The sequence below is a fragment of the Schistocerca cancellata genome, chromosome 3 (assembly GCF_023864275.1).
Source record: "Schistocerca cancellata isolate TAMUIC-IGC-003103 chromosome 3, iqSchCanc2.1, whole genome shotgun sequence".
Lineage (NCBI taxonomy): Eukaryota > Metazoa > Arthropoda > Insecta > Orthoptera > Acrididae > Schistocerca > Schistocerca cancellata.
In genome coordinates, this window is record NC_064628.1 from 275,839,752 (window position 1) to 275,983,930 (window position 144,179).

At 42.3% G+C, this 144,179-nt stretch overlaps 1 protein-coding gene across 1 annotated transcript; it reads left to right on the forward strand.

Annotated features, from left to right (window-relative positions):
* Positions 1-11,444: 11,444 nt before the first annotated feature.
* LOC126174940 (protein yellow-like) lies at positions 11,445-61,331 on the forward strand. Its single transcript, XM_049921397.1, has 6 exons — positions 11,445-11,610; positions 18,936-19,217; positions 21,955-22,154; positions 23,593-23,772; positions 52,597-52,914; positions 60,868-61,331. The coding sequence occupies exons 2-6, from the start codon at positions 18,953-18,955 to the stop codon at positions 61,186-61,188; spliced, it is 1,284 nt and encodes a 427-aa protein (XP_049777354.1). The 5' UTR covers positions 11,445-11,610; positions 18,936-18,952; the 3' UTR covers positions 61,189-61,331.
* Positions 61,332-144,179: the final 82,848 nt, after the last annotated feature.

A 144,179-nucleotide genomic window follows, 5' to 3' on the forward strand; every position in this document is an offset into this window, starting at 1 on the left:
GATTGAGGGTGAAAAAGTGAAATGAAGATTGGTTTAATTTTACGACGCTGTAGAGTACGAAGCCAAATTTTAGAACGAAACTGTGATCCATTATCTGATATAACCTTATCAACATGACCCACTTCTTTAAGAAAATGTTTGATGAAAGCGTTAGATACTGAACGAGCTGTTGCTTTGCGTAACGGTGTAAAACACACATATTTTGATGTCAACTCCACTGCTACGAAAATGTACGCAAAACCATTAGTAGATCGAACCACTGGACCGAACAAATCAACTGCAGCCATGTCCTTTAATTTTGCTGGAATGATAGGAAACAACGGTGCTCTGTGAGAAACTGTCGGGGGTTTAGCCTTTTGACATAATTTGCATTTGGCAAGAACAAATCGAATACGTTATTATTGAAGTAGCAATTTTCTCGTAATTTATGAAAGCATTTTCTGGGACCAAAGTGTGCATAACTGAAATGCGTATACCAAATCAGCTTATTAACCCACTCATCAGGAATACAAACTAACCAAACAGAGTTGTCGACCGATTTTCGTTTGAAAAGAATGTCATTGCGAACTAAATAATGCTGTCTAATCGCTACGCTTTCCTTTCTCTTCCACTTCTCCTTAATGTCCTTCCAGATTGGATCCTTATTTTGCTCCTTAGCGATGTCCTGGAGCGAAGACGAAATAAAGTTCTCAAACGCAACACCTTGAATATACATCAAACAATAATTGTTTTCCTTGCAGTCCTCTTCAGCACTTTGTTTCAAACCCATAGGTGCACGTGATAAAGCATCAGCAACAATATTAGAAGAACCCTGTATGTAAACAATACTAAAGTCAAATTCCTGTAGGTACAACGCCCATCGTGACAATCTGCCATGAGTTAATTTTGTCGACATAAGAAATTCCAGAGCTCGATGATCAGTGTAAACCTTAGTATGTCTACCAAACAAGAATGTCCGATATTTTGTAAAAGCCCAAACAACAGCCAAAGCTTCAAGTTCCGTAATCGAATAATTCTTTTCTGATTTAGAGAGAACACGACTTCCAAATGCAATAGTCCTTTGTACTACAACGCCGTTTTCTTCTATCTCTTGAAATAAATGTGCACCTAGGCCTTTGTATGATGAGTCCGTCGCCAAACAAAAATCTTTAGATAAATCCGGGTGTGAAAGAAGTGGAGCACCAACTAAAGCATCACGGAGTTGTTCAAATTCTGACTGAGCTTCCTCATCCCAACACCAATTAGATTTCTTTCCAGATAGTTCACATAAACGAGGTGTGGCCAAATCGTCCAATTTAGCAAAGCGTCTAAGAAAATTACAGACACCAAGAAAACTACGAACATCACGTTTTGTGGTAGGAACAGCATAATTACGAATAGCGTCAAGTTTTTCTGGATCAGGAAGAATACCTTCTGTAGAAATAATGTGACCGAGAAATTTCACTTGAGAACGACCAAATTCAGATTTTTCTAAGTTCACCGTAATGCCAACTCTTGCAAAAATACGTAATAATGAATCCAAAATTTTGTTGTGCTCACTCCAAGAATGTTTAGCAATAAGAATGTCGTCAACATATGAAGTAATATTGTCACGAAGATAGACAGGTAAAATTTCATTTAAGCTACGAATGAATGCTGCCGAAGATACAGTAAGTCCAAACGGTAATTTCCGAAACTGGTAACAGTTACCAAAGGCTAAAAAGGCAGTATATTTTCTACAATCAGGGTGGAGTTCTATTTGCCAAAAACTTGCGCGCATATCAATCGTGGATAAAACTTTAATTCCATGAAAATGTTGAAGAAGTTCATCTAAATTTTGTGGACGGTCAGTTTCAGGAATGATGATGTTATTTATCTGTCTGGAATCCAGAACCAAACGAATTGACCCATCCTTTTTAAGAACAACGTGTAATGGGCTAGTATAAGGACTGACTGCAGGCTCAATAATGCCCTGATCTAACATGTATTGAAGTTCTTTCTTAACCTTGTCTCTGTAAGCCAAAGGAATAGCGTACGTTTTCCCGCGAAATGGTGTGTGTTCTTTTACTTTAAATAAATATTGTAAGCCTTGTATATTTCCTGTGTGATGACTAAATACTATAGCATGTGAAGTCAAAATGTGGTGCAGCTCTTCTCTTGCAACGTCATCTGGCACTTCAGCTTTCTTAACCTTTTCATTAATTAATTCTTCGCTATTAATTCTATCATCCATCGCGTCTCTGTATCTATTGTCATTGTCATGAATAAACACACTGTCGTCATAATGCTCAACGAAAACATCAGAAGTAAGAAACCTTAAACATTTTGTATTTGACTCAGATCTTGTTAAACACTCGAAAAATTTCAAACATTTCGGCATTCCGGCAACACTCAAATTCACACTTCCTTCTTTAAAGTTCAAAATTACCTTATGTGCGTTAAGAAACTCCATACCTAATATAATTTGTGTACTGAGTAATGGAACAATAATAAAATTAGCAGAAAATTCGTATCCTTGACAATTGAAATTTAGGTTGGTCTGTTGTTTAACTTCTACACCTTTTCCAGAAATCGCTCCTCGAATTGTAGTTTTAGAAATAGGTAACACAGGACAGGCAATAGTCCTTTCACATATACGAAAAACTGATTCACTAATGACATTCAATGGGCTCCCAGAATCTAAAACTGCAGTGAGCTTATTCTTACCCACACATACTTCAATAACAGGATGTAAAAATGCGTCTACATTATTTTCCTTTTCGTCTAACAAAATGTCTCTCATGTCTTCCAGGCGTACGTAGTGTAAAGCCGTAGTGTCATTACTTTCTGAACCGTCTATATTGCTGCCAGAAGCCGAAGCTACAAGTCATTGTCGATTGTTTGCGTCACGTCTTTGAGTATTCGCGTCATTTCGCGGATCCATTTCTACGATTTGCACTTGTCTCTCTGAAGTTCTGTCACGTGGAGGATGCCAATTAGGTCCCTCCTGTCTGTTAGATACAAATTCTTGGTTGTGTCTGTTATTAAAATTTCTATTTTCCTGTCTGTCTGCATAAGTACTTCTTGTGTAATTTCGACTGTCACTTCTGAAATTATTGTATCTATTACCCTGGTTATTTCTGTGGTAAGAATTTCTATTACTGTACGAATAATTTCTGTCTTGATGATACCGATTACTGTTTCCGTATGATTGATCATTCCGGTATGAATTACCGTTACTATAATTGTCTGTGTAGTTTCTGTTAGAACGTCTGTTATTGTCATAAGGCTGGTATCTATTGTCCTGTCTGTTTCGTCTGTCATTCTCAAAATTACCGCTATAACGTCCGTTCCGATCACTATCCCTCTTCTCTGAAAATCTATCAAAATTACTGTTACTGAAAAAATTACAGGTAGTCCCGTCGTCATTGTCGTACTCGAGTTCTTGTAGCAAAGTCTTAAAAGTCTCAATGTCGTCTTTACATCTTCCGGCTAAAGCAATTTGTCTTATGGATTGTGGCAGCTTGGTTAAACAAATGCGAATTAATTCAGTCGGGCTATAAGGGTTGGAAAGGAACTGATTCTTTCGAATCATGTCTTCAAAATATTCCGCTGGCGTGCGGAATTCAGACTGTTTGAAATTACGCTGCATGATAAGACTGTGTTTGACTCTGTCTTGCGTGTTTTCGGACCAATATGCCGATAGAAATGCATGATAAAAATCATTCAGATTATTACAATCTCTAATGAGTGCGCGCATCCGCGTCGCCGGTTCGTTTTCTAAATACCCACACATAAATTCCAGTTTGTGACTTAGTGGCCAATTTGGTGGAAGTGCGTACATAAATTGATCTAACCATGAACATGGATGTATGTCATTCTTAGAATTGCGGAAGATCTTAAATTTCCGAACAGTCAAAAAGTGTTTATAGTCAAAGTTTTCGCCTCGTGGCGACAAAGACCTACCGCGTCTGTCCCAGTCCCAAGGTCGATTATTGTCAAGTTCGCGCGCCTGGCGATCTCTTGTTGCATCCCGTAAATGAAACAAATTATTTTCTTCAAACCCCTCTGCTATCTGTGATTCTGAATTTCTTCTACGGTCTTTACCTACAATTTCGCCTTCAATTTGTTTCACTTGCTTTCGTAATGCCTCAACTTCCCTTTTCACGCGTTCATTAAATTTTCCCTGATTTTCAACATGCTTATTTATGTTCTGGTACTCTTCGGTTTCTGAAAATGGCAATGGAGCTGTGTCATCTGAATCTCTGTCCCCATTTAAACTAAGATTTGTCAATTTATCTGAAATCTCCTCCACTCTTTCCGATAAGTCACCAATTTGTTCTTTCTGTTTATTTACGTCTTCCATAAGTGTCGCGACTCGCGTTTCAGTATTAACGCATTTAGTAGTTAACTGTTCATACTGTTGTGTTAGGTTATTTAATCTGTCATTTGGTACGGATTCCTCGATTCTCTCAAATATTTCCTCCTTGTCTTTTGCACGTTGTAAATTTAACTCTGAAAATTTCTGTACTATCACGCGATCTCTTTCCTCCTGTTCTCTATCCTGTTCCCTTTGTCTAATCTCTACTGCAATTAATCTATTATTGTGAGAATTCAAAATCGGTTGTACTTCTTCTCTGATTTCTTTCTTTAATTCATCTTTCATATTTTTGAAACATGTCCCTATTCGTGAATCTAACCGTGTTTCCAAAGTTCCCATCTCTGTTTTTAATTCAGATCCAAACCGTGTTTCCATTGTTCCCATCTGTGATCCAAGTGAGTCTAACCGTGTTTCCATTGTTCCCATCTGTGATCCCAGTGAGTCTAACCGTGTTTCCATTATTTCCCTATCTGTTTTAAATTCAGATCGCAAAGTTCCCATCTGTGAGTCTAACCGTGTTGCCACTGTTTTTAATTCAGATCCCAAATTTAATATTGCACTCATCAACTGCTCTGTGTTAAGTTGTTCGAAATTCTTTTCGCCCCTAACATTTCCCACAAAACTAACTTCCTTCTGCATAGCTGTAAGGCTATCTCTGTTCGATACTCCTTCAGAATCCTCTATCGTTAACCTCATATTCTGTGAATTTTCTGATTGAGAAAAATTTTGAAATGGTTCTGGACTATTCTCCCGACTTATTAAATTCTTTTCAACTTCATTATTAATCACACTGTTGTCCTGTGTTGGCGAGTTCGCCATGTTAACAATTTCGTCATTCTCACTATCCATCATTTTTGCCTTTTTCATCGACCGCGTAATCATTTACGAAATGTACAAAACTCGTCACTATATGAAATTTATACACAATGACACTTTATCACCAACAATATCAATCACACGAAATGCTTCCTTCAAACACGATTAACGAACAATTGAAATAATTGCACTAAATCGTCGAACGCGTATACAAGACAACAAATTAAATTATGAAATACCATAAGAAGAATGACAATTACCAAATCTACACATGCAATATAGACTACAATTACTAAACTACTAATTACTACAACAATACTACTGTCTACTATTTTTACAATCAGAAGATTCCAAGGGACGATCCGAAGCAGCGGTCGCCACGTGCATGGGGGCTTAATAAAATGTAATATGAATACTTTTTAATTTTCTGTCTGTCCGATTACGCATGCCTCGTAAACGGCTGGCCCTGACAACTAATTGTTACGCTGACAACAAGAATGAAATGAAAATTTTCGTTAACACAATTAATTAATTAAGTCCCCAGCAACTATAAAACCTACGAAACCAACCAAGCACAGGTGTAGCTGTTCTGTATGTGGTAGTATGACTCAACGCACATCTGGCACAGTTCTTCTTCAACAAGACAAGAATTTTTTAAATAGCAATTATACTGACGTGACAAAAGAAAATTACAAATACTACAATTGCGTAAGGAAAGCAGAATTACACTCTAATACAAGAACACAAGCCAGATGCTTTGTTGACTGAACCTGTAATGGCACATTATTCAGGACACACAATAATAAGAAAATAAAGAACAGTAGTTAGTTACCTTAAATTATATTGACGAAAAGCACTCAGATCATTACAATATCTCCATTGGATCAACATCTGCTATCTCTCCCATCAAACCACTGCATAAAACATGGAACAACACTCTGCACTATCTCATCTCAACTTCCGCTACAAGCAGTGTCCACCACAACCGCTCGGCAAGAACTCTCGGCAAGAACTGCCTGCCACTACGTCTCATAAAGCACTGCCTGCCGCTACCTCTCAACACGCACTGCCAGTGGAGGCGGCGAAACAATACTCTCTCTGGCGCGATTTTTGGCGCTGTGGCTCAGTGTAGCCACCTTTCACTAATGTCACAATTACCTGCGAGGGTTTTCATCCGATGTACGGCTTATTGCTCTCAATATTCAGCTCCTTCACGAGCAACTGTTAATCAATATGACTTACAGCGTGTGCACATCCTGGAACTGCATGATTATGCATCCTGATCAGAGCGTTCGCAGTATTAATGTAACAGCTTGAAAATGCATCCTACACTTCCGTTCTTTGTGCTATTTACAGATGAGACAACGTTCGGAAACATGTGGTTCTGATTCCAAGTTCAACTGTAAGTCCCCTTTAGCCGGTTTGATATCTGGGATAAGTTAGGTACTCGCAAGCTGCTGAAGTGCCGGCCAATAGAAAGACATGCACCAGGGCATTCAGCCACACGAAATAATTATTGTTTACAGGTACGTAATAAAATGGATCATCTGTACCCGTCCTTTCCCACTTTTTTTTAGTATATAGATACCAGTTTCGGTGACTCAATATGCCACCTACTGGCCGTAACTGACGCTGAGGTGGTGAACTCCAATCGCATACACGATACCATCAGATAATAACATTTATGAAACAGTTTCCGTAGACTGCTGTAACAACGACGTTTGTCTACAACCATCAACTATTATTACTATTATTATCTACAAACATAATTTAGTTTGTACGGAATCCTCAGAGAGTGAGTCTTGCTCACACTTTTTCGGCTTTTTTTTCGGCTTTTTAGGTAAACTATGCGGAGGTGGACGACATAAATGAATGCTCTTCACATATTATGCTGCATAAGAAAGGGTCACTATGCGCTTGCCTAGGTAATTATATGAGACGAAATGCGGTTTAAAATCTAAAACATAAGCGTGTCCTCGATATCTCACTTTTGATTTTATAGCGCGCCATATTTACGAACAGATCACAAACACACACATAAGCATCGAATCAGAAGTGGAAAGCAATACTCCCACCAGAAATTTCCACAACCTGAAGTGTTGCCAGTTCGTGCAGCTTCCTTTTCTTGGCTTTATTTAAGTGATTACAAAATCAAATCAAAATCACGCATTGGTTAGCCAATGTGGACGTACAAGTAAACGAATGTATAGAAGAGGTTGTAATCAGCCTTCAGAGAATCAGAATTGTCTTTCAGTCTGGAAGATACTTGTTCATGACATAATCAGGAACTATCCTTTTGTGTATGTTAGAAAGCTTATAGTGCGCTTGCTTAAGGTCTGGATTCGGCCAACACTTCAGGTAATAATTTTTAGCAATCCCAAACTGACGCTCTTCGCCTCTAGTAAAACAATTTGAACAACGTAGGCTCGCGCCGTGATTCCAAATCCACATTAAGTATGACGTTCCTCAGCTACATACTTTAGGAGAGTCGATGTGGGCTGGACCTTGACAGAGGCGGAAGTCACGCCACGTAGAAACTCTGTCACCTTTTTGCTTTCTTCCACGAGATTTCTTTTGATATTAATGAGCTATTTGTCGTTTAATGTCTCTTATTCTTCAATGTATCTGAACTCCAGATGTTGAAAAGACCGGTGCGGGGCTAGTATTCGACTCACGTCTCTCCTTTCGCTGGGTGTGACTCATTTGAGACGATGCAGTTCCATCGTTTTATTGTTTCCCCAAGATTATACACTCATCAGTCTCCACGAAAAGCAAGTGTTTTGGTTCGAATCCTGGTCTGGAGTAAATGTCATTTTAGGCTGTAGCACACACGCAACAAACGGCAGGTGTCGAACAATTATAATTTCCGATGTCTCTCCTTGCTTTTCAGCAATAACGATTGGTGCCGCTTTCGACACAAGGTGAGAAGTTTCAGACATACCTAGAACTTTTTGCCAAATCGTTTCAGGTTCATGCCAGCCACATTTAGTTACTGATGAAGAATAATTCCATAGTCAGTGCCTCTTTGTGTTTGATCAATGACGATGTATATGCAAGGTTCGACTCCCACTCAGCACAGAACTTTACGTCATGTTATTTTTATTTCAGACACGTGCAAATCTCGCTGCTGGTGGAATTAACGAATTTTTAACGTCTATCTGCGCCTAGACGTTAAATCTCGGTAAGGGAAAAGTTCTTCGTATCGTAATTTCACTTTCAGTCATCTGTCCTCTGGTGACAATTTTTGGTAGTTAACATTCGACTGTACTTCGTTTACAATCCGATTAAGTGCTAAGTTCGAATACCCGTTCAGCACAAAACTTTATGCCGTGTCATTCCAAGTTTAAACCTGAGCGCACATTGTGACTTAAACCATGATCTTTGTGGCTAATTAACAGGAGCAGTAGTTGCTGGATTGGAGTACCAGTTACCACCCCTGTACAAAACTGTATTAAATGCAATTTCATATTGATACTTGCTTTTTGAAACGTAATTTACTGTAATAAATTTGAGTTTACAACGGTAATGGCTTTGTCATCTGTAATACTGTGTTCTCAGATGTTTGCATTATAGTAATACACATTTGCATCTGAATTGACAGCCATACAGAGCTATTATTTTTTGTGACCTCTTGTAGAAACCGTTTTTTGTTGTCAAATGACTGTACCGAAAAGAAGAGGACCTGCAAGATAGTTACGTTATGACGGTTGTACACAACGCATTTCAGGCCGTTCGCTTACTTTTGAGCACCATAGAACATAATTTTAGGTGTGGTAGTATAGTGTATTCTGAACGTAATACGTCCTAACCTAACGACATCACACAACACCCAGTCATCATGAGGCAGAGAAAATCCCCGACCCCGCCGGTAATCGATTCCCGGGTTCGATTCCCGGCGGGGTCAGGGATTTTCTCTGCCTCGTAATGACTGGGTGTTGTGTGATGTCGTTAGGTTAGTTAGGTTTAAGTAGTTCTAAGTTCTATGGGACTGATGACCATAGATATTAAGTCCCATAGTGCTCAGAGCCACTTTTTTTCTCAATAGCCTCCGAGGAAGCTAATGAAAAGAACAGTGAACGGGAAAAATTCAGTGATAGTAAGCGAATCACTGTGATTTAATGTTTTGTTTAGTTGCGTACATATGCTCACAAAAGACGTCACTGCAATACATTTTGCAGCTGTTGCAGACACATGCTCTGTTGTTGATCTGACCTCATTAAAGCAGTCGTTTACTTGAACACACGTATATAAAATATGAATGACAAGTTCCATGTAGTAAAGCTGTATAAACAAATTTTAATACTTGAAATATCTTGCCATATAAATCAATGGAGGGTATTTTTGTTTCTTGAGGTGACAGCGGAATGAAAAGGGTGACAGTGGAAGGTGGCAGGGCAGGGGAGGGACATGTAATGAAAGAGAGTTATGGGGAAAGACGGTTGGTGGGAATTTGTGTTCTGTGTTTGCTTTTAATTTCTAAAAAACCCAAATATACTTGAATTTAATTCAGTAAATAATGGTAACAGAATACATTTAATTCGAGTCCAATATTGTTGATTTCAATGATGCTTCACGTACCAGACAGTTATTAGTTATTCAGCATTACTAGAAAAGCTACATACTACGAAAAATCTTTTATATACAGTTTCGTAAAATTAATACCTTCATTTTAAGAACACATTAGTTCTGAATCGGGGTCAATAGAAAGAGCACGACGCACCACCTGTATTGCAGCAGTGAACTGTCAGTATTTCGTCAAGTGAAGCCTCATGTATGTTGCGGTCAGATGTTTCCGTATTTTGTGGAGCACAGTGAAAGTATACAGGGTGAGCCAGGAGGAAAAGTATATAGATTCAGAGATGATAGTATTGATAATTGTCGAAATGTCCGAAATTGGTGTAGCATCAGCTCAGCTGGTGTACAAGTCAGTTGCCGTGAAGACACATTGGAACCTTGCTGCTAGAATGTGCGGACAGCAGAAAAAAAAAGTATGGTATAAAGACCACACTACGCAATCTAACGTCGCTTTGGTTGTATTTGCATGTGAGTGCAGGTGAAGAAAGACATGCGAGTGACGCGCTTCGATTTCAAATATCTGTATGACGGATACGGCCGGAAAAAGGGCGTATGTTCATTTGAAGATTTTTGTTCACAATTATCAATACTATCATCTCTGAATCTATATACTTTTCCTCCTGGCTCACCCTGTATACTTTCACTGTGCTCCACAAAATACGGAAACATCTGACCGCAACATACATGAGGCTTCACTTGACGAAATACTGACAGTTCACTGCTGCAATACAGGTGGTGCGTCGTGCTCTTTCTATTGAGCCCGATTCAGAACTAATGTGTTCTTAAAATGAAGGTATTAATTTTACGAAACTGTATATAAAAGATTTTTCGTAGTATGTAGCTTTTCTAGTAATGCTGAATAACTAATAACTGTCTGGTACGTGAAGCATCATTGAAATCAACAATATTGGACTCGAATTAAATGTATTCTGTTACCGTTATTTACTGAATTAAATTCAAGTATATTTGGGTTTTTTAGAAATTAAAAGCAAACACAGAACACAAATTCCCACCAACCGTCTTTCCCCATAACTCTCTTTCATTACAACATGTCCCTCCCCTGCCCTGCCACCTTCCACTGTCACCCTTTTCATTCCGCTGTCACCTCAAGAAACAAAAATACCCTCCATTGATTTATATGGCAAGATATTTCAAGTATTAAAATTAGTTTATAAAGGAGGCATTTGTTGCTGAGTAACTGACCTTTGGAAATTAATGAAACTTGGGATTCTTTGTACGTTTGTAGGACTCCACGAGAATAGAAACTGACAGCTGATATGAAAAAAGATCAGTAATTAGAGTCTTAACTAAGGATAAATTTCTTTCTTAGAAAACAAGTCATTATATTCTTGATCAAAATAAAAAAAATGAAAAGTAGAAATAACTAGCTGAAGCAATAAAGGACGACAGTAAAAACATGTGAAAACATACAGTTACTTTACAGTTATTAGAAATTTCTATTAGCCTTAGAAAATTCTAGAATTTCTACTTTATCAAAAAAACGAGAAAGCCTACCCTATATGCTTTCAGAGGGCACTAACTAAGGCAAAGTATAGTCTTTCAGTCCAGCTTGCAGAACCAGTTGGTTACGGAGTGCACTAAGACAAAGTCTCGTCGTCCTTCACTGACGCTTTCAGAACCGGTCTTGGATAAGATAAGTGCCACCGTCCTATTTTCAGTATCATTTGACTTTCAGTCATCCGGTAATGTTCCGATTAGTTACACACGTAACACACGTATGTGAGCGACGGCGGTATGTTCTCAGTATAAAAATGTGATGGCGAGGGCAGTATAAACGTCGTATCTCCACAATACAGATTTCATAGTTACATCTGGCGATTACGTTTCGTTGGCGAACTGACACGTTTCACTAACTTCTGGTGAGTATCGTCATCAAAATTCCCTAATTTTATTGAGTTGTAAGATAGGCGAGACTTTTACCAGCAATTAATGGAACTGCATTTATGCAGTACGTTAATGCACTAATTTGCTGAACTGATCTAATGTTTGTCACATGACATTTATTAATTACTCTAACTTAAGCATTATGAAATCTTGATATTTAAGTCTTAGCAAAATTTTTAACCTCTTGTTCCTCTATAGATCTAAGTTCAAGAAACCGTAAACTGTTGTTTGGAGTTAGTCGCAGTGTAGAATCACGTTACAGAATCGACCGTTAATTGCAAGTTCAGAAAAAAAATCGTTCTAGTAACTTATGACACCTCCACTTGCCTTGGTGACAGCTGCGATTCTCTGTCATACTGGATGAATAGAGTCATCACTCAGTAGGTAAACGATTATGCAAGAATATGTGGGTTACCAGTACAGATTCACTTGCTAAAGATGCGAAATGTCTCATGTTTATGAGCGTTGCGGCTGTACTCTTCAGTCCAGAGGCAGGTTTGATGCAGCTCTCTGTGCTACTCTATTATGTGCAGGCTTCTTCATTTCCATGTAACTTCTGCACCCTACATACTTCTGAATCCGCTTAGTGTGTTCGTCTCTTGGACTTCCTCACCGATTTTAACCCATCTCGCTGCCCTTCAGTACTAAATTGGTGATCCCTTAATGCTACAGAACATGTCCTGCCAACCAATCCCTTCTTCTAGACAAGTGGTGCCACAAATTACTCCTCTCCCCAATTGTATTCAGTACCTCCTCAATGGTTATGTGATCTACCCATCTAATCTTCAACGTTCTTCTGTAGCACCACATTTGGAAACCTTCTGTTCTCTTCCTGTCTGAACTATTTTTCGGCCACATCGTCCACGTTTCTCATCCATACATCGCTACACTCCATACAAATACTTTGAGAAAGTACTTCCTGACACTTAAATCTATACTCGATGTTAACAAATTTCCCTTCTTCAGAACCGCATTCCTTGCCATTGCCAGTCAACATGTTATATCCTCTCTACTTCGACCATCATCAGTTATTTGGCTCCCCAAATAAGAAAACTCATCTACTACCTCAAGTGTCTCATTTCCCAAAAAAATTCCCCTCAGCATCACCTGATTTAGTTAGACTACATTCCATTATCAACGTTTTGGTTTTGTTGATGTTCATCTTGTAGCCTCCTTTCAAGACACGATCCATTCCGTTCAACTGCTCTTCTAGATTCTTTGCTGTTTCTGACAGAATTACGATGTCATCGGCTAACTTCAAAGTTTTTATTTCTTCTCCGTAGATTTTAATTCTCCAGATTTTTCCAACCCTATCTCGCACCCTTCCCAACCACTGCTTCCCTCTCATGCCCCTCGACTCTTATAACTGCCATCTTGTTACTGTAAAAATTGAAAACAACCCTTCGCTCCCTGTATTTGACCTCTGCCAACTTCGGAATTTGAAAGAGAGTATTCCAGTCAACATTGTCAAAAGCTTTCTCTAAGCCTACAAATGCTAGAAACGTAGGTTTGCCTTTCCTTAATCTGTTTTCTAAGATAAGTCGTAGGGTCAGTGTTGCCTCATGTGTTCCTATATTTCTACGGAATCCAAATCGATCTTCCCCAAGGTCGGCCTCTACCAGTTTTTCCGTCCGTCTTCTGTACAGAATTCGTGTCGGTATTTGCAGCCGTGACTTATTAAACGCCGCGAGGGATTAGCCGAGCGGTCGGCACGGTAGCTCAGCGTGTACGGTCAGAGAGCTGGCTGACCTCTGTAATAAAAAAAACTGAGTGAAAAGATCAACAACGAACTTCTTTAACGGACGTAACGTGACGTCCGCGATGACGAAATACAACGAACCATAACGAAAAAGACAATAAAGCGGTCTAAGGCGCTGCAGTGAGGGACTGTGCGCCTGGTCTCGGCGGAGGTTCGAGTCCTCCCTCGGGCATGAGTGTGTGTGTTCGTCCTTAGGATAATTTAGGTTAAGTAGTGCGTAAGCTTAGGGACTGATGACCTCAGCAGTTAAGTCCCATAAGATTTCGCACACATTTGAACATTTTTGAACTTATTAAACTGATAGTTCACTGATTTTCACACCTGTCAACACCTGTTGTAATAGACCCTCTGTGTATTCCTTCCTCCTTTTGCTTTCCCTTCTTTGGTTAGAACTGGTTTTCCATCTGAGCTCTTGATATTCATACAACTGGTTCCCTTTTCTCCAAATGTCTCATTAATTTTCCTGTAGGCAGTATCTATCTTACCGATATATGCCTCTACATTCTTACATTTGTCCTGAGCCATCCCTGCTTAGCCGTTTTGCAGTTCCAGTCGATCTCACTTTCGAGACGTTTGTATTCCTTTTCACCTGCTTCATTTACTGCATTTTTGTATTTTATCTTTTCATCAATTAAATTGAATATCTCACCTGTTACCCAAAGATTTCTACTAGCCCTCGTCATTTTACCTACTGGTTCATCTGCTGCCTTCACTATTTCATCTCAAAAATCTACCCACTCTTCTTCTATTGTATTTCTTCCCCCTGTTCTTGTCAATCGTTCCCTAATGCTCTCTCTGAATCTCTCCACCACCTTTGGTTCTTTCAGTTTATCCAGGTCCCGTCTCCTTAACTTCCCACCTTTTTGTGAGTATTAGACAGAAAAGAACATTCTTAATACTGTTCGACATGTTCATTACTACACCGCAAATAAGGATATCCGTCACTTCGCAAACTACTGATCACCCTTGTGGAAGCATGCCTTTACAGGGTAGTCATACAACGTTATTTACATTTTGCACAATCTAGGCTCTCACTGCTGACCTTTTGTGGCTATAAGTATTTTATTGTACAAGGAACTGGAAATGGAAAGTAATGAATGGTTGTAACCTGTTACTTATCAACTACGTGATCCGTTTCTCGTAATGAAACCCAAAGTGCGACCTTTTAGTTCTTGCCACGTGAAAGAGTTGAGAACTATAAATAGCAAATTAACTCAAGGCATCCCCTGCTAGAGGTCTCTGAGTGAGTACGGATACGCAGCAGTTTAAATCGATTTATTCTTATAATGCTTTCTGCATAATATTTGCATCATATTCAGCTAACAAAAAAGGTCCCCACTTGCTGAAAATTAGCTTAAGTCATTTATTAGGCCGTCAGTGAGGCAACATCTTCCATTTCCGTAGCGGAACAGGTGAGTGAAACGTTAGTTTGATAATTACTTTTACGAACTTCAAACCGGAGCGACTTATTTCCAGTTACATGAAGGGTTACTGGCATAAATTTTTGAATTTGTTGCATTTTTGAATGCTTACTAGGCGCAGCCTCTCTTTGCAATAGCAGTTACAGTTTGTGATCAAAAGTATCCGGACACTCCCAAAACCACCCGTTTTTCGTATTAGGTGCATTGTGCTGCCACCAACTGCGAGGTACTCCATATCAGCGACCTTAGTAGTCATTAGACATCGTGAGACAGCAGAATGGGACGCTCCGCGGAACTCACGGACGTCGAACGTGGTGAGGTGATTGTGTGTCACTTGTGTCATACGTCTGTGTGCGAGATTTCCACACTCCTAAACATCCCTAGATCCACTGTTAGTGATGTGACAGTGATGTGGGACCGTGAAGGGACACGTACAGCACAAAAGCGTACAGGCTTACAGAGACCGCCGACAGCTGAAATGGTCGTAATGTGTAATAGGCAGACATCTATCCAGACAATCATACAGGAATTCCAAACTGCATCAGGATCCACTGCAAGTACTATGACAGTTAGGCGGGAGGTGAGAAAACTTGGATTTCATGGTGGAGCGGCTGCTCATAAGCCACACATCAGGCCGGTAAATGCCGAACGACGGCTCGCTTGGTTCAAAAATGGTTCAAATGGCTCTGAGCACTACGCGACTTAACTTCTGAGGTCATCAGTCACTTAGAACTTAGAACTAATTAAACCTAACTAACCTAAGGACATCACACACATCCATGCCCGAGGCAGGATTCGAACCTGCGACCGTAGCGGTCTCCCGGTTCCAGACTGTAGCGCCTCGAACCGCACGGCCACTCCGGCCGGCCAGGCTCGCTTGGTGTAAGGAGCGTAAACATTGGTCGATCGAACAGCGGAGTCACGAATCACGGTACATAATATGGCAATCCGATGGCGGGGTGTGGATGTGGGGAATGGCCGGTGAATTTCTTCTGCCAGAGTGTGTAGTGCCAAGAGTAAAATTCGGAGGCGGTGGCGTTATGCTGTGGTCGTGTTTATCATTGAGGGGGGGGGGGGGGGGCTTACATCCCTTGTTGTTTTGCGTGGCATTATCACAGCACAGGCCTACATTGCTGTTTTAAGCACCTTCTTGCTTGCCACTGTTGAAGAGCAATTCGGAGATGGCGATTGCATCTTTCAACAAGGTCGAGTACCTGTTCATAATGCACGGCCTGTGGCGGAGTGGTTACACGACAGTAACATCCCTGTAATGGACGGGACTGCACAGAGTCCTGACCTGAATCCTGTAGAAAACGTTTGTGATGTTTTGGAACGCCGACTTCGTGTTGGGCAACGATACCTCTCCTCAGTTCAGTATTCCGTGAAGAATGGGGTGCCCCAAGAAACCGTCCAACACCTAATTGAACGTATGTCTGCGAGAGTGGAAGCTGTCATCAAGGCTAAGGGTAGGCCAACACCACTTTGAATTCCGGCATTATCGATGGAGGGCTCCACGCACTTGTAAGTAATTTTCAGTCAGGTGTCCGGATACTTTTTATCACATAGTGTATGTGTAAACTACTGCTTCTTGTATCGACACTTGTGTCGTAAGTGTTTGTTTGTCTATTTTGGTTAGAAAAGCTCAGTGTCAGTTAGACTGTTAGTGAGGCAGCCCTAACCGTTCCCGCAGATGAACAGGCGAGTAAAGTTTCCGTTTGCTAATTATTTTGTGAGCGTCAGGTGAGAGCGAATTATTTCCAGTTACCTGTATGATTACTAGTTTAAATTGTAAATTTCTTACGTGTTTGTGTTGCATACTAGGCACATTCTAGCGTAGTGTACAGTTTTGACATCTTTGGTAAGGACAGCGACTGTGATTGCAGTGTTCGGATGCGGACTGAGTTAGTGACTATTCGCCACAGATCCAGGCGTTGCTGGCTTCGGTCACGCAGCTTGAGGCTGTTGCCAATGTTCATCACTGTGAGGTGCCAAACGTGGAGATCCGAGGGACGTCTAGCACATTCCACGTCTCCCAAAATCGATCCAGTGCTGTTTATGTCCTTGCTACTGCCAAGGTGGAGGCTTAAAACTCACCAGTGGTTGACTGGGTTATCTTTCCGAAGTGACACAGGAAGCAGAAATCTTTCCAGAGGCCTATCGAATGGTCAGACAAACGGGTTCAAAGTACTGTCTTGGGTGATTCAGGCCCTGAGCCATCGCTTGTCACGTTTTAGAGGAAGCCTCTCGCCTTCAAGGAGCGGACATTCACACAAGGCGGGATTACTCGTAGTCGTAGCTCCAATTTTAGGCACTTGATGAGGGCCCTTAGGTACGTGGCTGCTAAGGAGGGGAAGAAATCCAGTGTACAGTCCGCGTGCGTCCAGGGGGAAAACATCCAGGATGTGGAATGGGTTCTCCCACACGCCATGATGAGAACAGGGTGCAGTCAGTCTCTAGTCGGTCCTAATTGTGTATGCCGCTTTGGGTTGGAAGAGTTTCTATCCGCTTCGAGCGTTTAGCCGAATTAGCTAAGACTGCCAGTTGTGCTACCCGCGGGAATAGCATCGCCGACAGTACCGATTGCCGACCTTTGTTACAGAGCAAAGTTTGAATCGGGCAACCGTGTAGGCTTCTGATTCCTCATCTTTCGTCGTAGAGTGGTGGGCTATCAGGTTCCGCTAAATAGGGGACGCTACATACGCAGGGTTGAAGGAGGCTGTATGGATTGGAGTGGAAGGTTTTTTAGCTTAGAGGATCTCAGTAAAGAAGAAAATGTCAAAGGTTGCCGGTCAAAGACCACACATGAGCCACAGATATTATAGTATAAACTCCGACAGCTATGTTGAGAAAAGAACAACAACTCCATACGTCAATGCGACGGGTGTTCAATAAATAATTGGTATTACTTGAGATTTCAATATACCATATTATTCCCAATATTTCTTGCCTACAAAACCCTGTATTTCCTCATAATATCCACTCAATGCGAGGTCCTTACGCCACCTTACTGAGAGGGCCCGTATGCCTGCATGTTACCACTCTACTGGTCAACGTTGCAACCAAACTCATCCTGCATCGATGAACTCCCCATCGTCCACAACCGCTTCCTGTGGAGTGCATTCATCATTGAAAGATGTGAAATACTGGCTGTAGGGAGGATGAGAAAGAAACGTCTAGGGTGCGGAAACTTGTGTGAGGGCTTTTCTTGTCATGAGAAGGAGAAGTTAGTTTGCATTTTTATGGCGACGAAGACGCTGAAGTCGTTTCCTTGATTTCTTGAGGACAGCACACTAAACTTCTGAGTTGATCGTTGCACCGTGTGGGAGAATACACACAGAATAATGCGTTCAGAGTCACAAGAAACTCCCGCCATAATTTTACTGGCTGAGGGTGCAACTTTGAACTTTTAATTCGGAGGAGACATGGTGTAGCGCTACTCCATGATTGCCGTTTTGTTTCCGGTCCGAAGTGATAAACCTATATTTCTTAGCCTGTGACGATGTTCGACGAAAATTGCTATGAACAACCATATAGTGCGCAAGCAATTCCTCACAAATGGTCCTTTGTCGCTCTTTATAGTCTTCTGTAACGGGGCTGGGAACCCAGCGGGCACTACCCCAACTGGTGGACGAGTGTGTCAACAATACAGACGTCCAGTTGCGCAGCGAGGTGTTTGTTTGTGATCCATCGATAAGATCGAATGACAGTGGCCCCTAGTTCCAACACAACAGGAGTCACAGCTATCGCGGACTGCCGGCATGCGGAAAATCGGAGAAGTTTGTAAGACCAACGACTCACCGTGATTTTGTTCACTGTTGACATTTGCGATTCTGTGGTTTTCCGCCAAAACGGACTCAATGACTGTTCTCTGCTTGGAACACTCCTCCGTTATAGACGCCATGGCCGTACACCTTTTAATGGCTTGTGGATACTACAGTTGATTGTGTCATTTCATGCAAGAAGTGGTAAGCCCTGCTACTGTTAATACTTTCTCTAGCGTATAACATAATATAGAAATACCGATTTCATATTGATGGTGATTTCGCACGTTAGCCACTACATTGGTAACAGAAGTTAATTACTCACGTTTTTTGACATTAATCGTGTACTGAATCCACAGGTGTTTAACCGAAAACAATGGCACGCAAAGATTGTGGCATTGTACTGCTGCTGCTGTTATCGCTAGCAATTGCAGATGCACATCGGAACCGAAAAATCAAAAAGACAGCGGTTAACAGCGACGAATTGAAGGATGATTCCAGGTCAGGAGAACCTGAACTAGTGACAGTTATTGCCTTAAAGGAGGCGAAATTCGACTTTGGTGACAACGCAACGGTGGAACAATATCTACGAGACAGCGGCAACTACGATCCCAAATCTGTGCTACCGTACGATGTAACAGGTGAGTTACAATAGATGTTAGCGTGATACCATCCTTATGTAAAGTCAATCATCCGACGGAATACGTTTCTAGGCGCTTCAGTCTGGAACCGCGCGACCGCTACGGTCGCAGGTTCGAATCCTGCCTCGGGCTTGGATGTATGTGATTTCCTTAGGTTAGTTAGGTTTAAGTAGTTTTAAGTTCTAGGGGACTGATGACCTCAGATGTTAACTCCCATAGTGCTCAGAGCCATTTTGAGCCAACGGAATACCAGTCACATTCTGGCGTTGTTTGTAGAAGTTAGTTCCAAGTCTAAGTAGTCCATATTTTTTACTGTAGTTGCCACATCGTCATTCTTGTAAAGGAGCGCTATGAAATAGTCATTATCTATATACCCAACCTTAAAAGTAAAATAACCTAAGTTACACTTCTTTGTACAACTGCTTTCGGCTGCACCACAGCTCATAACCTGAATAAAGTAAATTCAGTTTACTGATCATTCAGTATTTCGAGAGGTGTTCGGAAAGTAACGCAACAAATTTTTATCTGAAACCAGGATAATTTTTTTAGGATTTCAGTAAACCACATTGTTTCCCACTCTACTAGCTATAAAAAATGTATTTTTGAACAAAATCTGCATTCAGTGAGACGACCTTACGCCACCTTAAAGGGAAAGCCTGTTTGAGCATATGGTACCACTCTAGTGGTGGAAGTCAGAGCCAACGTGTTGCTTCAGTAACCTCCAATATCGTTCACGTACTGCTTGCCGCAGAGTGCATCCTTCGTTAGGCGAAACAGATGGAAGTAGGAAGGTACGAGCTCCTGGCTGTAGGTTGGATTGGGAAAACTGTCCAATGGAGGTTCGTGAGAGCCTCTAGGGTGTGCAGACTTGTCTGATGCCTTTCGTTGTCATGGAGATGTTCATTCTCATTATTGTGGCGACCAACACACTGAAATCGTTTCTTCAAATTCCTAAGCGTAGCACAACACGCTTCAGAGTTGATCGTTGCACCGCGAGGGAGGATATCAAACAGAATAACCCATTCAGAATCCCATATAACCGTCGCCTTGACTTTACCGGCTGAGAGTGCGGCTTTGAACTTTTTCTCTGGAGGAGAGACATTCTGGTTCAAATGGTTCAAATGGCTCTGATGGCTCTGAGGACTATGTGACTTAACTTCTGAGGTGATCAGTCGCCTACACTTAGAACTACTTAAACCTAAATAATCTAAGGACATCACACACATCCATGCCCGAGGCTGGATTCGAACCTGCGACCGCAGCAGCAGCGTGGTTCCCGACTGAAGAGAGATATGGTGCCTCATTCAATCGACTGCTGTTTTATTTCCGGTTCGAAGTGATGAACCTGTTTCATGGAATCTAACGATTTTCGATAAAAATTTTGCCACGATCAAACTCGTAACGCGGAAGCAGTTCCGTACGGTTGGTCCTTCGCGGTTCTTTTGGTCTCCTCTTAAGCGGCGAGGAACCCAGCGATTACACTCCTTTGAGTAGGCCAACTCATGGACGAGTGTTCCAGCACTGCCAACAGAGGCGTCGAGTCGTCCAGCGACGTGTTTGATTGTGATCAGTCGATCACCTTGAATCAGTGTGTCCACAGGTTCCAGTGTGGCGGAGTCACAAATGTGTGCGGACAGTGGTCACACGGAAGATGGGACACCTTTGTGCGACCTCGTTGCGGTGCAAACGAGTCACCCTCCTTTCGCTGAATTTTGCAAGCGCCTATGAATATCCTCCATGCTCTGGTTTTCTGCTAAATGAAACTCAATGACATCTCTCTTTTGGGAATTCTCGTAATTTACAGACGCCATTTTCAAGGCTAACTACACCGCCCCCATCCATCAGCTTTGTTATGGTATATCACATCAACTGCACTGCGTTGTAGGGTTGCCACAACATTAAATGTTCAAAAAAGGTGTTCAAATGTGTGTGAAATCTTATGGGACTTAACTTCTAAGGTCATCAGTCGCTAGGCTTTTACATTACTTAACCTAAATTATCCTAAGGACAAGCATACATACCCATGCCCGAGGGAGGACTCGAACCTCCGCCGGGACCAGCCGCACAGTCCATGACTGCAGCGCCTTGACCGCTGGGCTAATCCCTCGCGGCGCCACAACATTACAATACTATCAACATTAAGTACCGTCTTCGAGTAAAATAAGTAATTAGCTATAATTTTCCAACAGTTTGTGTGTCTTCACAGCCACTGAGTTGGCCCTTCAAAATTTTGACTTGATTGTAGAAATTAATTCATATTTATTACGTTATTTTTGCGGCTTTTATTTCAGAAAGGAGTGAAGAGGATCATTTTCAACATTAGTCGCAAAATTTATTATCAGCCCATGGTAGTAGAAACACTTTTCTTCCAAAGTCTCCTACAAACTATCTCGAGGTTATAGCGTACATATATGTTTGCAGCTTTTTAATGTCTTCATGGATTCTCTTCAAAGCATCACAACGACCATTACTAGGGTTTCCCATCTTGCAAGTAAGGTAAAGCTAATAGAGAAAAGCTAAAAACCTCAAATGTGTCCATATGACACATCTATGACAGGTCTATATGGTAATGTTAATAACACGAAGAGACTGAGATACCAGTTGGTACAGTGACTGTGTGTCATGCATGGGACATGCAGTAGATTGCAGCTCATTGGTTTTTCTTTAACTAAAAAACGAGCCCTCTGTTGACTCGTCAAGCGGATAGTACTAACAACACTTCCTCTACTGATTGCAGTGGACACAGCAGCTCGCAACCGCATATTTGTGGCGACGCCACAGGTGGCGCGAGGCATCCCGGTCTCTCTCAGCACTTTCCCATTCCAAGATCCAGGCAGCTCGTCGCTGAAGCCGTATCCCAGCCTGGACGTGCATCGCACAACAGAGGACACCATCACAGACTGTAACACGCAGCTGGTGTCCGTCTTCACTACCACGGTGAGACGCGGGCGCTAGCCTTTCCAACTGCCTAACATTTGCTGTGCTGTAGCCAATCCACCTGACTGTCGAATTAATGGTGTTACTAACAGCTAATTTGAATAAAGTTTATCGATATGGATGTGAGAGGGGGTGGTGAATAATTCAGTGGAACAGAGAGATAACACGAAATGTGTCCAGTAGCCTTACACACTGGGTCCATACCTATTCTTTACATACAATGTATGCCAGAAATACTGAGTAAGACTTTTAGAAGTTGTAGAAGTTACCTTGAGGAACAACTCGAGAACAGGAACCAGATTGTGGAGATGTCGTCCAACGGCGTTACACAGCTTAGAAATTACAGGCACCGGCACTTGCCATTAGGCCATCCCTCTTGCAGCCAACGTGACTTTGTATGCTAACGGACCATTGGCGCTACGTCTCGCAATGTTGTTTGTTATTCAGTGATCGCGACTTACTGCCACGATCACGTGGAACCATCTGTAAAATCTCAACAGTTTCTCCGTATAGAAAAGACAAAAATAAACTGCAGCTGGAAACCCGTTTCCAAAACCGTCATTCACCAAGGCAGCAGGGCAACACAATAATAGGAGACTAGGCCTGTCTACACTGCAGATGGCTCCATCTTCTCCATTGTCGACCGTGACAATCAATGGCGATCACTGAATAACAAACGACACTGCGAGACGTTTGACATAGTTCCGTCAGCATACAAAATCACATTTGCTGCCGAAAGGGTGGCCTTGTGGCAGACGCCTGCAACTATAACTGCGACGCCACATAGTATCGTTGTATGATGTTTCCAGACATGGGCTACTATCTTCCATTTGTGCCTCAAGAGACTGACTACAGCTGCTTGAAGTTTATCGCAACATTTCTCGACTACCATGTATATGAATTATCTACTACTTTACACAGATTTGGTTGCTTTTGCAGATGAGACCAAGTGTTACAATTAATATCTTTCGTAGAATTAATAAGTGGTTCTCTGTAAACGAACTCTGGATTCAGTTCTGTGCTGTAAGTAGAATAACATCGCAAGTTAAAATATACAACATTTTAATGATTCAGTGACTTCAGTAGAATTAGTGTGGTGTGCATACAGATGGAATCCTGAACTGGATGAAACGTGTTATAGAGATTATCCAACAACTATACTCAGTAACCTCTGTTATTTGCATAATGTCTCGTGTTGGAAGCATATAAATAATTTTAAGTAACTTAGTCTGCAATTTTGCATCCTTTATGGTATTACGGCATAATGTTATGAGGTATCTGATGTCTTAGGAAGAAATCACTGATTGCATCAAAACGAGCAGAGACAGCAATATGTTGTGAAGTCGTGTGATGGAGACAAAACAGGAGTCATTCTAGCGTCGAGGAGCAGGTGGAATGCAAATGGGTAAATCCTCTAATGTAGACGATTTTGTTTCAGAAAACTTCGGCAGATGAAGATACGCTCTTTGCCATGGACAGTGGCGTTTTGGACATAATCAAGAACCCGAAAGCGGTGTGTCCCCCTAAAATTGTCAGCTTCGACTTGCAAACCGACAAGGTCAAAAACGTGACAATAATAGAGAATGCTGCCTGCAACACTATTTACACCTTAATTCGGGTGAGTTTCAAAGATAAATGGTAATCCGTTATTTTTATCGATATAATAAGTTGTTCAAGAGTACAAGCAGCGTTTTCACGAGTGCTTATTAAGCCATTTTCCCTAGTTACCAGTAGCTTTAGTTAAGCATCTTGTCAGCATCTTGTCAGGTTGAGTCCTCTTTTTAAATATCGCTTGAAATTCCTATCGTCAAAAATATCGCTTTCCAAAGATGACTGCCTTTTACTTTTCCTATAAATTAATAACTGTACTTACACTATTTTTACTTAATAGTTATCTACCCTCTCTGCTGGTGGGGAGGCTTGCTTGCTCAGCGATACAGATAGCCGTAACGTAGGTGTAACCACAACGGAGGGGTCTCTGTTGAGAGGCTAGACTAACGTGTGCTTCCTGAAGAGGGGCAGTAGCCTTTTCAGTAGTTGCAGCGGCAACAGTCTGGATGACCGACTGATCTGGCCTTGTTACATCAACCAAAACGGCCGTGATGTGCTGGTACTGCGAACGGCTGAAACCAAGGGGAAACTACAGCCTTAATTTTTCCCGAGGGCATGCAGCTTTACTGTACGGTTAAATGACGATGGCGTCGTCTTGGGTTAAATATTACGGCTGTAAAATAGGGCCCCATTCAGATATCAGGGTGGGGACTACCCAAGAGGGCGTCGTTATCAGGAGAAACAAAACTGCTGTTCTACGGATCGGAACGTGGAATGTCAGATCCCTTAATCGGGCAGGTAGGTTAGAAAATTTAAAATGGGAAACGGATAGGTTTAAGTAAGATAAGAGGGAATTAGTGAAGTTCGTTGGCAGGAGGAACAAGACTTCTAGTCAGGTGAATACAGGGTTATAAGTAAAAAATCAAATAGGAGTAATGCAGGAGTAGGTTTACTAATGAATAAAAAATAGGAACGCGGATAAGCAACTACGAACAGCGTAGTGATCATTGTAACCAAGATAGAAACGAAGTCCACACCTACCACAGTAGTACAAGTTTATGTGTGAACTAGCTCCCCAGACGTCGGAAAGATTGAAGAAATATAAGGATAAAAGAAATTATTCAGATACTGAAGAGAGTCGAAAATTTAGTAGTCATGGGGGACTGGAATTCGATTGTAGGAAAACGAAGAGAAGGAAAGGTAGTAGGTGAATATGGAATGGGCGTGAAGAGTGAAACAGGAAGCCGGCTGGTAGAATTTTGCCAGACCTTAACTTAATCACAGCTAACACTCGGTTTAAGAATCATGAAAGACGGTTATAAACGTGGAAGAGGCCTGGAGATACTGGAAGGTTTCAGATAGATTATATAATGGTCAGACAGAGATTTAGGAACCAGGTTTTAAATTGTAAGACATTTCCAGGGGCAGATGTAGACTCTGACCAAAATCTGTTTGTTACGTACCATAGATTAAAACTGAAAAAACTGCAAAAATGTGGGAATTTAAGGAGATGGGACCTGGATTAATTGAAAGAACCAGAATTTGTAGAGTGTTTCAGGGAGAACATTAGGGAACGATTGACAAATACGGAGGAAAGAAATTAAGCAGAAGAAGAATGGGTAGCTTTGAGAGATGAAATAGTGAAGGCAGCAGAGGCTCAATTAGGTAAAAAGACGAGGGTAGGAGAAATTCTTGGGTAACAGAAGAGATATTGAATTTAATTGATGAAAGAGGAAAATACAAAAATGCAGTACATGAAACTGGCAAAAAGGAGTACAAATGTCTCAAAAATGAGGTCGACAGGAAGTGCAAAATGGCTGATCAGGGGTGGCTAGAGGACAAATATAAGGATGTAGAGGCATATATCACTAGGGGTAAGATAGACAATGACTACAGGAAAATTAAATAGACCTCTCTGGAGAGCAGAGAACCACTTTTATGAATATCAAGAGTTTAGATGGTAAACCAGTTCTAAGCAAAGAAGGGAAAGCAGAAAGGAGGAAGGAGTATATAGAGGGTCTATACAAGGGCGATGTACTGGAGGGCAATATTATGGAAATGGAAGAGGTCGTAGATGAAGTGGGAGATTTGATATGGCTTGAAGAGCCTGACAGAGCACTGAAAGACCTAAGCTGAACCAATGCCCCGGGAGTAGACAACATTCCAGTAGTGTTACTGATACCCACGGGAGAGCCAGCCATGACAAAACTTTTCCATCTTGTGAGCAAGATGTATGAGGCAGGTGAAATACTTTCAGACTTCAACAAGAATATAATAATTCCAGTTCCAAATAAAGCAGGTGTTGACAGATGTGAAAATTACCGAACCATCAATTTAATAAGTCACGTCTACAAAATACAAACACGAATTCTTTACTGACGATTGAGAAACTGTTAGGTGCCGATCACGGGAAAGATTAATCTGGATTCTATAGAAATAATAGAACACGCAAGGCATTACTGGCAGAACGCCTTATCTTAGAAGATAGGTTAAAGAAAGGTAAACCTACGTTTCTAGCATTTTTAGACTTAGAGAAAGCTTTTGACATTGTTGACTGGAATACTCTCTTTCAAATTCTAAGGGTGGCACGGTGAGCTGCATCAATCCAGTCTCTGGACTGAAGACAACAACAACAACAGTTATGGGCCAGTATCGATTATTATATTACATAATTTACCATTTCAATATAACAATTTAATTAAAGTATTACAAGTGAACCTTATGAGACAATGGTGGTGATGTGATGTGCGTACCCTTGACTTCGAATATCATATCATGCTGTTTCCTGGTGACTAATGACGGGGAATGATATGTGGGAAGTGTTGGACAAGATGTTGTATGGAAAAGGGTGTGGGATCTCTCTGTGGGCAAGAATTGAGAGACGAGATGTGGACGTTACGAGGTGTATGGAAGCCATCTGGCACAACCATGGCTGCCTTCGATTTAGTGGCGTAAGTCAGAAAGAACAAAGCTGTTTTAGAGTTCGTGCACGAGACAGGACAACAGCACCACAGGAGAAAAAAAGAAATCCTTAACAATGAACTGTACAGTGAAAGGGGGAATTTCTGTACATTGAAGAGGTGGAGATCGATGTTAAGGAGCTGTGGAAAATATTAGAAGGCAACCGGGACTACAGAGGAGAATAGTATATGATAGTTTTGGTAACAGCGAAAGTTATAATTTGAGTCTGTTGCCTCAAGTAGATGTATAGGAGTCTCAAGTAGATACAGGTCTGGCTAATGGTCAACAGCTTTTCAATAGGAAACGAGTTCCGCCAGAGAAATTTTTGCGAGACGAATTATGTAAAAAACTCAAAATTATGAACTTCTTCTAACAAAGTTCATGTGGTAGAAGAAGTAAGTCTATTGTGCAAGAATTTTGTGGAGGATCATGTTGAGAGTGGGTGGGGACGGATGCACTAATAATAGTGATCAGGTCTACAATACAGTGAACATTTAAAGATGGCTTCAGCAGTGAGCCCCACAGATGCTGAGCTGTTTCTAATTATTTTGAGACTTTCTGAACTGAGTCAGCAGCCGGAACATAGATTTTCTGTCTGTGCTATTGGCTGCTGGCGCTTTTCAAGTAACGGCGTATACATCTCATAGTAGGAAGTGGAAATAAAAATGAAAATTCTCTACGTTCGTACCAGAATCTGTAAGAGGGACACTGCCACTAATGGGAAGTGTACTTGAAAAACAAATTTAATATCATTCTAACTTAATCAGATAATATGCAGCCTGCAGATCATGTAGATAGGAATTGTATTTCGCAATGATATTTGACCACTGAAATCAGAGTTCTGTTTCTGAGCAAATATAACTTAGCATACATTCATGTAGGTCAGGAATGGAAAACGGAGGAGATGTCAAATACTTCACGAAGAGATAAAAATATGGTAACACTGATTTCCATAAATGATCTTAATTTTGTATATTAGGCTACAGAAAAAGATATTTCTGTCAGTTAATACACACGTCAAAAGAAGTTTTGCATGATGCCGGTTCCCAGAACTCCTGAAGATAGACGTTGACTGTGGATACTGTATCACAGACATAGTCCTTTTGACTGTTCAGAGATGTCACTAAACCCATGCAAAGATGTAAACAACCATGCATGAGCAGCGCCTATTAGGCAGAGGGGGTCCGACAGTCGGTCAGTTACAGTCATTCCACCAGGACGGACATACACGGCTCGTGTTGTCTGTTGTTCAACCATGCCTAGACGGTCAATACTGCGGTTTGACCGCGTCCGCTTTGTTACTTTGGGCCAGGAAGGACTCCCAACAAGGGAAGTATCCAGGCGTCACGGAGTGAACCAAAGCGATGTTTTTCGGATATGGAGGATATACAGAGAGACAGGAACTGTAGATGAAATGCCTCGCTCAGGCCGCGCAAGTGCTACTACTGCAGTGGATGCCCGTTACCTATGGATTATGGCTCGCAGGAACCCTGACAGCAACGCCACCGTGTTGAATAATGCTATTCATGCAGCCACAGAAAGTTGTGTTAGCACTTACATTGCGCGCAATAGGCTGCGTGATTCGCAACTTCAAAAGTCCATGGCGAGGTTCATCTTTGTAACCACGACACCGTGCAGCGCGGTGCAGATGCGCCCAACATGTCGAAAGGACCGTTCAAAATTGGTATCACGTTCTCTTCACCGATGAGTGTCGCATATGCCTTCAACCTGACAATCGTCGGAGACGTGTTTGGAGGTAACCCGATCAAGCTGAACGCCTTAGACATACTGTCCAGCGAGTGCAGCAAGCTGGAGGCTCCCTGATGTTTTGGGGTGGCATTATGTGGGGCCGACGTACGACGCTGGTGCACATGGAAGGCGCCGTAACGGCTGTACGATACGTGAATGCCATCCTCCGACCGACAGTGCAACCATATCGTCAGCATATTGGCGAGGCATTCGTCTTCATAGACGACAATTCGCGCGCCCATCGTGCACATCTTGTGAATGACTTCCTGCAGGATAACGACATCCCACAACTAGTTTGGTCAGCATGTTCTCCAGACATGAACCCTATCGAACATGCCTGGGATAGACTGAAATGGCTGTTTATGGACGACATGACCCCCCAACCACTCTGAGGGATCCACGGGACAATCTGGACCAACGGTGGCTTGATAAACCTGTGAATAGTACGCCAAGACGAATACAGGTATGCATCAATGCAAGAGGACATGCTACAGGGTATTAGAGGTACCGGTGTGTTCAGCAGTCTGGACCACCAACTCTGAAGGTCTCGCTGTATGGTGTTACAACATGCAATGTGTGGTTTTCATGAGCAATAAAAGTTCCGGAAATGATGTTTATGTTGATTTCTGTTCCAGTTTTCTATACTGGTTCCGGAACTCCCGGAACCGAGGTGATTAAAACCTCTTTTTGATGCGTGAACCGTAGTAGCAGTAGTACGTAGTAGTAGTAACAATATGCATCTCTCCAGATACATATTCCCAGTTTCTCATTTAAGACTTTGGGGCATTACTGAAGTTTGTAACTTCTTAATAATGTGATGTGGTAATAATCTAACCTTTACTTATGCCTTAGCTTTATTTAAGTCCATTGCCATTCATGCAATGCACCAAGTGACATAATTTGCGACACGAATTAATGGTCAATCTAATTATTTCCAGGATTTTCAAATTTTTTCGTGATCATTAAAAGGAATTTCTAATCACTTAGTACAGGAAAACTACCTGTTAATTGAATAAATTATGATACGCTTTAATAAATAAATTATATGTGATTATCTGTGGGTATTTGGCGACTCATATAAAGCTTTTCGTTGTGTGGACTGTAGTGTCACTGCACTGAAGTCAAAATATTAGGGAGCAGACGATACTGCAGGTTCTCACTTTTCTTGCCTGTTACACAGAAAGCAGTATGTATTAGTTCCATATCGCACACATACTAATTTGTAGTCGAAATTTTAAGAAACGAGACGTAGTATAGTACAGGGGTCTCTGTTATATCTTTATTACTAAATAATTTATTTCCATTATCCTTTGGGTAGAAAATATAGGTGAGGTAATTAAGTTTAGTAGCAATCCTCTTACTGAAAAGACGGCTAATGAACATTTAAAAACATCGACAGACTGTTCCCAGTATATGGATTACCATTAAAATTTCACAAGTATTCCTAAGTAGCCAATAACACTTTACATAGAGCTTCACTGGCCATGGAAGTAATACAGTCAAACAGTGAAATAAAATACCTAGTTGTTATACAGTTTGTAGTGGTATAGATAGATTACAAACCATAATTACGTGACTGGCACATTAGACTAAATCACTTTTTTTAGTTCAGCTATATTTGCGGCAGATATTATGAAGCTATTTATGGCTATGGGCAAGAAACAAACTTAACAAGAGACCAATTTCTGCATACTTCTGTTTATAAGCAATAATGTACTAATGAATCTTTTTGAGGAAATTTACCATCCAAGGTGAATGTTCTCAAAATACAGACCCACACACTACCAGAGAGAGACAAGGTGTATAGAAGAGAGATCTCCTGTTAAAATACCAAGAATGAATAGCCCTAGAAGAGTCATCCACGTAGAAAGGCTATAAGGACCCACCGATACTTGTTACTACACTAGCCAAATAAATCAAGATGGCGATAGCGAGAATTTCAAAAATCAAAATTGGCAGGCGTCCTGCAGTCACCGTATTCCGAGTTGCCATTGTTGGTAATTTTAAAAATTACAAGGTAGCCGTGTCAGTAAATGTTTAAGAAACACCAAATGGTTGTTACAGGAAATTTAAAATAACTGAAGATGGTGGAACTATCTTGTTGTGCTTTGTAATCCTTCTGATACCACATTACAGTCGTTCTGTTCAAAAGGAACTGATAATTTGGATTTTTCGCCATATGGAAAAGTATCCAAATGTCTTGAATTATTTAAAAAAAATGTAAGTGGTCTGATTTAAAAGAATTTCCACACAAAAAATATATAAGTATTGACATCAAATGTCAAGATGTTATTTCCACGTCTAAAATACCTACCTGAATTGATGCCTAAAATAGGGCTGTATATTCTCACATCATGTGCCACAAAGCTAGTCTCAGATCTTCATTTCCTGTCATTTTCAGAAAACTACATCAAGATAGTGGCACTAAATCTTAGGCCTACTTGAAGCTATGTTACTGGTGTTTTCAGACTTTTTTAGCAATGCTTCACCTTACTAAGCACTATTTTAGGTGGGATAATACAGTACATCAAGTTCTACTCTATAAAAATATAATTGATATTATTGGCTGGCTAACAATGCATTTCATTTCTTTAGATCTGGTGCCTGAATGTAGTTATCCACTGATGTTACATTTTTCCATTTCAGCACAACGGAACATACTAAAAATTATGTATTTTGATCAGATGTTATTGCACTGAATCACTTAAACTAATTTTTTTTGGTAATACACGAAGTCAATATCGTACTGCTCCAGATATAAAATCTAATCACACAATGTGGCCAGAAAATTTAAGACAAGATTCTTCACAAAGATGAATGTTTGGTATCTTGAAATTATGATTTTGGCACCAAAATAAAATTATTTATCAAAATACATACATATTCTGAGTGCAAATCACGTACAGGTTGCTTTTCGTAATACAGAAGTGTAATTACAGGAATCTGATTATGAACAGAAAGTCGATCTTTACACCAAAATAAAAATGTCTATATTACTTACAAAATTGCATAAAGATTTCGTGTACGATATAGACATAACACTACCATAACTTTATTGTTCTGTAAGTGTTTTAAAAAGAATATAAACGGCTTTCGTATAGTTACCACTGATACAACTTACAGGTTAAGCACTAATTGTTTAGAAACTTAGTTCAATCTTTATACCACATTTTAAAGGAACAAAAACTTGTGTGTAGTATTTATCAAATACATAATGATTTGTTCCGTAGCACTAAAAAACACGTATGACACTAATGCTGATCTAATTTGAAGATTAAGCTGCTCTTGTCAATGGGAATAGTTTGATCCTTGAACTACCTTTTCAAGAAACCAAAAAAGATCTATATTATTTATCCAAATAAGTATTGAATTTGAACAAAAAACACATATGTATACATATGTATGCATATAAATTTACACATATAAAACAAAAAATTATTTTTAATTTCTACCTTTTTTACTTTCTCTATTTGCGACCACACAAGCTAGTAATGTATTATTCTCTTCGTTCGACTCGTTATAACTTCTTGATGTTACAACATATAGTACATGTTCTCTCCTTAGTCTTTCATCAGTAACACAGTATCTTGATGGAATCATTGTCTATTTGCAGAAACCTTATATCCACTTCTTGTCAGGTTTCCCAGCTTTACTCTGCAGCTGACATGTTGACATTTTGCATTATTTGACTTCTTCTAATAGGGAATCCATTCTTCTGATCGTCCAGCAGCCACTGAACTAACTCAGTTTCGCAATCCTTTCTCAGTATACAGGAGAGATGTGTCTGTTTCGAACTGGATATTTTCCAAAATTTTTATCCATCCAACTTGCCGTAGGAACATTGTACAGCTCATTAATAATTAGTGGCGTAGTAAACTAGATTTCAGCTGACTTATAAGGAAACTTCGTATAACTTTTGAAACTTATCTGTAAGCCAAACACAAAGTGATGGAGAGCCAATAACTGAAAGCCAATGAAGTTACACACTGTCAGCTCCTGGTGTTACGATGCGATTTTAAGATACAGCACCAGTTTTGCACTTGAAATCTTTCCGTATTTTGACAAGTAATTTTCATTTCTTGTGAAGACCTAGCATTGGTGTAAAGACATAATTTGGCTTCTGTGATTTCTTTTTTAATTTTCACCCCTGCCATCACGCTATTTTTTTAAATTTTCCATCCACCAGCATCTTGCATTTTTAAGAATTTCCCATAACTGCCATCTTCGATTTCGCTTACTGCAGTGCCATCACCAGTTCCGAGATATAGAACTTTCTTCTCTGTGTGGAACCTTGTCCATCACTGTCTTTGGCCATGCTATATGTTTATCTTTCTTCTTTGGACCATTAGTAAGCTATCCTTGCATTTTAGAAAATGTCGTGGTTTAAACGAGACAACACATGAAACATCTCATGAAAGCACATAATTTTTGATAGGGTTTGAGGGTCCACAGTCCCGTTTTAGGTGTTAAGTGTAAGATTCGTTGACATACAGAGACAACTGAGCTAGTTCGGCCTCTGAGATTTCTTTTTTAATTCTCACCACTGCCATCGTGCATTTTTTCAAGTTTTTGAACTATTAAAATCCTGCATTTTTTCAAGTTTTCGAATCTTGCATTTTTTAAATTCCCCATCTGTGCCATCTTCGATTTCGGCGATCGTAGTGATAACGACATCTTGGATTTTATAATTTCCCATAACGCTGACTGCAGCGTCAACCAGCAGCGGCTATTTGAGCTATGTGCTGGAGCTATGTGCTGGAGTCACTATACGCCTTTTACTCAAATAGTTTTTTACTTTGTCCTATTTATGTCCCACAAAACGATCATGATGGAATAATCACACGCTTTCTGCCGTTGGAATAAGAAGAAGGAAAAAAGAATGGCGGTATGGGTAACACCACCTGCTACACAAGGTTAGGAGGCTTGTATTATGCAAATGTAAAAAGATGTAAGTGCATTAGGCTCCAAATTCTCCAGTATTTTGGTGTACATCTGTACTACATTAATGCTCCATATCAGTCACTAAGTATTCTTAAACGTTAGTGATTAAAAGAGAAACAAGAATTAGAAGATTACTGAAGTTGGCGTAGAATATATTGTTTCACATCTAGACTTAGATATTACTCATAGTACAACTACAATCAGTCAGTATACTTTTCGTAAGAGGCGTTAGAGCCATTTTGAAGAAATTGCTGGCATTTTGCCTATTTAATAGCATTTCTTTCTTTAATATGAATGATTAATAAAAACCATCTCAGCTGTATAATACACATTTATTACGTCGCGACTGGTTTCATTCTTTCAGTACGTCCAAGTTGAGCCAATATTATTATATAAAAGGTTAAGTTACCGTATGTCACTTTACAGACGATATCTGTAAAGTTACACGAGACAATCAGACAATTCAGATAACGATGCTGGCACAACTCGCCCACCTATTGAAGCCTTAACTGAACGAAACCGGTCGTGACGCAGTATGTACCTATTATAAAGCTGTGGTGGTTTTCTTGAGTCATTATTGATAATATCAGTCAATTATAGAACTCCACGTGATCAGCACTACAGAATTGAATTTCCTCTCTGTAGCGGAGTGTGTGTTGATATGAAACTTCCTCGCAGATTAAAACTGTGTGCCGGATCGAGACTCGAAATTGGGACCCTTGCCATTCGCGGGCTAGTGCTCTACCGACTGAGCTACCAAAGCACGCCTCACGGCCTTTCACACAGATTTACTTCGCCAGTATCTCATCTCCTACCTTCCACACTTCTCCTTTCTTCCAGAAGTGTTTGTCTTGCAACGTTCGCAGGAGAGCTTCTGTGAAGTTTGGGATGTAGGTGACAAGGTACTGGTGGAAATGAAGCTTGTGAGGACGCATTGTGTGTCTTGCTTTGGGAGCTCACTCGGTAGTGCACTTGCCCGTGAAAGGGAAAGGCCCAGAGTTCGAGTCTCGGTTCGGCACACAGCTTTAATGTGCCAGAAAGTTTCGGACCAAGATTAATTTCTCTCTTTGTCAGCACCGTTCAATCAGTACTATCTAACAACTGTTTATAGGTCGAAAACGTTATTAAGTATTTCAACAATTGTAAACAAAATATTGACAAAATTTTGAGGAACTAACCGTCGCATCTCCAATCAGGTGGGTGGAGAACTATAAAATTAATTTAGCAGCTGTAATGGCAGAACTTACCGATCAACTGTTTCATGTCGAAGCGGAAACAAAATTACACACACGAGAACGCAAAAACGTACTTAAGAAGAAAATGATAATATAGGAAATAACGAACTTCGGAAACGATGATAATACTGTAGATTCTGCAGACCCAGTGGAGATGTCGTGGTCTCCACCCAAACGTCGAATCTAAAAATGGTGTCTTTCGTATTCAACATTCCTTCTCATCAGAGTGCTTTAGAATACAAAAACAGACACGAAGAGAACATCTACTACAGTAACAGACGTTCATTACTAAGTACGTCCGCAAATAACGAAGAAATTGGAAGAGTGTATAATAAGATAAGAGAAACGTTTCGGATAGTCCAGGTACTAACATTTAGTTCAGGGAGGAGCTAGAATATGATGCTAGGGAATGAAAGAAAGTAAGAGAAAGTGTTCTGGTGGGAAGTAATGAAAGAGGAAATCGTCTGATAGAATTTTGCACAGACCATAATCTAATTATTGCTAACGGTTGGTTTAAGAAATTTGTAAAATGGTTGTATACGGGGAAGGTGCCTAGAGACAATGGAAGCTTTCCGACTGAGAGAACACAGTGATAAAGCAGGGATTTCGAAACCATATTTTAAACTGTAAGGTATATCCAGGAGCTGATGTGGAGTCTGACCATGAGATATTAGTTATGAGCTGTAAGTTAAAACTTCAGAAATTGCTAAAATATAGAAAATCAAGATGGGACGTGGGCACATTGGAAGAACGAAGGTTTATTAGAAGTTTAAAATGAAGCATTAATGTTACGTTTCACTGAAACAAGGGAAGGGAATACAGTATAAGACGAACTGATAGTGTTCAGAGACGAAACAGCGAATGCAGCACAGGATAAAATTCACGAAAAGAAGGTCTAAAAGAAACCCTTGGATAACATGCAGCACATGAAGCAAACGATAGGGACTAAAGAAGTCTGAAAATGTGGTCGAAAGATGGCTAAACTCGAATGACTAGAGGATAAAAGCAAAACAGTAGAGTCACGTATAACGAGGGGAAAAAATTGGCACAGCCTATACGATGATTAAAGAGACGTTCGGAGAAAGGAGACGCAACTACATCAAGAGCTCAGACGGAACTAAATGTTGTAGAAAGGTAAGCATATTATATCCACCTCAGATTGGTAACTATCATTTATTTTGTTGCCCAAATATCAAAACTTGTCTGCTACATTTAGAGTCTTATTGCCGAATATGACTCCCCTAGTGCCGTGTGATTTATGTCGATTACATTCCATTACTGAGGTGTGACGCGGCAATTCGATCTTCCTTTGCTTGAATATCCTCGTTGCCTCATGCACTGATCGGCCAGAACATTATGACCACCAACGTACTATCGATATAAATCCGTCCAGACGATAGCTGCGTCACCAGGTGCGGAATGACTGCTAGTCAGACACACGCACGGTGTATGTAGTTTCAGTAAACGTACTGTCCGGATGTAGAATGGGTAAGGCACGCGACCTATCGGACTCTGACTGAGGGCAGATTGTGATGGCCAGGAATCTCTGTACGTGCATATCGCAAACTGGTTGACTTATCGGTTGTTCGAGAAGTGCTGTGATGAGTGTCATCAACAATTTACGAAACCAAAATGAAATAACGCCCAGACGTCGAGGAGTTGGGTGGTCATCCCTTATTACAGATGTCGGAAGTTGTAGGGTAGGCAGACTGGTAAAACAAGACCGGCGGCGAACTGTGGTGGACCTATGATCAGACTTTAATCCTGGGAAGAGTACAAATATGTATGAACGCACAGTGAAACCGACTTTTCTAACGATGAACCTCTGCAGTGGACGACCCACGCATGTAACAATGTTAACACCACAACATCGGCAACTAAGACTGAATTTGTCACATGAACATCGGCACTGGACTTTGGCGTAGTGGCAGAGTGTTGCATGGTCTGATGAATCCGGGTACTTTCATCACGCCGATGGTAGGGTGCGAATCCGTCGCCTTCGAGGAGAATAGCTCCTTGACACCTGAAATTGGGGACGGAGAGGAGCTGCGAGCGGCTCCATTATGCTCTGGGGAACATTAACGTGGGCATGCATGGTTTTTATTTTATATATTTATTTATTTATTGTTCCGTGGGACAAAATTAAGGAGGAGTCTTCATGGTCGTGGAACGAGTCAATACATAAAATTATAACACGATATTAGAAACAGATAAAATGAAATACAAAAAAACATGTTCAGATGACAAGTTGTAAGTTTAAATAAAGAAAATCAACAATGTAACACTGGAATTTGCTTAATTTTTTAGCTCTTCCAGGAGCTCCTCGACAGAGTAGAAGGAGTGAGCCATGAGGAAACTCTTCAGTTTAGACTTAAAAGAGTTTGGGCTACTGCTAAGATTTTTGAGTTCTTGTGGTAGCTCATTGAAAATGGATGCAGCAGAATACTGCACTCCTTTTTGCACAAGAGTCAAGGGAGTGCATTCCACATGCAGATTGGATTTCTGCCTAGTATTAACTGAGTGAAAGCTGCTAACTCTTGGGAATAGGCTAAAATTGCTAACAACAAACGACATTAAAGAAAATATATATAGTGTGAGGGTAATGTTAGAATTCCCAGACTATTGAACAGGGGTCGACAACAGGTTCCCGAACGTACACCACATATAGCTCGAACAGCCCGTTTTTGAGCCAAAAATACCCTTTTTGAATCAGAAGAATACCATACGACATAAGCGTATGAAATTATGCGAAGTAGACTACTTTTCGTGTTGAAGTGTCACTTATTTCAGATACTGTTCTAATGGTAAATAAAGCAGCATTTAGTTTCTGAACAAGATCCTGGACATGGGTTTTCCACAACAGCTAACTATCTAACCGAACGCCTAGGATCTTGAACTGTTCCGTCTCGCTTATAATATGCCCAATTTGTCTGATCAAAATATCGGTTCTTGTTGAGTTGTGAGTTAGAAACTGTAAAAACTGAGTCTTACTGTGATTTAGCATCAAATTATTTTCCTTAAGCCACGAACTTATTTCATGAACTACATTATTTGATACTGTTTCAATATTACACACAAGATCCTTCACTATCAAGCTGGTGTCATAAGCAAACAGAAATATTTTTGAATCACCTGTAATACTACAAGGCATATCATTTATATAAATAAGAAACAGCAGTGGCCCCAGCACTGACCCTTGGGGAATGCCCCACTTAACAGTGCCCCATTGGGACTAAACATCACTACCACTCCGAATATTGCGGAGAATTACCTTCTGCTTTCTGTTCTTAAAGTAAGAGGCGAAAAAAATGTAAGCTTCTCTCCTTACTCCATAATGGTAAAACTTCTGCAGTAATATTTTGTGGTCAACACAGTCAAAAGCCTTCGTTAAATCAAAGAAAACACCTAGCGTTCGCAACCTTTTATTTAATCCGTCCAAAACCTCACAGAGAGAAGAGAATATAGCATTTTCAGTTGTTAAACCATTTCTAAAACCAAACTGAACATTTGACAGCAAATTATGTGAATTAAAATGCTCCAGTAATATTGTATATACAACCTTCTCGATAACTTTAGCAAACACCGATGGCATAGAAATAGGTCTAAAATTGTCAACATTATCAATGTCTCCCTTTTTATAAATTGGCTTCACTACAGAGTACTTTAATCGGTCAGGAAACCGACCACTCATAAAGGAAAAGTTACAGATAAGGCTAAGTACTGGGCTAACATACATTGAACAATACTTCAGTATTCTGCTAGATACCCCGTCATATCCATGAGAGTTCTTGTTCTTTAGTGATTTAATTATTAACTCAATCTCCCTCTTGTCAGTATCATGGAGGAGCATTTCAGGTAACAGTCTCGGAACACTTTTTTCTAAGAGCGCTATATGATTCCCTGTTGGGACTAGGTTCTATTTAGTTCACCTGCTATATTCAGAAAGTGATTATTAAATACTGTACACATATGCGACTTATCAGTAACACGGACATTCCCACTACGCACTGATTCTATATCCTCGACCTGTCTCTGCAGACCAGCCACTTCCTTTACGACTGACCATGTGGTTTTAATTTTATCCTGAGACTTAGCTATTCTATCTGCATACCACTTACTTTTTGTCTTCTTAATAACATTTTTAAGCACCTTACAATACTGTTTGTAATGGGCTGCTGCATTTAGATTTTGACTGTTTCTAACGTTTTGATATAATTGCCACTTTGTTCTACAAGATATTCTTATAGCTCTCGTCAGCCACCCAGGCTGCCTGTTTGTGCTAGTACCCTGTTTTGAACGTTCTGACGGAAAGCAACTTTCAAAGAGCACGAGAAAAAGTCTTGAGAAAAGCATTATATTTATCGTCTACTGTATCAGCGCTATAAACATCTTGCCACTCTTGTTCCATGATAAGGTTTACAAAGGTATCTACAGCAACTGGATCAGATTTCCTAAACAGCTGATGACTCTATTGAACATGTGTTGCAGCACAAAAATTTTTTAGAGTTAAAATTTATGCATCATGATCTGAAAGGCCATTCACCTTTTTGCTAACAGAATGCCCTTCTAGTAATGAGGAATGAACAAAAATGTTGTCTATGGTTGTTCTACTGTTCCCTTGCACTCTCGTTGGAAAGAATACGGTTTGCATAAGATTATATGAATTAAGGAGGTCTACCAGCATCCTCTTCCTTGCACAATCACTTATACAATTAATATTGAAGTCACCCCATATAACTAACTTTTTGTATTTCCTATAAAGTGAACCAAGAACCTCCTCTAGCTTTAGCAAAAATGTTGTGAAATCAGAGTCTGGGGATCTATAAATAACAACAGTTAGAGGTTTATCTCCGTAAAATTTAACCACACCAGCACAACATTCAAACACCTTTTCAATGCAGTACTTTGAAACATCAATTGACTCAAATGGGATGCCGTTTTTCACATATATGGCTACTCCCCCTCACCGCAAAGAGCTCCTCGAAAAGCTGCCAGGCAACCTGTATCCTGGTAAAGGAAGCCTCTCAATTATCTCCTTATTTAAGAAATGTTCAGATATACCAATAATTTCAGAGTCAACATCTATAAGCAGTTCACTATCTTTATCTCTAATACCTTGTATATTTTGATGAAATATACTAATTCCCTCATTACTCGGATACCTAAGCTTTGTCAAAAGTGGTTCCTTTGTTAGAGACACTTCCCTTAAGAAGGAATACCTGTCAGCTGACTTCAGTCTAAAAAAGGTGCAGTTCTAACACCCACTACTGCAGGAATTTTCCCATGAGTGATCCCACCTACCCCACCTATGCTGTCACCTATGAGCTTTGCCAACCTCCACTTCCCTTACCTGTTGAGGTGCAGGCCATGTCTAGTGAAACCCGTCCTGCTGATAGACTCCACCGACACCACTGAAATGTGACCCATGCTTTCTGTCATCAGCGCACCCCCAAGTCTCATGTTATTACGCATGACGGCTGTCTTAAGATGAGGCCGATCGTGACGCTGAAACAGTTCCACGAAATGCACATTCGTGTTGCCAGTCTGAGTGGCTATCTTTTCCAGGTCACCAAGTATGTCATACTCCCCATCCCTATGAATACTATTACGAGCCCCACCCACAATCACTACCTGATCCTCTTTAGTAAAATCCCTACACAACCCCCCTATGTTAAAAGTCACCTGAGCCAATCCTGCATTAGGCTTCACAATGCTGGTGACCTGGTACTCACTACCCAGCACTTCCTGCAACTGCTGGCCTACACCTCTGCCATGAGAACTACCTAACAGCAGAACCTTCTTCTTCCTCTTCGACTTTGCAACTGTTCTAGCCACCGTAACTACCGAGGTCTGCTGCATACTTCCTACATCTACTGCTACTAGAGATCCCTCTCCACTAAGCTCTGACAGTTGGCCATATCTATTGTAAACACCAATAGTAAAACTATCTGAAAATCTTCTTCTCCTAGCAGATCTCTTGCCAACAGCCAGCTCCCATTCCCCAACCCCCTTCTTCCTCCTCATCCTATCTAGCTCCTCCTGTGCGTTTTTCAACTGCACCCGAAGGGCACAGATCTTACGCTCCTGCTCCTCTATCAACTTACTCTCTACATAATCTGCAGTTCCAGGAGAGGATCTCACCAGAATGCCCACTGGCTTCCCCACTGCATTCTAAGTTCCGCTACTACAATAAGAAGATGTTAAAAACCTGACTACAATAATCACAAACTTACTCTACAAGGGAAGTAACTACTATTATTAACAGTATTAATAAACAACAAATGTGAATATAACAAAAGACTAATACGGAAGGAGAATCAAACGTCTAATGGCATAGTAACGAAGCTGAAAACAGTTCCCAAAAGGTTCTTCTGAAATTATTTCACCACGAAACACAACAAACTCAGGTTGAATACTACTAAAGTTCCTAAATAAACCACTATACACAAACAATTAATTAATTAGTACTTAGCTTACGATGCGCCACTACAGCTGCAACTGGTCAGCGCGGAATGTAAACACAGGTAAGAGGTTACGTTGCTCGATACGAAACACTCACAAATATCAGGTGACAACACAAGGAAGGCAGAGGTGAATGAAGAAACCACAAATAAGTCACTTATATAGTAAATATTATCACAAAAACCGTTAAAATATGTATCTGAAACCTAAAAATATATAAAAACTTGGAGAGCGATCTCACACGCAGTCACTCACTTATGACGTCTCACCAAAGACGCTTGTGCAATGCACCTTGACGGCCAAGGAGTATGGTACAGTGGTTGCAAATCACATACACCATTCATGACATTCATGTTTCCCGACGCCAGCGGCGTTTTTGACCATGTTACAAGGCCAGGAGCGTGATGGAGTGGTTCGAGGAACACAGTGACAAGTTGTATTTGATGTGCTTGCTTCCCAATTCGTCAGCTCTGAAACCGATGAAAATCATCTGGGATGTGATTGAACTTGGCATCAGACCTCATCGATCACCTCCCAGGAATTTACGGGTGTTAGTTGACATGTGTGTGCAGGTTTCGTGCAAATTCCCTCCACCGACCTACGAAGGCCTCTTTGCTTCCATGACACGACGCGTCGCAGCTGTTATTCGTGCCAAAGGTGCAAATAGGGGCTAATTGGTAGGTGGTCATAATGTTCCGCTAATCAATGTTCATCGATAGTGGTCAGCTCTTTGGATGCGACTAGAGAGTATGATGGAGGGGAGCAGATGCTCTGGAGTGCTCTCTTGGTGAGCGACTAGTCGAGAGTTAAATAATGTTCCATTGCGTTCGTTTTGACGGCGTGAACTCTGCTGCACTCGTAGGGGTAGTTGTGCACTTGTTACGGACTCGAGTGCCGAACGGATGGAGCACGCCCGTACTGCCGTGGTGTTTTGAAGCGCGCCGCGAGAGGCTTCATTGCCTTGGCCACAATGGACGGAAATTTCTACTGCATCCCTTGGGAGGAGCCATGGCTGTTGCGATACAGCTGTGCGATGGTGAATTCTCTTCCGGAGCGTGGACATCCTCTGGATATCAGTAGATTTCTCCGCTTGTTATGCAGTTTCCTTCGATTAATGGTGAGCTCTGATAAATTTCTTAGCGAATTTGTTATTATTACGGGGAAACCTACTAAACTTGTCGCTCTCTCATCGTGTACCACCGTGAAAAAAAAAGGAAGAGAGTATAGGAAGAGTTGAATGTAATTACCCGGGATGTGATAAAATTTGTCCTGGTGCTTGTAAAGTAATTAAAGTGTGCTGTGCAAGGACAAGTTTGGTGACAAATTCTCATAGTCGTTAAATAATTACCTAATTGCTTAAGACACTGGTCGGAGCCGTTGATGCATTTAAATGGTTGTTTCGATTCGGTTTCTAAATCAGCACGATAGTTTCAAAGGACCAAGTAGTTAAATTTAGTTACTTTGTGGAATTTTGAACGTGTTGTGTGTGTCATTTGATCTGAGCCTGTGCTCATATTTCCTTCAGGTGTTCCAGGGAACTTGATAACAGCGCTCGCAAATCCTAGAGCTTATACCGGTAGCTGATGAGCGTTACGTACGTCAAGGCTTACTGGTCCCATGTCACAGCTACGCGTAACCCGGTGCCACTAGCTACTCCCGCTGCTTCTGGGTGTGATGTATGAGTCTGTGGTTACTGTGATTCTTGAGACAAAGTGCAATCTTACAGATGTGTGTAATTCAATTCCTTAAGTGTCGCAAAAAGTAATTCATTTAATAGAATTCTCTGTAAGCCTTTAATTGGTTTTTAACTTTGTTGGTGTTTTGCAGTTTTACTTCGGTCATTTGTAAATGTTGTCTCTCGCAGTATTTTCTGGAGTTTAAAGCTCTTTGAGCGTTTCAAGGTTGAATGTGAAGTTGCGATTGAATTTTCGTCTGTATGTAATAATACTTGCCTTGCCTATTAACAGTGTTACTGAGATCCTTTGTATCCTCTGTAATATTTTAAAGTCTTCTTCTGTAGTGGTCAATCCAAGGATTGGTTTGCAACAGCTACTATGGCAGCTTGTCTCCATTCTGTGCGTCTTTCAGCTTTTCTCTTCATTTCTTTATAGGTGTTACATCCAACATCTTTCACGATTTGATCCATGTACCTCAGTCGTGGTCTTCCTCTTGGTCTTTTTCCTTTGACATATCCCTCTATGATTGTGTTCAGGAGTCCTTTATGTCTTAATAGATGGCCTGTAAATTGCACTCTTCTTTTAACAATGAAACTCCAGAAGCTTCTCTTCTCACCTGCTCTTTCCAGAACCACTTCGTTTCTGACCTTGTCGATCCATTTTATTTTGAGCATGCACCACATTTCAAAATAATTTAGCTTCTGGTCTTCCTGTCCCGAGAGTCCATGTTTCACACTCATAGCATGCCACACTCCACACATATGATTTCCAAAATCTTTTCCTGATTTCAAGGCTGATGCTCTTAGATGTTAATATGTTTTTCTTCTTGTTAAAAGCAGCCTTTGCTTGAGTTATTCTACTTCTCACTTCTGCCTTGCTCCTTCCATCCCTGGTAATATTACTGCCCAGATAAGTAAATTTATCAACTTGTTCAAGCAGTTCATTGCCTACATGAACTTGGACTTTCACTTGATCGTCTTTGTCACCTGCCATTACTTTAGTTTTTGCTTTATTAATTCTCATATTATATTCTTCACCCATAACTTTATCCATTCTATTCAGTAGGACTACAAGATCTTCTTCACTTTCAGCCAGGACAGCTATATCATCGGCATATGTTATCATATCTATTCGTTGGCCATGAATTACTACACCTGTCTGTGAATTTTCCCTTACTTTTTTCAGCGCCTCTTCAATGTATACGTTAAAGATAACAGGGGATAGTGCGCAACCTTGTCGGACACCTTTCCGTATCTGCACCTCTTCTTGTTTTGTCCGTCCACGGATAACTGCTGTCTCGTTTTTGTAGAGGTTCCATATCATTTTTCTATCTTTATGGTCTACTCCTACTTTTTTGAGTACCTCAAACATCTTATCCCATTTAACATTATCAAAGGCTTTCTCTACATTTACGAAAGCTATGTATGTTTTCAGGTTCTTATCTAGTCGTTTCTCTATTATTAGTTTTAGAGGAAATATTGCTTCTCTGGTTCCTCTATCTTTGCAGAATCCAAACTGGTCTTCGGAGAGTGTAGCTTCGACTTTTTGTTCTATGCGTTTTAGGATAATTGAGGTTAATATTTTAGAGGCGTGAGTAACTAGGCTGAGCGTCCTATAATTTTCACATCTTGTAGACTTTGCCTTCTTTGGAATGGGGATCATAATGTTTTTCTCAAAGTCTGTAGGAATTTTACCCTGCTCGTACATGTTGAAAACAAGATTATACAACTTCTGATTCAGTTTTGCTCCTCAAGATTTCAGAAGTTCGGCTGGGATATTGTCTATACCAGGCGATTTGTTGTTTTTCAATTTTTTCAGAGCTAGTTCAAACTCTTCCTTTAATATAGGTTCACCTATGTTGTGTGTATCTACTTCTGTTTCTTCTTCCATGATGTTTTCAGACAGGTCTGGTCCGCTGTACAGTTTTCCCATATATTGTTTCCATCTTCTTGCGACTTCATCATCGTCATCCAACATATTGCCATTTTCATCCATCACAGCCCTACACTTGTTTCTTCTGTCTCCAAAGCAATGTCTCACACATTTATAGGCCTTGTCGATATTTCCCTTGCTCATGTTGTCCTCAACTGAAATACAGATATCATCAAGGTATTTTTCTCTTGCTAGTTTTGCCTTTCTGTTGATTCTGTTTTTCAGACTCTTGTATTTCTCTTGGTCTTCCTTCTTCACAGACTTTTTTAATTCCCTTCTTTCTTTCATCATATTTAGTAGGTCATTAGTGATCCATTCCTTCCTTTTCTCTGTCCTTTCTTTTCCTATTACTTCTTCTGCTGCTTCTAAAATACCAGTTTTTATTTTTTCCCAGCTGCTTTGGATGTCATTGCAGCCCTGTGTATTTGTTTTCTTGTCTGTTTCTAGTTGATAGTGCTTCAGTGTATTTTCGTTTTTCATGTTTGTCAAATCCCATTTACATGTACTTCTTTTTTTAATGTTCTTGAATTTTATTTCAGTCGTCATCATAACGAGTATGTGGTCACTTTCCACATCACAGCCTGGATATGATGTCCTTAACTTGGTTTTTAAATCTTTGCTTCACTAATATGAAGTCAATTTGATATCTGTTAATATCACCAGGCATTTTCCAAGTATATCTTATTCTTGGATGATGATTAAAGAAGGTATTTGTAATGCAATGTTTATTTGTTTGGCAGAATTCTACAAGTTTATCCCCTCTGTCATTTCTTAATCCTAATCCAAAATTCCCTGCCACATCCTCTTCTTTACCTTCCCCAACAACGGCATTCATATCTCCCATGATGACAAGGTTTTCAGCTCCTTTAATTCTGCCGATTACTTCTTCAAGGTGGTCATACATCATGTCGATTTCATCATCCTCGTGCCTCGTAGTTGGCATGTATACTTGGATTATGATTGTGTCTCTTGGTTTAGTTTCCAATCGGACCTAAATTATCCTCTCACTATGTTGAACAAATCCTTTTACTCTTAATCCCATCTCTTTATTGAGGATAATTCCCACTCCTGCAATCCCGGGATTATCTTGTGCTGTTCCAATGTGTATGATTCTGTAATCCCCTGACCAAAAGTCGCTAGCGTTTGGCCATCTCACTTCTGAGACTCCCAGTACATCAATATCCATTCGTTTCATTTCCACTTTCACGTTTTCCAGTTTACCACATTTAAGAAGTGAGTTGACGTTCCATGTTGCTATCCTTCTTACATTAATGCTTTTGGATTTTGGTATCTCTTTAGTTGTCCCCGCCCGGAGATCCGAATGGGGGACTATTTTAACTCCGGAGAATTTAACCAAAGAGCTTTCCATCATAAGCTGTTGATACTTGGGATACCCGCCCTGGTCTTTAATGGAGTGGTTTCCCGTTGCCTTCTCCATTCTATGCCGTTGGCCACCTTGTGGCTCCTCCGCCTTTAGGAGCAGTTTCCCACCCCAAGGGCAAGAGAGGGCCCTTCCTTCTAGCCGCTCATCCGCCCTCCTAGAAGGCCGTTGGCAATTGATAGAAGGTAATCTCCTTATCCCAGGAGATATTCGGCTCAGTAGAAGTATAGGTTGGAAATGGAAGACCCCTAGCCCTCGAAACCTAATAGCGTCAGGGTCGGAAAAGAACAAGAGTTGGCCGAGGGTGGCCAAATAGGAAAGATAAAAGAGAGGAGCCTGGCATAAGTAAGTGGAAGTAATGCCAGGACTCAGCTTGGGACCCCGTGGTCGCCAGCCACGTACTCACTAGTTGTGAGTCCCTGTGACCGGCAGCTAAGGGCATTGAACATGTCGAAGAATACAAAACATGTGAATGTCATTGTTGTGTCCCTTGGTGTTATAACATTATCACTCATCTCTCTCTTGAAAACCCATAAGTTTCCAGCTATAATTATAAGAGCTGACAACAGCACATTCAGTATAAGTGATTTGGTGATCATTGGCTCCTTAACATTTCTAGGTTTTTGTTTGGTGACATCCTTGTCTACTGGTTCAACGCCAAGACTCTGAGCTGGTGGGCCATCCATAATAATATTAATCCACAGAATATACAATGCATTTAAGGGATTTGGTATTCCCATCAAAGTTGAAAGTGCTATAAGTGGAAGAGCTGCTATACTTATACTCAGTTGAAACCTGACAAAATACCTGATGTTGTAGAATATACCCTTCCCTTCTTCAATTGAAGATATAATGGTGTGAAAATCATCATCAACAAGAATCATGTCTGCTGCTTCTTTGCACACATCAGTCCCATTCTTTCCCATTGCAATTCCAATATCAGCTTTCTTCAGAGCTACGCCATCATTCACTCCATCTCCTGTGTTTTAAAGTATCATAAATTTACTAGCTAATCCAGCCCCTCACCATCATCTACTTCCTGGCTACCGCATGCCCAATTACCTTTGTACTAAATTTTGTTAATACTCATAATATTTCAAGTCATAATCCATTCCATCCTACAGATCGCCCAAGTCCTTTGCTGTCTCAGGCAGAATTTCAGTGTTATCGGCAAACAACAGAGTTTTTATTTATTCTCCGTGAACTTTAATTCGCTCTCAACATTCGCCTGGTCTCCTTTGCTACTTGTAAATGTACCGATTGAATAACATAGGGGACAAGCCATATCTCTGTCTCACTCCCTACTCGACTACTGTTTCCCTTTCACTCTTTACAACTGTAGTCTGGTTTCTGCACAAACTGTGTATGATCTTTCGACGCTATACTTTATCCACGCTACCTTCAGAATTTCAAAGAGTGTATTGCAGTGACCAGTACTGAAATCTTTTTCTAAGTCAACAAATACTATAAACATGGATTAATTTTTCTTGACACATCTTCCAAGACAAATTGTGGGGTTAGTATTGCCTCGAGTGTTCCTAGGTTTCTTCGAGACGGAAAATGATCTTCCTCGGTGTCAACGTCTACCAATTTTTCGAATTTTCCCTAAATAATTCAAGTCAGTATATTGCAGCTATGAGTTATTAGACTGACAGTTTACTAATGTCCATACCTTTCAGCAGTTATTTTCTTTGCAATTGGAATTATTACATTCTTCATGAAGTCTGAATGTATTTCGCCCATCTCATGTATCTTGCACAGCTGGTGGACTAGTTCGGCTATGGCTGACTCTCCCAAGGGTGAAAAAAGTCCTGAGGGAATTTCCTCTCCTTGTTTCGACTGAGACCTTCAGTGTTCAGTCCAGTTTCTTAGTTTTATATCCTCTATCTCATCGTCAGCTACTTCCTCTTACCTTTCTACAACATTTCACTTGTAGAGTCTAAATATTCTTCCCATCCCTCAGCTTACCCTTATTTTCTTAGTACTGGAGTTCCACCTGAGCTCTCGATACAGCAAGGAAAGCATTTATAAAAAAAAGGGGCATTGTTGACATTCACTATATTAGAAAAACTTCTTGCTGACTCGACCGTATAGCGTAGCACGCAGCGAGCTGACTCGCGGGGTAGGGAGGCGTTCCGTAACCGGATCGAATCCATGCGGGAGTTTAAGGGAACACGCCCCTGAATAGACTGCATTTTTTGCATTATCTTCACCCTTATAGTGCAACTGATCTATAAATGGCAGATAGCTCAAAATACTTACACACAGTTAGGGTCATTAGTCAAAGCATTTTCTAAAAATCATTGAGATATTTATTATATTTTGGCACTAACAACAATATTTATATTAGGTCTAAAACTTTGCATCCGCCGTTTCGCAACAGACGGCAGTAGTGGCAAGTATTGGTGCAAGTCGTAGGTCTTAAGTGTCATACAGTATGCTTAGGCATTTTAGAACATAACTCCATCAAAATATCAGTCGATTTTTGATTGCATCATAAAGTTATTCTCGACTGAATACGTATACTTATGAGACCAGTTCTCGTCATCTGCGGATGTTTTAATTTCCGCTTTGATATGAAGAAATCTGCGCCTGAGGCTCATAAAGAACCGGGTAAAACGTATTATGAGACCCCTGTTAGTGACAGAACTTCGCAGAAAATGGTTTCCATGCTTCAAGAATGGTGATTTTGACGTTGAAGACCGGCGTGGTTGTGAAAGAGAGAAAGCTTTCGATGCCACTGCAACCGACGGGAGTAATCACAGAACATCGTTATCGAAAGCCATTGATGTGTTTGAGAAAGCACTGAAAGACAAATGGCCGCACTACAGCGATAGACAGGAAAAAATGATTTTGCAGCATGACAGTGCACGACCCCATGTCGAAACCCCGTCAAAACCTACTTGGAAACTTTGAAATGGGAAGTTCTAGCCCACCCGCTGTATTCTCCAGATATTCCTCCCTCTGACTGCCACCTTTCTCGATCTATGACACACGACCTAGCTGACTAGCACTTGCAGTCATATAAAGAAGTGCAAAATAGGATCGATTGATGGCTCCCCTCAAAAGATGCCCGGTTTATACACAGCGGGATTCGTATGTGCCCAAAATCTAGGAGAAAGCAGTGGCCAACCATGGCCTGTACTTTGAATCGTAAATTGTTTTGTAAGTTTTTCACAACAAAGTCTCTAACTTCGAGAAAAAACGGCGGAAGCAAAGATGTAGACCTAGTAATAGTATAAAAACCGAACACTATTTCACAGGAGTACCACTTTCTTTGGAACCACTGACTGCACAGCTTGGAAAAACAGTCAGAGTACAGACAACATTCACCTAAGCGTTTCATGAATCCAGTTTCCTTCCCTGATGCTGATCTGTGAAAGAGGCCAGTAATTTATTCTATTGCAAACAAAATACTTAAAAATGTAGCTCAAATATCACCGACATCATCATCATGTTATAAATTTTTCAGGTAATAGTAGGCAAGGGAGGTAGAGGACGTCATTCTAAATATCTGTACCAATATTTGTGAGTTCGACTTCAATGATTTAGGAGGAAAGTGTACCTGAATGATGAAAATTAAAATTTTCGGTAAATCGCAAAAGATTTACAGATTTATTAACTTATCACTATGCTCGTTTAGAACAATCCAGCTGCATACTCCATTTGTCCTCCTGTTTCCTTATCCTCCATACTCTTTCTCTTAATTCTTTTTCTTATTCTTGACTCCTTGGTAGCAGCTTTTGCAGCTGTCTCTGCTTCGGTTACCTGCCACTTATCAACAGCAGTTAAGATCTGAAGCCATATTCCTTCCCGTCAAGATGTTCAATTTCTTCATAACATTGATCTTTGAAATTGTTATTACTGCATTCATTACATCTGTCTTCAGCACTGCCAGCTCAACAAATACATTTTTGGGTATTCTCTCCCATATACAGTTGCTGAAGCTTTCATTTGCATTCTGAAAGAGACCATGCATACATTTCCTAAGTAGATTTTTATTTGCCAGATCCCTACATATAGACCTAATTGCCTTCATTACAGCTAGTGGTAAGGAATGCTTGTGGGTATACTGTACGACGGTAGCATTGCTCAACCAGTAGTTGCACCATGAATCTTTCCCTTTTGGATACAAACCATGCCGTGGGGTTTCATCTGCTGACATTCTGTGGAACCATGTTGCCCAAACAGCTCGCCTCATGTTCTCCAAATCTCCTAAATTTCTCCTTGTTGCTAGTCCATAACATTGAGTCAAAGAATTAATTTCACTTTTTGTATGATGTCCTCGACCACCTATGTGTTTCCCCTCTGACAGTTTTTTTCTATTGAAGTCTTTACATAATTTTCTCAGCTGAGCTCCCATTCTTTTTTGTAGATGCCCAACACATTCATTCAAGCTTTTCTATCAGAGTCATATTGTCTGTCATGAACAACAGCAGTGTGTCCTTTATAGTCTCCATCCCCAAGATAGCCTACATACCTCACACGACAACTGACCACTGATCTTCTGAAAAGGTTTATAACTCCTGTCATTACCATGTTTCCACTTGGGCAATCAAAGTTCTTTACACAAACATGGGTGCCCATAAATTTACTTGAAGAACTCTTCAGTGCTTTGTTAGACATTCATAATCTAGTACCTTACGAGTTTCAATAAATGTGGCAGTTATAATCCCATTCAGAGGAGTATGACCTCTCTTCTGTCAAGATCCATCAAATGCTGCTACAATGTCTGTATTCTCAGACAAGGCTACTGCTGCTTCTGCTCCTCATTTCATTGAATGTTCACTTAAACCACAAAACAATTATGTATTAATTTATTGTATCTGTCAAACCTCAGTGGAGGTGGAGGCATATCCATCACTGCACAAAAAGTCTGTGCAGCTCTCTTTCTGTCATAGTATCATTGTGCATATTACACGAGTTACAGGCAATCAGTAACCGACTTGAAAGACCCTTCCTTGCTGAAATGTGCTCAGAAACGTCAATACTATCTGACAATTGCAGTACTTACATTTCACAGCACTCTTCACAAGTCTTGACAACATATTTAGCTTCACAATAACATTTCCGTCGTTATTGTTGTTCACAATACTACTAGGCTTCTTCTTATTACATTCAGAAAGCGAAAGCTTACGTCTAGAAGCACTGCCTGTAGACACAGTTTCCGTAGGCGACTTTTGAAGCAACTTATGTGTATTACTCGGTAGTGTTTCGAACTGGTTGCCGCGGAACTTTCGTTTGGGGCTAAATTTTTTTACTCTCGGCATTTGTAGCACAGGAAACACACACACACAGAAACAAAGCAACACCCAATAACTACAAAACCACACGCGTGTGAAATTCCGAAATCATATACTCTCAGCTCTTTGTTTACATTCTAACCATAGTCTTGTAGATATGCCTGTACCTTGGTTCCGTGAGTCAGTGCCTTCTAGAACACACCTGTGTTAACGATCCGTAACTAAATGCCGGCCGCGGTGGTCTAGCGGTTCCGGCGCTGCAGTCCGGAACCGCGGGACTGCTACGGTCGCAGGTTCGAATCCTGCCTCGGGCATGGGTGTGTGTGATGTCCTTAGGTTAGTTACGTTTAAGTAGTTCTAAGTTCTAGGGGACATATGACCTAAGATGTTGAGTCCCATAGTGGTCAGAGCCATTTGAACCATTTTTGAACCGTAACTAAATGGAAGAAAACATCACGTATTCTGCCACACTTCAAACTGACAGATGGGCGTGGCCCCTGTGCAACATTACCTTCAACCTCAATTTTAGAAAGAATGGAAAATTAAAAACTATACATGTTTGAAATCAGCATGAAATGCTCTTTTCTATAGACCAAGAAATCGTTTTTCAAATTTTTCACGAGCATGTCCCCTTAAAGACCGTCGCTCGGGCCAGCTTTAGTACTGTTTTTAAGCACCTTCACGCGCTCGTTTCGGCAAATGCTGCCATGGTCCCCTCAGACAAAACGTTGCACAAAAAGTTAAAATGCGATCCACGCAGAACAGAGTTTACACACTGCCGTTTTCCGTGAGATCCACCTGTTTTTTCTTTCTTTCTGAGATGCGTAGTTCTTCCCTTCGCTTCTACACTACCCCTGAAAGCAGGATTATTTCATCCGCCAGCTCTGCCTTTCCGATAATCTATATCTCCGCCTTCATTGTCGTTGTATTCTTCTCTTAGAATCTGAGTTTGGTTTATTTATGTCTGAGGTTAAAAGCTACTGAACTTTCTTTTTGAAAGACTAAAGCGTCATTTGACTGTATATTACCGTACTTATCTTCTGTACGGTCTACATTTCGGCATTTGTGCCATTATCATGTATAACACTAAAAGTTCTCAGACCATTAACATGTCATGTAAGTTAACAGAAAAGAAGACAAATATAGTAATACTCAGTCAAATGGCGATTTATTCTTTTAAAAACCTGTTCTATGACAATGGCTCATAACCATCGAAAAGTTATTGACCTTTTTCAGTTAGTTTCTTTATTAACAACGCATAATTGGAGCGACTGAGTTACAGAATGTACTGACACGTGGCTTTGTACACAGGTGGAGCAGTGTGCAGATGGCAGATTGGTGGCCTACATCGCCGACACCGTAGGCTTCCAGCTGACGGTGACCGACCTCACCACTGGGGTCTCCAAACACCTGCAGAGTCAGTATTTCTACCCCAAATCGGGCTACTTTTTCACCAAGGCAGGTGGTCCTTCTACTTACCTTCCGTATGGTCTGTACGGGATATCAGGAGATGACAGATGCGAAGGGAAACTGTACATGCAAGGTCACGCGACGAATATTCAAGCTGCCGTGAAGAAGGAGGCCATCCGGAACGCGAATGACGGTGACGTTCTCGACACCATGACACAGGTACCTTTATATCTATTAGAGAATCATTAGAAGTATAAGAATACTCAGAATCTGTTGGGTGAAATCTTACATCAAAGTGGAAAGAAATATGCAATAAATGCTTTTTTGTTCATACTAGTACGGTCTTGATGGGACCAGTGGTTCTCCTCCACAGTTGAGTGGTCAGCGTGGCACAATGCTATGCGAGAGGTCTTGGTTTGATATCCGGCTGAGTATAAGATCTCATCCTTTCGGGGACTGGGTGTTGTGTTGTCATCATCATATTATCCTCATCGACACGCAAGTCGCCGAAGTGGCATCAAACAACAGGACTTGCAACATGCCAATGTCTACCCAGCGGGGGCCTTAGCCACACGACATTTCTTTTCATTGAAACAGTGTGTCAGGACCTAAAGCATGCAACTAACGTCCCTGCTGCTGCACTGTCAAGTAGCGTGTGCACATGTACATCTATGTACTACGTATCCCCTCTATTTTGACCACCAGACGTTACTTATTGGCCAGAAGGACAGTAAAATAAATTATCAAACAAACACTGTTTCGCAACAAAGGGGGCAAACATGTACACAGAGACCGCACGCCGCTCTAGAGAGCATGACGGAAAGCAAATACACTGAACAGCCGCAAAAATTGGTACACCTGCCTAATATCGTGTAGAGCGCCGACGAGCACGCAGGAATGGCGCAACACGACGTGGCATGGACTCGACGAGTGTCTGAAGTATGATGGAGGGAACTGACATCATGAATCCTGCAGAGTTGTCCATAAACCCGTAAGAGCACGAGAGGGTGGAGATCTCTTCTGAACAGCACGTTGCAAGGCATCCCAGATAAGCTCAATAATGTTTAAGTCTGGGGAGCTTGGTGGCCAGTGGAATTGTTTAAACTCAGAAGAGTGTTCCTGAAGCCACTCTGTAGCACTTCTGGAAGTATGGAGTGTCGAACGGTCCTGCTGTAATTGCCCAAGTCCGTCGGAATTCACAATCGACAGAATGGATGCAGGTGATCAGACAGGAAGCTTACATACGTCTCACCTGTCAGAGGCATATCTAAGCGTATCAGTGGTCGACATCACTCCAACTACACCCGCCCCACTCCATTATAGAGCCTCCACCTGTTTGAACGGTCCCCTGCTGACATGCAGGGCCCGTGGATTCATGAAGTTTTCTCCATACCTGTACACGCCCATCCGCTCGATACAGTTTGAAACGGGACTCGTCCGACCATGCAACATACTTCCTGTCATCAACAGTCCAATGTCGGTGTTGACGGCCGCAGGAGAGGCGTAAAGCTTTGAGTCGTGGAGTCATCAAGGGTACACGAGCGGGCCGACGGCCCTGAGAGCCCATATCGATGATGTTTCGTTCAATGGTTCGCACGCTGACATTTGTTGATGGCCCTGAATTTCGTCAATTCGAGGAAGAGTTGCACTTTTGTCACATTGAACGATTATCTTCAGTCGTCGTTGGTCCTGTTCTTGCAGGATCTTTTTCCAGCCGCAGCAATGTCAGAGGTTTGATGTTTTACAAGATATCTGATATTCACTGTACGTTCGTGAAATGCTCGTACGAGAAAATTCCCACTCCATCGCTACCTCGGAGATGCTGTGCCCCATCACTCGTGTGCCAATTATAACGTCACCTTCAGACTCACTTAAATCTTGATAACCCGTCATTGTAGCAGGAGTAACAGAACTAAAAACTGCGCCACACACGTGTTGCCTTAAATCGGCGTTGCCGACCGCAGAGCCGTGTTCTGCCAGCTTTTTAAAAATCTCTATTCTTTATATTATACATATGTAACCCACCACCTCACATGATTAATGGGTCCTTAAGTGTTGCAACATCATTATTCAAAAAATGGTTCAAATGGCTCTGAGCGCTATGGGACGTAACATCTGAGGTTATCAGTCCCCTAGAACTTAGAACTACTTAAACCTAACTAACCTAAAGACATCACACACATCCATGCCCGAGGCAGGATTCGAACTGCGACCATAGCGGTCGCGCGGTTCCAGACTGAAGCGCCTAGAAACGCTCGGCCATACCGGCCGGCCAACATCATTATTGTTAGCAGTTAATTACAGTAATTACAGGTGAGCTATAGTACAGTATAGTGCGCTACAATAGGCAATTTCTATTCTATTAGTACTGTACTTCCTTCTAATGGCTACTTATGACTAACCTCTACCGCCTGCAGCGTCAGAGGTGTGTCAGTGGTTTGTATGAACCCACTGCCCGCCCTTGCTCACCGAGCTAACCTCGACGAGCGTGCCCCTGACATTTGGCAGGCCAAGGATGTCTTGAATCGCTGCAGGTTCCTATTTTTGTTTCCTATTTTTAAGTCTTACTAACTAAGATCCTGTCCTATGTCAAGTCCGGTGCCTGTTTGTTGTGCCCCATCCTCCTAGTCCTGCGCGTGGTGGATTCCAACTGTGTTGTAAGTCGACCTATCCTCGCACAGGCTGTACTGGATCACGGTACTGGGACACATTTGTTTATTTGTTGCTATTCACGATTGTCCCTCAGATATTCTGATATTACTTTCCGTGATACCACGTTTTCTTTGTTCAGAGTTCGAAATGTCTCCTCACGTCTCAGTAGGAAGTACGTGTCATTGTTTGGTAGTTGAAGTCGTAAAGCGGCTGCTACATCACTGAAAAGGGGGCACTCGTAAACCACATGGTCGGGAGTACCCTCTGATGCGCCACAGTCACACGCAGGCGTAGCCCTCCTCCCAAACCGACATAGATACGTCGGATAGCGCCCATGGCCAGTGAGAAAGTGGAACAATCTCCGAGTTGGCTCAAAGTACTTGATTCATAACCTTTCTTTCACGTCTGGCACAAGTTGAAATGTTCTAAGGCCTGTGTCATCAATGTCCCACGATTCCTGCCACAGCTCCTCACCTCTTCTCTTAATCGTACCCTTGTTCCCAACCCGAACACCCAGACTGTCCTCTGTTTTCTGAATGGTCCCTTCTTGGACCAGAACCATGCTGCTTGCTCTCTAATCTTACTGTCCAGAGGGCAGAGCCACATTATCATTAACAGGTCCCCATCTGGAGATGTTCTGTAGGCATCCACTGCCCTTAATGTCATATTCCTCCGCACCCTTCTCATTGACATGGGGGCACCGCCGTCGTGAGTCTGCGCGCCTAGACTTCCGAGCCGTAACCCACTATTGACGTTGATTTGCTGTTATGATATAGTTTTATCAAATGAGGGGGAATACTCTCCCCGTTTACACATCTCCATATTTGAATACGAATACCTATACCAGTTTCTTTGGCGCTTCTGTGGTACCAGTATTATTTTCTATTCAATTCGCTTATAGAGCGAGGGAGAAATGACTGTCCGTAGACCTCTACACGTTCCCTGATTTCTCTAATTTTCATGATTCCTATTTGAGATAAACGATTGTTGCATATAATACTTTCACTGTCTTCTTCAAACACATGATCTCTATATTTATTATACACAAATTGCATTCCGTTTTAAATTCCTTGGGCATTTCTGTTACACTTTCTTATGGAATACATCGTCCTGCTACCGAGTAACACGTCTCTGAATTCGCTTCGAGTCCGTTGTCATGCCTGCATGGTAAGGACTCTAAACACTGAAACAACACTCTAAAGTTGCGCGCACTAGTGTCTTGTATGCGTTTCTGTGTCCCACGAAGTAATTTAAACAATGCTGCGAACGAGAATGTGATATTTGAGTACTATCTTGACGTAAATTTTGTCAATGCGGAATTCAGGGACACATGCAGTGTACAACCACTAACTTAGTATAATTGTCACTTGTGACTTCAGTAATACGCGTTTGCTGTTGGATCGGCATGACTGCCTCATTGTCATGACTGAGGTACACCGCCAGAACTCAACAGACACTTTGGGACAGAGCAGTTTACAACCAATACGAGCACATGATATAATCGATTAGGTAATCTAAAAATAACTGGAACGTGTTTTGTCGTTTTCATCGTTAGCGTCACATATATTGAAAATGGAAATAAATTCATAAATAAAAGTGTGGCTGTAGTGGAGGCCTGAGGCAGATTCTTTCGTCCGTTAATTAGGGCCAGAGTTTTAATCCAGCGTATTTGCTGCTTCACACGGGACTACTACCCCGTGAGTCAGAGCAAAGGTATCTTGTAATTCGGCAGATAGAACTTTAAACGTCTCTGGTCGTTTCTTTATCTGAAAAAATATGTAATTCCTTCGAACTGCTTTGTCACCGCGTTCCACTTTAGATTGCAAGAAATCTATCCTGAGACGTCTTGGAAATTGCTCTGTCCAAAGACTGTGTTCTATAACGAAAAAAGTAATTTGTTTTTCGACATATACCACCTCTGGATCAATGTACTTTAACCTACATTTTTTCTGTGAGAGTATAACAACATCGAAGGGCTTGTGCTTAAGACATAACTACGACCGTTATAATCGGTTCAACAGGCTCATGACGTATTCAACCAATAAATTTCTTGAAATTCAGTATTAGGAGATAGTCCGATGGTTTCTAATATTATTCAATATTCTTTCACCTGAATACAGAGAAACAACCTGTTACGGACCATTGAGGACACAGGCTACTTGCTGCATAAACGCTAAATAATCGGAAAAGTGGAAGCGTGTAGGCAAAAATGGTAGCTTACCAGCTCTAGAATAACATTCAGATGTAGCGCGTGAAAGATAAAAAACTAATCTCACAGTTTGGATTTGGAAAGGGAGGAAGAAGGACGGCAATGATGGAATCTGTAAAGAACATCACTCACTTAAGAACTTTAAATGAAACTCCATCAGATCAAAGGTCTCACACTGTAATTATTTCATGGTAGATTCATAAGCTTCACCTATTATAATACTGTTCTGTGTCATTGCAGTTATTTTTATGTTTCTCAGTACGTTGGCTTCGTTAGTACTGACCAACAATATTAACCGTAAATTCACCGCCGTACAGCTTCTATTGCTCTCTTCTTAATTGAAATATATTGTTCATCATAAAGTTTACAATTAATTGCAAGGAAACTGGTGTTTATGTTTATCTCTTCCGCCAGAAACCTACAAATCGACTGTCGTACACCTCTGAATATTTTGTTTAGTTTCATTTTAGCCCTTTCCTTCACTAGTCAGTAATAACTTTTTACCATACATAAAAGCCCTAGAAGCGGAAACTATTATTCTCCCTTGTGACAACCACTCTTGGTCAGTGAACGACATTCCCCTTTCAGACACATCCTTTCAGCCAACGCATCATTCTACAGAGACTACAAAGGATTGTAGTAACCAACCTCGACCACGTGAACTTTTGTCACGGGTGAAATGTGTTTGCTCTGAGAACTTAAGGAAACCGTTTTGCTCTAAAGATACGACTATAGTACCTATGTATCGCATCCATCAATCGCCGCGAAGCAGTACTCTTATAGACATAAAAGCAGTGACGGAGTAGACGTCAAACTAGTTGCTGGTCAAGCTATCGACCTTTCTTTGACTATCTCCGTTCCTCTTCTGAATGGCAGCATGCAGCACCAACGTTTAGCACGTATACGTTTGTAAATTTTAAGTTAGGTGGTTGTTATCATGAAGTTTCACTTGTACGACTCGTGTGATGATATTCCTCTGAGGGTAGAGTAACTGTTAAAAGGGTTGTGGATAACTGGGAAACAACGACAGTTGATGAATACATTAGAATGAGCACGCGGTAGATTAAAGAGAAAGCTCATACTTGTACCTAACAATGTACACAAAAAACATAATGAACATAATGAAGCTACGTGTGGACATCGACTATATTAGACGATAAATATTAATACATGCTGTTTATAAATTAGTTACAGAAAAGTAACATGTAATTGTGAAAAGGACACACGACTTATAGAAATGTTTCATACAGATCTAAATACAGTATATCTTTAAGTCTTATTCCCGCCCAAGACTGTTAGTTTCCGAAGTTCCCATTAGGTGGCATGCGCAGTTGAATCATGGTGTCTTATTATGATGCACAGTGTGCGCAGTGTTGTTTATGCTTTCATGAATCCAAATCCACTACTACATTTCAGAGAAAATTCAGGACTAAATATCAGAAAACACCATGTGAAAGACAAACTGCTATTAATTGGCAGAATGGCCGGCCAAGGTGGCCGAGCGGTTCTAGGCGCTACAGTCTGGAACCACGCGACCGCTACGGACGCAGGTTCCAATCCAGCCTCGGGCATGGATGTGTGTGATGTCCTTAGGTTAGTTCGGTTTAAGTAGTTCTAAGTTCTAGGGGACTGATGGTTCAAATGGCTCTGAGCACTATAGGACTTAACATCTCAGGTCATGAGTCCCCTAGAACTTAGAACTAATTAAACCTAACTAACCTAAGAACATCACACACATCCATGCCCGAGGCAGGATTCGAACCTGCGACCGTAGCACTAGCGTGGTTCCGGACTGAAGCGCCTAGAACCGCTCGGCCACCACGCCGGCTAGGGGACTGATGACCTCAGATGTTAACTCTCATAGTGCTCAGAGCCATTTGAACCAATTGGCAGAATATTTTGATGGAAACTGGCTATGTATCTCATAGGACGTCGGGTCAGTGTCGGCTAGCTGTCTCAGATGTAGCAATTGAACGAAGTCGGAAGTCTTACTTTTGTAGTCCAGGTAAATCAACGAGACGTGCCAGCTTAGAACTGAATGTGCCAAGTGTTTCAGTAAGGAAGATTCGTTCCTACACTAACAGAAAATGTCGACGAGCTATGACAAAAGATAACACAAGCAATTGCCACCATATATCAAGACATGCTTCGTAGGATTTGGGGGGAAATTGATTACGCATGGGACATTTGTCGTGTTAAAAAAGGTAGCCGCATTGGACATTTGTAGAGCAACCTTGAAGATATACTGCATTCCGTGCTGTATCAGACATTTCTGTAAGTCATTTGCCTTTTTCACAATTGCAGGTTACTTATTTAGAACTAATTTATAAACACGCTGTATGACTTCCTTGCTTGCTTTTCTGAGTGTTTACCGCTACGGTCGCAGGTTCGAATCCTGCCTCAGGCATGGATGTGTGTGATGTCCTTAGGTTAGTTAGGTTTAAGTAGTTCTAAGTTCTAGGGGACTGATGACCTCAGAAGTTAAGTCCCATAGTGCTCAGAGCCATTTGAACCATTTTTCTGAGTGTTTAGGAGATAGGAATTCAGATCATCGGCAAGCAGAACATATACAACTAAAAAAAAGAAAATTATTGAGACGACAAATTATTTTCAAAAGTAAAATTTCAATCTCGTCCTTGACTCCGAGTTGTAAACACGCAACGAATGTAACATATGCATTCCAAATATTTCGTAGTGACGAAATATGCGAAAGCACAAAGGGATAGAACACATACAGAGAGCAGGTTTGTCGTGTGTAGCTTCTAGGAGCTTTCGTTCTGTTCCATTGTTTACACTGTATTACTATATGTCGTTCTTTCGATTGAGGCGATCTGGGGGATCACACAAAGTGGTCCACTGTTTTCATTTCCTTCTCTTTTCCATTCACGTTCGCAGCTCGTGGTCTTGCGGTAGCGCTCTCGCTTCCCGCGCGGGGGGTCCTGGGTTTGTTTCCCAGTGGGTTATGGATTTTTCCTGACCTGAGATGACTGGGTACCGTTGTTACGTCATCATTCAACCCCATTACGGTCGGAGGAAGGCAATGGCAAACCACCTCCACTAGGAGTTTGCCTAGTACAGCGGTGCGGAACTCCCGCATCGTCTCCTACGCTCCTCTGAGTATGGGACACCATTTCCATTCACTTTTCGGAATCTTACTAGCTCTCCCTCTTTTGTCCTTTCCTCCATCCAACAGCCTTTTATTTTTATTTTTTTGTTTCTTCTTTAAAATCTTAGATTTTTCCTTGCTAACTTGCAAAACGTAGCTAACTCTGCAGTTTACTGCTGTACTCCGTTTTCCTGGTTCTCTTCAGGTGGCGCTGCCCGGGCGCCTGGCCGGCCCCAGCGGTCCCCTGGCGGCGGACCCCAGCGGGCGGCTCCTGTTCTTCCCCCAGCAGGACGCGCTGGCCGTCTACTGCTGGAACACCAGCAAGCCGCACCACCCGCACAACTTCCGGATGATCGCGCGAGACAGCGAGAGGCTGCAGTACTTCAGCCACATGGAGGTGGATCCCACTAGTATGCGACTATATCTGGGTACCAATCGCTTCACCAAATACCTCTCGAAGACTATCGACTATTCCGACTATAACTACCGACTTCTGTACATCAATCTGAGTGGAATTACGTGCTAGATAAAGGTATTATGTTCTTCAGCTGTGACTCCCTCTGGATATGGTGATTCAACGACAACCAAAGCATGGACAATTTCTTCTTTCACACATGTTTATGTGCAGGATACCGAGAATGAAGTAAATAAAATAACAGTATCAAGCAACTGAAAGCTTTCAGAATAAGATTTTCACTCTGCAGCGGAGTGTGCGCTGATATGCAACTTCCTGGCAGATTAAAACTGTGTGCCGATCCGAGACTCGAACTCCGGACCTTCGTCTTCCGCGGGCAAGTGCTCTACCACCTGAGCTACCCAACCATGACTCACGGCCCGTCAATTGAAACTTCGGGAACAAAATCCCGCACAGGCAACAGTTTCGGAATTGGAGACTGTTATAAAGTCAGCAGAGCACACGCTACTACATTTTTTATAATTTATGTACAAAAGCCAAGTATTCTCCCAGCATCGTCTCCATCCTCTGTTTCAGCTACATGCATGTATACCGAGGTGACAAAAATCATCGGAAAGCGATATGCACACATACAGATGACGGTAGTACCGCGTAAACGATTTATGAAACGACACTGCATTGCCAGAGCTGTCATTTGTGCTACGATAATTCATGTGAAAATTTTTCCGATGTGATTATATCCACGTAACGGGAACTAACAGACTTTGAATGCGGAATTGTAGGTGGAGCTTGACACAGGAGATATTCCATTTCGGAAATCTTGAGGTGCACGATATCGGCTGCAGCGCCTCTCCTGGGTTCGTAACCATATATATCCGTTGGAAACTACACGACAAGAAAACCGTGGCCGGGTCAGATGAATGCCAATTTCAGTTGGTATTAGCTGATGGTAGAGTTCAAGTGCAGCGCAAACCGCACGAAGCTATGGAGTCAAGTTGCCAACAAGGCACAGTGCAAGCTTCTGGTGGCTCCATAATTCTGTGGGCTGTGTTCACATGGAATGGACTAGATCCTATGGTAAAACTGAAGCGATGTTTTACTTACAGTGTTTTTGTTCTGCCACTTGACGACCATTTGCTGCCATTCATGGACTTCGGGTTCCCAAAACAACGATGGAATTTTTATGGGTAACAAAGCACCATGTAACCGTGCCACAGTTGTTTGGAGTTGGTTTTAAGACCACTGAAGAACATCCTGGACAAGTCGAATGAATGGTTTGGCCACCCAGATCGCTCGACATGAGTCCCATCGAACATTTATGGTACATAATCGACATGTAAGTTCGTGAAAAAAATGCTGCACCGGCAACAGTTTCGCAATTAGAGACTGCTATAGAGGCAGCATGGATCAATATTTCTGCAGGGGATTTTCGGGTTTCTGAGTCCACACCACCTCAATTTGCTTCGCTATGCCGGGAAAAATAATGTTTCGAAACGGTATTCAGAAGTACCCCATGACATTCGTCACCTCCACTTCATTTAGAAAAATCAGAAAAACCATAATTTCAGCCACGCAATAATGCAATGAAAAAAAGAAAAACAGGTAACAGACGTGAAGATGTGTGACAACATTTTCCTGAATGACATGCTAATGAAAACTAACTAAAATCGAAGAAGAACATTCATACTACTGGTTAGTTTCAGAACAGCTATTTACAGAAACTGACGATTTCATACTAACTGTACAAAACCAATTAACAACGACAAGGAACAGCCTGAAGTACATTTTAGGATTCCTGTTTCAGACGGCAACTTTAGGTATGGCTGAAATACTCTAGAGAGAATGCAGTACACAACGGCGGGCTGCGGCGTAAGACAGAATTCAACTTAAAACCAGTCAAATGTCTGTTGCAGAACACAGGGCATCAGTAATTAGCACTGAACAAGACTTGTACTCTGCCGATTTATAGTAATATCGTATTTGCAAACTTCAATAACAGTACTAAACTTTTACATTAAAAGTTACTTCATTTTAAGCCCTTTAATAATGGGCTAGGAATCGATTTGCTGTTCGCCATATCCCTTTCCACTCTGGCCCGCACAATAGTGCGGGTTCAGTTATAAATTTTTCGTGGTTCAGCTACATCACGTTTCTGCGTCATCCAGACTGCAGCGATGGTGAGGGCTCACGGCTTCCATTTGGCAGCTGTTTTATTTCATATTGTGACCACCAGAGCGCAAAAGATTATTTAAAACTTCAACGACATGACAAAGCCATGCGTTACCGACATAAATATATTATGTTTTCCTACATTTCTTTAGTTTAAGGAAATTTCTGAATCATTTTAGACTGAGAATGTTTCACTTAAGGTGTGTATGGTGTCTAGACACTTTCATGAAATGCTATTTGCATTTTATACACGTTTGAATTTTGAGTAACACGATATTGCTGGCGACGTCTTGAACAAACTATCACTATGCGAATTTTTTCAGTATTTTTACCTGATTCTACACGTAATAATGTATGGTGATTGGTACATACCAGATAACATTTTAGGGTGGAAAGGGTTATTCTAATGGAAGGAACCTGCCAACAAATCATCTTTCATCATTATAAATGTAAACAATTTTTTTCTACTTTTTGGTTATTTTCCGCGTGTTAGAATTCTTAAACAGACACAATCAAGAAAATCGAAGATCGTTAGTCAGGAGTATTTGTTTCCGCTTTCAGATAAATTTCCGTGCATCGCAGTCACCATAACACAATTAAAAGATCATCATTTACTGTAAGACTATACGTTCAGGAAGAATATTAAGTGCAGTGTCAAATATTTCGATGAGTAAGTTACTTTAACACAATGAAATGAGCTGAAAGAATTTTCTCACAACCAAGAACGACATTTCAACAGCAAAACCTTCAAGATGATTTATTAAATCTCAATGAGTGATGTGACAGTGATCAGTACAGTGTACTCGCATTCGGAAGTTCAAATCTCCCATCCGTCTATTGCGATTTAGGTTGTCTATGGTGTTTCTAAATCGCTCAAGGGAAGTACAGAGATCGTACCTTTGAAGTAGACACTACCTACTTTCTTCCATACCCTTTTCCAATTCTAGCTTGGTCTCAGTCTCAGATGACGTCGAAAATTTGCGGTTTATCAATAACTGTCTACACCTTATTTGGGAATTCTTCCAAAACGTGTAACCAGCCTTTAGTTATTTTTTAATAATTATCAGTGTATTCACAATATAAGGATTATTACTGTGTAGCATGCATTGAATCGATGCTATAGTTCATTTGAAGCGATCTCAATCACGAATAATGTAAACAAGCAGATAAAGTATGCTGTCAGCGTAAGACTCCCCCCACAGTTAAACAAATGCTTGAATTACAACTCGTAGAGCCACGGGTTTAGGCTCTTTGATCTCAGTTCCGACAAATATTACATGACGCCAAAGGTAGTGTTACAACATTAACTAGCGTATCGTCTTCAGTGATATGATTTCCGAAGTTAACTCTCCAGCGGCGCGCTATGGCTGTCGGCACGAAACACAGCGCTGTCGCCACCCGACACGAGCAGGTGATTTCATTTTGCACTCTCCGGCGGCAGTTGTCGGTATTACTTGGCTCACAAACCACCAAAATGGACCCTCTTAGAATTCCTTCGTTATCTCTGTTAAAAAGTTTATTTACTCTCTTAACCATATGCTAGTCGTATTATTTTGTCTGTGATGTACATACATAATAACTTCAAAATCCGCGAATAACGCCACAAATGAAAGATACATGTCCATTCAGTAAGGACATAATATTATAAATGTTCCAGATCGAACAAACTCACTCGTAACCGAAAGCGTACTTATATTTAAATAACGTAAAATATTACAGAAATTATTTCTATTAATTGCATAGGAAAGTCCCACAACCTTCTAGGAAAAGGTGAAAAAAATGTAAACAGTGGAACGAGAAATCTCTACGTACCTACTTTCACTTCCTCAGCGACGCGTCACGACCAACTACGCTGTGCTGAAAGTCTGAAAGTAACGACCTCGTTGAAGCCTCAAGATACAGGTTGGGATGGGAAAAGAATCACATGGAAAGGTGGGTCCACAATTCTTGCATCATTTGTCCTTTGAATCATCACATTTATTTACTGTGCACATGACAGCAGGAAATAAAATCCAGTACACACCCAGTATCACTGAACACAAGAGGTCGTTAAATGAAAGTAAGCCTTTTTAAATTTCAGCAAAGACTGAAATCACTAAACTTTCAGTTCCTGCTGCCCGAAGGGAATCAGTGCCAGTAACAGACAAATAGTTAATAAAATCTCTCTTAAACAATAATAAGTAAAAATAACTTGCACAGTATTTTAAACAGTCACCGTCATTAAGTTAAGAATTGTAATTTAGAATAAACACGCAAGCATGGCAGGTTTGACAAATTTGCTTACATCCATACTACGAATTCAGTGACAAATTAAGCTGAATAAAAAAAAAGTGAGTTGTCATTGTTGTGATCTTCAGTCCAGAGACTGGTTTGATGTAGCTCTCCATGCTACTATATCCTGTGCAAGCCTCTTTATCTCCGAATAGCTACTACTGCCTACATCCTTCTGAATCTGCTTAGGTTATTCATGTACTGCTCTCCCTCTACAATTTTGACCCTCCACGCTTCCCTGCAGTACTAAATTCGTGATCTCTCGATGCCTCAGCACGTGTGCTACCAACCGACCCCTTCTTCTAGTCAAGTTATGCCACGAATTCCTCTTCTCCCCAATTCTATTCAGTACCTCCTCATTAGTCATGTGATTTACCTATCTAATCTTCAGCATTCTCCCGTAGCACCACATTTCGAAAGTTTCTATTCTCTTATTGTCTCAACTATTTATTGTCCACGTTTCACTTCCATACATGGCTGCACTATACACAAATACTTTCAGAACGAATTCCTGACACGTAAATCTGTACTCGATGTTAACAAACTTCTCTTCTTCAGAAACGCTTTCCTTGCCATTGCCATTCTACATTTTATATCCTCTCTACTTCTACCATCATCAGTTATTTTGCTCCCCAAATAGCAAAACTTATCTACTGCTTGAAGTGTTTCATTTACTAATCTAACTCCTTCATAATCACCTGATTTAATCAGACTAAATTCCATTATCCTCGTTTTGCTTTTGTTGATGTTCATCTTATATCCTCCTTTCTAGACATTGTCCATTCCGTTCAACTGCTCTTTTAGGTCCTTTGCTGTCTCTGACAGAATTACAAACCTTAAAGTTATTATTTCTTCTTCATGAATTTTAATTCTTTCCCCAAATTTTACTTTTGTTTCCTTTACTGCTTGCTCAACATACAGATTGAGTAACATCGGAGATGATTACAACCTTGTCTTATTCCCTTCTCAACCACTGCTTCGTTTTCCTGCCCCTCGACTCTTATAATTGCCATCTGGTTACTGTACAAATTGTAAATAGCCTTTCGCTCCCTGTGTTTGACCCATGCCACCTTCAGATTTTGAAACAGTGTATTCCAATCAACTTTCACCAAGTCTGCAAAAGCTAGGAACGTAGGTTTCCTTTTCCTTAATCTATCTTTTAAGATAAGTCGTTGGATCAGTATTGCCTCACGTGTTCCAATATTTCTACGGAATCCAAACTGATCTTCTCCGAGTTCGGCTTCCATCAGCTTTTTCATTCGTCTGTTTATAATTCGTGTTAGCATTTTGCAGCCGTGCCTTATAAAACTGATAGTTAGATGATTTTCACACCTGTCAACACTTGCTTTCCTTGGGATTGGAATTATTATATTGTTCTTGAAGTCTGAGGGTTTTTCGCCTGTCTCATACATCTTGCTCACCAGACGGTAGAGTTTTGTCAGGGTTGGCTCTCCCTAGGCTATCAGTAGTTCTAATGGAATGTTGTCTACTCCCGCGGTCATATTTCGATTTAGGTCTTGCAGTGCTCTGTCAAACCTTTCATGCAATATCATAACTCCCATTTCATTTTCATCTACGTCCTATTTCCATAATACTGCCCTTAGCTACGTACATAGTCCTCTTATAGACCCTCTATGTACTCCTTCCAGCTTTCTGCCTTCCCTTCTCTCCAAAGGTTTCTTTAATTTTCCTGTACGCAGTATCTGTTTCACCCTAGTGATATCTGCCTCTACATCATTACATTTCTCCTGCAGCTGTCCCTGCTTAGCTGTTTTGCGCTTCCTGTCGATCTCATTCTTGAGACGTCTGTACTCCTTTTTGCCTGTTTCATTTGCTGCATTTTTATATTTTCTTCTGTCATTAATTAAATTTACTATCTCTCCTGTTAACTAAGGATTTCTACCATCCCTCGTCTTTTTACCTACTTTATCCTCTGCTGCCTTCACTATTTCATCTCTGAATGGTACCCATTCTTCGTCTGCTGTATTTCTTTCCTTCATACTTGTCAATCGTTCCCCAACGTTCTCTGAAAGTCTCTACAATCTCTGGTTCTTTCGGTTTATCCAGGGGTCCCATGTCCTTAGATTTCCACCATTTTGCTGTTTCTTCACTTTTAATCTATAGTTCATAACCAATAGAATATGGTCAGAGTCCACATCTGCCTCTGGAAATGTCTTACGGTTTAAAACCTGGTTCCTAAATCTCTGTCATACCATTATGTAACCTATCTGTAACCTTCCAGTGTCTCCAGGCCTCTTGCGCGTATACAACCTTCATTCGTGATTCTTAAACAAAGTGTTAGCTATGATTAAGTTACGCTTTGTGCAAAATTCTACCAGGCAGCTTCCTCTTTCATTCCTTACCCCCATTCCATATTCACCTTTAACTTTTCATTTTCTTCCTTTTCTAATTCTCTAATTTCAGTCCCCTATGACTATTGAATTTTCGTTTCTTTTCACAATATGAATAATTTTTTTATCTCATCACACATTTTTTCAATTTCTTCGTCGTCTGCGGAGCTAGTTGGCGTATAATTTTGTACTACTGCGGTAGGCGTGTGCTTCGTGTCTATCTTGGTTACAATAAAGCGTTCACTATGCTGTTCCTAGTGGTTTACCCGCGCTCCTATTTTTTTATTCATTACTAAACCTACTCCTGCATTACTCGTATTTGATTTTGTACATATAACCCAGTATTCCCCTGACTAGAAGTCTTGTTCCTCTTGCCACCGAACTTCAGTAGTTCCCAATATATGTAACTTTAAGCTATCCACTTCCCTTTTTAAATTTTGTAACCTACCTGCCCGATTAAGGAATCTGAAATTCGTTGCTCCGATCCATAGAACGCCAGTTTTCTTTCTCCTGATAAGGACGCCGTCTTCAGTAGTTTCCGCCTGGAGATCCGTATGGGGGACTATTTTACACATGCGCGGTGCATGTGTTATCAGTAAGCGTACTGCCAGCGTGTAGAATGGGGAAGGCAGGCACCTACCTGAGTTTGATCGAGGGCAGATAGGGATGGCCTCGAGTCTCATCAGGAGCGTTTAGGAAACTGCACGATTTATCGGGTGTTGGAGTGCTGTGATGAGTGTCTTCAACAAGTGCTGAAACCAAGATAGAACCATATCCAGACATCGTGGGGCCACCGCTCATTATAGATGTCAGACGTCGTAGGCTGGGTAGACATGACAAATTGTGTGGTGGAACTAACATCAGACATTAATGTTGGGAAGGCTAGAAATGTCTCTGAACACACATTGCACCGAACACTCTCAATGATAGGACTTCGCAGACGAAGACCAGTGCATGTACCACCATGACCTCGGCAACTATGACTGAAATGAGCACGCGACCATCGTCATTGGACATTGGCAGAGTGGCAGAGCGATGCATGGTCTGATGAATTCAAATACCTTCATCATGTCGATGGGAGGGCGCGAATCCGCCTTTTCCCAGGAGAACAGCTCCTGGACACCTGTATTGCAGGATGGAGACAAGCTGAGGCAACTCCATTACACCCCAGGAAAAAAATCACACGGGCATCAGCGGGTACAGTGGAGCTCATGCAAGGCTCGATTACGGCCAAGGAGAATCATACACACACCATTCATGACGATCATGTTTCCCAATGGCAGTGGTGGTTTTCATCTAGATAATGCGAAATGTCACAAAACCAGGAGAGGGATGGAATGGCTCGAAGAACACAGTGGCGAATTAGAATTAGTTTTCTGGGCCCCCCATTTCGCCAGATCTGAACCTGATCGAACATATCTCAGATGTGATCTAATGTAGCGTCAGAGTTCTTCGCCTTGCTCTCCCAAATTTACGGGAACTACGTGACATTGTTCCAGCTCACTTCAGAGACCTACCAAGGCCTGATGGCTTCAATTCCACGACAATTGCTTCTGTACCACAACTTGTCATCACCGTTATCTGTACAAAAGGTGAACATACCAACTATTAGGTAGGTGGTCATATGTAGTGGGGGCAACAGAACTGCCACCCCACTATCCGTTGCTGCCATATTTATTGAAGATGGTTGATCCAAAACGGCGGTGATAGATGTGGCAACATCGCAGACATGTCAAGGCGCGAATTTCCAGTTTTGACGGGAAAATAGATCAGCTGGGCTACCTCCACTATTCTTGCCTGCCCTTCCCCAACCATCCTCCTCTCCCATCCCCTCCACTCCCCCATCTGGAAACTGGGGCGAAAAGGACGCACTCTGTGCTGTGCTGATAGATAGGAGAGACGTATGTCTTCAGTTTTTATGTATTGTTTATTCAAGCAATTTGAGTTGTCATAGCCAGAAAATCCATCCAGTGTATTCACAATGAAATGTGAAGAGCAAGTAGTCTAGTTCACAACACTGCCACCAGACGGCACTTCGTCTCCCCCTTCTTCCCCTCATGACGTAGTCCAAGCTGGCAGTCTGGGAGTAAATGGCAGGAATTAGCTTAGTCATGTCTAGCTGCTGGACTCGGAGTATGGATGTAATTTTGTACTGTATGTACTATGTTCTCAGTGGATGAGATGTCTGTATCAGAGGAGGAGGAGTTTAATGGATGCAGAAGCTGCAATCATGCGGCTGAGGACTGTGTCAGTAGCCACCTTTCCATGCTAGGAAAGCAATGATATTTGGTGAATGCATGAAGAAGATGAATATGCTTCGTTGTCAAATAATGGAGATGGAGCAGGATGGGGCTAAGTTACACTTCACAACTCATGCTGATAAATGCATGTGGTGTAGCGGTACATCATTCAGTAAAAGTCCAATCAGTCTTCTGAGACGCAACAGGCAAAATGTTCACACCAGTTTCTCTGCATCTGCAGTTACAGGCCGTGTACCAGGCTGATAGTGCTCGCATGTGGTAGCCGCAGGGGTGGCTGGACTAAGTGCTACCTGGCATGTTGCAAATACCCGCAGCCTCCCTCCTCCCCCCCCCCCTCCTAGCGCATGGATACCTCTTGTCATTGAACACAAACTGTCTCAGGAGATAGTACGTCTGATGTTTATGCAATGTATGGAGTACTGTCACACACATAACTTAAAGATGCACACCACTACACAAAGAGACAGAGAGATTTGCAAATGATGCAAGAATATTTAAACACTTTGCGACGTAATTACACATATTATTCTGAGGAATGCCACCAACAGAGCACTTGATCACCGACCTTAAAAAAACTGAAAAATATCTCAGTACACTTGTGAAACCTCCCTGGGACGCTTAACATGGTGTTGTGAGAAATAGATACCGAAACCGATAGCAGCAGCAATATCTGATTTTACACACCAAAACGACGATATTTGTAAATCGACATAGATATCTCTGTAACTCTAAACAGGACGCTCACCACTTTTTGAGTCATAACTGCTGGTCTGAAGGCACTGCCAGGGAGAGTGAAAATACAGCTGCTTTGCTGTTCACCACTTTTCTTGAACAGTGAGTTGGCTTACTGTATATTTCCTGCTGGAGTCAGGGACTTTATGTTCCTCACTTCCCGAAGCACACACTAGTGTCGAAGCACATGTGGAAAAATCAGAACAAATGTATAGAGGGATACATAGCTGTAGTCATGCACTATTTGGACATTTTACAGCAGAAAAAACAATGAATCAAGCTACAATAAGGCCACCCAGCTAGCTGCTCCCCAAGTGGAAAGGCGTGCCGGTCCCCGGCAGGAATCCGCCTGGCAGGTCAGTGTCGAGGTCAGGTGTGGGGACCAGCCCGTGGATGGTTTTTAAGCCAGTTTTCCATCTACCTCAGTGGACGTTTGTTAGTTCCCCTCATTCCGCCTTGGTTACTCTATGTCAGCAATTGCTGTGCAAATACTGTCTCCACATACGTGTACACCATAGACCCGCCAGGGCAGCCGAGTGCGCTAACGCGCTGCTTCCTGGACTCGCGTAGGCGCGCCGGCCCCGGATCGAATCCGCCCAGAGGATTAACGACGACGGCCAGCCTGGATGTGGTTTTTAGGCGGCTTCTGACATCCTACTAGGTGAATACCGCGCTGGTCCCCACGTCCCGCCTCAGTTACACCACTCGCAGACATTTGAGACACATTCACACTATTTGACGGCTTACACTAGATGCAGACAGCTGGGGTACACTAATTCCGTCCCGGGGGGTATGGGGTGGCGGCAGGAATGGCATCCGGCCACCCCTTACAATTAACCATGTCAAATCCAAACACTGCCGACCCAGCGCACAATGCGGGATAAAGGCGGTCGTAAAAGAGAGAAACAAACGTGTACACTATAATTACTCTACCACGCAAACACTTGGGTTACACTCATCTGGTATGAGACTGGGAACTGAACTGCACAATAACCCTAGGTTCAGTGTGAGCTGCAGTGGGATGAGTGGACTGCTGTAGCCTGTTGCGGGGTTCTGCACCACTGAGAGCTATGCCAGGGCCGAAGCCTGTCCATCGTATCTAGCTTCCTGGTTTAATACACAATACAAACAAACAACAAAACAGGAAACCTCTCCTGCGGCTGATAGTCTGTGAGATGTGGTTCACCTATGAAACTTCACACTGGTTTGTGCAGCTGTCTTTGGTTACTGGTCAGCTGCTCCAATTGAGCAGTATCTGTTTATTTGGTACGATCGCCAGATAAGCTCGATGCCAGCACACAGACGGTATTTGTTTCCAAAATTTATATACATATTGGTGACAGGGGCATGGTAAAATCTTTTCGACTTCTCTACCAGGTGATGTTAGTGGAGTTTTCTCTGTTGGATGGTGCGAAATAACGATGATAGAGAGACAATGTTTCGGAAACGGACTTGAATGCACCACGAGGAACACAGATCTCCTTCAGACAGCAGTAATTGTATGTAAGTTGGAAACACGTCGCAGTCAGTAGCAAAATTCTTGTCGTCCTTCCAGTTCCAGTAACTGGTAATATTGTTGCAGGAGAAATGTTCGTTTCGCCTTGGCGTGACACACTGTTCATGGATGGCGGAACTACGACAACATGTACCTATTTTTCACCAAGATGGTCCTGTCGCATTAATCAGCTCACCCCGTTTCTACACAGATTGTAGAAGGTGGCAGATACAGCTCTCTCCAACTTCTGCTCAGTTCCGACTTGATTTTGGACGATCACATGGACAAAGCAGCAGGGAGGGTGGCACATAGACTGAGGTTCAAATGGTTCAAATGGCTCTGAGCACTATGGGACTTAACATCTGAGGTCATCAGTCCCCTAAAACTTGGAACTACTTAAACCTAACTAACCTAAGAACATCACACACATCCATGCCCGAGGCAGGATTTGAACCTGGGGCCGGAGCAGTCGGCGGTTCCGGACTGAAGCGCCTAGAACCGCTCGGCCACCGCGGCCGGCTGTAGAGTGCGGAACAGTTACAAGATGCAGTGGGACTGACTGAAGTCACTTTGGATTTTTAAAGTCACAGGAAGGTTCGAAAAAGGTGACTCGTTTCAAGATATTGGAGCGCCACGAATATGATTCACTAGCGGCTGTAATCATTAAAAGACATCTCCATAGGACCCAACGCTGGTATGTGATTTAATGGAAAAATGCATGTAAACGTGCAGGTTCCATGCAGCGTTGAAAGTTTTGATGATACTGACATCTGGGATCTGCAAAACATAAAAACAGGTTACATGACAACATGTGTATAAATTGCCATTTGGCGCTTTCTGCATTTGGGTCGACTTCTGCAACATCATAGTCACAGCAACTATTCTGTGTGTTGTTAATCAGAACAAAAAACCAGTTTCAAATTATTCGTCAGAAGTGCAAAAATAAAGACATGTTACAGGCATGTAGATTAAAATTATGAGCGCCAGCTGCAATGGACTTGAAAGTAGTGGTGGAAGGAAGAATGAAAGAAAGGGAAAAATAATAAAACATAGGAAATGGTGATAGCGGAAAAGGTAGTGACGTACCTGGCTGAGAAATGCAAAGAGGGGATGCATTAGACGGGAGCCTCTGCTCCACTGTTTGGCAGGGAGAAACGCCATATACGTTAATTTTTGGGGAACACGTTCCTGTTGAATAAATTCTGTTATTTTGGAAGGATCGTTAACAGTTATTTCGTGCGACATCAGTCAAATTATGCCGTAACCAGCCAGTAGTTATCAAGGTCATATGACATGAAAGAGTGTATAGTGTCGGTAAAATTGGCTGTAGATTCGCTAGTAGTAGTGGTCATTAAAGTTCAACTTGACGTTGCCCTAATTAAAGTTGCACAGTTTACAAGCCAGTAAAAGCAAACGGAAATAATAATAATAATAATAATAATAACATGAATATCATGTGACTTGACTGCCCACAGGGGTGATTCATCACAGAACACGCAGACTTAACGCAATAGGAAATCCGTTGGCATCCGAAATGATCTACTATCGGTTACTGTGACCTAAAGGTATAACTTTATCAAAGAACATAATAAAGCAACGACGAAACAGCTGTTGCCATGAAGGGAAACTTACCTTCCGTAATGTGAAACAGCTGCTAGGAGAAAGCATAGCTTTGCTGAGCTTCACAATTCGTACGGCATGAATAAGGATTACCATCGAACTGATTAGTAATTTGAAGACATAAAATCGTTTGGCTTGTTATTCTTATGCACTGCACTAGTGCTAAACCTTATGTATACTCAATATTATCGTCTTGAAAATCCATACCTCTTTAAATTAACTTGATGGAAGGAACGAAATAGTACCCAAGATTTGTAATTTCCTGTTAATTTAGCAGTTATTATTGAATCCTAAGAATGCAAACACAGACACTGACACAGAAAAAACATATTAATTCTACATTATTCACGTTGTGTGGTCAGCATAATCATAGAAAATCCTACACTATACTGAAAATTTGAAAAATATACAAGATACAAGATCTTTAGGTAAATAAAATACCGGCTTCCTAAATCTGATGAGAGTCAGAACACACAAACAGTAAAGGCTGTGCACCACATTTTTCGTAACGACAAGCGTCAATCTGCTACTCATTTGCAAAGAGTACCAAAGCAACCTCATTGTTCCAATATAGCTAGGCAGGACGTAAAATAAAGAGACATATTGTCTCCAATTCTGGAGTCGGTGTATAAAAACTATTATCTACTACCCTCAGTATTACAGCATGAACATGAATTATAAGCTCCTTTTAGTTATCACTATTCATCTTCCTCAGTGTAATTTAATGCAAATTTTTTTTCAAAAGCATCCTATACCACACACGACCAAAACACATTTTCACCCCTTCAATCCGCACACTGAACATTCGGTAAAGAAAAACAAGGAGAGAATAGGAAATGGAATGGAAGTTCCACGAGAAGAAATAAAAGCTTTAAGACATGCTTAAGACGTAGTAAGTCTATTAAAGACAACAAAGGACTTTGAAGATAAAGTGAATGGTACGAATACAGTCTTTAAAGGTATTCAAGATGAACGTCAACAATATAAAAGCAAGGGCAATGGAGTCCCACCTACGGAATAAAGTAGCAAGCTAAAAACCTAAACACCCCAAATAGCTAGGTGTTTCCAGACACATCATTAGCATCCAAAGCCAATTACGGAACGTGACAAACAAAATCGAAGCTCCGAAGACTATACTCCAGAAGTTAACAGGAACTGCTTGGGATGCCATTGCAGCACTCCACATACCATAAGATTTAACTGTCTCTTAGTCGGAAAATAATAACACTACCTGATAAAAACTACCCGGACACACCCAAAAACATACGTTTTTCATATTACGTGCATTGTGCTGCCACCTACTGCCAGGTACTCCATATCAGCGACCTCAGTAGTTATTAGGCCCCGTGAGAGAGCATAATGGAGCGCTCCGCGGAACGCACGGACTTGGAGCGTGGTCAGGTGATTGGGTGTCACTTCTGTCATACGTCTGTACGCAACATTTCCACTCCTCTAAACATCTCTAGGTGCACTGTTCCCAATGTCATAAAGAAGTGGAAAAGTGATGGGGCACGTACAGCACGAAAGCGTACAGGCCGACCTCGTCTGTTGACTGACAGGGACCACTGACAATTGAAGAGTGTCGAAATGTGTAATAGACAGACATCTATCTTGACCATCACAGAGAAATTCCAAACTGCATCAGGATACTATGACAGTTAGGCGAGAGGTGAGAAAACGTGGATTTTACAGTCGTGCGGCTGCTCATAAGCCACACATCACGCCGGTAAATGCCAAACGATGCCTCGCTTGGTGTAAGGAGTGTAAACATTGGACGATTGAACAATGGAAAACGTTGTGTGGGGTGACGAATCAAGGTACACAACGCGGCCATCCGATGGCAGCGTGTGGGTATGGCGATTGCCCGGTTAAAGTCATCTGCCAGCGTGTGTAGCGCCAACAGTAAAATTCGCAGGCGGTGGTGTTATAGTGTGATCGTGTTTTTCACGGAGGCGGCTTGCATCCCTTCATCCTTCCCTTATCGCAGCTTGTACTGAGTCTCTTATGACCTTGTTGTAGACAATTTCCTCCTCCTCCTAATGTGGATGCTCCAGCATGGGTCGATACCTGATAACTCAGAACCGCTTTCTTACTTGATCTGTATCTGTAATCATTCATGTATTCCATATCCACTGTTGGAACAGTAATTAATGTTGAGTGAACTGGAGACCCTCTTAAAGGGCGAACTATTTTTTGAGGCTTTTGAAATGTGATGCTACTAAATAATTTTGAAGATTAGGTGGACAGATCGATTAACCGATGGGGAGGTACTGAACTGGGGTAAAAACATTTATGGAAAAGGCTGGCTAAAAAGGGAGGTATAAGTTGACAGGATATATTGTGAGGCAGCAAGCAGTCCTGAATTTTGTAAAAGTACGACGTAATTTAACGGTGTGTCCAAATAGTTGACATAAACATATGCAAAATATAGGTATTAACCGATACCCTAGTCTTCTAAAACGAAATACTGTATGAAAACTACAGAAACGGTGAGATTGCACTGCAACATTACCTGACTTCGACAGATGTTGTTGTTAAGCTGTACAGCGGTCGAACAAACACTGCTTGAGATGTTCGCGAGGCAAAGTGGACAGGCAGATAGTTACCTACCGGTACCATTACTGCAGCATGTGAGACTGCGCGTCCATATCAGAGAGGGCGGACCCGCTGATCGGTTCGCACCGCTGGACCGCAACCGCTGCATTATACGGGCAATTACCCGCCTGTCACGGCCACGGGAGGGGCCGTTAATGGTGGTACAAGATCTCGTATCTTCATCATGTCCATCATTACAACCAGCGAGAGCATCAGCAGTGGTGCACGTACCAGTCTAACAGATGCCACATCGCCTCCAAACGCTCAGCAGCTGCTGCCTGATGTTTCCCTGTGCTTATCTCACAAGGTGTTTTTGCTTCATGTGCCATTTCGAACAGTTTTAGAAAATTTGTGGCCTATTCATCTATGTAATATCTCTGTTTAAGTTGCTCATAAATTTATACCGTATTATTCTTTTCAAAAACCTTCATTTTCTCATATGTGGTCCTTATTGAACAGCTTAGATTCGTCATGTATGTAGGGTTATGGATAAATGTTTCCAGGATTTCAGAAAATTATTGGTCCAAAATTACAGGATACAAAGATATCAGACAAAGGTTGATGGAAAACAACACCAATAAATAGTTAAATTACAGTAATTAAATTACGGGAATGCATTTATCTAGATAACATATTACGTAGTTAACATTGCACATTCACAGGTTAACATGAGAGTCCAATAACTGCGAATATAAAATGCTGGTAGATTCATAAGCAGTGTAATCGCCAAAATATTAAATGCGAGCATGTAAACGGGCATTCATTCCATTGTACAGGTGCCGGATATCAGTTTGTGGAATGGAATGCAGTGCCAGTTGCGCTTGGCCGGTGAATATAGGAACAGTTAACGTTGTGTATGGATGACGCTGGAGTGGTCGTCCGATGATGACCCACATGTGCTCGATTGGGTACACTGGATACATATCTGGTGATCGAGCAGGCCAAGGCAACATGGCGACAATCTGAACACCATGTTGGGTCACAACACGGGTATTTGGGCGAGTATTATTCTTTTGAAAAATACCCCATGGAATGTTGTTCATGAATACCAACACAACAGGATGAACCATCACAATGACGTACAAATTAAACTGGAATAATCACGAATGTGCTCCTGCTGTCATACGGAACTGCATCCTCGAAAATAACTCTAGGTGTGGGTCGAATGTGTAAAGCGGAAACTGGTTGGTTGTAGGCCTCCAACTGGCCTCCTCTTAACCAACACACAACCGTCACTGGTACCGAGGCGGAAACAGCTTTCATCAGAATAAACAAGAGACCTCCCCCTGATCTCCAATGAGCTCTCGCTTGACACCACAGAAATCACAAATGGCGGTGGTTTGTGGTCAGTGGAATAGGACGCTATAAGGCATCTGGCTCGGTGCTGTCCTTGAAGTTACCGATTTGTAACAGCTCATTGTGTCACTGTGGTGCCAACTGATGTTCAGATTGCTGCTGCAGATGCAGTACGATGCGCCAGGGCCATTCGTCGAATGTGATGGCCTTCCCTATACGTACGTAGCCGTGCAAAGCCCAAATCTCTTGCGATCGAATGTTTTCGTGACCACTGCTATTAGTAGTGACGGACAATGAACTGCAATCCCGTCATGTCTTTCTGCATTCTAGCAGAAGGAACATCTAACTTCTCCTAGCTCTGTTACAGGACCTCGTTCAAAGTCAGTGAGGTGTTGATCACGGCGTATCTTGACTAATATCAGCACGCCACTACCAATGTCAAGGGAAACTAAAGTTCACGATCGCTTCAATGTATATTTAAAGCAAACTGATTTTCATGCTCACACTGGCGCTACTAGCGACACTCTTATGCGACTGGTGCGAAATACGAATAGACACCATCTTTCCGATGTAGAAACTTGCCTACCATCTTTCTTTTACGTCTCAAAAATGCTTCTAGGTGTTACGATGATTTTCCGTAAGTGTACTTATCATCTCACATTACAGTTGTTCAATATGGGCACAGTTTGTGATGCAATTCAGTGAAGTTGGACGTCACAACTTCAAATTTTGTAAAGCTGTTCATAAGGCTGCATATCTGCAGCAGCTAAATAATTCGATGCGACAATACAAAGCGGATGAGGTTCTTAAAAGCACGAACTGCAATAATGTTCAAACATTAAAATGTACATCGACTGGAGATTTAGAGAGTATACTATCACTTGTTTCTGCAGACATCCAGCCGTTGCGTTCCCCGTGTCTACGCTGACATGCTTGTGATACTTTTAATAGGACAGCGGTATATTTCTTTTTCCATTGTGTGTTGTCAATATACGATTTAATTTATTATTTCAGTGTCAATATGAACAGAGACAGTTATAAAGTGATAACAAAACTATATTTTTATTAGCATGCGAACACTATATTCCATTATTATACACTTACGTATTTAAAAAAAGTCATAATTCTGAATTCTGGTCTGTTCCTGAGGCTGCAATAATCTCTTATATTGAGAAAAGCTCTATTTAGCTAATGAAATTAGGAAGACTTTAAACCTATGGACTGATAAGTATTTTCCCTGGTGCTTCCCGTTTCTGGGACGTCTTTTCAATGGAAGAAATGGGCGGCAAAATGACCTAGAGGACAAGATCGTTATTGGGTTAGCAAGTGGTGGCCTGATAGTTTTCGTTCCTGGAACGAGGAGTAGAGCAGTCGCCAGTTAAGAGCAACTGCGTGAAGTAATGTGTCAGTGCCCTCCTCAAGAATTTAATGTTCTGTGCTAACTGCGTTGCTTTTTATAGAGAAGACAATAAGTAAACATTTGCAGTAATATATTTTCTCCTGTAAACTGTAGTAGTGGATATTTTTCAGGCAAAATGATGGTGTTTCAAGAACTGCACTATCTGAATTTCGCGAATGGTTCCAAAACTTAGACGGTACGGCATGTTTAGTCTGTCTAATTCAGGGAAGGACACGAATTCGACTCACGAGGGCATGCGCTCGCACGAGTGCCATAGCGCGCAGCCTCGCTGCGCATTTCCGCAACCGCCACGGCAAGCTGTCTGAGCGCGAGGAGGGGGAAGAAGAGACTACGAACAAGCCACATTTGAAGGGCAGTGCAGTCACACTGCATACGACTTATGTTTCAGATTTCGTAGCAACATAGATCACGAATAAACAACTTTTCAGTCTTATTTAAGTATTATTAGTGCGCTCAAGATGTAACATATCTAGACTGTCGGCATATGGACAGATGCAGAGAATTTCACACTTTTTCGCACTCAGGTTGCCACGAATTCGTGACTTTGTATCGTAATCGGAAAAAAGTCTCTCACAGAAGTGGCGATAATTATGGCCTCTTAATTCAGCCAAGAAAGGAAAACCGGAAAGCGCTGGACCAGTGTGGGTTTTACAAAGAAAAAAAAGGCTCTGAGCACTATGGGACATAACATCTGAGAACATCAGTCCCCTAGAACTTAGAACTACTTAAACCTAACTAACCTAAGGACATCACACACATTTATGCCCCAGGCAGGATTCGAACATACACTAGCAGTCGCGCGGTTCCGGACTGAAGCCCTTAGAACCGCTTTGCTACCGCGGCCGGCCGTGGATTTTGCACATTTCATTCACTGTTATGTTCCGGCCACATGTAGTAAGCATTGCTTCACGCAGTGGAGAATGGCAAAACAGCGGCAGCCGGCGATCGCGGCATTGCGAAGTATGCGCGGCACCCATAGCCTTGCTGACAGTTGCAGTCTACCAAGCGGCTGACGCAAGCACGCACGAAGACCGAGCGCCGAGCGAAGCCTGGAGAGTGCTGAGTAAGGGAAGTCAGGCCAGCACGTTAAGTTACGCTGCAACATACTGTGGGAGTAATAACAAAAAGCTACCACCGAGGGTAAAAAAGTCCTCCCGCCAGATATATATAGTGGAGCGCAGGCAGCAACGGACAGAAGCTATTAGGAAGCAGTTCGGATCTGAGGACGGACGTGGTCCGTGTCCGAATGTTCAATCTTCGTAGGTGAAGATTCCGGAAGTCTGTTCCAGATCGCAGGAGTCATCCGTTCGCAGCCAGATGTCAACTTCAACTCTGGGTGTCGGCCCAAGTTTGGTCGGCACCATGGCTGACTAACTACAGGGAGAACTTCCAGCAGGACCGGCCGCAGCGCGGTCTTGGTCACAGGCGCCGCCAGGGACTGACGCCCGGAGCCACACCGCGTGGTCCATCCATGACGGGACCTCGCGGTCATCGCGACTGACGGCTTCCCAGTCGCCGGTGCACCAGGCGGTGGCAGCTGACCTCACGACGACGCGGCTCCGTGGGGGTGCCATGCTGGGCTGCCAAGCGGCGACGAGCTCATCTCAACCACAGGGTATCCTGACTTCAGCGGAACACTGTTGGCGCGCGTTGCGGGCATTGTCGGAGAATCCATACAGCAGCAGCCAGGCGGAAGGATCCGCAGGACTGGGCAGCGATGACGAGGGATGGTTCAAATGGCTCTGAGCACTATGGGAATGCGACTTAACAACTATGGTCATCAGTCCCCTAGAACTTAGAACTACTTAAAGCCAACTAACCTAAGGACATCACACAACACCCAGTCATCACGAGGCAGAGAAAATCTCTGACCCCGCCGGGAATCGAACCCGGGAACCCGGGCGCGGGAAGCGAAAACGCTACCGCACGACCCCGAGCTGCGGACGACGACGAGGGAGAAATTGTAAAGAAAATTCAATAAATATTCGTAAAACTCCACGCCGTCTCAGTCTTTGGCGCAGCTGCTAACGAATACTGCAGAAGTCGTAACAAGTAGCAAACGGCCGTAACAAGTACTGCAGAAGTCGTAACAAACGGCCATCTGACATAACAGGTAGAACATTAATTTATTTCACTGTTTCAAACATACAACGGGAAACTAAGATTACATTAATTTTTGAATTATTTAAAAGGCCAAGCAATAGGACTCACATTTAAAATTCAATGCCAACTGAAATAATTTACAGAATATTTAATGGTAACTTTACCCCAAGATGACTTAACAGTCTTTAACGCAAAACGCGCCCTTTATGAAACACAGAATGTAGTAAGGGCCGTAATAAAGGCAGAGGTAAACCTAAACAACAGTACCAGAACAGTTCAGAATGGACTTAGTTACCAAGTGGCGATAACAAAACATACTTTAAACTTGACTGCTTAAAAAAATCACCTAAAATCATACATAAAACAGTGAAAAACGGTTTAGCACCAATATCTTGGAAAGATAATTTTAAATTCAAAAACACACATCAATTGAAGATTTAGGACGTTTTCTCATAAAACAAAAATAATTAAATTGCAACAGATTAAGGTATACTTTGGGATCTCAACGTACATCAAAATTTGGTTAAGGAGAAGACCACAAGCTAACCGATACAAATTCGGAAAAATTCCTTGAACAGGAACGTTAAGTAGGGCGGCCGCCGCCGTTGGTGGAGACAACGACGAGAGCTGTCGAGTGTGTGGAGTCCAAAGGACCTGAACAGCCGGCTTAGCAAGACGACAGGTTGTGCAGATGGATAATTCTTAGAAGTAACTAATTTGAGCTCTTCCCAAAAACCACGACAACTTAACTGCTTTCTAATAAGTTAACGAAAATACACTACTGACCATTAAAATTACTACTACACGAAGATGTACTACAGACGCGAAATTTAACAGACAGGAAGAAGATGCTGTGATGTGCAAACGATTAGCTTTTCAGAGCATTCACCTACAACGTGCTGACATGACGGAAGTTTCCAACCGATTTCTCATACACAAACAGCAGTTGACCGGCGTTGCCTCTTGAAACGTTGTTGTGGTGCCTTGTGTAAGGAGGAGAAATGCGTACCATCACGTTTCCGACTTTGATAAAGGTCGGATTGTAGCCTATCGTGATTGCGATTTATCGTATTGCGACATTGCTGCTCACGTTGGTCGAGATCCAATGACTGTTAGCAGAATATGGAATCGGTGGGTTCAGGAGGGTAATACGGAACGCCGTGCTGGATCCCGACGGCCTCGTATCAGTAGCAGTCGAGATGACAGGCATCTTATCCGCATGGCTGTAACGGATCGTGCAGCCACGTCTCGATCCCTGCGCCAACAGATGGGGACGTTTGCAAGACAACAACCATCTGCACGAACAGTTCGACGACGTTTGTAGCAGCATGGAGTATCAGCTCGGAGACAATGGCTGCGGTTACCCTTGACGCTGCATCACAGACAGGAGCGCCTGCGATTATGTACTTAACGCCGAACCGGGGTGCACGAATGGCAAAACGTCATTTTTTCGGATGAATCCAGGTTCTGTTTACAGCATCATGATGGTCGCATCCGTGTTTACCGACATCGCGGTGAACGCACATTGGAAGCGTGCATTCGTCTTCGCCATATTGGCGTATCACCCGGCGTGATGGTATGGGGTGCCATTGGTTACATGTGTCGGTCGCCTCTTGTACGCATTGACGGCACTTTGAACAGTGGACGTTACATTTCAGATGTGTTACGACTCGTGGCTCTACCCTTCATTCGATCCCTGCGAAACCCTACATTTCAGAAGGATAATCCACGACCGCATGTTGCAGGTCCTTTGTAGATACAGAAATTGTTCGACTGCTGTCCTGGCCAGCACATTCTCCAGGTCTCTCACCAACTGAAAACGTCTGGTCAATGGTGGCCGAGCAACTGGATCTTCACAATACTCCAGTCACCACTCTTGATGAACTGTGGTACCGTGTTGAAGCTGCATGGGCAGCTGTAGCTGTACACGCCGTCCAAGCTCTTTTTGACTCAATGCACAGGCGTATCAAGGCCGTTATTACGGCCAGAGGTGGTTGTTCTGGCTGCTGATTTCTCAGGATCTATGCACCCAAATTGCGTGAAATTGTAATCACATGTCAATTCTAGTATAATATAATTGTCCAATGAATACCCGTTTATCATCTGCATTTCTTACTGGTGTAGCAATTTTAATGGTCATTATTGTACTTAAAAAACTGGCTATTTCCGGCCGAAGTGGCCGAGCGGTTAAAGGCGCTACAGTCTGGAACCGCCCGACCGCTACGGTCGCAGTTTCGAATCCTGCCTCGGGCATGGATGTGTGTGATGTCCTTATGTTAGTTAGGTTTAAGTAGTTCTAAGTTCTAGGGGACTTATGCCCACAGCAGTTGAGTCCCATAGTGCTCAGAGCCATTTTTGAACCAAACTGGCTATTGTAAAAAAAAAATACATCAATAAGATAGTAATATCAAAAAATTTCCTTTGTAGCAAACCATTAAAACAGCCACAAGGATACTCGCATAACAGTCAAAGCACAGCACTACACACATTAATGCATAGCGTTTCGGAGAGAACAAATGCGACCCTGATAAAGACTAAAATTTATCTGAGCCACTTAAATACAACGGATGCACTACATAATTTCTTAGACAGCATAGAGCTTAACCATTAACTTCAAAGAAACCACGAAACCAAAAGCAAATCACAAATAGGCCTATAAAATAGCAAAACAGCGGACATTCTGACATGACCAATTAATCATCCAACGTAACTGGTATAACCAGACATTTCACTGCACCTCCCACTGAAAATTATATATGACCAGTTAAGTGGAGGCGGGCAAGAACGGGTAACCCATATAGTAATGGGTACCGCCAACCTTCAAAATACGCTTTCTTCTGGAACACGGTGCTTTACACTGGCTACAGATACACTGGATAAAGACACACAAGTGCCAATGATATATAAGGTTAACATACAAAAGAAATTATAATGAAATATCAGCCAATGACTCAATCTAAAGTGTCTACCAGATCTTGCAATCATATTGCCCTTCGGATATCATGGAAACACGGGCGTCCACACCCAACAAACAGAAGGAAGGCAGGCCAAACTGATGGCGAACACTGCCCTGACAGCACGGCGCCCTTTTGATAAATCACAGCACAAGCCATGTCGGTACTCAATAACTTGCGCGGGGTAACATGACCCCAATATTGGTCGCCCACCGACAGCTAACACCACGGCGAAAGGGCCCCCAGGGGAAACTCGTCACAGCTTCGTTCCTCAGCTCACACTGCCCACCAAAGCGCCCACAACGGTCAGAACCGTCACTCCCGAGGGCGCTGCGCTCCAACGGCGACATTGTAGTCAGAGATCTTAAGAATAGTGATATCGATACATTGCGAGAAAGCCGCCATGGCTCACTCACACAAATACATCGATCTAAATATTGTTGCACTTTTCCAACCTCATTAAGACCTTTATGACAATATCGCTGCAATTCTTTCAAGGCCCCAATTAATTATTCAAACCTCGTCTTTTCTTTACCGGCCTTGGGCTCAGTGAACTGGATTGTGTTAAGTATCAAGAGTCTCTTCTATAACACTATTTTTTTCTTACATGCATCCCCATCAAATCAGAAAGAAGTAGTTTCTCACCTCGCGATATCTTACTGTACGCAGTGTGCAGTCAAATCTACTTAAAGTGCCAGACCTGAAATCCATTCCAGATTCCCCAATTTTCGTTCCTGCAATTCCTTTTTTTTTCTTAAATTCAACAACAGCGATTTTTAAATCAAAAACTCGTTCCAGGCATGTCCCATGACCTAACGAACGCACTTCGCAGTGGTACCTGAAGTCTTAATACTCTTCACTGAAATCCAACGAAAGCTGTTGCAATTGACAGTGAGATAACGCGTTCGTTTTAAGAAATTTTACTATGCATACTATCGTTTTCCATGCCTGCAAATTTAACACAAAGTGCTTCTTGATGTACAGAACAATTAATCCCGCCTGACGATCGTTTTACTATTTCTTTGTCAACTACATCAATAAATTCCCTCTGAATGTGTGCTAATATTGTTCCCTCAGAAAATTTGCAGTGCCCGTCGCTTATACGACAGTAAATAGGCCTTTCTGATGAAAATTCTTATCCATCTCTTTTCATTGCCATTCATTTTTAAAAGTCTGTGATGGAAGATGGATTGCTTTTGTGCAGCCAACCTGTGAACGTTCTTCACACCACGAACAAACAGCGAAGGGTAAACAGTGCTGACACGATTCTGCCAAACTGAGGAGAGTTGTACCGGCCGAAAAATGCCACACCGCAATACTAAATGAAATGTCCCGGGTACGCTCCGGATGAAACGAGTGAAGACGAGACAGGCTGGGCCTTGGTTCGCAAACGGTCCACACACTATGCCCATGTGAAGTCTGTCACGCCGAGGCAGGCCCTGGCATAAATAGTCGTAATACGAGACGCGAAGATAATGTAGAAGCACTTTTCCATTATATTCTTAACTGCGTTGCTTCTGTCAAGGAAAGCGATTAACAGTTTATTTCGTATGATCATACACTGTAAGCTTTCACAGCTGGTATTGACATTACCTAAGACTTCCGGGCTATTTGTTTCGTAACTGTTAACGTAGATCTACTGTTAACAGAAACTGTGGTGAGTCCATTTGGATTAACATAGTAATAGTTACTTTTCAAAGGTGATACCTTCTTATTGCGTCTAAAATTTACTTTGCTTAAATCCAGTCTTAAAATTATTACTCGATAAGTAATAAAGTAACTGCATGTAATGCTAAGTTGTGCTTCTTATTTATGTAAAAAAAGTGTAGAGACGCAGCTTTGATGGGTCGCATTGTAAAAACACTTGACTGAATTATTTTTCTTAGTTTCTCAACACTAATACTAACGCAATCTGAAAAGAATAACTGACTTCATATTTAATCAAAACTTTCTTAAACTGATTGTTGAAAAAATAAGGTGTTAAAGATCTTCTGTGTTTCATTCTGAAACTGAAAGCTAAAATTTCATTTATTCAAAGACGAATTCATTAACTCTTTCAAGTTTGATGAATTTCAAAATCAGGACTGACAACCAAGACAGAATTATTTATTTTTAGAAGGAAAGTTTCCAAGATGAGATGACAACTAAATACCGATACTGTCTTTTAGTGAGAAACATTACTTAGCAAAATGATAAAGGTAAAGACTGAAGTGAAGTGTTAAATTTTGTTTCTCGATAGATTTCAACCCCCTCCCTACCTGCCCCCCCCCCCCCCCCCCCACCTATGTTTTCGCAAAACGCTTCGAAAAATGTACGACATCTTAAAAAATATTCGAGCCGGTTAACAACTGTAAGAGCATTCAGTTTTTGTCTAAAGGGTTCCCAAACACTAAAAATAATATTGTTTATGAGTGCGTAGCTAGAGGCCACGAAAGCCATTCAGTGTTGTAGAAAGGTCACGCAGTTTTGCGGACGAGACCAGCCACTCGTAATAAAGGGCGGGAAAAATACGTCATAGTTTAAGAAAAGCATAGAGACGCACAGACCACGTTATACGTGGCGAGGACAGAGGTGTAGGGTCGTTAAAACCGCCTATTTATGAACATCTAATAACAAACTAAAAACTCTACGAATGTCTATCTAGACAAAGAATGAAAACACTGTAATATAAAATCTCTCTGGAAAGGCTCTCATAAAAGCAGTGCATATTTTTAATCAAATAACCAAGAGAAAATTGGCCAGATTGATGGCTAAGCTTATAGTTAAACCATATGAAGACCGAGAAAAATCAGTATTATAAATGACTCTCTTCACTGGGAGACTGTTCACGCGCTGGCCAAACTTCGTAATGTTTTGTTCTTCGTATTATCTGGTCCCCTCGCCCACAAGACCAGATTTTGATGTACAAGTATTCTTTTTGTCTTTGATTATTTGTGCGGTTTGCACCGGCTAAACGTTCACAGATACTCTTGTGGCACCCACTGTTCATAAAGATTGTAACTACAACAGAAAACTTGAAGGACTGAGTACAGTCGTTGGCTAATGGACGACAGAATCTTTACAGTAACGTAAACCAGCAAAATAATTACGATGGCGTTAAAGACACTAAACTGCACAAAAAAGAGTAGTATGTTTTGTGAGCAATCCGCCATTAAAAAGATATGGACTTTTTAATAAAATAATGTACGTAGGGCTTCTTAGTCAACAGTTAATGATGAAGGAAGAAGGCGATTACCTTAGCCGACACAATCGTCTTGAGCGATTCAGCACCTGTATTGATATTTGAGGCCATTCTAATTTAGAGTTCCGTCTCATTGCACATTTTTAATTAGATTAAATGTTTAGATACCTCTGGGTCATCTTCAGATATAAAGAGTTGCGTCGGCAACCCGTCTCGTCTACTCAGAAACGCATATCAGAGCACCGATTAAAAATGTGCAAGTGAAACGGAACAATTATTGAGAATTATCTTAAGAAGGAGGTGTTTAGTGTAAAATAATGTTTGGTTGGTCCGTTTATGTGCACTGAAGATAAAATGCTATGTGAATGTCATCATCGTGTCTCAAAGAAAATTATAAGATATCATTTAACAATATTGCTTTCTTTAAAAAAAAAATGAATCCCGCTCTATATGTTGCGGCGGTTGTTGTAGAGAAAAGTGATCAGAATTTACGCCTCTAAAGTTAATTTGCTGTAATCTTCTCGCAGATATCTCTCCAGGAAAATATAGAGATGAGAAATGAAGTCAGATAAATATTAAAATTACATCGTGTCAGCTATTAGCTTTATTTTCTTTTTCATCGACGTTACTATTTGCCTCATTGGTGGTAAAAGAAATACGTAGTCGGAGAAAAATCATTTCGATGGCTAAAGTTCCCTCTTTGTGTAGCTGGATAAAGCGTCTCAGGAAAAAATTAAATAAAGCTGAAATTCATTTTTTACTGTACTGTCTTTCAGCTGACGTAATTCAGCGAGATCATAGCCTGTGTCGTTTGTTCCTTGGCTCCACGCCAGATCATCGTATCATTGGCGGAAAAAAATCACAACAACAAGAAGAGCTGTGCGACATAAACGAAATGAATTGGCGTATTTCTAAATCTGGAAGATGATGTCAATTCAAATTTTGATCCAGTCGAATAGGAGTGGCGCTAGTAGTGACAGCATGAGGAGGAAAATCAGATTTGCTTTGAATCCACGTTGTAACAGTCGTGAGCGTTAGTTACTTTTGAGACTGAAAATGGTCAGTTAATGTCAGTGAAAAATGCCTTTAAGGCGACTAAGACGCCATCATCATGACTTCACTGAGTTTGGACGAAGTCGTGTAATAGGGCTGCGAGAATCTAGACATTTCTTCTGCAGAAAGACTAAGCAGGAATGTATCCGCTGTACACAACTGCTCACAGGGGTGATCAGTAGAGAGTACGGTCGCAAGAAGTCCGCTCCCAGGAAGGCTACGTGGCAGCGTATGGCTCTGGGGCATAGTACTCCATCAGCAGCGGCAATCTGGGCACCAGCTGGCACCACAATAACACAACGAATTGTCACAAATCGATTAATTCAGGGACAGCTCCGAGCCAGATGCCCTGTAGCGTGTATTTCACTGACATCAAACCATCGCCACTTGCGACTTCAGTGCCGCCAACCGTGAGCTCATTAGAGGGCAAGGTGGAGGTCTGCTGTGTTTTCTGGCGAAACCTGGTTCTCCCTCAGTGCTACTGACAGCGGTGTATTGGTTAGAAGAAGTTGAAGACCTGCAATCAACCAGACTGCGAGCTAGACACACTGGACCTACGATGATGATGATGAGGTCCCATACTCCTTGTCAGAGCGTAGGGGACGATGCGGGAGACCCGCACCGCCGTACTAGGCAAGTTTCTAGCAGATTTGGTTTACCATTGCCTTTCTCCGACCGTAATCGAATGAATGATGATGATGACGTTAAAACAACACCCAGTCATCTCGAGGCAGGTGAAAATCCCTGACCCCGCCGGGAATCGAACCCGAGACCCCGTGCTCGGGAAGCGAGAACGCTACCGCGAGATCACGAGTTGCGGACCTACACCAGGAGTTATGATCTGGGGTGCGATTTGGTATGACAGCCGAGCCCTCTGTCAACGTTTACGTCAATTTGGTGATTCGAACTGTTGTGAATCCATTCATGAACAGCATTCCAGGAGGCATTTTTCAACAGGATAACGCTGTTCCACATACCACGGTTGTAACTGAACATGCTCTGTAGAGTGTCGACAGGTTGCTTTGGCCTGCTCGATCACCAGATCTGTCTCCAATCGAGGACATATGGACATATTAAAAAACTAGAAACCCGCCTCGATTAACCTAGTGTTAACCTAAGTTTCGGCGTATATAACTACACCTTCTTCAGAACAATAAAACCCAGAAGTGCCTAAGAAGACCTTGGTCAATGATTAAAAGAACACCATAGCTATACATTTATAAACGAAAAAAAAATGAAAACACAAGCAGTACATATGTACAAAGTCTAAACCACTACTTAACTTAATGGTGTAACCTCCACCTCACACCGGCCTATGTTCGATGGGCCATGACCCGCCCTATATTAACGAACGATTGCTGACGCGCTGCGATGTTGAGGGTTCTTACATATGGACATAATCTGACGATAATACCACCGTCATCCACGGCCAGCATTAACCGTCGCTGTATTGACCGACCAAATGCGACAGGCAACTCAGCCACAGACTGACCTTCGACACCTGCACCGCACGATGCATGCTCGAATTCAACATTCTCGCGATTACACAGGTTATTAATGTACCAGCATTTCACGTTTGCAATGGTTTAGCTCTCGCATACATTAACCTGTAACCTTGCAAAGTTAATCACCTACATAGGTTACGTAGACAATTGTACTACCTAAATTTCATGACTCTAAGTTAACTACTTTTTGGTGTTGCGATTTTTTCCCATCAGTGTAGATATGACGCTCTTACTATAATCTATGGTCTCTCGGAGCTGCGTCAAAGGACGACAAGTTTTATGACATGCAATAGACAGAGCAGTTAGCAAGTATTGTAAAAGGGACTCGCCAGGTTTGATGTGAAACATCCGTTCTCGTCTGTCGTCTCTGAGCTTGTGTAGCATCTGGCACTGGCCTACTCTCGGTCGTGTCGAAAATCAACGCACTGTAGGCGCCGTGGGTGCGGGAGGAAAACCTCGTGTATTGGCAGACTCGAATTATTTCTATACAGCGCTACACATATGCCGTGACGTTAACTGAGGATCGCAAAACTCTTTACGAGCCTAGATACAGGGTTAATTTTCCGGCGTAACGTCAAACGCCGGCACGATGTCCAGGAATTTTACAGCAGAGAGGGCTGTGAGACGACGTCAGGTACGCTGACTGACGCCTCTCTAGGACGACACCGAGGTAGGAGCGGCAAACTAGGCGAAGAGCATATATATGCGCCGCGTCACATCTCCTTGGCCCCAGTTCAAGTCTAGCCGATCTACGAGCACTACAGCAGTGACTTACGAATTGTATTACCCATCTTTTATTGAAGTTGTACCATACTGAAGAGATTGCTTATGTTTCATGTCGCCCTTTGCTTGCAACATCCCACTGTAAATCCACAAAGCTAATTACTGTTAATTATCTTACATAATAAAAATGTGTTTACGCTATTTCCTTGAATTGTTGCCTAGCGATCCGAGAATGAGAGTTTGACTACCTACCAAAATAGCAACATTTTAGTCAATAAACTGAAGAACACCGATGTTGGACACTGAGTATCATTCACACCCTAGTTCGTACAGTGTAACACCCCAAATATGGAACCCCTAATTAAAGCCCTTTGGTAGCAAAAGAAATAGCAAAATTAGTTATCCTGACATTGACAGGAGCTACTGACAACAAAATTAACGCTATTGCAAGTTTGACTAGCATGAATAGTATGTAACTAACAACGTTAATTATAAAGAAAGGACGAAATGAAAGACTATCAGATCATACGAAGCCTGAAACTTTAAATAAATAATTCAAAATAAATTCTTTGCGAAGGTTAAAGCCCAAATCATAAATAGATGAGATATAACGTTTATCCAAGTAGAGAGTTGTAGCCACCTCGAGCTGTAAGTTCGCTGTGACTACAGTGTAACACCGCAATGGATATGTGTTGTGTACATAGTTCCGCGTGGTCAGCGCGTACACAACTTTCCCAATAGAGCGCACCCCGCTAGCATAACAGCGCAGGCGCAGCGCTCGTCCGTCTCCGCATTACGAGATGGCGCTGTCTTAGAGACGGACCACATTCTGCTTCCGCCGATCCGCGTATTAATATGTAGCGGAGCCAATGAGATTGCTGCTAACGTAGAACCTTTTCTCCTCGCGGATCACACTCGCCCAGAGATACCTGAACGCTCGAGGTATTATAACGAGTGTACAGACCTCCGATTAGTCAGTCTGTGTTAGTCTTCATCAGTCTGCATTAGTCTGCATTTTACTGTACCAGTCTATAGTCAAGTTTCAGTCTGCGCCTAGTAAGATTATCATATTCCTGTACATAGCCATGAAGAGAAATGTATAGACACTGTCAAGTATCAGAGATATGTGAGAATAAGATAAACGTACCAAGACCAAAGGAACTTCAGATTGTCAATTGTAAACAGCATCCAGAATCAAGTTACGTAATGTCTAAGTTATTTATTATTTTAATAAATGTGTGTGAAAATTAATCAAGTTCTGTTTAAAGTTGGTCGCCGTCAATCTGCTACTCTAAGTGTGCAAGTGGCATTTCTAAAGTCTGACCTAACAGCAGAAGATAAACACGCCACGATAAGACCACGAGACATATTGCTGGCATTCGCCTACTTCGTTAGAGCGATAAGTCAAATAATCTGATGGTGTACGGAAGGTCTTACAGTACGCACTCCACAATATGTTAATTCAGTCTCTCTTGCCGACGTCGCAATGGTAGTAAGCCTATTGAACGCTACTGGATTGTTTCAAACGTATCTGAAGTTTTAAAAGTTTTCCGCTATCGACTTGACGTACTAGTCACAATTTCGAACTGAAGTAAAATAACACTTACGATCTACCCAGACAACGGAGCAGTTATTATATGTGAAAGTAAAGTAAATCGTGTGATACCTGATGAACGCTGGGACTTAGCCTTCGTGATCAGTGATTGTCACGAACTTCAAAGGACACAACAATATACCAACCGCCGACATAAACTCTATTATTAGCCTTGAGTAGGAAACAGCTACACGCGATCACGAAGAACTTACAGTTACGCCGTATTGTCGGAAGTTGTAGTCAATGTCAGAATCACTGATGCAACTAGATTTAAGACCCTGAATGACAGATCGGTGTGTTTTTAGTGCAGGTTTAAATAATTACGAAGTTCAATAAACTCCAATATAACCTGATAGTACGTGTCGGCTATGTCATTTAATGGGAATTCATTGTGTAATTGTGAAATTATCTATTTCTTGAGAGAACGCAGAAGTTAAAGGTGATTTAGTGATTTTATTAACAGTTAACAGCAGGTTTACACTAAAAGACGACTTTCTGCACGTTGTCAGATGAGTATTCTATCTCTGGAATTACGTCGTTTTAGTTGTTGAATTAACACCGTAGCGACGCCTTGATGACGCTATATTAATTAATAAATCGACATCCTCGCAAAACTGTGATGTGGCATCGGCTTGAATGATGGGCTTAATAATTCAAGATATCCTGTTATCTGCGTTTGAACACTCATTCGCAAACTGGGCATAAGAACTACAGTTTTCAAGTTCGCATAAGCTTATCAGCCTGTCGCGAACACGCGAAGCATATAGGTTGATTGTTTCAGATCTAGGGAGTTGTTGCCGTACCGAGTGGTGCACTCGCCGTGGGTTCGAAGTAAAGAAGAGCCTGTGCTTCAATTTTAAACAAGGGCTGCTTACACATTCCGGCGTGCTACTACATCGATATGCTGATACCATTGTAAGGGAGGAAGTGTCTGAAACTAATCAACCAAGCGAGGAGTTTGTTTTTAAGAGTTGCAGATCGAAGTCGACGCGATCGACGAACGCTGTTCCATGTCAACCAGACTGGGTCAACCATCACCATCCAGCCGACACAAATAAAACACCCCAACAGACAATACTTAAATATTCAGTTCAGCCCTACAGGTCACATCTTTCTTGTCCTACAGGGCTTCCGGCTGAATCCCCGGTCCTCGTGTCACCATATCCGTCCACAAAATTATTTTAAGATGAAAATCTTTCGGTCAATGAGCCTCCAGATTAGAATGTACGAATTTCGATTGGCCGTTTACTGTAAACGCTCATAATCTTGTTGTAAAATGCTGCTTCCCGCCAAAGTATGTTGGAGTTTCTTTCCAAAGGGTATTAGAAAAAACACGCCAGACATCCTGTGGAAACCCACTCACTTATTAAGCCATTGGTATCGCCTCGGATTAGCACACAATTGACCAGGTTCAGGGAAGGCCAGAGGACAGTGGGCAGGTTACACTGAAAACTGGGGATACTGCTTAAAAGTGAAGACGGTAAATTACACAGGATGAGCTTTCGTCTGTCCATATGCTATGAACTTTTCAACTACTAGGAGTTGCTTTCATATTACTATCCGAAATATTCGCTGTTGTTAAGAGCATCAAACATGTAATCAACCTGAAAATATCCAGAAAAAAAATAAACACAGGCTCGCAAAATATTTATGTCCTATTTGCTACAGAAACTGGAACAAAAGAATAATTAAATACGTGGTGAACCCGGAGGTTTGTTTCGACCATGCAAAGAAAAAGTGTCGTATCATGGAATTCGAATGTATGAAATCTGTTATCATGATTGAATAGAGTCAAGTAGCACATCAACTAGCGAAATCTGAAATTACGAGTGGAAGATATACGGACACAGAATTTTAACACAAACTGCATGTTCTAATCAAACAACAAGCAATTATTTCGTGACAGGAGTAATAAAATAGAAGGAAATCAAAAGAAACTAGATGTAAGAGCTAAAGTGGTTTAGAGCCGTCCATTGTGCGAAGGGGATGTCAAACACGGCTCCTTAATCGCTCATTAATATTTCACTGAGGTATATGACACACCATATTGCCAATTTGAGGACAGACAGTCAGAAAAATGCGAGGGTCGTTCAATAATTAATGCCCCATGTTTTTTAAAAAAGATGTTAATAAGCGTAGATAAACGTCATTGCTGGCGCTTCACATTTGATATTTATTCTGTGCGCCGGTGAAGTTTCGAACCGTTCTGGCGGATGGCAGAGCCGTAGTACAGCGTCAAAACGGCGTCTACATATTACTCAACTTACAAGCAGCGTACTGTTATTGAATTCTTGTGTGGAGATAAAGGAAACGGGTTGAACATCCATAAACGTTTGTGTGCAGTGTATGGCGATGCTACATCTGCTAGGAATACAGTTGGGCGATGGGAAAAGAAAGTTACAGCATCAGGAAATGCAGAAACAGAGCTCCATAATCAGCCAGGCTCGGGACGTCCTGTCATTGCCACTGAGCCAGACATGCACTTTGCCACATCGTAGTTCTTGCCGAAAGATACGAAATTGTGTAGGATGACTCAAAAATGTAAATAGAAACATGGATATTAAATTTATGGAAAAGAACTGAAACGAACATTTTAATTCGCTTAGTTGGTTAAGTATGAGTCAATATCTAGCACAGAAATCGTACCACTATAATTCCTTAACATATAGAACACAGAAAATCATCTTGGAATACTGAAATGGATGCTGTAGGCTAAGTACGTCAAATATACAGCCCTCCATAAACGTATTAGTGCATTACATACTACATGAATCACAATGGACAATTGTTATTTATCCGCACCGTGTATGATCTCTTCCAAACAGTTCGATACCACATAAACGAGTTACAATTTTTTACAGTATCTTCTTCTTCATTCTTCTTTTCGTTACACGAAGGGGATACCTGTGTAATACAGGTGAAACTAAATGTTATTTCCCAGTGGATTTATTTAGCTCTTACTGTGTCTTCCTTCGTGAATATAAAAATGCAGCTTCTAGCCTCGTTTCAGTTTTAAGGATATCTGGAAATGCCATTTAAGCTTAAAGCGTGATCGCATCAACATTTTAAGGGAAGAAGGGGTATAAACGTAGGATGTTGTACATCACAGTGACATCACTGACTATCTGCTCCGTAGCGGATGCCTGCAGTCAAGAATATCGCTATCTACAAATTATTGAACGAGAAGAATGTGTAGCGACAGCACAAATCCTTTTCGGAGGCTGTTTTGACACATGTGGCGACCCACACAATACGCAAGAATCTCCATATCATCACTATGACCTCTAGGTGCCTATTATGTACAAAAATAAAATAAAATCTCCACCGCTGGTGTACATTTAAAATGTGAATCAGACAACTCTCCGATTAGAACCTCCATCAGCGACGGTGAATTCTTTTCTTTAATATGCGAAGGATTTCACTGACGTCGGAGCATCGTCGTAGAAGTGTGTGAAGAATGTCAGGAAGCATTGCATACCTCAGGAATGCAGTCGAACGGGTTTATTTGGAAAGTGGGCTAGACATATTCAAGCTAGTATCACGTACTAAGTTTGGACGACCTCCATTGTTATAGAAGCTAACTTTATGGTTTTACTGGATCCTTCAACTTGTAGAAGCCCTGGAGTGATCTCTACTGTTACTGAAGTGGTGGAGTGTGGAGCGAGTTGATACCTGGTGGACGCTCAGCACGGGGCGCTAGTGAAACATCACAAACGAAGTACACCTTTATTGCTAAAGGATACAGTGTTTTCTTGATTTTCAGGCCGCCTGCTGCGACGGCGTGTGCCATACCAGGAATGGGCCACCATTAGCTTGCGGCGCGTAGTCCCAAAGCCCAGCTCGCGGCACGCGATACGTCATGGAGCGAGGGGACAAGCTTTTCGTATGGTGTTGGTCGCTCTCTGCACCGCTGCTAGCAGCTCTGAAAGTGGATGACCAGTGCATGCCTGATCGTACCGTGGACTGCATGCAGGAGAGGCACGCTGTGGCCATCCAACATAAGTACCGCCGGCAACATCGAAACCTCCCCGCAGGAAGAAAGGTGGGCGGCGTCAGCTGCATTTTCCTTCACCCCCCACCCCTCCTATGACAGACGATGGTGCTAGGCCATGACAGCTATGTCTTCCAGGTGAAACACTCTGTTCCTTCATAGATTGTCAACGGCAAAATGGGCAAATGATAGGCCGACGTAAGTCCATCCTCCAGCCTGAACAGCTGCGAACTGAGTAAATTCCTCATAAGAACAGAAGTAATCCACACTTATATTAAGGAAAAAGACCCACCACGAAGGAATTACTCACATGGAATGGATATCGGTAGATACGATTCACATGATCAGAGAAGCAAATGATTACTATATCAGGAAAATCGAATGATTTAGTCAACAGAAAGAATTTCACAAATTGAGGAAAATAACGCATTGGTTCACCTGTTATTCAGTTTCGCATCGATTGAAATAGTTGTTGGACGCTCTCCTGAGGGATACTGTCCCAGATTCTGTTCATTTGGGGCATTAAATCGTCAAAATCCCGAACTTGCTAGAGGACACTTCCCACAATGCTCCAAACGTTCTCAATAGGGGAGAGATTTGGCGATCTTGCTGGCGAAGGTAGGGTTTGGTAAACGTTAAGACAAATAATAGAAACTCTCGCCATGTGTGGCCAAGAATTACCTTTATGAAATGTAAGCCGCAGATGGCTTGCCACGGAGGGCAACAAAATGATGCGTGGAATATTACCAACTTGCTGATGTTAGGGTTCCACCCGTGACTACCAAAGGGGTCTTGTATGAAATGAAATGACACCCCAGACCATCATTCCTATCTGTCGGGCCATATATGGTCTGGGGCGTCTCTAAACGAGTCTTTGCTGGTTATCTGGATTCAGTCTCAGGTGGGACTGATCACTGAAGGCAATTATACTCCATGCAATGAAATTCCATGCCACTTCCTTCATGTACTCCTCCTCCATCTCCTCTCTCTGTCCATATCCTCCTGCCCCTCTATCCATCTGGCCATCCCCTCTCTCTATCTCCTCCTCCTACCCTGTAATACCACTTTCTCCTCACCTTAGTTTTGTCAGTCTCCTCCTCCACCTCCATTCACGGCCCCTCACCCCTCGCGCTGTCCAGTTACTCCCCATTTCCCTGTTCATCTCCCCCTTTCTTTTCTATGCCCAGCTCTCCCACTTTCTATCCGTCTCTTCAGCTTCCCTTTCGCTGTCCATTTCCGCCTCTCACATCTCTCTACCTGTCACTTTCTCCAACTCTGTCCATCTCCTACTCTGTATGTCTCCTCCATCAATTTCGCTGTCTGTCCCATCTCACCATCCTTCCTTCCTCCATGCTACCATGCTAACCACAATGGAAGGATGGTGGTCCGTCCGCAGCTCGTGGTCGTGCGGTAGCGTTCTCGCTTACCGCACCCGGGTTCCCGCGTTCGATTCCCGGCGGGGTCAGGGTTTTCTCTGCCTCGTGATGACTGGGTGTTGTTTGATGTCCTTATGTTAGTTAGGTTTAAGTAGCTCTAAGTTCTAGGGGGCTGATGACCATAGATGTTAAGTCCCATAGTGCTCAGAGCCATTTGAACCATTTTTTTGATGGTGGTCCTCACCTCTACAGTATTTCTTTCTAGGTTGTAAATAATACGAGTACCAAATTTGAAATCATTCCAGGGGATGTCATGGCTCGCATACGCACGCGTCAAGTATATTACACACAAATGCAACATATTTCACGCGTATTTGTACACTTATTTCACACATACGTCTAGCGAACTTCACCCTGAGATTTCATTTTCGTGCTGTCTCGTATTTATAAAGTCGTACTTCCTAAACTATGTGCTGTCCAATGACGTAATTTTGCAGGTGATATTTATGCCTATTTTGTGCAAAATGTGTTGCGAATAAAGTTAGTAGCAAAAAAGTATTAAATTAAAACATCTTGCATGATGTGGCAGTTTCTCACGCATCTCAGTGTTTATGACGTCATATCTCCTGAAACGTGTGTCGTTAAATGCAGGTGACCGCTCATGTCGGTACCAATGAAGTGTGTCGCTTTGGATCGGAGCGATTCTGCCTGGTTTCGGACGGCTAGTGGAAATGGTAAAGACTGACAGTCTTGCTTCCGAGATTAAGGCTGATCTCACCGTCTCCAGCATCGTCGATGGAACCGACTGTGGTCCTTTGGCGCAGAGCCGAGTGGAGGGTCTGAATCAGAGGCTCAGGTGGTTCTGTGACCGTGTAGGCTGCAGATCCCTGGACTTGCACCATCGGGTGGTGAGTTTCCGGCTTCCGCTTAATAGGTCAGGAGTCCACTATACCCAGGAGGCGGCTACACGGGTAGCGGGGGCTGTGTGGAAGGGACTGGGCGGTTTTTTAGCTTATAGGGTCTCAGGAAATTACAGAAGCGGCGTCCGTCCAAAAGTGGGCAGGTAAAAAACAGAGAGGTAGTTGTAGAAACGATTGGTATTGTAGTTTTAAATTGTCGTAGCTGTGTTGGGAAAGAACCAGAGCTCCAAGCCCGAATAGAAAGCACTGAAACTCAAATACTTGCAGATACAGAGAGCTAGCTAAAGCCGTAATTAAGTTCAGCCGAAATTTTTTCAAACGATCTGACAGTTTTCAAAAAGGATGGATTAAATACAGTTGGTGTGGTGTATTTATTGCTGCCAGAGGTAGTTTGCCTTATAGTGAAATTGAAGTGGATAATTCCTGCGAAATAGTATGGGTAGAGGTTATACCTGATAATCGGACTAAACTATTAATTGGATCGTTTTACCGACCCCCCCCCCCCCCCCAACTCAGAAGTTGAAGTTGCTGAACAGTTAAAAGAAAATTTGAGTCTCATTTCAAATAAGTATCCCGCTAATACAGTTATAGTCTGTGGTGACTTCAAAATACCCTCGATTATGCTGGAAAAATTAAACATTTAAATCCGGCGGTAGACATAAAACGTTATCCGATATTGTACTGAATGCTTTCTCAGAAAATTATTTTCAACAATTAGTTCATGAGTCCACTTGAAGCGTAAATGGTTGCGAAAGCATACTTGACCTTTTAGCAACAATAATCCTGGAGAAACAGTGAGTATTGCGACGAATACAGTGATTAGCGACCACAAGGCAGTTGCTGCTGGGCTGAATACCGTAAGAGCTACAACCATCAAAAAGAAACGCAAGGTACATCTATTTAAAAAATCGGATAAAAATGCTCTTAACTCCTTTTTAAGAGACAGTCTTCACTCCTTCCGATCTGATCATGTAAGTGTAGAAAAGTTGTGGAATGTTTTCAAAGAGATAGTATCGACAGCAGTTGAGAGATATATACCACATAAATTAGTAAGTAATGGTACCGATCCCCATGGTACACAAAAGGGTCAGATCGTTGTTGCAGAAGAAACGAAAAAAGTATGCCAAATTTTAAAGAACGCAAAATCCCCAAGATTGGCAAAGTCTTACAGAAGTTCGAAATATAGCGTGTTCCTCAATGCGAGATGCTTTTAATAATTTCCACAACGAAATTATCTCTTGAAATGTGGCAGAAAACCCAAAGAGATTCTGGTCATACATAAAGCACACCAGTGGCAAGACGCAATAAGTACCTTTACTGCGCGATAACAATGGCGATTTCACTGATGACAGTGCCTCTAAGGCAGAGTTATCAAACACGGTTTTCCGAAACTCCTTCACCAAAGAAGACGAAGTAAATATTCCTGAATTCCGATCAAGAACAATTAATAAGATGAGAAACATAGAAGTAGATGTCCTCGGTGTAACAAAGCAGCTTAATTCATTTAATAAAGGCAAGGCCTTCTGTCCAGATTTTATACCAGTCAGGTTCCTCTCAGAGTATGCTGATAAAATAGCTCCATATGTAGTAGTTATATACCATCGCTCGCTTACAAAAAGATCTGTTCCTAAAGACTGGAAAATTGCTCAAGTCACACCAAAAGCCAAAAAGGGAAGTAGGAGTAATCCGCTGAATTACAGGCCTATATCACTAACGTCGATTTGCAGTAGGGTTTTGGAACATATACTGTATTCTAACATTATGAAGTACCTCGAAGAAAACGATTTATTGACACATAGTCAGCACGCATTCAGAAAATATCGTTCTTGTGAAGCACAACAAGCTCTTTATACTCATGAATTAATAAGTGCTATCAACAGGGGATGACATATTGATTCCAAATTTATAGATTTACAGAAGGCTTTCGACACCGTTCCTCACAAGCGTCTTCTAACCAAACTATGTGCCTATGGAGTATCACCTCAGTTGTGCGACTGGATCCGTGATTTCCTTTCAGAAAGGTCACAATTCGTAGTAATAGACGGAAAGTCATCGAGTAAAACAGAAATAATGTCCGACGTTCCCCAAGGAAGTGTTATAGGCCCTCTACTGTTCCTGATCTATATTAACGACATTAAGTCACGGCTGCAAAATACTAACGCGAATTCTTTACAGACGAATGGAAAAACTAGTAGAAGCCGACCTCGGGGAAGATCAGTTTGGATTCCGTAGAAATATTGGAACACGTGAGGCAATACTGACCCTACGACTCATCTTAGAAGCTAGATTAAGGAAAGGCAAACCTACGTTGCTAGCATTTGTAGACTTAGAGAAAGCTTTTGACAATGTTGACTGGAATACTCTCTTTCAAATTCTGAAGATGGCAGGGGTAAAATACAGGGAGCGAAAGGCTATTTACAATTTGTACATAAAGCAGATGACAGTTATAAGAGTCGAGGGACATGAAAGGGAAGCAGTGGTTGGGAAGGGAGTGAGACAGGGTTGTATCCTATCCCCGATGTTATTCAATCTGTATATTGAGCAAGCAATGAAGGAAACAAAAAAAATTCGGAGTAGGTATTAAAATCAATGGAGAAGAAATAAAAAGTTTTAGGTTCGACGATGACATTGTAATTCTGTCAGAGATAGCAAAGGACTTGGAAGAGCAGTTGAACGGTATGGATAGTGTCTTGAAAGGAGAATATACGATGAACATCAACAAAAGCAAAACGAGGATAATGGAATGTAGTCGAATTACGTCGGGTGATGCTGAGGGAATTAGATTAGGAAATGAGACACTTAAAGTAGTAAAGGAGTTTTGCTATTTGGGGAGCAAAATAACTGATGATGGTCGGAGTAGAGAGGATATAAAATGTAGACTGGCAATGGCAAGGAAAGCATTTCTAAAGAAGAGAAATTTGTTAACACCGAGTAGAGATTTAAGTGTCAGGAAGTCGTTTCTGAAAGTATTTGCATGGAGTGTAGCCATGTAAGGAAGTAAAACATGGACGATAAATAGTTTGAACAAAAAGAGAATAAAAGCTTTTGAAATGTGGTGCTACCGAAGAATGCTGAAGATTAGATGGGTAGATGACATAACTAATGAGGAGGTACTGAATAGGATTGGGGAGAAGAGAAATTTGTGGCACAACTTGACTATAAGAAGGGATCGGTTGGTAGGACATGTTCTGAGGCATCAAGAGATCGCCAATTTAGTATTGGAGGGCAGCGTGGAGGGTAAAAATCGTAAAGGGAGACCAAGGGATGAATACACTAAGCAGATTCATAAGGATGTAGTTTGCAGTAGTTACTGGGAGATGAAGAAGCTTGCACAGGATAGAGTAGCATAGAGAGCTGCATCAAACCAGTCTCAGGACTGAAGACCACAACAATTAACGACATAGCAGGCAATCTCAGTAGCCGTCTTAGATTGTTTCTAGTTGATGCTGCCACCTACCGTCTTGTAAAATCATCAGATGACCAAAACGAATTGCAAAATGATTTAGATAAGATATCTGTATGCTGCGAAAAGTGGCATTTGATCCTGAATAAAGGAAAGTGTGAAGTTATTCACATGAGTACAAGAAGAAATCAGCTAAATTTCGATTACGCGATAAGTCACACAAATCTGAAGGCTGAAAATTCAGCTAAATATTTGGGGATTACAACTATAAATAACCTACATTGGAACGATCACATAGATAATATTGTGGGTAGAGCAAACCAAAGACTGCGATTCATTAACAGAACACTTAGAAGGTGCAACAGGTCTACTAAAGAGACTGCTTACACCACGCTTGTCCGCCCTATTCTGGAATATTGCTGTGCGGTGTGGGATCCGCATCAGTTTAGACTGGCGGATGACATCGAAAAATTACAAAGAAGGGCAGCTCGTATTGTATTATCACAAAATAGGGAGGAGAGTGTCACAGACATTATACGTTAATTGGAGCGGCAATCATTAAAACAAAGGCGTTTTTCGTTGCGACGGGATCTACTCATGAGATTTCGTCACCAGTTTTCCTCTCCGATTGCGAAAACATTCCGTTGGCACCCACCTACATAGGGAGAAATGATCATAATGATAAAATAAGAGAAATCAGGGCTCGCACAGAAAAATTTAAGAGCTCGTTTTTCTGGCGTGCTGTTCGAGAGTGGAACGGTAGAGAGACAGCTTGAAGGTTGTTCATTGAACCCTCTGCCAGGCACTTTATTGTGAATAGCGGAGTAATCACGTAGATGTAGATGTATTTTTGTAGGTACTTTTATCAGCATATATGTTTACTGTCTGCGAAATGTGTTGCGAACGGAGTCAGTAGCAAAGAAGTAATAAATTAAGAATTCATTCATGATGCGGCAGCTTCTCTTCGTATCTCAAAACTTCTCTTTATATCTCCTTATCTCCTGAACTATGTGTCGCACAATAGTATATTTTTGTGGGTACATTCAGTGGCAAACGCTAATACTGTCTGCGGAAACTGTTTGAAAAGATTTAATAACAACCAAGTTATAAATTTAACCATCTTGCTGTAGTTTTTCCCGAATTCAGTATTCATGACGTCGTATCTCTTGATCTAAGTGTCGTACAATGATGTAATTTTTCTGGTACATTCGGTGGAATGCGTGAATACCATATTCAGATATAAATTAAAATGCCATGTCCTAATGAGGTGTTTTACTGCATGGAAAAACCTTTTTTTCATTATTTGTTGGGGTCGTCAGCGAGGAAAAGTTCCTTAAAACTTTTAAATTATATGCCTAAAGTCTGTTTCAAGCCTCTAAGTGCTCTAATTCTCAAATGCTGGATACATGGAGGAAGGGTATTCTCGCGACAAGGTCTATGCTGTTTTTCACTCCACATCCTATTCCCTTTGATAGGTGTTGGTTCTTACCCCCCACAATGATTCTTTCCAGACAGTAAATAACACGTGTTCAAGAGATCAGGAATATATATATATACACTCCTGGAAATTGAAATAAGAACACCGTGAATTCATTGTCCCAGGAAGGGGAAACTTTATTGACACATTCCTGGGGTCAGATACATCACATGATCACACTGACAGAACCACAGGCACATAGACACAGGCAACAGAGCATGCACAATGTCGGCACTAGTACAGTGTATATCCACCTTTCGCAGCAATGCAGGCTGCTATTCTCCCATGGAGACGATCGTAGAGATGCTGGATGTAGTCCTGTGGAACGGCTTGCCATGCCATTTCCACCTGGCGCCTCAGTTGGACCAGCGTTCGTGCTGGACGTGCAGACCGCGTGAGACGACGCTTCATCCAGTCCCAAACATGCTCAATGGGGGACAGATCCGGAGATCTTGCTGGCCAGGGTAGTTGACTTACACCTCCTAGAGCACGTTGGGTGGCACGGGATACATGCGGACGTGCATTGTCCTGTTGGAACAGCAAGTTCCCTTGCCGGTCTAGGAATGGTAGAACGATGGGTTCGATGACGGTTTGGATGTACCGTGCACTATTCAGTGTCCCCTCGACGATCACCAGTGGTGTACGGCCAGTGTAGGAGATCGCTCCCCACACCATGATGCCGGGTGTTGTCCCTGTGTGCCTCGGTCGTATGCAGTCCTGATTGTGGCGCTCACCTGCACGGCGCCAAACACGCATACGACCATCATTGGCACCAAGGCAGAGGCGACTCTCATCGCTGAAGACGACACGTCTCCATTCGTCCCTCCATTCACGCCTGTCGCGACACCACTGGAGGCGGACTACACGATCTTGGGGCGTGAGCGGAAGACGGCCTAACGGTGTGCGGGACCGTAGCCCAGCTTCATGGAGACGGTTGCGAATGGTCCTCGCCGATACCCCAGGAGCAACAGTGTCCCTAATTTGCTGGGAAGTGGCGGTGCGGTCCCCTACGGCACTGCGTAGGATCCTACGGTCTTGGCGTGCATCCGTGCGTCGCTGCGGTCCGGTGCCAGGTCGACGGGCACGTGCACCTTCCGCCGACCACTGGCGACAACATCGATGTACTGTGGAGACCTCACGTCCCACGTGTTGAGCAATTCGGCGGTACGTCCACCCGGCCTCCCGCATGCCCACTATACGCCCTCGCTCAAAGTCCGTCAACTGCACATACGGTTCACGTCCACGCTGTCGCGGCATGCTACCAGTGTTAAAGACTGCGATGGAGCTCCGTATGCCACGGCAAACTGGCTGACACTGACGGCGGCGGTGCACAAATGCTGCGCAGCTAGCGCCATTCGACGGCCAACACCGTGGTTCCTGGTGTGTCCGCTGTGCCATGCGTGTGTTCATTGCTTGTACAGCCCTCTCGCAGTGTCCGGAGCAAGTATGGTGGGTCTGACACACCGGTGTCAATGTGTTCTTTTTTCCATTTCCAGGAGTGTATATATTATTTCGCTGAAGGTGCCGATGTCAGCTACAAATGAGGACCGTAACAATTCAAGAGCCAATGTTCTAACTTTGTGCTAGACTGGGACTCGAACAATGATTTCCCACTTACACAGTGGTCGTGTTAACGGCTTCGACTATCCGCGCACTCTTTCTGTCCGCCCCAAATTCTCAACTTATCGCACACTACGAAGTAGCGTCCCTATCCATTTAACTCATTTGCCCGCAGATTTCCAGTATTCCAGCAAGACATTTCGATCCTGTTGTGCCTCTGCACTGAGGATATCAAGGCAGTCAAGCTTACAGATATACTATACATATGTTTGTGGTCTGTTCCGTCGGACAAGTCCAGCAGAACAGACACCACACATACGTGAGGATACACACCTGTATGGATAGGTTAACAGGTGAATAGTTAGCCGACAGGAACCTCGTGTGTGGGTTCTCTGAATGCAATGGAATAGCGACAAAACGACGCTAGGCTGAGCTGTTCTCACAGCGACAGCAAGCACATTACAGTAAAATGTTTCGTCTCAATGTTGGTGCATTATTCTGTGTTGGACATCGTGTATTGCACGTTTTGGTTATTGCATATCGCAGGCGTATTCACAGCGCAAGGGTGATTCGTTAAGGGGAGCCGGAGGTGGTCAAATCAAAAAAAAAAAGATTTTTTTTGCTACCGAAAATTAATTGGAACATTCCTCTTTAATGTAAACTTTGAATTATTGTTCTACTCGCCCTAGAAGTGGAGTTATTACCATTTTCCCCCCACGCCTGCAGAGGAAATGGGCGGCCGCTGAATGCATCTAACACCCTCTCGTGACTTCCTGGCGAACTGCTTGTGATTTTCTCGGCCTGTTAGGCATACAACGAGTGTGCAAGGGTTGGCTACATTGTTTTCTGTGACAAATGAAGCGCTAAGGGGGATTTGGTAGTGGCATTAGATGGTTCCTTGCAAAAGAGGGGTCATAAATCCCTGAATGGGGTTGTAACTGCTACTTGTGGTGATAGTTCAAAAGGGATAGATGTTGCAATATTATCAAAACATTGTAGGTGCAAAAATAAAATCAAAGGAGAGCACAGTGGAACCTGTGAGGCAAATTTTAGTGGATCAAGTGGAGCAATGGAAGTGGATGGAGTGAAACAAATTTTTGAACGTTCAGTTCCCAGATACAACGTTAGGTACAAATACTACCTTGGGAATGGTGACTCCAAAGGTTTCAAGACTACAGAAGAAATGAAACCATATGGAAATGTATTTGTGGTTGAAAAGTTGGAATGCATTGGGCATGTGCAAGAGCGTATGGGTGCACGGCTTCGAAGGCTCAAACAAACTTTGGGTTCAAGTAATCTCAGTGATGGAAAGACAATAGGAGGGAGAGGCAGGCTTACTGATGAGGTGATTGAACGTCTACAAAGATACTATGGGTATGCTATAAGGCAAAATACTAGTAATGTTAGTGACGTGCGAAAAGCAGTGTGGGCATTGTTCCTTCATACTGCCTCTTCCAATGAGTACCCTGAACCCAGTCTGTGCTCAAAAGATTCCTGGTGCAAATATAATGCAAAAAAGGACTATGATCACAAACATGGTTGCCAGCAGCTGTGATAAATGCAATAAAACCAATTTTTCATGACTTCGCACCGCCAGAATTGTTACACAAACGTCTACACGGAAAGACGCAGAATCCTAATGAGAGCGTCAACAATTTGATTTGGAAATTGTGAACAATGTACGAGCACTAAGAAATATTGACAGAGAAAGGATAAGAGGAGCAGAAAGAAGAGAAAGGCATATGAAGTATGATGGAACAACGGGCCTGAAAAGAAGACAGAAGAGGAAGCTTTTGGAGGATGAAGAAGAAGTCCCTGATAATCCATCCTATAGTGCAGGAATGTATTGAGAAACTTTGATAGCCATTTCCCGTAAATTAGAATTTTTCGAATATAAGGAACATTTTCTCAAAATCCACTCAAGCTAGAAAGATGAAATTTTTATACAGCACTCCTAGTTGTCAAACTTACATTGTAACACAGCCATTTGGCAATATGTTCAGTAGTTTCATTTCAGTTTAATAATAAAGCAATTATTTGTAAAAAAATTGGGTCATTAATAAAAAAAATAATTGGAAGGAAACTAGAAAAGGTACTCCCAAATCCCTCTGTCATAACTGCAATACTAAACCACTCTATATGTAAAAAAAATTCAAATTTTTCTGTTTGGTAGTTTATTCATAAATGTTCCTCAAACTTAGTGATTTTAACATGGGCAGCATAGGCACCTCCGGCTCCCCTTAAGAAGCCGAGTGTATCGTAATCACACTATCACTTTTTCGCCAGAGACCGCAGATGCCTTGTAAAAAAAATAATTAGATGTCTGAACAATCTCTGAAAGCTGGTAGGTGGAGTTCTGGTTGACACAGTATTTGTACAGGGTGTTTCACAAAGGACTTTACAATTTTGAAAATACAAATAAATTAATTCATAGTACCTACAGAGGTGATTGTAGTGTCAATTTAAAGTTTTGTCTCGCGTAGTTCGCTAGTGCCGAATCGCACCGTAACGAGCGCTAGCGGCAGTTGCGTTAATGATGGCTGCCTTCACTGGAACCGAGCGAGCTAGCTGTATTTTTTGGACTGAAGAATCGAAGTCGGCGACAACAGCGTAATTTCCTTACCAAGTACGCTAAAGATCCTGCCAGTAGGCCTACAATTTATGAGTCACATATATGTTTTGTAGAAACAGGGTGCTCGGTAAGACGTGGGAAATCATCAGGACATCTAAGCACATCTGACGACGTCATTGTGCGAGTGAGACAACACTTTAACAACATCCCTACGAAATCGATCCGGCGTGCATCTCGCGAACTGCAAATCCCACATACGACTGTTTGCAGTGTGTTGAGAAACCGTTTGCTTTTGAAACCGTTCAGATTCACGATCGTACAAGCAATGAAAGACACTGATAAAATTTCTGGCCTTTACTGCAGATATCTGAAATCGATTACATGAGGATGAACATTACTTAGGCAAAATTATCGTTTCTGACGAGTCGACTTCAAACTTAAGTGGCAGGGTTAACACACATAACTGCAACATTTGGGGCATGAAAATCCACGTCAAACATTGCAACATGTTCGTGATAGCTCTAAACTGAACAAAGTGTGCGGCCCTATTCCATCAACGGGTTATGTTAGAACAATTTTTGATACCACAGATCGATTAGGATGACCAAGAACGAAATGTTTACTTCATGCAAGACAGTGAACCTTCCCACTACCTGGCTGACGTCTGGGATTTTCTCAGTGACCGCTTTCCAGGTCAATAGATTTTCCCTGATGCGCCAATTGCATGGCCCCCACGTTCCCCAGACATGACACTACTCGATTTTTTTATGGGGATCCATCAAGTATATCCTGTTTGCAACTCCTGTGCCAGCTTCCCTACCTGAACTTAAGAGCACGAATTTTCGCGGTCTCTGAGCAAGTTACACCTGCAAGGCTACAGCGAGTTTGGGAAGAAACCGACTTCCGGTAGAGTGGTGCTTCCGTCAGTAGCTCATCTCCAACGTACCAAACATCACAGACATTTTATTGTAAAAATCGCAGACGAGCACTCCTGGCCTCTGACGCACAGTTTTAATCTGCCAGTACGTGTCAGAACAGTGCACACACTGCTGAGGAGTGAAAAATCATCCTTCAAACAATCCTCCAAACTGTGGCAAAACAATGTATCCACCATATCCTGTCTTCCGAGAGTCGTAGTCGTGCAAGGTATAAAAGAGAACTTCTGTGAAGTTTGGAAGGTGCGAGATGAGGTACTGGCGGAAATGAAGCCGTGAGGAACGGGTGGTTAGTCGTGACTGGATAGCTCAGTCGGTAGAGCTATTGACTGTGAAGGGAGAAGGTAGTATGTTCGAGTTCCGGTGTGGCAAGCAGTTTCAATCTGCAAGGCAGTTCCAAGGTAAAGATCGTGTGATAGTAACTATTATTCACTCCCATGTGGACCTGGAAACGGAACATATACACGAAATCTACATCACGTATTTCTTCGGAGTCTAATATTCGAATTATAATAGTTGCTTAATTTACTGTAAAAAACAGTACGAGAATTATTAAAATATGGCACGTGGTTCACTTAAATCATTCAGGTTTGATTTGTAGAGGGCAAAAGTGTTAATAGCTAGGGACTTGGAAGGGAAGACGCTTCCCACCACCACCTCCTCACCAGAAGCCCCTAGCACCATATTCTTATCTTCGCACGTCAAAACCGCATCCTTCTGCTATATACATACAGACAAATCAATTCGCGTCAGTTTGAATGGAGCCACTGCATATAATAGATAGTATTTGGAAGCAAGTATGGCCAGAGACATATCATGCAACGCCACTACTTTTTTAAATGAGATTTTCACTCTGCAGCGGAGTGTGCGCTGATATCAAACTTACTGGCAGATTAAGACTGTGTGCCGGACCGAGACTCGAATTCGGGACCTTTGCCTTTCGCGAGCAAGTCCTCTACGAACTGAGCTACCCAAGAACGACTCACGCCAGATACTGGCAGAAGTAAAGCTGTGAGGACGGGGCGTGAACCGTGCTTGGGTAGCTCAGTTGGTAGAGCACTTGCCCGCGAAAGGCAAAGGTCCCGAGTTCGAGTCTTGGTCCGGCACACAGTTTTAATCTGCCAGGAAGTTTCAACTACTTTTTTGTCGTTCACTGCTATTTTCTTTGCTAGTGGTAGCTCTGTAAAGCACTTGCCTTGAGTACTAAACGCCCATAGTTGTAGTTATAATGCATTTTCTCGTGTTACCAGCCTATATAAAAATCTGCAATGTAAATATATAATTTTTAGCATCTGATTATGTTCAGATCTCATACCTATTCTGTTTCAGTTAAGTACGTTACTGGTAGTAGATAAGTGCTATAAGGTGGTGGCATTACTACATTTAGTGGTTAACAAACACAGTTTGGAGCTGCCACGGAGAGTTTTAAGTAAATCCAAAGTGCATCTCATGTGTTGTACATAAATCATAGCCGGCCGTTGTGGCGGTGCGGTTCTAGGCGCTTCAGTCTGGAACCGCGTGACTGCTACGGTCGCATGTTCGAATCCTGCCTCGCGCATGGATGTGTGTGATGTCCTTAGGTTAGTTAGTTTTAATTAGTTCTAAGTTCTAGGCGACTGATGACCTGAGAAGTTAAGTCGCATAGTGCTCAGAGCCATTTGAACCAACATAAATCATATACGACACTGTACTTACCTCCGCCCCCCCCCCCAACCACACACACACACACACACACAAAGACAAACAATGGACCAGTCGCAGATGCCACATTGCTACAAGCCCTATAGTAACGTTGCAAGCTGTTATCGTTTATTGTTGCAACATTCTCTGGAACCACGTAAGATAAAGTGTTAGTCGGACGTAAATTATCTAATTGAAATTACCCATCTGACAACTGTAGCATATTTTTTGTGTACTGGCGTCAGCCACTCCAACTTAAAGATAAGGTGCAATAGTCCCCGAGATTTTTTCACATGCTCTTTCACTGTATGTCAAGCGATTGCCCTATTTCCTCCAGAAACGTGTTATTAATTCAGTTACGTCAAAGTGTTTACTTGATACATTAACAGCAGACACTGTAACAACACTAAGAGAGAGACTGTAGTGTAACGAAGACTTATGGAATTCCAAATCGCTGCAAAAAGGCGACTTTTCTCTACATAGGAATTTCCACCTCATTACAATCTTCTGCACTAATTTTCTAAAATAGGCTGAACAATAAATCGTCCGTAGATGATAAAATAATGAACACAAATCTTGGTGTGAATGTACACCGTCTATGGAGAGACCAGGTGCTGCCACAGAATTTACTAATCACCTGTGTGGAATGAGATTCTTCAGTACTCAGCAAATTACGGGTATCAGAGTGTCTGTTATCGTTATCCATTCTCGCAACAAAAGATCTAACTCCTGTAGCATTCTTGCTGTTATTCAAGCGGGTAGTTAATATGCTGCTACAGCTTCCATTGTCCTCTTCCGTGTATTTCTACAGTAATTCATAGCTGTACAAAACAAAACACTACTAAACAGCAGATGCGCTGTGTTCTTCTACCTGATGGAATCATCACAGTCAGTGAAGAAAACAAGAAGAGCTCGTTGCAGAAAAAGCAAATCAAACTCTCAAGCAAATTAACTACTAATCAATATGCAAGAAAGTTAAATCATCACACAAAAAGTGCCAAGAGTTTTTAAGAGGGAAAATGACACTGTTAAATTAAACGTAAATTTTCTAACAGAAGTAAATTATGTAGGAATTAATGTGAACTGGCGCGGATACACGAAGTTATTAGCAAACAGACTGTCATGAGTATGTGACGCTCTTAATCTCATTATCTCTACAGAACATCCAGTGCATATTGGTTGCATACTATTTATTTTCAAGGACACTTAATTCCTACATTATGACATTCTTCTTTGGTAAATAAATGCTCAAAATAATATGACATTTTCTCTCGCTGTCAACATTACACTATAACCATATAATGTTTCGTTGGTAAGAATTTCGTATGTCAATCTGTAAAATCAGAACACTTACAGAATCAATGTTTTATACGTCAGTCTGTTTCTTTGTCCGAATGTTAAAAACGTATTTTCTTACGAATGGGTTGCCGTACCGTGTTGAAATTTATATCACATAGCAATGCCTAAGGTCCCTTGACGGTGCAATACATCGAAGCTTCTAAGTCAATGTAATCAAGTGATATGGACATTTTTGTTAATTTTGACACCCGCAAAACTCATCAAAACCTATAGGCTACTTCCTGTTGATCCACAATCATGAAATTTGGCAAGAAGCAAGGTTTCACAGTACAACCGAAGGAAAACATTCGAAAATTATAAATTTGTAGCTATATCACAAGAAAATAATTTTTTGTCATTGTTATCCGACATTCTGTCTGTCCGTCCGTCCATCTGTTATGAGCCATTTTTCTCAAGAACGGTTTCACGTATCAAGCTTTGACATATTTCCTACGAAGAAAAAAAAATTAAGCTTCAGTGTGAATGCAATCGAAAGATAAGGCCAATTAAGTCACATATTTTGATATTCGCAAACTCATTCGCAGCAACCTATAGGATACTTCTCATCGGCCCGCAGTCATATTTGGTAGGAATCGAGGTTTCAAAGTACAGTTAAAGGAATAACTTTAAAAATGGTTAATTTTTAATTTTATCACACGAAAAAGAATTTTACAATGAAATGAACACCCTTAGCTGCTTACAGGCGTTGACATACGTCAACGGGGACAGATGAAAATGTGTGCTCCGACAGGGACTCGAACCCGGGATCTCCTGCTTAGATGGCCGACGCTCTATCCATCTTTTTTTTCTTTTTTGGTTGATCTCATTTTGTTCGTTAGTGTTCGTTGTATTTGTTCGGGGCGGATGTTCCAAGATTCTTGTTAGAGTTCATCGTTGATCCATGAACTCAGTTTTTTTTTTATTGCAAAGGGCAGCTAACCCTCTGACCGAACACGTTGAGCTACCGTGCCGGCATCCATCTGAGCCACCGACACAGATGATAGGGCGACTGCAGGGATTTATCTCTGGTACGCCTCCCGCGAAACCCATATTCTCATCGTATTGTCCCGCACTACATTCGTAGTGCCCCCGCCCATTATACTCATTACTCGCGGCGCGTTGCCGATTCCCGTGAGAGTTTGGGCACTGTTTGTGCATTCGCACAGAAGAAGAAGATGTAGTGCGGGACAATACGATGAGAATGTGGGTTTCGCGGGAGGCGTGCCAGAGATAAATCCCTGCAGTCGCGCAATCCTCTGTGACCTCTGTGGCTAAGATGGATAGAGCGTCTGCCATGTAAGCAGGAGACCCCGGGTTCGAGTCGCGGTCGGGGCACACATTTTCATCTGTGCCCGTTGACGTATGTCAACGCCTGTAAGCAGCTAAGGGTGTTCATTTCATTGTAATTTCATTCTAACGAGCTGCATGGTCACCGATGGTATCTGTTATTTCGGACATGTCCCAAAGTACAGATACCATCTTAGTATATAAAAAGAATTTTGTGATCCTCTAAGGTCTTACAATGCCCAGGATCGCTATATTCCCAGTATCAATATCAATAACCAACAGTTGTCGATATTCTCGATTCCTTTGGTGGATGAACTATCTATATACATAATTAAGTTTGTGCAGAACCCTCGGTGCGCGGGTCCTTCTCGCACTGATCAGAATTTTTTCCACACTATCGGTATTGTACACCATTCTGCTCGCTTTGTCATCAATTCTATACTGCTTATCGTATTTTTCTCACAACAAACATCAGTTCACCATACCATCGTGTACTTCCTGAAGGTATGAGTAACGGAAGTTAAGCTGTAGCCTCTTCCTGAGGCAACACAAGGCAAAGAGTAAGTGGCAGCAGCCGCTCTTAGGCGTACGTTGAAGCTCGCCTTATTTATTAATGTCGCCACGAAAGCTGTCTCTTCCGGCTCTTCACTCTACTGGAGCCTCTCCTTCTGCCGAAAGTGCCCTGGAGATCATCACGGGAACTTAAAGAATTTCGATACTTTATGCGTCGAGAAAACAGTCTATCTCACTACGGTCGACAACTGTCGCGCTTCACTAATGTAAAGCTTGTGGCAATTTTAACTACTCCACCAAATTACTTTTCCGTAATCTAAGAATGGTGGCACAACGTCAATAGTAAAGATCTGAAAGAAAAATAAAGGAAACGAAAGAAAACACTGACAGAGATAAGGGCTTATCAAGGATCTCACATTGTAGAGGGATGGTTTGGTATTTGGGAGGGGGTCTCATATTAGTTTCATGGAGGGGTAAAGGGTGGCGCAAATAAAGCGCAATTTGTGACTAACTAAAGCTCAAGACGTGAAATATACATTGAGACTACCACTTTATGTAATATAGGTAGTGCCGACGATGTCTGTAACTGAACTAGTACTTACTCTTTGTTCGAGATTTTATATTATTTTACAATATTGTATTGTCAACAGGGTAACGTGCAGGTACGTTAGTATACTTTCTTTCTATATTACCATTTCTTTCAATTTTTGACATTGTTTAGTGACAATTGAAAACAAAACATCGCGAACTGAAGGTAAAACATTACTTCAACTTCCTAGGGTTCAGGGCACTCGAGTATTTTCGGATGCAATGCTAACAGTGAACAATGTTTGTGATTACACGATAAAAGCGTATAGTTTCTACTACATTCAATGTCAATTAAATGTCTGGTTTTATTCAACCGACACTGGAATTATACATGTGTATGGACGGAGGGAAAAGAGGGAGGGTCGAAATGAGTCAGAATTCGAAGGGAAGAGGATCTACCCTCCAAGTCGCCCCGGTGGGTACGTCATACGACAGAGGTCACGTCTAACACCGCTGTTAACACAGCGAAAGGAACTGTGTGCTCAGTGTGCAGACAATACAATGAGAGTCGAATGTTGATTTGTCGGCCACATTACGGGATCATGAGCGGGTCTTGAAGCGTTGTGGATAGTAACACTGTGCATGACAAGTTAAAAACTGAAAGTGTCAGAAAGCCGGACTAATCCCCCCAGAAGCGTTGCTGACCGCTTGTCTGCACAGTTATGGGTTTGAAACGTTATACGCTGCACCACGTAGCAGCTTATGTACAGGGAAACTACATATTACAGAATTCATGACGAGGATCAGACCCGAGTTTCCCAAAGGAGAAGCAACGCAGGTGTTTTTGTTCAGTAAATAGTACCGTGTTTCTGATACTAGAGACAGAAAAACAGCATAAATGTTTGGCTAGTAAACATAAGTGAGGCATCCTAGCATCTGGCTGCTCCCCTTACACATTGAATAAGCACTTCAGCACGTTCATGGTATAGTGTGGGGGTCAAATAATCTATTTAGGTTATAAATTATAGCAGTACAAGATCTGGTCTTCGATCAGAAAAAAAAAATTCATTGCTTTTCGCTGATTTTAGCCTATGTTTTTATTCTGTTTCGTGACATTGACATTAGACAACAACTCCTAAAATGATATGCCAGTAGGTAAGGAATTATTTCAAACAAATAGTTACAGAATCGTCTGTTCTTGTTGTTTTTTTCAAAATATTGTACGCCTCAAAGGAGCAGCTTGCAGGCATCTACTTCATTTGCTTAAGGTCTGCCAAAGACTAGTAAGAAAAGCACACAATTTCATGAAAAGTGTTCGGACATCGTTATTTAATGAAGAATTGACTACTTAGATGTAACGAGAGGCGGACCAGCAAATAAAGGGTGTCAGGGTCAGGGGTGTACACAAACAAATGCTTATAACAAAAGAACTCGAAATTTTATGTTTTTGGTCAAATACGTAGTCGATGGAATTACTCTCCAAGGTGTGATACCATTTTACGAACAGTGCTGAGTCGTATAGCGCATGTGCGCGCATGCAAACAAATATTTGCTGTGGAGCACGCAGACGTACTCCTGAAGTTGTGACAATCATGTCGTAGGCGCCACGACGAAAGGTGCAGAGTGGGCTATGGCTAACAGAGTTAAACTACGTAAGACGTGTTCAGCGGCGTGCAAGAATGGAATAGAATGAGAATCCTCCCACACGTAAATCCATATACCGGAGTGACAGAACTCTTCGAGGAATGCTGTAAAACATCTTAAAGCGCATGAGGGTGAAGAGACTGTGAAACGTGTGCGTGAAGCATTCGCTAAACGCTCACGGGGATTTACCCCATTTCTCCATGAGACGTTTTCTGAGGGTTGGATCGGTAGGGGTGACCCATTCCCTGCCCCCCTCGGCCTGCTGATCTCACTTCAGTGCACAAGTGTTTTTTCAAGGACATTGTTTAAAAAACGAGGGCTCGAGACCAGGTAGATTTGAGGCAATGGATCTACACCGCAGTAGCGGCCGTAACAGCTGTCAAACTTACGAACGTGTGGCTGGAAGTTAAGTACCGTTTAGATACCTGTCAAGTTACAAATGGCGCCCGCACTGAACTGTACCAGAATAATTAAAATTGCTGGAGCTCCTGTGTACAGTGTTGCCCAAATAAAGTTATAAACGTTAATACGTACTGAAACATAAACAAATGTTTTTGTATATCAATAGTCTGGACACGCTGTATATAAAAGAGAGCAAGGAATATTGTGTTGTCAGTAGAGAAGCAGCAACAGCGAATGGGTCTGTCACAAGAGCTTAGTAAATCCGAACGCGACTTTGTCATTATATGTCATCTGAGTAAAAAATCACCGAGCGAGGTGGCGCAGTGGTTAGCACACTGGACTCGCATTCGGGAGGACGACGGTTCAATCCCGCGTCCGGCCATCCTGATTTAGGTTTTCCGTAATTTTCCTAAATCGTTCCAGGCAAATGCCGGGTTGGTTCCTTTGAAAGGGCACGGCCGATTTCCTTCCCCGTCCTTCCCTAATCCGATGAGACCGATGACCTCGCTGTTTGGTCTCTTCCCCCAGAACAACCCAATCCAACCAAGTACAAAATCCATCAGCAACTTTTAAACCCTTCTAAACCTATTCAAGTCGACTTTTGATTACGTGATTGTGAAGTGGCAACGTGAAGGTAAAATCTCAGCTAAACCAAGACCAGACGACCGTAGCTAATCTACTGAGAGAGAGGGACCGTCGAGCATTGAGGAGGCTGGTGGTAAGGAATCAAACGAAATCAACGGGAGGGGTCACTCGAGAGTGCCACTTGAAGTTCAGTTAGCACAGTGACTGCACTTAGTGAGTTAAAAAGAATGGGGTACTAAGGTCGATCTGTTACCCGTAAGGCACATATTTCTGTGGTCAAAGTTTAGGACACTTCAACTTGTCTAACAAGGAGACGGCACGACCGTGGGGTCGGGGATTTGTCCGAAATTTTGTGTGGTGAAAGAGGACCCCTAACACCTCACGTGGTTAAAATATTAGGACGCACTACCCGGAAAATCCAGTGAAAAATCGATCCAAAGTTTCTTATGTGCTGTAGGAGCATAAAATGTTAGTCCATTCCCTAGTCGCCGTTTGGCCTACATGGTTAGCGCTCGGGTTCGATTCCTCCTCCCGCACTTTTTTTCTTCTGTTGCATGCAAAACTGCAGCGCATTGTTACAGGAGAATCGTGAAATTAACTCCCGGGAAGATTGTATAAAAATTCATTCTATAATTCACCATCAATTATCGTCACCAATATTCCGAGACATGATTCAATATTCCTGGTTTGCCTCAAAATCATCAGAAACTCTAAACATTTTCGTAAATGTTAATGGGGCATGTTTTTGTACACATTTATTGCAAACGCCCTGTGATTGTAAAAAATCCGCTTTTACATGTTGCGCAAGATGTTGCAAAAATTATTGCTTTCTTTGTTTTTACAATAATTACCACTGTGGTTATTGTTTATAATTATTATATGTATAAAAATTGAATGTTTCCCAATCGACTTTGTTATTCTGATTAAAAACCCATTTTTTTCCCTCATATACTTTACAATGAAATATGGAAAACCCACCGCCATGAATGGTGGTGTTGGACATAAAGAAAATAATTTTATTTCAGGAATGTAAGTAATTTGTTAAAGATAATGTTGGTTTGGAGTAACAAAAGAAAATGAAATAGAAGAAAAAAAGTGCCAGAGGAGGAATCGAACCGGAGACCTCTGGCGTAATAGTCCGAGCCCTAAACATCTAGGACAGACGGCAACTTGGCAGATCTCTAGCATTTTATACCCATATGGCATCTAAGAAACTTTGGATCGATTTTTCTCGGGATTTTCCGGGTAGTGCGTCCTAACCACGTGAGGTGTCAGGGGGCCTCTTTCACCACACAAAATTTCGGACAGATCCCCGGCCCCACGGTCGTGCCGTCTCCTTGTAAGATGTGACGCCTCTGCTCAATGGATGATATCAAGCGAGTGGTATGGAGCGATGAACCTCCGACAATCTGGTGGAAGGGGACGGGTTGGGCGAATGCCTGGAGGATGTTAGCTGCCATTATATTTAGAGCAAACAGTGAAGTACAAAAAAAATGGCTCTGAGCACTATGGGACTTAACTGCTACGGTCATCAGTCCCCTAGAACTTAGAACTACTTAAACCTAACTAACCTAAGGACAGCACACAACACCCAGCCATCACGAGGCAGAGAAAATCCCTGACCCCGCCGGGAATCGAACCCGGGAACCCGGGCGTGGGAAGCGAGAACGCTACCGCACGACCACGAGATGCGAGCAGTGAAGTACAGATAAGGTTTGTGTTTCGGTATGCGGAAAGATGCGAACACATTTTTCAGCACTCTGTTCTTCATATAGAAGAAAAACCGTTCGGAGAGGGCTATTGTCGGTATCAGCATGAGAATTCATGCTGTCATAAAGCAGCATCTGTGAGGTAATGACATTCCTGGCAATGACATTCCTGAAATGGACTGGGTTGCCCGAAGCTCTTACCTGAATGTCGACTTGGTTCCAGAATCTAGCCTCAGACATCACTGCCTTCTATGGCTAACTAATTAAGGAGTCCATCGAAATAAAGTTTTCAGAAAACCTAATAAACAGTAACGGAGGTCTCAATTTTAAGAGCTTCGGTTCCTGCTCTAGGTTTATTAACATCTCGCCGGCCACCACATCAATCATAACAGGAGAATTTTCTGAGAGAATCTGCATGTAACGGAATATTGTTGCGAGCTCTGAAAAACAGAAGAACATCAAAGCACGTAGGGAGCGTTAGGAATCGAACTCAGCTATAAATAGCGGCAAGCGAGCAGTCTAGTTGGAATCCAGGCACCGACGACACATAACAGCAAAACTCGAAGGAACCTGAATAAGGTGGATGGGTCGATCGTCGAAATATTGTGCTTAAATGGAAACAATAGCCCGGAAGAACACCTGGAGGCACATGATTATCACTGTTATGTGAGTTTCATGGGACGTCACATTAATCTAACATGAATGAGACGAACACATGAACTATTTTACTTATAATATCTCAGTATAAAACTTGTTGCTTTTAGTAATATGTGAGGGGACTCATATATCTCTCGGAACAAAGCCACCAATTTAAGTGATCGTCTAGTACATCAAGAACTCTGAGGGACTGAAATGGATTTCTGTATTGTTAAGAATTATCAGCGATCGGGTTTCACGTACATATAACTTGATGAGTAAGTGATCGCAAAGAGAATTGCTTGCGATATAATAGAATTCGGTTTGAATTTATGGAATCTATTCTGTTGACGGTGGGGGCTGTGCTGCTTTATCGAGTTGCACAAGTGTCATAAAAAGGAACATTGAGCTTAACGTCCCTTCGACATCGAGGTCAGTCGAGACGGCCACAAGTGCTACGTCGCTAAAGCCCTCTCCGATGGCTTTCCCCATTGCCACTGAACAAGAATATAGTTGCATTAACAAAACAAAATCAGAGTCATAATAATTCATTATCTGTGAACTTTCAAACTTATTTGTGTTCATCTAAAATTTGTAGCAATGTCCCCTATACTTTGCAAAAACCGTACTTCTCTACTTTTTGGAAAATGAAGAAACGGCAGGACAGTTACATAAAATGGGCTTGTGAAGTTAAAAGTTTGGAAATTTGTGGTAAGTTCCTATGGGCCCAAACTGCTGAGGTCATCGGTCCCTATACTTACAAACTCCTAAATCTATCTTACACTAACTTACGCTCATGACGACGCACACACCCATGCCCGAAGGAGGACTCAAACCTCCGACGGGACAAGCCACGCGAATCATGTCAAGGAGCCCAAAACCACGCGGCTACCCCGCGCGGCCCTGTGCAATTGAGGCTGCCCCATAACCGCTATACATTTACTTGTTGTGTACATTTGCGGGTGGCCTGGCTTAGCTGACTCGTCCTGTTTGTCTTGCCACATACACTGTAAACAAGGAAGAAGGGACATACGGCGAGTAATTCAAGATGGAATGGCTTATCAAGAGCCTTGGGCAGACATTTGTCCTTAATGTAGTGGCTATGCAAAAATTTGGAAACATCCCGAGAAATGCGTGCTTTGACATAAATCGAGAAGCTAGCCTAGCCTGCATGTCGTTCTGTAGCATCTGGCAACGAACGGCCCTGTGCAAGGTCCACAATACGTTGACAGTGTTAATCGTGGTCAGAGAAGTGTTGTGTGTAGTTGTGAGTGCGTTATGACGGAGCCCAGTGCATTCGAACGTCGGCAAGTTGCTGGTATTCGTATGGTGGGTGCCTCTGAAACCAAGGTAGCTGAAATATTTGTTGTTTGAATAGAAACAGTGTCGAAAATTTATACCGGAGACAGAGAAAGTCGAAAACATCATCCGCTAAGTCACAAAGCGGGTGAAATCGTGGGTTGTGTGATAGTGGTCGACGGTCCTTGAAGAGGATTGTGATGAAAAATAAGAGTATTACAGCAGCAAAAATCATAGCAGAACTGAATGTCGCACTCGCGGATCCTGTTACCATCAGCAGGACACGAAGTGAGCCAAGTAGGGAGGCAATTACAGGGCAAAATGGAATCCCAAAGACGCTTATCAGTGATGTAAGTACCCGTAACAGGAAAACTTAGTGTCGAAGTCGTAACACCTGAACTGTGGAGAAATCGGAAATTGTCATTTGGTCAGATGTGTAATGTTTCACAACGTTTCCAACTTCTGGCCGAGTATATGTGCCCAGAGCGAAACATGGCGGGGGTTCGGTGATGGTTTCGACAGTCATGTCATCGTATTCCACGGACCCCATGATTACTCCGCAAGGACGTGTTACTGCCAAGGATTCTGTGACCACTCTGGCATATCATGTCCGTCTCATGGTTAATGTTGGTTCCCTAATGACGAGTCAGTATTCCAAGATGACAGAACACCTGTTCACACCGCTCGGATCTTACAGGACAGGTATAGTGAGCACGAGGATGAATTCTCGAATCTCCCCCCCCCCCCCCCCCCCCCGGCCAACAAAGTCACCAGATCACAATATTATAGAGCCTCTGTGGTCTACTTTGCGAAGAAGGGTGTGTTATCGCTATCCACCTCCATCCATTTTACCCTAACTTGCTACTATTTTGCTGGAATAATGGTATAAGACTTCCTCGAAAGGCATTCATGGCCTGTATTTTTTTAATTCCAGACGACTGGAAGCTGTCTTGAAATCCGACGGGTTTCCTACACCGTGTCAGGCATGTTAATGTGTTGTACTTTTGGTGTTTCGATATTTTCGTCCTACCGCTGTATGTCTGTAGGTCGTGGTGGAGACGATGATGCGGATGATAACGGAAAGACGTGGTTGGCATGTTCTATGTTGTTAAACTGAATATTTATGCAGGACCGCGCTGAACGATGTGGTTATATAATTCGTTTGACTAATGAATGAGTTTTAGTGACACTTCGGTAGGCAGTTTAGTAACAACAATACTTAAGTTTTGAATGAAATCTCTGATTAATTCAAGAACCAGCAACAACCATTCCTTTTTTCTGTAGGAGATACATAAGGATTTAACTGAAATTAACTGCATGGTCGAAAGAGGCTTAGCTTGATTCTCCGATATACGTCATTTGTCACCAGTTGCTTTGGCTTTACTGTATAGAGTATTTGTCTCTATCTGATTCCTTCTCGTTTGTCGAGTTTTCGTCTTTAAAAGGCGTTCCCTATTCACATTTATAGAAGAAAGCTTCTCATTCCAATTATTACTACTACCACTTTTTTCCTGGTTATAAAGTAGCGTTGACTTATGCTTTAGAAAGAACCATTCCCTGTATGCTGAAAAGTTTCATCTCCAGCAGAGCTGTGGGTGGCGGTAACAAATGAAGCAAATTGTTCATTTATTCTTCCTCTATGTGTCGCCAGTGATGAACGTACGTAGGTACAGCAGCAACTAGATAAAACGACCGTTTTACAATTTTTCAAAGTCACTATAATCTGTGTTGATGCTGAGACGCCCAAAACGATTTAAATCCATTCCAGAAATACACTTATGTATTTTGAGTGATGCTATATACCATAATTCCTTGTTTTCTTGACTCAAAAGGTCATCCATATTAGAATATGCTTATTCTTTGTCCCTCTCAAGGATATAAGAAAAGAGAAAAATAAAAACATCCACTGAATTCATGTTGGCGGAGACTGATTCCTCGTCGTTTCGTAGAAAAAAGAGAGAGAGAGAGAAAACTCCTTCTCCCACTGAAGATCACTATAGCTTTTCTTGGGAATCATAGCCACAGATCCTAGCTAACAGCTAGGCTCAGGCTTTTTCCCAAATGGAGGAAGTTTTGACCTGCCACACGAAGAAGCAATCGTAAACAGTAGTCTGCTAATATTTCGGGCTATTTAAGGTGGCGGTAGACCCCGCTCACTCTGGCTTCAAAACAACATACAGCGTATGTCTGTTATGCCATCTCCCTTCTTATTTTACCTCCATGATAGCAACTGTAACATATAGCATCTTTGGCCAACAGTCACAACTGTCAATTTGTCAAATCTGATAAAACGACATATCATAAAAATTACCATAAAAGGCGATTAACAGCGACAGGTTCACAAAACAGTTTATAAGATAAATCTAAATCTACACCACGCTGTAATAGGATACGGAGTGACAGCGACCACTGATACACTGTAGTAAGTAAAAAATTGGCGTATCTGAAAATACTGTAAGTTACATTATAATAAAACAAAACTAGTATGTAACTTTCGCATACGGTCTGAGGATGGCAATCAGCCGAAATGGATCCATCACAATAAAACACTAAACTCTCATAGCGGAAATTTGTATTTCATTCCATAATGGCTCTAAGAGATCAGTACATTGTTCCACAGTATGGCCTATGGCTGTGAGAGAGTGTAAAATCTACAATTGTGACTGTTAACGCTTCATTACTCTCCACATTACATTTATGTTGGACGGTGATACGTATCGCCTGCAGCGACGAATATGATAAATGTAAAACGTGATTATGTTCACGTTTAATCTACCTTTACCTGAATTTGTTTCTGTACTGTGTGGCAAGTTACGTCTTTACGAAGCATGAGAAAACTTTTACCATGTGATACATTTCCCACATGCGTATGTTATACACATGCTATACAGGGTGAGTCACCTAACGTTACCGCTGGATATATTTCGTAAACCACATCAAATACTGACGAACCGATTCCACAGACCGAACGTGAGGAGAGGGGCTAGTGTAATAGTTTAATACAAACCATAAAAAATGCACGGAAGTATTTTTTTAATACAAACCTATGTTTTTGTTAATTGGAACCACCTTAGTTTTGTTAGCACATCTGAACATACAAACAAATACGTAATCAGTGCCGTTTGTTGCATTGTAAAATGTTAATTACATCCGGAGATATTATAACCTAAAGTTGACGCTTGAAGCATTGTCCTCACTTCATTGCAGGGGCCCAAACAGCTGCAACATACATCGCGTTTCTACAGAATGATCTGCCAACGTTGCTCGAAAATGTCCCACTGGAAACGCGTCGACGTATGTGGTATCAGCATGATGGTGCACCTGCACATTCCGCAATTAACACTAGGCTGACCCTTGACAGGATGTTCGACGGGCGTTTCATAGGACGTGGAGGACGCATAAACTGGCCAGCCAGTTCTCCTGATCTTACACCTCTGGACTTCTTTCTGTGGGGTACGTTAAAGGAGAATGTGTACCGTGATGTGCCTACAACCCCAGAGGATATGAAACAACGTACTGTGGCAGCCTGAGGCGACATTACACCAGATGTACTGCGGCGTGTACGACATTCATTACGCCAGAGATTGCAATTGTGTGCAGCAAATGATGGCCACCACATTGAACATCTATTGGCCTGACATGTCGGGACACACTATATTCCACTCCGTAACTGAAAATGGAAACCACGTGTGTACGTGTACCTCACCCGTCATGGTAATGTACATGTGCGTCAGTGAAAAAGACCAATAAAAAGGTGTTAGCATGTGGACGTAATGTGCTGTTCCAGTCTCTTCTGTACCTAAGGACCATCACCGTTCCCTTTGGATCCCTACGTAATTCGGTGCTCTCCGATACACACGATCGAACAGCGGAGGAGTGGTACTCAAGCGTCAAGTTTAGGTTACAATATCTCCGGATGTAATTAACATTTTACAATGCAACAAACGGCACTGATTACGTATTTGTTTATATGTTCAGATGTCCTAACAAAACTAACGGGTTCCATTTAAAAAAAAACGCAGGTTTGTGTTAAAAACATACTTCCGTGCATTTTTTATGGTTTGTAGTAACCATTTACACTAGCCCCTCTCCCCACGTTTGGTCTGTGGAATCGATTCGTCAGTATTTGATGTGGTTTACGAAATATAGCCAGCGGTAATGTTAGGTGACTCACCCTGTATAAGTGTGATATGTAAAATTTTGTAACTTTTTGTCATTTAATCATTCATTGTGGATTATTCGACAACATTACTCTATTAAAATCTCATTTAGACTTTGCCATGCATTACGGCCATAATATAGGCATTACAGTTGCTCCGACATGTTTTCTAACGCTATGTACCGAACTTTCCATGTGTCACCGTCTTACTACCTCTTGCAAGCCATCCATTCTTCCGTCTGCTGGGTCCTCATACTACCATTTTATTTCCTTTGCGGTCACAATTACGTCTTCTACTTTCTGATAGATTTAGTAATTCCCACCACGTATCTTTCCTTTATTCTCCAAACGATCCCCTGTTTTGGTCTGGGTTTGGGCACAATAAATGTCTATGTCCACATCTACATAATTAATGAACCTAAACTGCTATTACACATTGATCGTAATCCTGTTCTTTTAGACCTCGTAGAAGCTTAGTCTTAAAAGCTTTCCTTATTCTACGAAATGCACTCCATTCCATTTTTAATTCTTCTGCTTATTTATTGTCTTGTGCACGCAATTGTCTTCAAATAACATTTAATGAATTACGTAAATGACACAGACAAACTGAAAACTACAATTCCTTTGTGCCCATTTCATATCGGTATCGCAACGATGTAATAAATTGTTCTCTCGTTATTCGTCGTGACTTACTTCCTCATTTGGTTACGAAGCAATGAACTTCGGCACAAGACAGCTATCAGTTCTATATTCAAAATACACGCATCATCACGCATCATGACTACTGTAATTACCCCGAAAACCGACTTAAAAAAAGAGACCACACATCATTCAGGGAGGACTTATCCACAATTCCTTTTTTGCGGGAGGGGGGGGGGGGAGGGGGGGGGGAGGGGGGGGGCGGGCAGGACCACAATTATGATACACTCCTGGAAATGGAAAAAAGAACACATTGACACCGGTGTGTCAGACCCACCATACTTGCTCCGGACACTGCGAGAGGGCTGTACAAGCAATGATCACACGCACGGCACAGCGGACACACCAGGAACCGCGGTGTTGGCCGTCGAATGGCGCTAGCTGCGCAGCATTTGTGCACCGCCGCCGTCAGTGTCAGCCACTTTGCCGTGGCATACGGAGCTCCATCGCAGTCTTTAACACTGGTAGCATGCCGCGACAGCGTGGACGTGAACCGTATGTGCAGTTGACGGACTTTGAGCGAGGGCGTATAGTGGGCATGCGGGAGGCCGGGTGGACGTACCGCCGAATTGCTCAACACGTGGGGCGTGAGGTCTCCACAGTACATCGACGTTGTCGCCAGTGGTCGGCGGAAGGTGCACGTGCCCGTCGACCTGGGACCGGACCGCAGCGACGCACGGATGCACGCCAAGACCGTAGGATCCTACGCAGTGCTGTAGGGGACCGCACCGCCACTTCCCAGCAAATTAGGGACACTGTTGCTCCTGGGGTATCGGCGAGGACCATTCACAACCGTCTCCATGAAGCTGGGCTACGGTCCCGCACACCGTTAGTCCGTCTTCCGCTCACGCCCCAACATCGTGCAGCCCGCCTCCAGTGGTGTCGCGACAGGCGTGAATGGAGGGACGAATGGAGACGTGTCGTCTTCAGCGATGAGAGTCGCTTCTGCCTTGGTGCCAATGATGGGCGTATGCGTGTTTGGCGCCGTGCAGGTGAGCGCCACAATCAGGACTGCATACGACCGAGGCACACAGGGCCAACACCCGGCATCATGGTGTGGGGAGCGATCTCCTACACTGGCCGTACACCACTGGTGATCGTCGAGGGGACACTGAATAGTGCACGGTACATCCAAACCGTCATCGAACCCATCGTTCTACCATTCCTAGACCGGCAAGGGAACTTGCTGTTCCAAAAGGACAATGCACGTCCGCATGTATCCCGTGCCACCCAACGTGCTCTAGAAGGTGTAAGTCAACTACCCTGGCCAGCAAGATCTCCGGATCTGTCCCCCATTGAGCATGTTTGGGACTGGATGAAGCGTCGTCTCACGCGGTCAAACGTCCAGCACGAACGCTGGTCCAACTGAGGCGCCAGGTGGAAATGACATGGCAAGCCGTTCCACAGGACTACATCCAGCATCTCTACGATCGTCTCCATGGGAGAATAACAGCCTGCATTGCTGCGAAAGGTGGATATACACTGTACTAGTGCCGACATTGTGCATGCTCTGTTGCCTGTGTCTACGTGCCTGTGGTTCTGTCAGTGTGATCATGTGATGTATCTGACCCCAGGAATGTGTCAATAAAGTTTCCCCTTCCTGGGACAATGAATTCACGGTGTTCTTATTTCAATTTCCAGGAGTGTATCTTACAGGTGAACAGCTTAGCTGAATCCCCCTGTATATAACCTTAGTCCTAGTACAGCTGATATCCAGGACAAGTTTGAATCTTCGTCTGTTCCATACTTGCCATCTGTTCTTGCAGCATATCTACGCCTGAGGCAAAAGGCTCGAGTACATGCCACAATCAATATGAAGGTGGTTAAAATTTCCGGGAGGAAAATTGCTTCATCTTTTTCGCAATTTAAAGATTTTTACACATCAACTGGGTTTCTGAGATGAGTGTCAATGACATGGTACCTCCTTCAGTGACACCCCTGTCAATTCTGAATTTAATCGTTACACCGTCATAGGAATGGAAGTGCGAGAAACTACACTATTGAGAACAGTGTTACTGTATATGTTTTCTACAAATAGGAAAAATATATAATACCCAATTCTATAAATACACAGATAAATAAATACACAAATACATAAACACACAAAAATGTAAATGCATCAATTGTTTTAATTTTGAGAATTTCATTTCTAACTTTATGAACTCAAGAAGTTCTTATAATTGTTTGGTGTGTAGATAAACTGAAACTGAGACGCAGCAGACACGATTTATTCGGCGTCACTCATAATGCGTTTTATGAATGCCTACGTGTCCTATGCGTTTTATTTAAACCACGTATAGTTCAAAATATATTGCTAAAAAATTTGCAGCATGTCAAGTAATGTTATGTGTTAAATCGACGAGTACATTACCTTGGTGGTTACCCAAAGGTGCACATTCCTTCAGTCTCGTAATACAGGACACATCATAGCGCGCTGGCATCGCTGACTGCCAGCAATAACACCCTTACCTGAAAAATACAAACAAATGAAATATATTCGTTAATTAATAAGGGAGTCGTTCGGTAATCTCTACCTAGTATACTCTATCTGATTGAACGTATCACGATACTTATTAGTTCATATTAATCTATATCTACATTTGCTACACTACAAGCAACTGTACGGTGCATGACAGAGGGTACCCTGTACCACAACTTCTCGTTTCCTTTCCTGGTCCACTAGTAGATAGAGTGATAAAGAAACGTTGTCTATACGCCTCCGTATGAGCCCTATTTTCTCGTATCTTATCTCCGTTGTCCCTACGCGAAATGTGATTTTGGTGGCAGTAGGGCCGTTCTGCAGTCAGCTTCAAACGCCGGTTCTATAAACTTGCTCAGTAGTGTTCTACGAAGTGAACGTCTTCATCCCTCCATGGGTTCCCACTTGAGCTGCCGAAGCATATCCTGAACACTTTCTAGTTGATCGAACCTATCGGTAAAAAATCTAGCAGCTCGCCTCTGAATTTCTTCGATACTTTCTTTCAATCCAACCTAGTGCGGGTCCCAAATACTCTAGCAGTACTCAAGAATAGGTCGCACTAGCGTCCTATACGCTGTCTCCTTTACAGAAGAACCACACTCCCACAATAAATCCACGTCGACTGCTCGTTTTCCCTACATGCTCGTTCCATTTCATGTCGATTCGCAGCGTTACTTCCAGATATTTCAACGAAGTCACTGTGTCAAGCGAGACACCACTAATGCTGCGTTTGATTTTCCTAATCATCCGAATTAACCTACATTTTTCTAAATTAATACCCAGCTGCCACTCATCACACCAACTAGTAATTTTGTCTAGGTCATCTTGTATCAACCGAAAGTCGCTTATCTTCGACACCATCCTGTACGCCACAGCATCGGAGTATCTAAGTAGATGTAGATGTAGATGTACCACTATTATGCATTTCCTTTCCTCTTCCACTTTCAAATAGGTCGAGAAAGAAAAACGACATGCATATGCCGCTGTATAAGCCTTAATCTCTAGTATCTTGTCTTCGTGGTACTTAATGGAAATGTATGTTGGCGGCTGTAGAATCATTCTGCAGGCAGCTTCTAACGCCGGTTATCTAAATTTTCTCAGTGGTGTTCCTCGAGAGGAATGTTGACTTCCCTCCAGAGAAACCATTTGAGTTCTCATAGCATCTCCGTAACACTTAGGTGTTGTACGAATCAACCGATAAGACATTTAGCAAGCCGCCTGTGAATTGATCACGCTTGCCTAAAATTCTCCCAATAAACGGAAGCCGACCATTCGCCTACCTTACCACAATTCTCACATGCTCGTTTGATTTCATATCGCTTTGCAACGTTATGTCCAGATTCTTAAACTACGTGACTGTATCAAGCATGACACCACTAATACTGTGTCCGAACTTTACAAATTTGTTTTTCCCACTTATCTGCATTTACTTACATGGTTCTACGTTTGTAGGTAGCTGTCATTCATTAAATCAACTAGAAATTTGATCTAAATCAGCTTTTATCCTTTTTATTCACTCAACTTTGACATCTTCCGGTACAACACAACATGATCAGCAAACAAGGGCAGATTGCTCCCCATCGTTTCCACCAGATCATTTATGCAAACAAAAAATAACAGCGCTCCTACCACACTTCCCTGGGACACTCCTGACGATACCCTTGTCTATGATGAACTCTCTCCGTCGAGAACTTTGCTGAACAAGTACTATAGCCAGTCACGTATCTGAGAACGTATCCCATATGCTCGTACTTCGGTTAACAGTGTGAAGTGGGATAGCGTGTCAAATACTATCCGGAAATCAAGAAATGTGGCATCTGCCTGTTGTACTTCATCAGTAATCTCCAGTATATCGTGTGAGAAGAGTGCCAGGTGAGGTTCGCACGAGCGATACTTTCTAAACCAGTGCTGATTCGTGGACATAAGCTTCTCGTCTCGAGCAAGTTTATTATTTTCCAACTAAGTACATGTTCAAAGATTCTGCAGAAAATCGATATTTTGGGTATTGGTCTGAAATTTTGTGGCTGCGTTCTTTTACCATTCTTACATATAGGAGTCACCTACGCTTTTCTCTAGTCTCTTGGGAATTTTACTACGGGATGTGTCCACACTTCGGATTTATAGCTGCTTTATCTCTGATGGGGACACTTTGAATGAGGTGGCCTGAACGTCTGTGGACAAGTGACAGTCAGTTCTTCCTCACTAGCCGGCCGGAGTGGCCGTGCGGTTCTAGGCGCTACAGTCTGGAGCCGAGCGACCGCTACGGTTGCAGGTTCGAATCCTGTCTCGGGCATGGATGTGTGTGATGTCCTTAGGTTAGTTAGGTTTAATTAGTTCTAAGTTCTAGGCGACTGATGACCTCAGAAGTTAAGTCGCATAGTGCTCAGAGCCATTTTTTCTTCCTCACTAGCCGAAATCACAGGAGGTGGTAATGTTGGACGCTGAAGTCTGGAGTGAAGTCGATGTTTCTAACTCACCCCTCAACGTGCTTTAGGTCTGAACTCTCGGATAAATGGTTGAAATGGCCCTGAGCACAATGGGACTTAACATCTGAGGTCATCAGTCCCCTAGAACTTAGAACTACTTAAACCTAACTAACCTAAGGACATCACACACATCCCTGCCAGAGGCAGGATTCGAACCTGCGACCATAACGGTCGCGCGGCTCCAGACTGAAGCGCCTACAACCGCTCGGCGACTCCGGCCGGCTTGAACTCTCGGTAAGCCAGTCCATTTCCCCACTGCCTCATAGATGCTGCTTTATAACAGGGTGCATTTTCTTCACGATACTAACAGTCAGCGCATCCGAACTGTTCCTCTACTGTATGCCATATGCCATAAAATGCCATAAAATTTGTTCATTACCCTTTCGCATTTAGCGTCTTGTTGAGCACAATTGGAGGACTCAACCACAACCACGAAAAACACCCCTATTGCAATAATACCACATTCATTGTACTTCACTATTGGCACAAGCCTTGAGCCGTGTCGGCTCATATCGGCTGCGGTCTGTAGATCGAATCTCTGGTTCGTTTTCCCTCTGGTTGCCGGTCGGCGCAAGAGCGCAGCGTCTTCTGATTTGAACTGTTTGCGATGTGGGCGAGTGCGGAACATACAATCACCGTGGACGAAGAGAAACAAAATGGCTTGGAGGAAACGTGTGCTGTCACGTGCCAGTGGCCGGTGTATCGAAGGATTCGCTTTGAGGGAACCGTTGCAGCGGGAGCGACTTTGATTATGATCAGCTGATTTCAGGGCGCCGAAAGGACACCTCTTTCCTGTTGTCGAGCCATGTTGTTTGATCTAGTTTGGCGGTGTTAGTGAGCTCTGTTGTTACTGCCCTGACCTATGTGATTCTTCCCTGAGCTGCCAATTTGTGGCTTCTGGGAAATTTGGATCCCCCGTTAGTGTAGTCTGTATCGCTTATAGTAACTGTTTGAGCCTGCACACGTCGGCGTTCGCTGAGCAATCTGTGTTGCTTTCCCGTAAAGTAAGTAAACTGTGTTCCCCGGGTGTGACGTTTGTGGTGATGGTTTTTTACTATTTGCTTTTAAGATACTTCCGGTACCGGAGTTGCTTTCGCTGTGGCGAAACTTGTCCCTTTGTAGTCTTTCTCTTTGCCAAATGATGCCTAACATTATTTCTGCCACTCTCCGTGCAAGTGAGGGAATTTGAGTGCGGTCACAGGTGCAACTAGAGCTGTCATGAGTATTTATGATTAATGTGCTATTTTAATTACGTTTTAGAGTCGGATCTAGTCTGATCAATTAGGATACCGCGTGTGCTGCCTGAGAGTTGTGAAATTTTCTGTGTTGGCACACTTGGGGGTTGTAAGGCGAGATTCCTCACCTGGCTCTTGGAGCCTAATTGGGCCTGCGGGTCGTTTTTTTATACTGGTACCTGTCCATTATATTCTTAGTAGCATCAGTGTTTCAACCCAGAAGGGAAGTTCAAAACTGTTACTTAAAATCTTCTCAAATATGTTCGTAGCTTGGTTATATTAATATACTTATTTTTGGTTCTTGCCAGTGTTTAAACTGTACTATCCTTGAAATTCTTAGTTGAGTCTGTTATTCGCCGTTTGCCGGCTGTTGTTGTACCTTATTCTGGCTTGCTTATTCAGGTGGCTATTTGCTGAAAGTGTTTTATCGTACTAACTGACCTTCTGGTGTTTCTAGACATCGTCTTGCAGCATGACGCTTAATTTACCAGCGCCCTGCTGTTGCCTGATGGGTCAGCTACTTTTTCTGCAGTCTATGCGTGCAGTTGTCTCGAGCTGACAAGGGCGAGCGCACCAGCGGCGCGATATTACAGGAAGCTACGGGGGATTCACCACTGCCGTTACCTTGTGTGAAGCCGCTCTACGGCACGGTGACTGACGCTTGTTCAAATGTTCAGATGTGTGTGAATTCCTAAGGGACCAAACTGCTGGGGTCATCGGTCCCTAGACTTACGCACTACTTAAACTGACTTACACTAAGGACAACACACACACACACCCATGCCCGAGGGAGGACTCGAACCTCCGGCGGGAGGGGCCGCACAATTCGTTAGACTGATGCTTAAGTTACGCCTTTTCTTCACTGGTTCTCGTAGGCCTAAATCTTTTCAGCCGTCGCGTATTTTGTGCCTTTTGGCTTGGATTCCTTTTCGTGCCGTGTCCTTTCTGTATCAAGCTTTCGCTAGTCACCCCGACCGTATACTGCCCCTTGTGTTTGCATAAATTTGTCAGCTCTCTTAAAGGACCGTGTTAAATATTGGTGTGCAATTTAAACTCGCACGTTATCTCGGGACGTTTACACTTGTTCAAACATTTTTACTAAGTTTGTGCTATCTGTACATACATTTGACTTGTAAAAATCCTGGCCACGCAGGATAGCCGCGCGCCCTGAGGCGTCTCGTCACGGCCCGCGCGGCTCGCCCCCCCCCCCCCCCCCCCCGCCCTATCGGAGGTTCGAGTCCTCCCTCGGACATGTGTGTGTGTGTGTTGTCCTTACCATAAGTTATTTTAAGTAATGTGTAAACGTAGAGACCGATGACCTCAACAGTTTTGTCCTATAAGACCTTACCACAAATTTCCAAATTCTTTTAAAAATCTCCGGAACCGCGCGACCGCTACGGTCGCAGGTTCGAATCCTGCCTAGGACATGGATGTGTGTGATGTCCTTAGGTTAGTTAGGTTTAATTAGTTCTAAGTTCTAGGGGACTGATGACCTTAGATGTTAAGTCCCATGGTGCTAACAGCCATTTTTTCTTTTTTTTTAATCTTGCTTTAAATTTGTCAGGTCTCGTAAAGGACCGTGTTGAATTTTGGTCTTTAATGTAAAACTGTTCTGTTAGCTAGGACACTTAAATTTGTTTAAACATTTTACCTGTTACGAAGTTCTGCTAGTCGTTGTTACATTTGACCTTGAAAAATTTTAGTCTGTAATCTAAAACCCTTCTGTTAGCTTGGGATATTTAAATTTGTTTCAACGTCTGCTTGTTTCCAAATTTGTGCTAGTCATTTCTAATTTGATCTTCAAAATTCTACTTTAAATTTGTCAGGTTGCTTAAAGGACCGTGCTAAAACTTGAGTCTGTAATTTAAATCTATTGTATTAGCCCGGGACATGTAAGGTATCATACTTGTTTAAACATTTTGCTATCGTTATTAAATTGGCTAAGAGATTTTTATCCTTTGAATTTAAAGCATTCCAATCACTGTTTTAAGAACCGCTGATTTCTAAAAGATTATTTAATTGTGCTCCACTATTGTTGATTTTTTTTCTAAAATTGTGGAATAAATATGAATCACTTGTCAAATAATGAATGATGTCATAATCTGTCTTCCATGAATTCCTGTTAACCACGTTTGCTGGGGCTCAGGCCTACACATGATATCAAGAAACCTTCTCCAGCCGCTCGCCAAATCCTAACCCTTACATCGGATTGCCACAGGATATAGCGTGATTCATCACTCCACCACTTCAAGCATCGCTTAGCATTGACTACATAAATGTGTAACCTACCAATAGCTGACCGACCATTGTACCCCATTCTTTTAACTCCCAGCCCACAGTCATTGTACTAACTTGACTGTACGTAGCACATTGGAACTCATGAGTGATCTCTTTCACTGATTCTATGTGACTTTGTAGAGCAACGATTCGCTGTGTGTGACTGTACCTGCCCATCAGCACACGAGGTCTGTCAAGTCCTGGTTCAGCTGTATTGTTCCTTCGCGTTTCCACTACACACTCACATCACCATCACACGACTTGGACCAGATTAGAAAGTTTAAAATGTCCCCAGTGAATCTGTTTCTCAGATAACATCTAAAGGCTAGGCCACGTTCGAGGTCACTGAGCTCCCCAGATCGACCGAATCTTCTTTATTGCTCCTGTACTGACTACACAATAATCCCCCGCGTCCTTTTATTCGTATATTTGCGCGTCTGCCTCTCGTGAAATTTTTTCGTCAGTTCCGATTTACGTAGGCGTGTCCGGATACTTTTGATCAGATAGTGTAAATATTGTTAGGTATTTCTAACTGACTATTTAGATTACTGCGTTCGATTTCTGTGCGATTCACCACTCGCCTCGCTGTCGACTGTTCTTCTTTACACTGTTTCGTCCGCGTATATTGCTTCACAATTATGAAAACTGCTTAGTTTATTGGCCACCTGTCGACTTAAACTACACTTTGCGTCACTGACTATAAGAAATGAAGTGAGAGAAACGTAAAACTTTCTCCCGCAAAAAAACTTGTATAGCGTTATTGAAATATCGACCTGCCACAGTCCATCTCTACGACACAGCTTTGTACGACGTAAGACAGACGTTAAAGCACTTATAGCCTCCTAGAAGTTTAGGAATGTGTACTCATAATTCCAAATCGGTGCAAAACCGTGCTCGAACTCGAACTTCCTGGATGTTGTAAGCAATCGCCTTAACCTTTAAGCCATCTGGAAATTCTCTTCGTCCCTGATGTTTGCACCTACGTTTTAGGAACGCTGTTACATGGGTACACTGTCACGTGGTAGATGGGAACGCCATCTCTCGGAAGAACGGAAATGCGGAGGTTCGTGGTTTACCCTACTGCAAGGAATATACATGAAACGGATGAGATAAACTCAAATAAAATAAATGGACCTATGAGAACGAAATTTGAGGAGTAAATAATAGGCACACTTACTGTTCCTAGAGCAACAACGTGTGCAAAATTTGTACATCATTTAAGTTCCACACTGTTTTCTGTATCATAATCCTGAGTAAAAGAGCATATCGTCGTCTTCACTTCATGAAGCCGACTTGTAGCTTGTTCCACCTTCACTGATGCTATTTACTTCTCAGTCATCCGGCATTTCCCTTTCCGATTAGTTTATAATTAATTACTTGTAGAACTCGCCTATATTCCCACATTCTGTTGATACATTGTTTTCATTCTATACATTATTGCTCTATTTTTTCTTATTTATGCAGTAAATATTAAGTCCTTCTCTTATAATACTGTTCTGTATTCCACCTCTTAATGAATATTTCGTAACTTTTCTTAAACATTTAGTTTCACCGATTTTATTCTCTTGTCTTTCTTCGTTAATATCCAAGATTCGCTTCCATATGTTGGAATCGTGGTAGCTATAACTTTGTTAAGTTTTAGCTTAGTATCCTTCCTTGTCCTATCTCACAGCTTCCAGTTTATCGTGCCACATAGTATTTGAGACATCTATGTCGTTTTCTCAATAATAGCTAACATCGCACCTGAACAGCTGCAAATCTGACACCTATTTTATTGATTGTTCTACTGGTACTGCTTTAGAGCGCACTGTAAATTTCCCTTTGAAGGTCATTACTTTACTTTATCTTCTAAAATTTTTAGATAACAGATCATTCATATATTCTGTAGACGATGTGAAGCAAATTAGAAGTGATAAAAAAAATAAAGCATTTGCTAATTTACCTTTGGAATGAATAAATGCTCTACATGAAATATATATTAATAGAACATAGCAACTTTCCACAGAAACAATTTTTACGAAGACTGTTTTACGATATAGCCTCAAGATACGACCACATAGACGCACAATAAAAAGATTATCTATATCTCGTTTAGAAATTTGCGCATCATCAATAGAAACGCAACCTCCACATTGCTGTGTGCTTGTGATAAGAGTGTGCAATGAGTTATGTGTAATTTATTTCAATAGTTCTTTCTCATTCTCCTATAGTTCGTGGGGGAGGAACGCGATTACCCGAAATAGGAGCCAAGGGTTTCACAGAGAACGTGTATGACTACATTGTCGATCGCGGCTTATGATCTGCTGTCCCTCACGTATTGCAGAATACTTCATCGGCTTCCGTAACTCAAATATTGTAACATTAATGTACAATATGTTGCCCTCATATCTCTAAATATTCACACTACAAAGACGAGCGGAGCATGTCTCGGATGTCCAGCAATAAATTTGGGATTGATTCTGTCACGTCAGAAGTTAATTGGCAAAAGAATAACAATATAACACAAACAAATACAGAAACATATTGTAATCTACTAAACTTAGATGTCTGTTAAAGAAAAAACTACGTTTATTTTTACTGCGCATTGTGGTGAGCATGGTGCCACATACGTAGTTCCCTTGTGGCCACGAATAATTCATATAAGGGAATTACGCGGATTTTCGTGAGATAAGTAAACATCGTAATTATACGGTAACGTGAACCAGCCACCGCGTAGTAGCGGGCTGGAATTCACAGCCACACACAAATACGCGCATTCTGTTGAAATATTACACCTGCAGTGCAGCATTCACTAAACCACAGTAACCACATTCTGTAATCACTGCATATTCTGTAATCTTCTAAACCAGTAATGTTCCAGTTTCAGTGTCTCTGATAATTAGCAAAGGCTCGGTTAAAAACCGAATATGATGGGTGCAGTCTACAGAGTATTCAAATTTTGCGTCAAGAGTGGTGACATATACGCTTCGAAGATTTATGTCTGGCTTCAAGTCCGAAAAGGGTGAAACGTGTCACTGATATTAAATAATTTCGCAATCGAAATTATTTTTATTCTGAAATATTCCTAATTGATCTATTTTGTATGGCACTGAAAGATAAACAGCCAGGCACATCTGTTCATCAGCAGACAGCAGATAGACAGCTCACAAAGAATTTCGGACGGATTATAGGGCTGGGGGGCAATGAACTGCGAGCTAAGAGAGCAGCCCAATCAAAGAAAACAATAAGCAACAGAAAAAATCACTAAATGCTATAACGAGAAAATTGGGAGAGTATTTTAGAAGCAAACGAACTAAAAATGGGCGACACACAATATCGTATCTTCATGCGATCCGACAAAGTTTAACGATTAAGCCATGTTAAGGACACAGGAGACAGGTAGTCTCGTGTGAGCGGTACAAAATAATTGTGGGACCACGCAATGTGTTCGTGTGGACCAAACCACTGATCACCTGCTTTCAGCCTGCAGTAATTAACGAAATAAAGACACACTCTCAAGAAGCAAATAACTGAAAAAGGAGAAAACTGGACCATCAGTAAATCAAAATAAGGTCATTGAGGCGCCCCTGCTAATCCCGCAACAGGAGAGGTAGTTGGAATTGTGGAAAGGGGCCAAAACGAGCGGCTGTCAGTTACACTCTAACACACGTAACTTTATTTATTTGACCATACATCACAGTACAAATTCTTGAGCTTAGTTATCGGCTGAACACGACACACTATCTTATGCCTTAAGGGCACAACCACTTTAAGTTAAAAAAAAGGCTAAAAGCCATTAACTCAAAATGCAGACGCCAAAAAGAATATTTAGAAGGCGGAAGGCCTCACGTTAAGACAGTTCTATAATTTTGCTGCAGGCCCCAAAATCTAACACTAGAATAGTCACAACCTTAATTTAAAAGGGGCTGAAAGACTATTATTTAAGACTCAAAGAAAAAATAAAATAAAAAACACAAGGCAGAATGTCTTATCTTCAGTTAGGCAGAAGGCCCCAAACATTCTAACACTTGAAAAGCAAGGATAATTTTAAAGCGGCTGAAGACCCATGACTTAAAACACCACTAAAAACAATTCAACTTTATTTCAAAACCATCGGCTATGAGTCATGCAAATTCACACAACAGAAAATAAGAAAATGCAGTGCAGCTAACGGCATTCAAGGGTTTCGCGGATCGGCCAGCACTTGAAATACTAACGTTCACTTAGGTGAGACAGGCAGTAGGCCCAAGCATTCTCGATCCGACGACAACCCAACCAACAGACAGCCAATAGACCCAGCGACAATGTAACTTGCGCTCCACTCGACCAGCACACACCCTGGAATCCTGTTCATCAACGGCAACACAACGGGAGTAACCGCCAAATAGACATACAAATTTCCTGTCAGGATGCATGGTACAGCCACGAGGGAGCTCCTTCTCTCATACGAAATCGCACCCCAGACTACAACTCCATGTACAGGTCCAGTGTGTCTACCGCCCAGACATGTTGGTTGCAGGCCCTCACCTGGCCTGCTTCTAACACATGGCCATTGCTGACATCAAGGCAGAACCACCTTTCATCAGAAACACAACAGACCTCCTTCCTGCTCTCCGATGAGCTCTCGCTTGACACCACTGAAGTCACAATTGGCAGTGGTTTCGGATAAGTGGAACGCACGCTACAGTGTGTATGGCTCGGACCCGTCCTTGAAGGAACCGATTTGTAAGAGCTTGTTGTGTCACTGTGGTGCCTCCTGCTGCTCAGGTTGCTGCAGTACATACAGCTCAATGCGCTAGTCATACGCCTCTCGTTGGTGCCACTAGGCCGTCCGCAGACTTGTCTTCCTGAGACCTTATATTTCTGTGACACCGCTGTCAGCAATCGGGTAAAGTGGCTACATTCCTGCCAAGCCTTTCTGAAATATCGCTGAAGGAACATGAAGATTCTCACAGCCCTATTAACGACCTCGTTCAAACTCAGAGAGGTGTTGATGATGGTGCCTTTGAGACCTTAAAGACATTCTTGACTAACATCAACTGACCACTTAGAATTTCAAAGGTAACTAACACTGCCGGCCGGGGTGGCCGAGCGGTTCTAGGCGCTAAAGTTTGGAACCGCGCGACCACTACGGTCGCATGTCCAAACCTGCCTCGGGCATGGATGTGTGTCATGTCCTTAGGTTAGTTAGGTTTAAGTATTTCTAAGTTCTAGGGAACTAACGACCTCAGAAGTTAAGTCCCACAGCGCTCAGAGCCATTTGAACCATTAACTAACACTCACGACCGTAACAGCGTCTATTGAAAGCAAACCTGGTTCGCATCCACATAGTGGCCTTATTAGAGCAACTCTTAAGCGACTGGCTCGATATATGAATAGACATCATCTTTCAACTGTAGAAACATGCTTAGCAACTTCCGTTTATGTCGCATAATTCCTTCTTGATATTGCGATTTTTTCCCGTCAGTGAATAAAGGGTGTTTCCGTAAGAGCGTGAAAAAATGTAACAGAACTTACAGAACGCTTCAATTAACAACTCGAGATAGGAAACCGGGAGTGGGAGGTATGCGAGTAAACTTGTGTGTTTCCGGGCGGGAAGGCATGTCGGTCCCCACCACGAATCCGCCCGACGGATTAGTGTCGAGATCCGGTGTGCCAGCCTGTCTGTGGATGGTTTTCTATCAAACTCGGTGAATGCGGGCTGGTTCCCCCTATTCCGCCTCAGTTACACTATGTCGGCGATTTCTGAGCAAACACTTTCTCCACGTACGCGTACACCACAATTACTCTACCACGCAAACATTGAGGCTACACTCGTCTGGTGTGAGACGTTCCCGGGGAGGGGGGTGGGGGGTGGGGTGGGGTGTGTCCACTGGGGGCCGAAACGCGCAATAACCTTGAGTTCGATGATGTGGGGCGGCGGCGGGGTGAGTGGACTGCTGTAAGCCTGTTGTGGGGTTGTGTACCACTGCAGGCTAGACTGGGTACGAAGCCTCTCCGTCCTTTCTAGATCCCCAGTTCCATACAATACAATACAATACAAACTTCTCTACCATTTTGTGTAACATTACTGTTTTCCAACTTATTTACGACTAAACTGCGTACAAGTTTACACGTGCTGTGCTGTTTATTTACACGAACTTTCTTTATTTCCTGCAAGGAAGCAAGGAAGACGAACCTGATTACTAGGAAGTCATGATGCAGGGTTTGTTTATCTTACTTGTCCGTAAGGTGGCTCCGTTGTATCGCATTTTCGTTGTCACTTGGCAAAACGTGCTATGAAACTACGACAGACCCACTCATTCCTATTTGCTATTGAGAGACGTACAGTACAATATGACAAAGTAGTACCGGTACAGTTTCACAGAACTCACTGACATGCACCTTGGCCGGCCGCGGTGGCCTAGCGGTTCTAGGCGCTTCAGTCCCGAACCGCATGACTGTTACGATCGCAGGTTCGAATCCTGCCTCAGGCATCGATGTGTGTGATGTCCTTAGGTTAGTATGGTTTAAGTAGTTCTAAGTTCTAGAGGACTCATGACCTCCGATGTTAAGTCCCACAGTTCTCAGAGCCATTTGAACCATTTCCTTGGCATGCACCTTAGGTATGGGGAAGTACGTTGCAACGCTCTCGCTGCGGAAAGGCTGCACAGACGAGAATTTCCTAACAGGTATCATCCGTCACGACCATTTTTTATTTCCCTCGATGGAAGAATTCGGGAGACTGCATTGTTGGAAAGAAGAAGCGAGGGACCTGGCAACATGTGGATTACTCGCTCACCCGATTTTGAGGAAGAGGTGCTGGAACGTGTTGCAGTGGAACCCACTACACGTCGTATTGCACGTGAAATGCGGGATACGCCCGCTAAACCCGCAGGACAGAACAGATGATTAGGATTATGGAAAGAGCCAAATAAAGTGGCGCTTAGTTTCACTTCAAAATTGTAATCTATTGTAATTTAATAACACATTTAAACCAAAACGGCTAATAGACTAAGCTTTACAACTATGAGTTTCAAAATCCAACTCTTTCACTGCTGAAGGCCTCAAAACAAGAAATCTTAAAAATCAACAAAATAAATTTCAAGTCACTGTAGACATGCCGTTAAAATTTCAAATAAAATAATTAAAATATGTATGTATGTAATACAGCTAGGCTGAAAGCCCCAAGGCAAAAGCGGATAGAACAAACATAAGCAAGGTGCAATACCAACGGCTGAAGGCCTCGATTAAATTTCAAAATTTAAAAATATATTACCATAATCTTTTAAGGCAGAAGACCACAAATTTTTCGCTTAAGGAGAAAATTTTAAGAATAAGGCTTTAAACGGCTGAAGTTCCACAGGTTATTTTCCAAAAACTCAAAAAATAGCTTACACCTTTAAGTTTTAAGTAACCGAAAGCACACGACATGAAAAGGCAGTGCAACGTCAATAACTACACTGATGATGATGATGAGTCCCATACTTCCTTACAGAGCGTAGGGGAGCGACGCGGAAGACCCGCGCCGCCTTACAAGGCAAGGTCCTAGTGGAGGTGGTTTGCCGTTGCCTTCCTCCGACCTAATGGGGATGAATGATGATGATGAGGACGACACAACAACACCCAGTCATCTCGAGGCAGGAAAAGTCCCTGACCCAGCCGGGAATCGAACCCGGGACCCTGCGCTCGGGAAGCGAGAACGCTAACGCGAGACCACGAGCTGCAGACAATAACTACACTGCTAGACATTAATATTGCTACACCACGAAGATGACGTGCTACAGACGCGAAATTTAACCGACAGGAAGAAGATGCTGTGGTATACAAATGATTAGCTTTTCAGAGCATTCGCACAAGGTTGACAAGAGGAAAGTTTCCAACCGATTTCTCATACGCAAACAGCAGCTGACCGGCGTTGCCTGGTGAAACGTTGTTGTGATGCCTCGTGTAAGGAGGAGAAATGCGTTCCATCACGTTTCCGATTTTCATAAAGGTAGGATTGTAGCCTATCGCAATTGCGGTTTGTCGTATCGCGACATTGCTGCTCGCATTGGTCAGGATCCAATGACTGTTAGCAGAATATGGAATCGGTGGGTTCAGGAGGGTAATACGGAACGCCGTGCTGGATCCCAACGGCCTCGTATTACTAGCAGTGGAGATGACAGGCATCTTATCGGCATGGCTGTACGGATCGTGCAGCCACGTCTCGATCTCTGAGTCCACAAATGGGGACTTTTGCAAGACAACAACCATCTGCTCGAACAGTTCGACGACGTTTGCAGCAGCATGGAATATCAGCTCGGAGACCATGGCTGCGATTACCCTTTGCGCTGCATCACAGACAGGAGCGCCTTGGATGGTGTACTCAACGACGAACCTGGGTGCACGAATGGCAAAACATGTTTTCGGATGAATCCAGGTTCTGTTTACAGCATCATCATGGTCACATCCGTGTTTGGCGACATCGCGGTGGATGCACATTGTAAGCGTGTATTCGCCATCGCCAAACTGGCGTATCACCCGGCGTGATGGTATGGGGTGCCATTGGTTACAAGTCTCGGTCACCTCTTGTTCGCTTTGACGGCACTTTGAACAGTGGACGTTACATTTCATATGTGTTACGACCCGTGGCTCTGCCCTTTATTCGATCCCTGCGAAACCCTACATTTCAGCAGGATAGTGCACGACCGCATGTTGCAGGTCCCTTACGGGCCTTTCTGGATACAGAAAATGTTCGAATGCTGCCCTGGCCAACACATTCTCCAGATCTCTCACCAACTGAAAACGTCTGGTCAATGGTGGCCGAGCAACTGGCTCGTCACAATACGCCAGTCACCACTCTTGATGAATTGTGGTATCGTGTTGAAGCTTCATGGGCAGCTGTACCTGTACACGCCATCCAAGCTATGTTCGACTCAATGCCCAGGCGTATCAAGGCTGTTATTATGACCAGAGGTGGTTGTTCTGGGTACTGATTTCTCAGGATCTATACACCCAAATTGCGGGAAAATATAATCACATGTCAGTTCTAAGATAATTTATTTGTCCAACGAATACCCATTTATCATCTGCCTTTCTTCTTGGTGTAGCAATTTTAATGGCCAGTAGTGTATATTTAAGAATAAGGTTTTAAGCGGCTGAAGGCCCACAATTTATTTTCCAAAAATTCAAAATACCTTAAACCTTTCAGTTTTAAGTGGCTGACAGCGCACTAAATGAAAAGATAGCAGAACAACACTAACTGTCACAAAATATCCACTTGCCAGAATTCAAACTTACTTATACCGGCTGAAGGCCCTTGATTTACATAGAACACAATACTTTTTTTTTCCTTTGATGCATTGACTATAATAGATTACCAACAGACCATTAAACGCCCATTAAAAAGCCAGTATATACAACGGTACTCAGATGCATTCATGAGGGGGGGGGGAGGTGCCTTGCCTTCGAAATATTAACGTTCACTTAGGTGAGATAGGTGGTGGACCCACGTACACTGATCCGTTGGTAACCCAACCAAGAGACCAAACGACTTGCTAGCCACCAATCGGTACATGAAAACTGAAACTGTTACGGACGTGGTTACCCATAATGAAATATATATTAAGCTGTCAAAACTACACACCGTGTTGGACAGCGACAACTGGTGAGGAAAGGAGGCTTCGTGAAATTACGTCAGTGGCCAGGGCAGGTAAACAGAACACTAACGACCACAAGACAGAAAATTCCGCTGGTGCACTTAAGTTGTAGTGAACCAATATTGTTAATTTCACCGCACGGCGGCTCGATTTCACCACTAAAACACTCGGTGTTGCTCACAGGAATAGCTCCCCAACAGCGAACCATCGAAGCGAACGACACACATGAACGGACGTGGCTTGGCTACTTAAGACACCACTCAACTTTGACGTCATGGGTCGGTGAGCCACGAAGCTCGTAGCGATCGGACAGCTCCACACACGCTCCGACACTGCGCAGAGAGACACTGCGCACGGAGATATCCTCCCTGGTCCGCACCAACCGACCGACTGCCCGCATACCCACTGACCGGAAACTATACGCACAAGACCGAAGATGGTACACGGTGCAAATATCGATACACATCGCTGCTGCCACACGTAGAAGGAGGAAGAACCACGGCATAACCGCAACAACTGCGGGAAACCAAACACAGTTAGAGAGCCAAGTTCAAGGAAACGCATAGTTGGGAGTGAGCACCGCTCAATGCTCTCCACACATAGTACTGTGTGGCGAATACTAAACGAGAAACAATTGCACCCTTATCATCTACGAGTTCATGCAGTGCTCGTGACTGACTTTGCACCGAGTGTCGCATTGTGTCAGTGGTTGGTCGAACAATGAATTGATAACCAGGTTCCTTTCAAATTGTATTGGTTACTGTCGAGGGCTATTTTTATAGTGAAAATATTTAGAAAAGCAGATATAGCCACATGTGGGATGAGGAAAACCTTCACGTTGTAACAGAGCGCCGTCATCAAACACATTTTCCTGTGAATATCTGGGCCGGCATTGTAGGCGACAATGTTATTGAGCCACATCTTCTACATGGCCGTCTAAATTGTCGCTTGTACTTGATGTTCATGCAAGGAGCTGTACCTGAGTCGTTG

Coding starts and splice junctions, on each gene's coding strand:
- LOC126174940 (XM_049921397.1), top strand. CDS start 18,953: ATGGCACGCAAAGATTGTGGCATTGTACTGCTGCTGCTGTTATCGCTA. Junction 22,155..23,592: donor TGTCCGTCTTCACTACCACG/GTGAGACGCGGG, acceptor ATTTTGTTTCAG/AAAACTTCGGCAGATGAAGA. Junction 52,915..60,867: donor TTCTCGACACCATGACACAG/GTACCTTTATAT, acceptor GGTTCTCTTCAG/GTGGCGCTGCCCGGGCGCCT.